Here is a 144,179-nt window from a genome sequence, read left to right on the forward strand (position 1 = left end):
CCAGGTTTTTCTGAAGTCCACCTCCTCATCATTTCTAATAGTACAATAGTATTCATTACATTCATATACCACAATTTGTTCAGCCATTCCCCAATTGATGGGCATCTCCTCAATTTCCAATTCTTGGCCATCACAAAGAGAGCTACTATAAATATTTGGTACATGTGGGTCTTTTTTCCCCATTTTTATGATCTCTTTGGGATACAGACATAGAAGTGGTATTGCTGGGTCAAAGGGTATGCACAATTTTATAGCCCTTTGGACATAGTTCCAAATTGCTCTCCAGAATGGTTAGATCAGTTCACAACTCCACCAATAATGAGTTAGTGTTCCAATTTTCCCACATCTTCTCCAACATAAAATAACCTTTTTTTTTAAATTAAGGCTTTCAAGGAATTAGTTTCCCACTTCCCTTGGCTACTTGCTGCAATGTGCAACAACTCTCACTATCAGAAATTCTTCCTCTTGTGACTATCAAATCAAATTAACAACATTTAATGAACACCTATTATGTGCATGGAAAGGTGTCATAGTCTACTACAGTGCAGAGATGGTGAAGGTTGTAGGGGGGTCAAGAAAGAAAGGAAAACAGATAACTCTAATACAAGGTAAAATGGAAAAGGTTTGTACAAGGGCCTTAAGATCTTAGAGGAGGGGGAGGTCACTTCCAGTTAAGAGGGAACTAGAGAAGTCTTCATGAAGATATCTGAGTATTAAATGTAAATATCCTACCAGTTTATTCTTTTCCTTGTGTTTTTTCCCCTAGGAAGACAGAGAGTAAAAATCAAGTAAGAGACTAAGGGATAGAGAAGTAACATGACTTGGAGCTTCTTTTTGCTGCTGAAGGCCAGGCAGAACAAACGCAGTCCTTCTTCCCATGGCACACATTCAGATATTGAAGGCAATTATTATGCCTTTTCTAAATGATCTCTTCTCCAACCTAACCATCCCCAGTTCTATTATCTTCTCTTTGTTATGGTATGGTGTCAGGTCCCCCTCATTACCATTTTCTTCCTCTGGCTGCTCTCCAGGGTCCTTCCCATTCTGGCCAGCTTCTTCTGGCTACTCTCTAGCTTGCCAATGTCTTTCATAAAAGGTAATGCTCAAAACTAAGTCCACTGTCACATGTGTCATCCTGGTTTGCACATTGCACATTGGCAGTGGCCCCTTCAGGATACCCAAAGGACACTGGCAAAGAGAATGGGTTATCAGGCAGGCCCATTGCTTGGGTTGTCACAGTTCTGGAAATAACTTTAGTTTCAGGGTCTAAATCATTAAGGAATCCTTTCGAATTTGCTGACAAAATGCTGTTTTGTTGTTGTCCAGTCATTTTTCAGGTGTGTCTGAGGCCGGACTTGAACTCATGAAGATGAGTCTAATTGGTTTCAAGCCCAATGCTCTATCTATTGCAAACCACCTAGCTGCCCAGAAATACTTACAGATCCATAATATCATTATTTGGGGTAGTCCCTTCACAGTGAATCATAAAGATTTCAATCTTTCCTTAATAGACAATTCTATGAGTTTCTGGGACCAAAGAAGTCATCATTTGTGCCATTGGCTGTTCTAGTGTTTTGGGTTTGGATTGTAACTGAATGAGACTCTTGTAGACCATCTAATAGTTAACAAAAGAGGAGGTTTATTTAGTCTTAGCAGAGGAAGCATATGCAGCATGGACACAGCATTAAGTTCAGTTCAGCTGCACTGACTCTCCATGTACCATGCTGGTGCAGAAGTCAGAAACCTGAGGGAGCCCTCTCCTCACGGGCTGGCTTTGACCGAAGGCCACTAGGAAGCTGTGGCAATGGACAAAGCATTACTCTCCTGAGCCAATTAAGTCTCAAGGATTGCTTCAATAGATTTTAAGACTGTATGGCAGATATTGATTTTGCCACAACTTGGTGACCAATTTTCTTACAATGAGCCTCTTGGCATTTTTCTAGGCTGGTGCTGAGATGATGGGTACAGAGGCTTGCCAATCCATCTTCATGGCCTTCCTAATTTGTTCAGACCTCCCAAAGGCCCTATTTCCGGGGTCACTTCCATGGTATGATGAGTTTGTGGAACAAGGCTCCAGTGGAGGGCCCACTAAACTAAAGGAGTAGAAAATACAAGGGGAAATTCCACTATCTCTTAAAAATAATGTTGAAGAGCATCTTTGCTCTGGGGCCAGGATAAAGGAGAAAGGGTGAGCAGGGGGTCTCGGTCTCACCTAGGTAATGATCATAGGAGCCCCATAAGGAGATGTTTAAATCAAGCAGTAAAAAGACTGCTCTTAAGAGGGGGAAAATATGTCAATCACACTTTGCCTTTGACACAAGGAAATTCCTTGAAACTGAGAATGGAGAGGGAAAGGGAGGGAGAATGTCTCGTCATGTGGGTGGCCAGGAAACTGGAGGCCAGAAAAGCCTAAGAGGAGCGAGAAAGAAAGAGACAGAGGGGGAAAAAAAACACAAGATTGAATTCTAATCAAAATGCTGTGAGGCGTTCACACCAGGCCTTGAGAGAATATTAACAAGGTTACCAGAGGGGGGGGCCTTTAGCCCCAGGAATTATTAGTGAATATGGAATTATATTTGCACAAACACAACCAGATGCAAGCAGCTAAATGTCCTGCAGATGTGGAAGGAGACAGAGTGTGTTCCAAATGGGCAGCAGCTTTATTTGTTTTACCCTTTCTCCCCTTGTGCCTGGCTGCACATTTCCAGTGGGCTACGTTGAAGAAACGGCTCCGATGCACCAGGCCCCCTTAATTTCCCAGGGGCAAATTATGTCGGCCTGGGAAGGTGTCCCTTCCCAGTGTCTTGCAGGGTGATTCTCTCAGCTAGTTTTCCCATGCAGGCTGACTTTCCAGTATAGTCTAAAACTCATAGGGAGGGAACATTTGTGTTCCAAGAAGACAATCTTTCTTTTTTAAGAGAATCTTTAAAAGGGCAAAAAGCTTGGAGCTCTGTGAGCCAAATTCTGATCTTCTGACTCAAATATAAAAAGACATATGTTGGTAGAGAAAAACAATTAATTACAAAAGAAAAAAAAAGATTCCTTTACCTCCCCTTTATGCTCTAAGCCTCACGTCTTCCCTTTGAGAAAATTCAATAAATATATAACGATAAATATTATCTTGTGCTTATTACTTGCAACGTTCTAGTCTAAGAGCTACGAAGAATACCAATATCTATCTATACATACATGTGTAGCATATATACATGCAAAAACATACATACATACACATATCTATACACAGAGAGAGACATATACACGCAAACACAGAGAAAGCAAGCAGGACTGCTGTTGTCTTTAAGAAGCTTACTTTGTACATCACAGAAGACTTGACCTTTATAGTTTCACAGATAGAATATCTCCAACCACTGCTGAATTGTTATGACATTATTGGTCTGGACTTATGATTTCATTGGTACTGAGAGTTCTTCTGTGAGGAAATTTCCTCTGTCATTGCAAATTTGGAACTGTCCTGAAGCTTCATGCATCGTCTGGGGGCACTAGTTAAGTGGCTTGCCCAGCATCTCATGGCCGGTTTGCATAAGAGGAAACTTGCCCGGGTCATATTGACTCACAGGCAGGTCTCTCCTGTTGAACCAAAATTAGAAATGAGATAAAACACACCAAGTGTAACTGACCTGTTCTTCCCCAGGGATGCCCTTCAGGCTGATTCTCAATGCTGTATTGATCTTGGTTTATTCTAGTTGTAAATAATCTCCATTTCCAGGCCCTCCTGCTACAGGCATAGTTTCATAGATTTCACAATCTGCATTTCTTCCTTACTGCTCTTAACTGTTCATTCTTGGTTCCCTTGAGCAGTTCTTAGATCAAAGATTGGGGGTTGGAAGGGATCTTAGAGGTCATGTATTCCCAGAATCAATCAAAGAATCATGGAATTTGAGATGAAAGTCAACTCAGAAGCCATCTGGTCCAACCCATAAACAAAAGGAATCCCCACTATCACACATCAGACAAGCGGTCACCCAGCCTCTGCTTGAGAACCCAAGAAGGAAGATCCCATCAACTGTTAAGATAGTCCATTCCTCTCCATACATTCTAATTGTTAGGAAGTTTTTCTTGACATCAAGCCTAAATTGGCCTCTTTGTGACTTCCACTCCTTCCTCTTACTTTTGCCCTCTGGGCTAAATAGACAAGTTTCACCACAGACAAGTTTTTTAACCTGAGTGGGTAACCCTGAAAGACGAATTTCTAATCTGGCATTGGGGGGAAGGAGTTTCCATATCAGAAAGATCCCCATGTTATCTGCCCATCTGCCCCATTTCACACACACACACACACACACACACACACGCACACACACGCACACACACGCACACAAACCCAACAACAACTGAGAGTATTATAATGCTAACATAGGACTTCCCACTCCATGCATAATATAATTCTTCCTAATTTGTGGGGAACTTATGAGTATTTAAGAGTGATAAATGGGTGGAGACTTTGTGTTCTTCCATACACCACAGTATCCCTGCTGCTCTTTTTAAAAGGAAGGATGAATTAGCCCATCTGGTGTAAAGGCAAAAACTCTAAAACCATCGTGGCCCCGGCTTGGTTCCTCCACAAGATACTAATCAATGGTCTTGGCTTCTCTAGGAGGTTGCAAGGGAAAGAAAAATTCCTCCATCAGTAAAAAAAAAAAAAAGGTTGATGTTATTTTTCACCCACTTACTTCACAGAAGCCTCATGAGAGAAAACAGATTAAAGTGATTAATAACTAAAATTCTTAGGAAAAGGAAAATTGCTTAATAAAAATAAGCAATTTTGTCCACTGACATTAGTCATAAATACTTTTTGAGTTTCCAAAATGTACATTGCATTGTGTGAAGTTTTAGGGGCAAATAGTAAAAACTGTGAAAAGTAGTTTACCTCAAGTACCTTAACAAGGAAGATGAGAAAAACAAACACAACCAATACAGTGGATAGGTACCAACAAATCAGTGCTGACACTTTTTTTTTAAGGATCCAAAAAAAACTGGGATAATTGGGAAGGACGCAGTATGATAAAATGGTAGCATTAGCTTTGGAGTTATAAGTACACTAATTATAGCAACATTCTCCTACAGCTTTAAAATGTGGGTGCCATGTTATTTGTTATTGAAATCTGAACTAAAATTATATTTGGGGATAGGGAGAAATGGGTGTCATGGGACTTGAAGTGTCATGGAAATCTTAAGGTGAGGGGTGAGAGAGTGGCTAGAGTGCTGGACAGGGTGGGTTAAAAATCCCACTACTGACACTAACTGGCTATGTGACCATGGACAAGTAATTTAATCTCTCTGACCCTCAATCTCGTCTATAAAATGAAGGTAATAGTGTAGTATTTATCTTGCAAGATTCTCGTGAGGCTCAAATGAGTTACTCTACGTAAACCATTCTTCACTGTCAAGTGTTATGGAAATTTAAGTTATTATTATATCATTCATGAGGGAAGATGTTTGCCCTCAGATTACCTAGTCTGGAGAAAAAGTTCTCCAAGGGGAGGTCTTGGAATTTCCTGAAATTAACCCCTTTATAACATTCTATCACAGTAGTAAAAATAAAATATTTTTACAAACACAAAATTGCAAAGAATTGCCGGTTTAATCATTGCTAGCATTTATAAGAGCTCTAATGTTTGCAAAACACTTTGCATACATTACTTCATTTGATCCTGACTGAGATTGAGATCTCACTGAGGGTCATTGAGATCTCACTGAGGGTCATCATGTGAATAGTACAGTGTTAGCCAGTTAGACCGAAGGATCCCATTCTTTTGGGGAGTGGTTCCCACCCTCTTCGGAGATGGCACATATCATGTTTGATTTCACAGTGAGTACTCCTTGCTTCTAAAAGTACCATATGGCATATTGTTTTTAGAAAGAGAATATTGGTTCATTTTTAAACTATTTTGCAATACCCCTGGAGATTAGTAAAGACTCCCTGGAATGTTAGGAATCACTACCAAAAATACCAACTAATGTCAAATGTTAAATGCTAAATGTTGAGAACGGAACAAGATGGTACCAAGATGAAATGTTCTCACTTATATGGTGCATGCTCCAAGATTTCAAATGATCTATCATTTCACTGGTGTTAGCACTGTCTCCATTGATATAGATTGTAACCTCTTTTTCTTTCATGAGATTTTTTTTCATGAGTTGTGGACAAAAAAATGAATTAATTACCTTTTGATCAACCTTCTGGTGATGAACTTCTCCATATGTAGCTAGGTTGGTCTTCAGATGAAAGACACAAGTCCATCTCTGAGCCTCTAATATTTATGGTCATGACTAACATTTACATAATGCTTGAGGGTGTGCAAACCTTCTCACATCAGTGATGTCAAACTCAAAATAGAAACAGGGATCATGAAATCATACATAAGAATCCCTGTGGTCACATAGTGATTTAGAAAACCACATATTATATTTTATTTAATTTTTATTTGTTAAATATTTCCCAATTACATTTTAATCTAGTCTGGCCCATAGTAGTAATATAATGGATTGCATGGACCATGTGTTTGCACCTCAGCTTTCATGATCCTAACAACAACCTGGTAAGGTAGATCCTGGTTTTTTTTTTGTTTTGTTTTGTTTTTTGTTTTATGCTTTTGGTGAGGCAGTTGGGGTTAAGTAACTTGCCCAGGGTCACATAGCTAATAAGTGTCAAGTATCTTAGGCTGGATTTGAACTCAGGTCCTTCTGACACTAAGGCCAGAGCTCTATCCACTGTGCCACCTAACTGCCCCATAGATCCTATTTTACAGATATGGAAACTGAGGCAGAAAAGGATTAAATTTTTTTTCAGGTCATCAAACCAGTTAATGAAGCAGCATCCTAAGACACAAGATTTTAATTCAGGTCTCCCTGAATCAAAATCAAGTGCCATCTATCTACTATCCTACTTAGCTACTTCTGCTCAAAGACTGTCCAATTTGGGGCCTCCTAAAGTTTATGGTCCACAAACATACCTTTCTGTTGAGGACTCCTCAATCTTTGACTAGAAGAGAAAGACTTTGGTAGATATACAGACTCATAGAATTTAGAACTGGAAAGAACTTTAGAACTTTAGAAATTTAGAAGTTATCTGGGACAATTCCTTCATTTTATAAACCAGGAGAACAAGAGCCATGGAGGCTAAATGGTGTGTCCAGTACCCTGGTAGTAATAGAGGAGGATTTCAAACCCAGGTCCTCTCACTCCAGGCCGTGTTCTTTCCACAGTTCCACCAGGAATATATTAGTGTGACTATAATTCCACAACCCCACCAACATTGAGTATTGCCATTCTTTTTTTTTTTTCATTTTTGCCAATTTGCAGGTGAGGTAAAATCTCAGGATTGTTTTCATGTGCATTGCTCTTATTTTTAGTATTTAGAATTTTTTTCATGTGATTGTGAATACTTTGCAATTCTTCTTTTGAGAACTGTTCATATCCTTTGATTATTTATTGGAGAATGGCTTAGTCATATACGTATGTGTTTATATACATATGTGTGTATATATCCATGTATGTATATATCTGTGTATACATACATTTATGTTACTGTTTATATATCTTGGATACCAAACCCTTATCAGAGAAATATAATACAAAATTTTATTTATTTTTTCCCATTCAACCATTTTCCTATCATCTTATGTGCAGTAATTTTTTCTGTGAAGAAGCTTTTGAGTTTTAAGCAATCAACATTATCTTTATCTTTTGTAATTGCCTTTATTTTTTGTTTGGTTGGGAATACATCTCCTAACCATACCTGTGAGAAGTATATGATCTGTTATTCTTCCAATTTTTTAAGAGTATAATCTTTAAAATTAAAGTTATCTATCTATCTACTTAGAATTTATTCTAGAATACAGTGTAAGGTGTTGATCAAAGCCTAATTTCTGCCAGACTGCTTTCCAGATTTACAGCTATATTATATTCATATTACTTTCCTAAGTAATTTATGTTTTCCAATTTATTAAACACTGAGTTACTGAGTTCTATTGTTTCTGACTCTCCCTTGTCTAGTCTGTTCAATTGATCTATACACTTTTAAAAAAACAATATCAGGTGGTTTTGATGACTGCTGCTTTATGATATAGCTTATGGTCTAGAAGCACTATTCCTCCTTCATCTCTACTTCTTTTCAGTAACTCCCTTGATATTCCAGATCTTTTCTTTTTCCAAATAAATTCTATTATTTTATCAAGTTCAGTAAACTATCCTGTTGGCAATTTGATTGGAATAGTATTAAAAGTATAAATTAATTTTGGTAGTGTTATCATTTTTATTATATTGGCATGGCCTTACTGCGAGTGCTGAATATTCCTCTAGATGTTTGTTATTGTTGTGCAGTTGTTCTATTGTGTCTGATTCTTCATGACTCCACGGACCACAGCATGCCAGGTCCTTCTGTCCTCCACTATTTATCAAAGTCTGTTCAAGTTCAGGTTCATTGTTTCCATGACACTATCTTTCCATCTCATCCTCTGTCATTCTCTTTCCCTTTTGCCTTCAATCTTTCCCAACATCAGGGGCTTTTCCAATAAGTCTTGTCTTCTCATTATGTGGCCAAATTATTTAAGCTTCAGTTTTAGCTTCAGCATTTGACCTTTCAATGAGTAGTCTGAATTGATTTATTTAAGTATTGACTGATTGATCTCCTTTCTGTCCAAGGGACTCTCAAAAGTCTTCTCTGACACTCTAGTTTGAAAGTGTCAATGCAGCAGCACTCAGTTTTCCTTGTATTTCAACTCTCACAGCCATACATTGCTACTGGAAAAACCAGAGCTTTGACTATTTGGACCTTTGCTGAAGCTTTTGTCTCTATTAGTCTCTTTGCCCATTCTTCAGGATTTTCTCAGTAAAACCATTATATCACCAGCAGATAGGGATAGTTTTATCTCTTCATTACCTATCTTTATGCCTTTAATTTCTTTCTCTTGCCACCTTACCATTGCTTAGGATTTCCAGAACTTTATTAAACAACAGTGGGGAGAGAGGGCATGCTTGCATTAATTCCGTATTTATTAGAAAAGATTCTCACATATCTCCATTGCATATGATGCTTGCTTTTGGTTTTAGATTGATAATTTTCAGGATTTTTTTTAAAAGGTCCCTTTGTACTTGTACTTTGCAGAGAAGCACAAAAAAGCGTTGTGTTTTGTTAAAGACTTTTTTCTGCATCTATTGATATGAGCATGTGGTTTGGGATACTTTCATTTTTAATATAATGAATTATGTTGATTTTTCTCTGCTGCTTGTATCTAGTTACATAATTCTTCTCCCTCTGTTTGCCCCAGTCAAATATATTCCCACTTCCACTCCTCCTCTTCAATTAGCCCTGTTCATTAAGTTTTTTTTTATTTCTCACTCTCCTCATTATCCATCCTCTTTGTCTCTTATAAAGTTTCATTTTCTAATTCATGATCCCTATAATTAAGTGTTTTCTCTGTATTTCTCATACAATCAATCTTCCAAGGTATACATGCTAGGTTCTCCCCTCAAGGTGGTTCCAGCAACTGCCTCATAGAGACATGCCACATGGATTCCCCTTTTCCATTGTGCCCCACTCCCAGAACGATGCCAATCATTTTGGGTGACAGAGGATATTGCCTGATGGTAGGGCCCCTCCCCCACCACATCCCTGAATATGTAGCCCACTACTAATCTATACTTTCTCCTCCCCTCCCCATTTGCCTCAAAATCTCGTTTTCTATGTTCAGAATTCTAGGCACAGGTTTTTCCTTGGTAATTTGTATTTGTGTTTAGCAAACCCAAGGTCATTCACAATGACCAATTCTTTAATTTCTAAATGCTCACCAACTATCCCTGTACTTACCAGAAATAGAATTTTGCCAGAGATTGGCACTGACTTTACTGGCCTGTAGTTTGAAGTATCTGCCTTCTTTGAAAATAAGGACAACAGTTGTCCTCTGCAAGTCCTGTAACCCCTCTGTTATTCTCCAAAACTTCTCAAAGTTCAGCAATCACATCTAAAATTTCTTTAGGTACCTTGGGATGTAGTTGATCCATGCTTAGTGACTTGGATACAATTCATAGAATTTCTCTACTGCTTCAGCCCCTATAACAAATGGCAGTGCATAAGCTACAGTCATTTTCATGGTCATCTTTTTGCAAATACTTATTATGAGTACTACAATATGAGATGACCAAATGTCTCATGAAATTATGCTTTTTGTTGCTCTTGGATTCACAACAAAACCAACTCTTCCAACTCTTTCATTTGGGTGTTCAATAACAAGAGAAACCCAGGAATAACTGAAACAGCATATTTGCATTGTGCTTACATCCCTAAATTTCCATAGAAATTATTTTACCCACCACAGGAATGCTACTGGCTCCCAAAAGGATTTGAATGAACAAAGTAGGGGAGGAGGATGGTAATAATATTTTGGATTTATATACGAGTTAGTCAAACACAAATTATAACAACCTTTAACTAATCAGATATTTTTTAAATGCACTGGCTTTTAGGACTAAGAAATAGACTACAGGAAAAGTAGGTTTGTATTAGGATTTCACACAAACAAATCAATGGAGTCAACAAATCTTCATGAAGTGACTATTGCATATAACTCTAGGAACTGGAAAAGATAGAAAGAGGCAGATTGAAAGAAGAACTGAATTCAAATCTCAGCTCTATCATCTACTATCTATGCAACCTTAGGCAATTTATTTAGCCTTTCTAGACCTCAGTTTCTTCAGATGTAAAATAAGGGAGTTGTACTAGACTAGATAACTTCCAGATCTAAATCTACGATCCTATGAATGTATTTATTATTGGGATCAGGACCTATTTAATCTTCTATACTTTCTCTTCATTTTTGATCTTTCATTCTCCACTGGTTCCCATTTTACTTCCTTACTTTCAGAGCTTCACTAGATCCTGTTTATCTCTCATACCCACCCTCAGGCACCATTCTATCACTCCTTTTGACTCTTCCAAATGTTCCACTGAATGGACTATCTATATTCCCTCTACTTCTCATCCACACCCCTCCACTCATTCCCCATGGAATTAAAGAGTTGGAAGAGACCTGGAGGGTCATGGATTCTAACTCAGACCTGAAGCATGACTCTAATCTAGCATCTTCATGAAAATCTCCAACAGTAGGGAACTCATTCCCACTTGGCCATCCCCCCACCCAAGCTGATTCCATTTCTAAGAAGCTCTAATTATGCATTTCCTTAAGATAAGCCCAAATCTGCTTTCCTAGGATTGTCACTACTGCTCCCAAGTGTGGTGTAGTGGATAGGGTACTGAATTTGTTGTCTGGATAACCTGGGTTCAAATCTTGCCTCCGACACCAGCTGTGGAGCCCTGTGTAATTCACTTAAACATTGTTTCTCACTTTCTTCATCTAAATAAATGGGGGGAGTGGGAAGGAGGGTGCTAACTTGATGGCTTCTAAAAAGCCTTCTAGCTTTAAACTGATGATTGTATGATCTTCTACATGCCAACTCTTCAAATACCTAAAGACAGTTATCCTATCTTCCTCTAAATCTCCTTATCTGCATGCTGAACATTCCTAGTTCCTTTAACAGACCTTCACATTGGCACGGTTTTAAGTCCCCTCCCCATCCTTGTTGCCCTCTTCTGTGCATGCTCCACCTTATCAATGTTCTTTCTAAAAAGGGCTCCCAATACAACAGTCTAGATATAATCTGGCCAGTAGAGGACTAACATCTCCCTTGTTCTGAACATTGTTGTTTAGTCATTTCAGTCGTGTCTGACTCTTTGTGACCCCATTTCTGGTTTTCTTGGCAGAAACACTGGAGGGGTTTACCATTTCCTTCTCTAGCTCATTTTATAGATGAAGAAACTGAGGCAAACAGGGTTAAGTGACTTGCCCAGGGTCACATAGCTCGTAAGCATCTGAGGCTAGATTTGAACTCACAAAGATGAGTATTCCTGACTCCAGGACCAGCACTCTATCCACTGCACTACCCAGTTGCCCTCAGAACATTATACTTATATTACTATTATGTTAGATTGCATTCGCTTTATTAGATGGTACAAAATACTACTGGCTTTGTAGCCAGAAAACTACTGAGTTTGTGGTCCACTGAAACCCCAAGTCCTTTATACATTACTTCCTAGCCATGTGCCCCACTATCCTGTGCTTGTAAACATTTTTTAACCCAAATTTAGGACTTTATTTCTACTAAATACAAGGTTATTAGCTCTTATTAGCTTCACCCACAGTTCTAGCCACTTTGATCTTGACTCCTTCATTCAACACTTATCCTTCTCAGCTTGTCATCATTTGTAAATTTGATGAGCATGCTTGTCTTGGAAGTCATCCAAACCATTGATAAAAATGTTGAACAGAACATGTCACTACAGACTTCCATCCTAGTTGAAATAAATTAATCAATCCTTTTTTTGAAACTAATCAGTCAAGAACTTTGAAACCCACATCATAGTATATCTCATACAGGCTACATCTTTCCATCTTGTCTACAAGGATATCCTGAGACACTCTGTCAAATCCTGCCTGAAATTCCAAAACACTATATCTCTGATTTAGTAACTAGTATTTCTCTGATCTAGTAACACTGTCAAAACAGAAATTAGGCTAGTCAGGTTATGACTTATATTTAATGAACCAATACTACTCACAAGTATTGGTTCTTATATTTTTAAATGTTCATAAATGATCCCTTTATTTATCAGTTATAAAATTTACCAGGAATTGACACAAATTTAGTTGGGCTTTAGTAAGCCAGTCAGTCAAACTTTATTAAGCATTTACTATGTGCCAGTAATTGTCTTAAGCACTGGGGATACAAAAATGGCAAAAACAGTCCCTGCCTCCAAAAAGCTCACATTCTAAGGGGAAACAACATGTGAAAAAAAGTGGGTACATACAAGATATATATGGAGTAGATGGAAGGCAATCTCAGAGGGTAGGGCACCAGCAGCCAAAGGGACAGGGAAAGGGCTCCTATAGATGGTGAGATTTGAGTTAAACAAGTAGGTCAGAATGGTTGGAATAGGGTTCATGGAGAGTAGCAATGTATAAGAAGGCAGGTTGTGAAAAGCTTCCTAGAGGTAATATTGTTGTGTTTGTCCTTTGTTCTTGAAGAGGACCATGACATCAGAGGGATGATGACATGACTTGTAATTGACTTTGATTTGAGTGAGGGAGGGCAAGTCACCAGCCTCACTTTCTCCTCCAGAATCATCTGAGTCCAGTGGCCAGGTATTCATTAGGACTGGAGATAGCTCAGGATGCAGTAGGAGACCCTGGCCCTTTTAAGCTAAGGGTTTTTCAGGTTCTCACTTTGAGTGAGGCAACACCCATTCAGTGAATAGATCTTTTTAAGAAGTGAGTCAAGGGATGATTCCTTTAATCAAAAAAAAAGAAAAAAGAAAAAATAAATCAAACTGGGAGGGGAAGACCCTCAAGGATGCCAGCCAAAAGAAAAACAGTTACTATTTACATTCATTCTGAACTAAGAGGGCCCAAAATATAACCATTAAGTGGCGCTTGGGTAGGGACCTACTGTTATCCAATTTATGAGTTTCAAATTATATTGGATTTAAGGCTTGGTCTTTGAGAAAGAAATCTAGCCAGTAAACATGGGAGGGGGAGAGGGAAGAGAAAGAGAAAAAGAGGTGGAGGGAGAGGGGGAGAGTTACTCAACTGAAACTGGCCAGCTGAGTCCCTCTTTAGGCAACTCAAACTACTCACGGTTGTGTTTGTCCTTTGTTCTCAAAGAGGACCATGACATTAGAGAGATGATGACATGACTTGTACTTCACTTTGATTTCAGTGAGGGAGGGCTGTGCAAGGTCACCAACCTCACTTTGTCCTCCACAGCCATCTGGGTCCAGTGGCCAGATATTCATCAGTATGACTGGAAATGGTCCAGGATGCAATGGGAGACCCTGGCCCTTTAAGCTAATGTCTTTTCAGGTTCTCACTTTGAGTGAGGTAAGGCCCATTTAGTGATTAGGTAATAAGAAATCATTGAAATTACTAGGGAAGCTTCTAAGGTTTTTTACATTACAAATAATGCTAGCTCTTGGTTTTAGATAAATATTTTGTTCACATTAGGAAAAAAAATCCTTTCATTCCTATCCATTTACGATTTTAAAAAATGAATGCTCTATTTTTCTGTATCTAATAATTCTATTATCATTTAAAGTGTAATTGTTTACTTAACATTTTTGTTGCTTAGTTGTTTCCGACTCTTCATGACCCCATTTGAAATTATCTTGGCAGAGACACTGGAGCGGTTTGTCATTTCCTTCTCCAGCTTATTTTGTAGATGAGGAAACTGAGGCAAACAGGGTTATGGGACTTGACCAGGATCATACAGCTAGTAAGTGCCTGAGACTAGATTTGAACTGAGGTCGTTTGGATTCTAGGACCAGCACTCCATCCATTGCGCCACCTAGCGGTCCCTTACCTAACATACCAATCTTAAATTCTTGATATAATTCCAACTTGATAGTATTGAATAAGTTTTTAGTATTGCCAATATTTTAACCATTATTATTGTAGCAATTTCAATTAATTACAGTAGTCTGTAGCTCATGTTCATCTCATAAGAAGGGTTTGGTAGAATACCTTCTTTATTTTTGAAAACATAGAATGAAAAAAAGAGTTTGAAAGAATTCCATTCTAAAGCCATCTGGAAAGTTTTGTTTTTTAAAAAAAAATTTTTTTTCTATGTGAATTCATTAATGGCTTGTTCAATTTTTCATTCTGACATAGTTATTTCAGGTTCTTTTCTTGCTTTGTTAGTTTTGGTTTTTTATATTTTTGTAAGTATTCATTTCATTTAGGTTTTCAGTTTTTATAACCATATAATTCAATATAGCAATTTCTGATTATTTTCTTTACTTTCTCTCCATTTATTATGACTTCTTTTATAATTTTTATTTTGTTAATTCTGTTTTCCTTTTTAAAAAATCAAATTAGCCCTCATCACACATTTATCAATGAAGGCTTTATGTTTGCCTTGTAACCACATATTTTTTTTAACTCATATTATTTCACTTTAGGTGATTATATCCTGTCTCCTCTCATTGAATGTAAGCTCCTTGAGGGCAGGCACTGTTTTCCTGTTTATTTTCTTTTTGTCAGGACTTGTGATTTCATTATTGTGGAGGTAAGGGAGCAATGAAATGATTTTTCACCAGCTGATGTAATGTAGTGATATATGATGAGGTTTTAAAAGATGCAGCTATGCCCTACTCTCCCTTTATGAGGTTCAAATCTCTTTCCATCCAGAAGAGAACACTATGACTGGCTAAGTAAACAAGCAACCCATCCCTCCAGGGGCTTTAAATAATTGAATGAATTACGGCAGTTCCAGTTCCAGAGTTAAAGACTCCAGAGAATGCTTTATAAGGGGAGGCAAAGCGACTAACTTTTTTTCCCCCTCATCAACTATGACATTTCAATGGAGCTGCTGAACCAGAAAGAGACAATGCATTAAGCTTGGAGCAAAGACAGATACAGATACAAGGAGTATAATCAGTCTCAGCATAGAATAATGTCAACTATGGATTCAGGAAAGCAGCAGACACTGGGAGCCCAGCTGAGTAGTCTGACCAACAGACACACTGGACCTAAGGAAAGCTTTGTGAGGACTCCATAAGAAGAGAAAGGACTTTATGTGGTGAATATGTGCCACATGTATATCCTACATGGCTGCCTTAGTATCATTATATTCTATGTTTGAGCCCACTCTTTCTATGACACCGTGTATTTGTGAGAGTTCATCTCAGGCTTTTGTGGGGAATGTTTTGCACCGATTATTCTTACTATACCATGTTGGTAAATATTCTTCCCAAAAAGCTAATAGCCTATTGGCTAATTCTTAATGAGAAGCACATTGGTGGGAGCTAATTAACTACAGTAATAAAAGTAGTTATTCAGTGGTTTACCCTTAGAACTTGAGGTAGCAGCCACTTTCTGGATTATTCTCCCACTTTGTACTTCCATTTGAGGGTTGGGTTCCTAGAGGCTAACCCTAGATTTCTTTTTGTGAGGTCTTCATAAAGCTCAATTTTGGTGCAGTGTTAGGCAGACTGCTCAGTCAGACTTCCAGGGTCTGCTCCTTTCCCAAGTCCACAGCTAACATTCTTCCTTGTCATTAGTTTGTCAAGATCCCCTCTCTGCTATTTCTATATCTAGGTCTAGCCTCAGGTATGTGTTTCTGCTTCAAGCTGGATGCACTGTCTCATACTGGTTTGGTAGCTCTGATGACATAATATGGCTAGAGAGAAAGCTCCTTTACTTCCCCACACCCTTGCCCTATAGGGTCTCCCCCACCAAATACAGACTCCTCAATTCTGGAACTGGGATGCTGAAATTCATCTGTTTAAAGTCTCAGAGGCATGTATAATACGCTTGCTTGTCAATGACGTTCTTATCTTCTTGACTCGTTCTTACCTTATAAAGGGATCACAGGGCTTGAGACATCTTGTTTGCACATTAAAGCTTCATGATGTGACAAAAAAAAATGGGAATAGTTAATGTTGAAGTGGTTGTGGGAAGATACGCAGAACTAGTCCATTTTGGAAAGCCATCTGGAACTTTGCAAATAAATGACTAACACATCCATACCTAGAGATTCCACTAATAGGCTTATATGCCAAGGAGGTTATTAATAAAAAGAAAGTCTCCATATAAAACAAAATATTTATAGCAGCACTTTTTTATGAATTAATTTTTAGTTTTCAACATTCACTTTTATAAGATTTTGAGTTCTAAATTGTTGCCCTTCCCTGCCCTTCTCCTCCAAGATGGCATGCAATCTGTTATAGTTTATATGTGTACAATCATATTAAACATATTTCCACATTAGTCATGTTGTGAACGAAGAATCAGAACAAAAGGGGAAAACCATGAGAAAGAAAAAAACAAAAACAAAAACAAAAAACAAAGTGAAAATAGTATCCTTCGATCTGCATTCAGACTTCATAGTTCTTTCTCTGGATGTGGATAGTGTTTGCCATCATGAGTCTTTTGGAATTGTCTAAGATCATTGCATTGCTGAGAAGAGCTAAGTCTATCAAAGTTGGTCATCGAACAGCGTTGCTGTTACTGTGTACAGTGTTCTCCTGGTTCTGCTCACTTCACTCAGCATCAGTTCATGCAAGTCTTCTCAGGTTTTTCTGAAGTTCGCCTGCTCATCACTTCTTATAACACAATAGTATTCCACTACATTCATATATCACAATTTGTTCAGCCATTCCCCAATCGATGGGCATCCCCTCAATTTCCAATTCTTTGCCACCACAGAAAGAGCTGCTATAAATATTTTTGTACATGTGGGTCCTTATCCCTTTTTTTATGATCTCTTTGGGATACAGACCTAGTAGTGGTATTATAGCAGCACTTTTAATGGTAACCAAGAATTGGAAACAAAGTAGATGTGCACTGATTAGGGGAATGACCAAATACAAGATACATGAATGTAATGGAATATTACTGTACTATAAGAAACAACAAACATGAGGAATGCAGAAAAGCTTGGAAAGATTTATGTGACGATGTAGAATGAAGTAAGCAGAGAAAAGAAAACAAAAAACTGACTACAAAAATGTACCTGCAAAGAACAATCATGAAATAGTGAATATTGCAAAATAACAGAGAACAAGCATAGAACAAAGAAGAGATATGAGAAATTCCATGCTACTCTTCTGCAGAGAACCATGGGTGTGGTTCATTGCATATATTCTCATGCTTTTTCTATGTGCTGGTTGATTTTGCTAATTTCTCCCCTCCTTTTTCTTTTAAAAATACTATTTGTTATATGGGATGGTTCTCTGGAAAAGGCAGGGGGAGAAGGGACACTGGGAGAAATTCTGGTGATGTAAAAAAACAAAAGACATCAATAAATTTATTTTAAAATAAACAAAAATAGTTAAAGTTCTTAAAAAAAAAACCTCACCATGCATGACTACATTTACTGACTTAAAAGAGTGGGGAGGAAATCTTCGATCCTCTTCCATATACTGACTACTCCCAGCATGGAGAGTGTCTTCACCAGTGTAATGATCTCATTAACTGCTAATCTTAGAGAATTATCTTGGGGCGGGGGTGGGGGAGGAGGGACTGAGAGGTTAGGTGATTGGCCCATGGTCACATAGCTAGTACACATACTAGTTATGTGTACGATTTTAGCCTAGGTCTTTCTAACTGCAAGGCTGGATCTCAAACCATCAGCACATTTATTATATTTATTACAAACCATTAGCACTCCATCAGTCTTAAATCCCTGCAAATCATCTAGCACAGTGACTTACACAAAGCAGATTCTCAATAAAATACGTATAGATTTTCAGAGTATGGATGGCCTAATCATAACTTAATGGCCTAATCATAACTTAAGACTGGAAAAATTTCCAATAATAAGCATAGAAACAAAACCTTCTTTTTTTTTGTTAACAGTGCACAAAAATACCCTTTCCTTGACTATTGATCAACTATCTTTGTTTCTGTTTAAGATTCCTTGGTTATATTGGGTGCAGTCTTGTTCCACGTCATGCCAAGCCACAAAGAGAGCAAAATCCTTCCCCCTGGCTTCTCTATCGAAATTGAGAGAATTTCTGATGGGAAGCTGGCATCGTAGAGGCATGATTGCCAACTCCAAAACTTTTTTTTCCTCCACAAATTTCAGAAAATATATAGTGATATAGCAGGGAGGCAGAGATAATTGATGTGAAAATAGGTAAGGAGAGCCACCCATGCCTGGAATTCTCTCCTTCGTGGCTTCTTGGGCTTCCTTAGAATCTCACTGAAATCCACCTCGTGCAGAAACCTTTCCTTGTGTCTCTTAATGCTCGGGCCTTCACTCTGTGATTATCTCCAGTTTATACTATCTGTATCTTTTTTGTATATGGTTGTTGGCATGCTGTCTCCCCCAGTAGTGTGAGGTCCTTGCAGGGAGGGATCATTTTTGTCTTTTTGCTGACTATACAGTAGGCACCTAATAAAAGCTTGTTGACTTGACTTGGTCCTTATCTCCTTATTCACTGGGAAGTGAAAGTTGACTATCATGTTGAGAACTGCTCAGCTCAAAGGAAGAGGAATTTAGTGTTTTTTCTTTCACACGTCTGTGAGGCTTGCTTCTTCAACTTTATACCATCCGAAGTTGGGACCGTCAGGCTGGAGGGCCAAGTCAGAGAAGATCTAACCCTACATCCAGCCATCTACCTAGCTGGATGGTATTATTCTTATTTTAGATGGAGAAACAGTGGTACAAGAAGGTTAAATGCTTTATTAGAGTCACATATTCCCTGCCATTTAATAAATAAAATATAACTGACTACAACTGCTAGTATATTTTAGGCAGGCTGATGAAATTTGATCAATTGAAATAGAATTTGACTCAGATACAGGGGTTCAGGTCACATCAGAGGTTTGTCCAGACTAAGAGATGGGCGAGGGGGGGTCCCTATTTTATACTACCTATCCCTCTTTACCTTTCCCTCCCAGTGCTACTGTTGCAGGAATAACTCAAGGATCAAACCTTCTGAAACACTGACATAGTTTAAGAAGCAACTGAATGACCCTGATAGGCATTCATTATGACTTAGAACTTGCTGAATGAACCCAGCAAAAGATGACAATAGCCAAGGAATTCCCTCATCCCCCAGTGAGGGGACAAATACGTCTATTCGTCTTATGATGGCTCCTACTCCATGTCTGAGAGGAATATACAATGGTAGACGAAAGGTCAGAGTTGAATGGTTTATGCTTGAAGTCAGTTTTGAACACAGATGCCATCCACTCCTTTTGAGTCTGAAAATTTCTGCTAAGTGGATAAATGTGTATGGGAACTCTCTCCATTACCTTGATCAGCATCTGAATGCCAACCTGACACTCTGAATTGAATTAGAGGAACAAAACTGGATACCTTGAGACCCAGGGCTGTCCATAGTACTGGAGCTAAGAGTGGATTTAAACTCTCTCCTTATCCCATCGAGATCTCGGTCAGTATAAACTCTCCATGACTGAGGACTAGAGGTGTGTGTGCTGAGGTCCAAGTTCCCCTTGATGTTGTCAGGCAAAGAAACCCAATCCTTTCTTCTGACACACATGGTTGCAATAGAAGCCTTTCCCCCTCTGCCAGTCTGGTTTTAATCTGCTTGTTCAAGGAAGCTAGGATTTACAGGGAATGTTAGGAGAGAGAAGAACTACCAATAAAATAAAATGGTATTGATTAAAAACCCATATTACATATACATGTATTATATTTACACACACACACATATCTAGTGTATTATATGGCCCTATATTCTTTAATGCATGTTTATATTGGCATGCTGACATACACCAATGTAGCTCTCTCTTTTTTTTAAAGTTCTTTGGATAGTTGTACATTATTTAAATTTTTGTTGTGCTTTGTTATTGACATTGTTGGGAAATGAGATGTTGCATATAAGCAAATGACCAAAATACCGGAATCATACACATTTTAAGCACCAAATTTTTTAAAAAATATTTTTGATAGAAAATTTTACAAAATTTGTTAGGCCCTTCCTTTTACCTAGAATAGGATGAATACAATTTATGCCTTTTTTTTTAAAATGACTTAGGAACTGAGGTCTATTTGAATGTTTGCTCCTACACTTAGCAGGCCTAAGTGCTGTGCTGAAAAACTACAGTTTAATCTGTTGAGTTTTTTTTTTTTTTGATGAGGCAATTGGGGTTAAGTGACTTGCCCAGGGTCACACAGCTTGTAAGTGTTATGTGTTTGAGGCTGGATTTGAACTCAAGTCCTCCTGACTCCAGGGCCAGTACTCTATCCACTGCACCACCTAGCTGCCCCTGTCTAATCTGCTTTTTAAATTAACCTTCTCTTTGATTTGCTGTTATTTCTAACTGCTTATTGTGTCCTACTGATAGAATCTATTTTAAAAAGTCAAATATTTATCCAAACTATACTTATAGCTGTGGGGATATAAAATATGGCCCCTGAATTCAAACTTTAAATTATATGTCACCAATCCAATATCCTTATTTTAAAGATGAAGAAAATGAGACCTTCAATTCAGGCACAAGGACTGCAATTTGCCACTCTGAAGACTTTAGTCTGAGTTGCAAATACCAGAAGTATGACTTCAGGATAACAGAGTCTAGTTGGTCATCTTTTACAAGACAGAAAGCTCAAAATTCTGAGACTCAGAAAGGTTAAATAACTTACAGAAGGACCAGAATCTGAATCTAGGTTTTCTGATTCCAATTTGCATAGTTTCTGAACTTAAGTATCATCAAAAGTTATTTGTTGTCGGAATGTGAGATGAATGAAAAGCCCAAGAGACAGAATTTCTGGGTAACTAATAATCAATTTATTAATTAGGCTAACAAATAATCAATAGATTGTCAGTGGTCTTTCTCAGTAACCAAAGACAAAACCATAGAGATCACTGAATACCTAAATGCTTTTGGAAAAGGAAGTGTCCCTGACATGAAAATCAACCCTGACTGGTGAACAATTAATGAGGGGGTGGGCATATTAACGAGGAGATAGGCTAAAAGTCTTCAGTTACTCCAGCTGAGAATGTGACTTGATTACGAGACTCAGCTGCCTCCAGCAATCTGGACAAAGGAATACATCTGTACCCAGATCACTCCGGTTAGTTTTCTCTTTCATAAGCTGGGTCACCCTAACCGCCAATGGGGGGATGAAAGGACATAGACTTTCTATGGGCAAGAATTCACCTAGATTAGATTCTGTTCACAAGGACTTCAAGTTGGGTGGCATCCTGCCCAACATGGCAGAGCATGTATTTGGGCAATTTAATCTATCAGCAATGTCCTTCAGAGGCTGAATGACCTGTAAGGGCTGGTCCCTGAATAAGGAAATAGAAAGGAAGAACCTCAATCCTAATTTAATAATTGGTTATCAATATAATAGAATAATTTCTCTCAAATGTATGCTTAACTTTTATTCCTGGAAAAACTATAAAAACTGCATTAGGGGAGTGAGTTGAGACCTTAGAAAGGGAAGCCATGATCACTAAAAGCCAGCATGGCTTCTCAAAGAACAGGTGATGCCACAGTAACCTCATCTCCTTTTTCGAGAAATGCTTAAGGTAGGTCAGTGTCTCAGTTTCATTTTCCTAAAGAAGGAAGCCTTGCTATGTTCAAACCCCATATTTTACACGAGGGGACTGAGGCTCAAAGAGGCAATGAAAGAACTTGCCCGAGATCCCCATTAGTGGGTGAAACAGCATGCTTTGTCAGTCCAGTCTTATTTTTTTCCATACCAGACTGCCTCAAAAGAACATGTGTGGGCCAAGAATTGTACCTAGTTCACCTGCCTAGAGGATAACCATGCTTCCCACCTTCCCACCAATGTGGCTAAATTAGCAGATGACATGAAGCTTAGAGGGAAGCTAAAATGCTGGACAAAGGAGTCAGATATAAAAAGACTTAGGCTAGAATGGGCCAAATTTAATAAGATAAAATTTAATAAGAATAATTGTACAGTTCTACCCTCGGGTTAAAAAAAAAATCAATGTCACCCCTTCCAAAGGGGAAGAATGATTAGATAATAGTTGTGTAAAAAAATATCTGGGAAGTTTAATATGAATCAACAGTATGGTTAAGTGGATAGAGTCCTGGACTTGGGAGTCAGGAATTGCTGAGTTTGAATCTTGCCTCTGACACTTAGCTGTGTGACCTTGAACGAGTCACTTAATGTCTCTCAGCCTCAGTTTCATCTGTAAAATGGGTATAATAAAAGAACCTGCCTCACAGGGTTGTGAGGAACAATCTACACAAGTACATACTCCCCCATCCTTTGTAACTGTTAAAATAGTATGTAAATATTAGTTATTATTATTATAGTAGCCACCATTCACTAATATGCTCTTAGGCCCCATTAAGAAAGATGGTATGTGGAACCCAAGTGGTGAGAGTTCCACAACTCTCTGCCCTAGTCAGAAAATATTAAAGAACTACACTTAGTTCTGGCCCAACTTATTAAGAAAAAATTAGATAATCTAGGTGCATCTAAAGGACAGCAACCAAGATAGTGACATCTGGAATACATGCAATATGAAGACTGATTGAAAGAGCTGTGGGTGTTTAACTGGGATAAAGGCAGTAGTCTGCAAACATCTGATGTACTATCATGTGAAAGATTTGTTTCGATTTGATATATCTAAGAGTTTTATGGATAGAATCTGTAACACTTGACAACTGATTGAATATGGCTGGGGTGGAGTGGAAAAAGTTAAAAATAATAATAATGATGGCTAAAATTTATATAGTATCTTCTATGTGCTAGGCACTTGGCTAAGAACTTTATAAATATCTCATTTGATCCTCACATACCCTGGAAGGGAGGTGCTATTATTATCCCCATTTTACAGATGAGAAAATTGAGGCAAACAGAGGTTAAGTAACATGCCCAGGATCACACGGCCAGTAAACGTCTGAGGCCAGATATGAATTTAACTCAGGTTTTCTTGACCTTCCATCCAAAGTTCCATCCACTGTGCAACTTAGCTGCCTGTTGACACTGTGCTAAGGGCACCAAATCCTTTAATACTGCAAAGTCTCCTAAATGAAATCCATAATCACTCAAAAAGTTTGGCCTAACTCCTCTTATAGGAAAAACCAAGCGGGCAGAGAAGGTCTGTGGTCCAAACCATGACACGCAGTTAAATAGCCATTGGGCTCTCTCTTCATCTCGGACAGTCCCTGAAAACACTAGGCTACGTTGCATTTGGGAGTTGTACAGTACTTTTAATGATCCTAAGATTACTCCTGAAATAAAGGCTCATCCTTTCAAAGCCACTTTCAGGGAAACTATATGACTATAAATTTTAGAATAGTACGTTTTCCAAAGAATTATTTACAATGGAAAGAACTATGGTAGGCACAAATAACATACTAAAAAATTGTACACAAGAAGCAATGCTCAAATATAACATTAATGTAAATAAAAGACACCTTACAATATATCCATTAGGATATACTATGCTTGAGACCATGGATTTTTCTTTTCTTTTCTTGGTATTCCCAACATACAGCACAGTAAATAATAAGGGCTTAGACAACGCTTGAAGACTGACTGATACCACATAAGAGATATATGAATAGAAAAGAAAGTAGGCCAGTTATGTAAGAAGAGCAAGGGGTAACATGATGGGAAGCCCATATCCTCCACCTGTACTTATTTATTGTCAAGAGATCTAGAGGATACACATAGAGGGTGAATTCTTAACCAAACAAGGGATAGAGTCAATTACAAAAGATAAAATAGAGCTAACTCTGATTATATGAAACTGAAACACTTCTGCACAAACAAAATTAATATATTTAGAATAAGAAGAAAAGTATTTAACTGGGAAAAATATCTTTGTATCAAACATCTTTGGTAAAGGTCTAATATCCAACACATAGACAATTAACAAAAATATAAAAGATCAAAAGCCATTCTTTAATAGGCAAGTGCTCAAATATATGAACAAACATTTCTCCAAAGAAATACAAATTATTAACAACCATACAAAAGAATGCTCCAGATCAAATGCAAATCAAAACTATCCTGAAGCTTCACTTTACACCCAGCAAATCAGCAAATATGACAAAAAATGAAAATGGTCAGTGTTGAATGGTTTGTGGAAAGACAGGCAGAGTGATGGATTATTGGTAGAGCTGTGAATTGTTACGGCCATTCTGGAAAGCAACCTTGAATTATGCAAAGAAAGTTATTAAAATGTCTGTTACTAGATGTTTGCATACCCCAAGGAGGTAAATGACAAAAAAATCTCCATTCCACTAAAATACTGATAGTAGCATTTTTGAGCTGGCAAAGAATTGTAAACCAAATAGATGACCATTGGCTGGAGAATGACTGAATAAGTTGTGGTAGATGAATGTAACAGAATATTATTGTGTTGTAAGAAACCATGGAACATGATGAATATAGAGAAGCATGGAAAGACTTACATAAAGTGTTACAAAGTAAGCAGAACCAGAAAAACAAGATACACAAAGACTACAATAATGTTAATGAAAATTACAATAATTGAAATTGGATGCTGTGAAATTATAACCAAGCTGTGCTCCATGAGAAGACACTTCCCTCTGCTGCTTTTAAAAATTAGATGTCCATAAAATATCAGACCTATTTGCTATGTTGCTTAGATTTGCAGAATTCTTTTTCCCTTCCTTTTCTCATTCTTTATTATAAAGGTTGGCTCTTTCAGGGGAAAAATATTGGTGGGAAACCTTGGTAATAGAAAAACAAGTCAGCAATAAAAATTTAATTAAAAGAAGTCCAGAAGGCCCCCAGCATGTTAAGTTGGCCCCTGTGAAAGACTTAAGGGAAGGCATAGATAAAGACTGCACAGAGTAAAGTATAGCTAGGTACAGTATGAACCAATGGAGTACTCACATCAATGAGATAATAGTGGCTAGCTAGCATTCAGATATATTAAGATACTACCCTCTTTCATAGATGAAGATGATGTTCCTTGAGAGCAAGGATTTTTTTGGGGGGTTGTTGTTGTTGCATCTTCAGCACTTAAAACAGTGCCTGGTTCACAGGAGAGAAGCTGGGGCTAAAAATACAGATTTAGCAGTCATTTAGAGATATGGTTGAATCTGATGAAGTAGAAACTACTAAGTATATAAGAAGGACATAAAGGAGAGGGATTACAAGGAAAGGGGCCTCAAACATCACTTTTAATTGCCTTCTAGCATCTCTGCCCTTACCATACTCATAATTATTTGTGTAGGATTTTTTCCAAAATAAGATTGCAAACCCTCGTGGTCAGTGTCCGAGTTCTATAATTTAAGACAGAGTTTTATGAGTTAAAAATGCTATTCTGTTAGAGGATGATTTACCCTAACAGGTACAAAGGTAAAAAAAATGCCTTTGAAAACAAGTACAGAAAGAACTAGAAAAATGCTATCAAACAAAAAAATGGGTAGTAAGAAAAGTATGTTGTATTTGGCAATTAGGTCATTTAGTGTCCTTTGTTATTTTGGTGACAAAGCAAGATTATAGCAGGTTGAAGAGGAAGCGGGTGGGTGTGGTTAAGAGGTAACACCCTTAGCCAAGTGAAAAAGTTAGGAATGCAACTAGAAGGAATAATACACTCAAAGAAGGGGCCAATGAGCAGTGTGATGGAAGATGGGAGAGGTACAGTTAATGAAGCAGTTTCACAAGAGGTTAAAGAGGAAAGGAATCAAGGACCAGGTGGAGGGCTTGGTCTTGGTTGGGAGAGGGCAGGTATGGACAGTTGTGGAGGTGATTTAGATGAGAAAAGGCATAGAAACTGGCACAGCTCTCTAATTTCACTGACATAGGCAATTCCTGCATGAAGGAACACCCTTTATCAATTTGGGTTAATCCTTTCTCTGCAACTTAAAAAGTTTTAGCAGCTGCCACGAACAAAGTGACTTGTCCTGGGCCACACAGCCCATGTGACAGAGGTGAGACCAGGTCTTCCCGGTTCCAAGGTCAGTTCTCTATTCACTTGATCATACTTCCTTCAATGTAAATTCAAGATATTTAAATCTAATGGATTTGTCTTCTCAGTACTATTGCCAGCCAGATCATTTGCTACAAAGGGACTAGAGTACTTGATAGAAAAAAATAGTTTCACCACCTTTTATGATAAGGAGGTATAAGCAGTCAGTAAGATATGAACAAGAGGTATGCTGAATAGCATGGGTTCTAAACCAGGGGTAAAGACCAAGAATAATTACTGAAATATTCTGACTTTTTCCAGTCATACTTGGTAGAATAAGAACCACAGGTAAGAAAGCAGGTATAATGGTGATTTATCAAGGGTTGGGGACTAACAGTGTAGGACAGGATAACAAAAGTCAAAATGGTTTGAGATTCTAGAACGGGGCCAAGGTTGATCATGACTGGAGTTGACAGGATAGAGGAAACAATAAAGGCAAATCACATGTGTAACTGCAAACTGGTAATACAAAGACTCTGTCAATATTTAATGTAAACGTCTAATTTATTTTTAATAAGTTCCAAACACTGTGTGCAACAAATCCCTCTGAACTTTACTACCTCCTCTAGGTCCTGTATGTTCTACTATTAATAGCTTTTTATATTCTACTAGATTATAATCTGTTAGAGGCCAGGATCTTTTTAGTTACGTATCATCTATCACAAGGCTTCAAGTAGCAAACATCAATGTTGAATGAACTATAATGAAAAAAATATTCCTATAAGTTAGCTCTCATTATTAGTACAATAAACTGAACAGGTGATTACCTGGGTCCCTACCGTCAATCTAACCCACAGTCGTCGTCCCGCCCCCCCCAAAATAAAACAAACCAACAACTTTGCAAGAAAACTTGATATTCCTATTCTGTCGGCTGCTTTTGGACTTCCACGATGGGTAAGGAAACACAGATATCTGTGTAATGAAAACAACTTTCCAACTCCTATCCTCAGACACCCTCGGTAACCCCCCCAAGGGTTCTCCTCCACCTTGGATAGAAAGCCAGCAGGACAAGAAGGTCCATTACATCCCGAGGCAGTCTCTAATTGCTTCTCTCCCCCTCGGCAGCTTCCACCTGCAGCCCCCAGGACCCAACGCGTCAATCCCCTTTTGCACAAGACAATCTTCCACAATTGCTGGGCTCGGATACCTCGACCTCCCCCCGGGCCCCTCCCCCCGTCTTCGCTTCTCCAGACTAACTCCTCTGTCTTTTCGACCGTATGGCTTTTTTTTTTTCCTCCCTTATCTGTCTCCATCGCTTCAAGCTGCTTTCCTGAAAAAAGGCAAGGTCCAGGAGAAGGTCTTTGGCGAGGGCTGGAGAACGAATATCTAGCGCAAACTCTGAAGCCTCCAGAGGCTCTGATGGAAGTCAAACACAGTAACTGACACCAATCCGAGGTGGGGGGAAGGGCTGTCTGAAACTCAACTTCCGGCGCTCGCCGGGTGACGTCACCAAGCGACGCCGACGCCTGCCCCTCTCAAGATGGCGCTGCACCTGGTGCGGAAGGCGCTAGGCTGCTGCAGGTTCATTCGGGAATTTCATGGCGGAACCGTTGCGGATTCCGTCCCCCAGGTAACCAAAAGAAGCCCCTCCTCCACCAGTCGCCGCTGCCACGGCCCCTCCCGCCCCTGGACGACTCTTCTCAGTTCCTTCTACCTCGCTTTTTCTGTGGGAAAGAGAGGCAATGGTGACAGCGCGGCTCTCCGCGGTGCTGTAACCTTCATTCTGGAAGAGTTGCCTTTGACCCGGTGCGTGGTGACGTTACGTGACGGGTGGACGTTTAGACCGCGCTTGCTTGAGACTACTGCGCCGAAGCCATTCACGTGATCATAGTTCTCACCTCTTCTCTTACTTCCGCTTGAGTAGTAGGCAGCTGTGAGCCTCTAGCGCCAAACCTTTGCCTTCTCTTCCTTTTGGCGCTTCCGGGCACGGTTTCTTCAGTTCTTGGAACCCGAGAACTAGCGCTGGGAGGGACCTTAGAGGTCATCTAGGCCAGACTCCACATTTTGTGCGTGAGGAAACTGAGGCCCAGAGAAATTAAGTGATTTTTCCCAGGATCACACGGTTAGCTAGTAAGTGACCCAGGATGGATTGGAATCCAGATCCAGCACTCGTTGTACTTTACCACTGCAGCCTTATTCCTGAATCAGGGTAGATCTTTACTATAGTTGTATCTTCCCCTCTCCCAAATGGGAGGCCCAGTTTCATCTCCCAGAAAACACATTTATTGGTTCATAAGGTTAGAACTGGAATGGATTTTGGATGTCGCTTGCTGTAAATTCTTTCTTTTACAGAAAAAAGAAACAGGCCAACAGGCTTGTCTACGATTATGCAGCACGTGGTAGAGCCTAGATTTGAACCTATGCCTTCAGATTCCAAATCCAGCAGATTTCCCACCGTACCAGGCTGCTTAAATCTAATAGGTATTTTGGCCTTAGGTGGCATCTCTCCTAGTGGGAAGGTTAAGAGAATGATGGGTTAATAAGATTTTTGTCTGATCAATCTACTCCCAAACTCATCCTTACTGGCACTTGACCCTAAACTCAACTTTTCCTCAGCTGTATCTTTCACCCCACTACAATGCTGCATCCAGGGGGCTCCATGATAGAAATTAAGTAGCCAGGTGTTGTCTTCTCCTTGGTTTGAGATGTTGGAATCATGAATGGGAAGTGTTCAAAGTCCAGAGCAGTGGTCATCATACTCTTTTCAATACCTAAGATTTATGATTTGAGCTTTATGAGAACTCTACACTGAGGCAAATTGAAGTTTCTCTAATAGCTAATTAGTAGCCAGTCACCAGTTGCTGTGGGCCAAACTTTACCGCTTGGTGGCTAACCTGGTGAAGAGTCTACACTTAGCCAGGTTGATTCTTGAACAATGGCTGTCCATGTTTAAAGGAACTGCTTAACAGAATCTTGCTATGGGAACTTGGCAAGTTATCTCCATGCTATAATGAAATATTGAAGTAGAACTTAGCTGGAGGGGCAGTAATGATGAATTAAGGCAAGTAAAGTCAATAAACATTATTAAGCACCAGGCCTTGTAGTGAGTGCTGGGAAGATAAATACAAACCGAAGAAAGACAGTCTCTGCCCTCAAAGGGTTTATGTTCTAAGGGAGGTGGGTTGGGGAAGAGAAATACAACATACAAAAAGAAACTAAAAGCTTTGTGGTGTGGGGCAGAGGTAAGGGTACCAGAAATAGGACTTGGTTGAATCAGGAGTGTAGCCTGGAGAGGAATGAAGATACGGCTGACCTGGGCAATCTTTTTAAAACAGAAGTTCTGGGAGGAAGCAGCCAATAAGTGGGAGAGGGCTCAGGAGTGGAGTGTGCTTCTATTGTGAGAAGTCTGGGGCTAGACTGAGTTTCCAGGCTGAAGAGGTTTCTTTTGTATGGTAGAGAAAGTCTGAGAAGTTAGGAGATCAGCCTGAAGAGGTAAAGAAAACTGTCTCTGCAGAATCCATGTTTTATGAGAACCTGAAAAAAAATTTTGAGTTTTGCATTTTTATCAGACTGAGAGAATGAGGTCAGATAGTCATGTCAGGATTAATTTAGCATCATTTCACATTAGTTGGGATGCTTTGATGCTGAGACCAGGAATACATGGGGAAGATATAGGGTGGAACTGAAATTCCTTGGAGGTTAGGGAGTGGCTGATGGCAGCAGTAGAAAGACAAGAGGGGCTGCCAGCATAGCATCTCAGCACTACAGTCCCTGTAGAGATTGAGTGGAGTAGAAAATTAGCTGAGGACAGGGATACAACTCTGAATTATCCTTAGAATGTTAGAATATTATTATAGCATTTTCACCTTGACTGATCAAAAGTTCATTAATGACACACCATATTGGTAAACTGTAGGACATTGATCTTATAACTCTGCTTTTATTCTAGATTCTTTCTTTTATCTCAGAAGTTTTAGCTGACAAAATAGAATATAGGCCTGTAATTTTTAATCTTTGGTAATATTATGAGAAGCAAGAAACGATTATATTTCCATATAAGGAAATTGAAAGGAAAGTAGCTCTGGATCAGGAGTTTCAAGAACCAGCTAAAATTGGGTGAAACTGGTTGTTTGATTAAAGAGGCTAGAAGGAGGACAAAGGTTAAGCTTTACTTAGAGGGTGCATGCTTGAAATTTACCTAGGGGAATATGGGGTGGGCGTTTTGGGAAGTCTGTGACCTGTGATAACTTCTACCTATGAAAGTCATCTAGGAGGAACCTGAGGCCCGGGATAGGGATATAAGGTTTGTTCTTGCTTGGGTAAGGTGTATGTGCTCTTCTTGAGTTCCACACTTGCTTGCTGGGGGAAGTGTATTAAGGGTTTCACTACTTCACTCATCCTGTGTCTGTCTAACTTAATGTGCCTATTTGGGCATCAGAGGTTATTTCCAACAGTTCCTTGCCACATAATAATACATAATAACAATAGTTAAAATTTACATAGATATTAAAGGTGCTATAGGTTTACAAAAGCACTTTACATATGTTATTTGATCCTCACAACAGCCTTGGAAGTTAGGTGCTATTATTATCCCAATTTACAGATGAGGAAGGTTAAGTGTCTTGCTCAGGGTCACACTGCTAGTAAATGTCTGAGTTCAGATTTGAACTCAGGTCTTTCTGATTCCAGGCCCAGCACTCTATCCACTACATTACCTAGCTGCCACATTTAATAGTAGGCACTTAAATCTTTTTTGAATAAATGAATGGAAATATCAGTGAAATAAGAAGCAAAGATCCTATAACACATGTTGGCAAAGTACATCTGACTGGTATGAAAAATTTTACTGAAAATAAACACTAAAGAAATGACATCATCATCTTCTACTGTGGCTTCTGTCACATTCATACCTAAACAGCAGAACTGTTCAGGTTTAGTGTCTGGTAATCTGGTTTGCTCTAAGGACTAGTGTAATTACACAGAGAGAATTCTCATAGTCCACATAAAAATTTGGTTAAAGTTGAGATGAGTTTTTAGGGAAATTCGAATTTCAGTAGTGCTTCCATATAATGAAATTTTTTTTCAGCGATAAGATAGTGAATCCAAACTTTTTATTTAAATTTGAGAGCTGTAAAAATTAAATGAGATGGTATATTTGAAAGCTGTTTTGAATGAATTGTCACATAAATGTTAGGCAGTATTATTGTCTCTGGGAACTTTCTAGATATCTGAGAGACATGTTTGTCAAATGGTGTTCTTGTTAAAATGATCTTAGAAAAGGACCAGTAAAAATTTATGGCCACTTTTCCTGTATGTGTCTTCCTCTTCTTTTGAGAAGTTTCCTTTGAAAAGCTCCATGAACAGATGCGGAGATATGTGAAGGGAAAATTGGGTCCTTAAAACTGATGCATTAGACATATTTATTATATCTCATAACATGTATAGAAAGTGAAAAATGTTTTGTTTGAGCTGAGAACAATGGAAAAAAATTCACATTTTAGCATTAGCTTTAGGAAGGCACAAAGAAAAGAGTTGTTTACCATGAAATTATGATTAATTAATCCTTCCCATAAGTGAGGGTATTCTTACAGACGAACAAAAATAAAGGGATCCTAGCTTTATTTGTACTTGTAAATAACTGTACATACTAAAACATGATTTTTAAAGATAATTTACAAGTGGCTTTACTAATGGGAGATCATATAGTTAGAAATACAATGTGGCAAAAGAAAAATAATTGTTACTGAGCTTGTATTGTTGAAGCTCAGTATTCCAGTACTTGAAGGCTACATGTGGAGTTGCATCACACAATTTTTGGTAAAAATACAATAGTTAGAAATAGATAAGAACAGGCATAGATTTACCAAGTTATGGAATATATGCTAGCTAGAAAAATGATTTCTTTTTTCAAGGTGTCGCCCAACAAAAAACAGTTGGGGAGAAAATGGTTAGAAAACCAAAGGAGTAAATGTGCTTCATGGGGATAGGGAATAGGGACTGGGCCTGTTTTCACTGGTCTAAGGGACCATATGCCAGGGTAAGAAACTCTTTACCAGTGAGGTTTAGCACACTTTCTGCAACTTCTATTCGTAAGGAATTGCTGAGATCACTGAGAGGTTAACTGTCAGCACTGGGTCTTGAACTTAGATCTTCAAAGCTGTCTTCCTATCCACTAAGCCATGTTGCCTCTTAGATTTTGGAAATATATCTAATAAATAGTCTACCAAGCTAAGTGCAGAGGGGCTTATATCTAGTAGCTTGATCACCAGGTAATGAGTTATTTGGATATGATGCTCCATGAAATAAAATGCCTCAGTCCTTCTTGCTTCTGCAGTGACAGTGGTCTAAACGGGGACCAAGGGTCATTGACAGAGATGCATAGTTGTTGAGATCTTGATTTAGTAACTGAAAGAACTGAACCACGTGCATGTTGACAATCTATAAATGAAATCAGAAAACAAAGCTAATTGCAAGACTGGCTAATAAGTAAACCTAAAAGAGGTAAATAAAGAAATTGGAGGAGTGTTCCTTGTGGACTGGATGCAAAGGCCTGATGATAAGAAATTTGGTGGCATCTAAATTCGTTGAATCCCTAGACAAAGAGGGGTGTCTTGTTGCTGGATATTAAATTATAGAGATATGTTTAGTAAAGTGCCTTGGGATAAGTTCTGGAGTACGTTTGTTTTGTTTTTGTTTTTCTACCATTACCATTTTCCAACCTACTGTGGCTGCCCCTCTACCTTCCAGAGACTATGCCTTGGAGAAGCATTGTAACTCCAGCCCTGACCGGACAGTCCTGTTTGGTGCTCACTATATCCAGGCAGCCTTAGACCTGATCATGTTCTTTTACCAACCTATGCAGTTATCACCAATCATATCCACATTCCTCCCCTCAAATCACGTCAAATCAACACTTCTCTTATTTCTTAAAAGTATCAGTTGACTGCCCTACTGTTCCATTCTCTGTCTCTGAGATTTCTCAGACCAAAACACCTTTTCTTTTTTCATATATATATAATTAATTTATTTTTAGTTTTCAGCATTCACTTCCATAAGATTTTGAGTTTTAAATTTTGTCCCTCCTTCCCCAAGATGGCATGCAGTCTGATATAGGCCGTACTTCTACATTCATATTAAACATATTTTCATATTAATCATGATGTAAAGAAGAATTGGAACTAATGGGAGGAACCACAAGAAAGAAGAAACAAAACAAAACAACAAAAGAAAAGGCGAGCAAATAGTCTGCTTCCATCTGCATTCAGACTCCAAAGTTCTTTCTCTGGATGTGGATAGCCTTTTCCATCATGAGTCTTTTGGAGTTGTCTTAGATCCTTGCATTGCTGAAGAGCCAAGTCTATCAAACTTGATCATCATATAATGTGGCTGTTCTCCTGGTTCTGCTCACTTCACTCAGCATCAGGCCCTACAAGTCTTTCTAGGTTTTTCTGAAGTCTGCCTGTTCATCATTTTTTATAGCACAATAGCATTCCATTACATTCATATACCACAACTTGTTCAGCCATTCCCCAATTGATGGGCATGCCCTCAATTTCCAGTTCTTTGCCACCAGAAAAAAGAGCTGCTATAAATATTTTTGTACATGTGAATCTTTTCCTGTTTTTATGATCTCTTTGGGATACAGACCTAGAGGTGGTATTGCTGGGTCAAAGGGTATGTACTGTTTTATAGCCCTTTGGACATAGTTCCAAATTGCTCTCCAGAATGGTTGGATCAGTCCACAACTCCACCAACAATTCATTAGTGTTCTAATTTTCCCACATCTCCAGCATTTATCATTTTCCTGTTTTGTCATGTTAGCCAATCTGATAGGTGTGATGTGGTACCTCAGAGTTGCAAAACACCTTTTCTTCACCTCCACTTATATATGTTTCCTCCTTCAAGCTTCTTGAGGGCTGGGACTGGCTTTCACTTTTGTATTTGTTGCCTCAGTGGTAAGTACAATATCTGACTTATCAGAATTGGAATTGATCTCAAAGGCCATGTAATCCAATCTCTACCCATATAATACTCAAAATTAGGTATAGTAAATGCTTTGTTGTTGTTCATTTCAGTTGTGTCTGACTCCTTGTGATCCCATTTGGGGTTTTCTTGGCAAAGAGACTAGACTGGTTTGCCATTTCCTCTCTAGCTCATTTTACAGATGAGGAAACTGAGGGAAACAGGGTTAAATGACTTGCCAAGGGTCACATAGCTAGTAAGTGTCTGAGGCTGGATTTGAACTTAGGAAGATGAGTCTTTCTCACTCCAGGCCCCAAAGTCTAGCTTGTGAGCCTGGCAAGATGGTAATACCCTTAATGGTAATAAAGGCAGTTAGGAAGAGGGGAGGGTTTTGAGGAAAGTTAATGAATTTCATTTTGGGCACATTGAGCTTAAGACGTCTACAGAACATCCAGTTAAAATAAGTGTTTGCTTAGCTCCAGAACTGAAAGCCATTCTTTCCTGAGGTGGTGTGTGCCGGATTTAAATGAGCTAGTGCTAGTTTATTTGCAGCTAAAACTGACATAACTGCAGCAACCTTCTGAAACCTAGATTTCTTTGGGGCTACCCATATCTTTTCTGTAATCTCTTTGATGGCTTGTCAGGACTTTGCAGGTCTGGGTCATCTGCATTCATAACTTCTTTGGGAACCAGGTCAGTGTACTTGCTGTAGACAACTTTGACCTTTGACCTTGACCTTTTTCCCTGTCAAGCAATTAAATCATATTTAATTTTCCCTTCTGTATCCATCTGAATGGCCAGTGCATTGGATATTTTCTTTTTTTCTTCCAATATCCATGATTAGTGGATGTGATCTAGATGAATATTCAGGAAACAAGATTGAGAAGGAGCTGTCTGGCAGGTAGGAGAACTAGGAGAAATGTCGCAAAAATCTAGGGAGGAGAGTATTGAGGTTAAGAGGGTGATGGAGGGTGTTAAACACTGCTCAGGTCAAGAAGGAGGAAAATTGAGAAAAGACTATTAGATTTAACAAGAGATCCCTGGTGACTTTGGAGAGAGCAATTTCAGTTGAATGAGGTTGGAAGGCAGAATACAGAGAATTAAGAAGAGAATAAGGGGAAAGGAAGTGGAGTTACTGATTGCAGACAGCATTGTCAAGGAGTTTAAGCCAAGATAGTGAGAAGAGTTATAGGATGGTAGGTAGCAGAGATGGATGGATCAAGTGAGGGGTTTTTGAATGGTGGAGAAATGAACATGTTTATGGGCAGCAGGGAAGCAGCCAGCAGAGGGAGAGACTGGAGATCAGCTAGTGAATAGAGATGATAGAGGAGACAGTCTTCTGAAGAAGAAGGGATAGAGTGGAATCATTTGTGCATCTAGAGGGCTTTGTCTTGGCAAAGGGAAAGGCCACTTGTTCATGTGAAACAAGGATAAAAGAGGAGATAGTAGCCGAAGGCATCTGCATGATATAAGATGGGGGAGAAGGGAAGAGGGAGGTCTTGGTGAATGGGCTCAATTTTTTCAGTGCAATATGAGACAAAGTTCTCAACTGAGAGGTGGGAGGAGGGAGGGCTTTGGGAGATCTGAGGAGCTGTAGTGGCTGGGGTAGAGTTAATTAGGGCGGTATACAAGAATTGCCCAAATAAGGTTATGTAATGTAAATTTCTAGTGGACCCACTAAGCACAATTTCATGATTTTTCTCCAGCTTTATTCAGCAGCACATAAGTAGGAGCTAAGGCAAGGAATAATGAGAGTACCCCAAGGCTAGAGTGTGGCAGGGCATATGGAGAAAAAAATACAAAACAAATGTCAGATATTTAAGTATAATTACATTATGTCATTTTTCAAATTAATCAGTAGGTTTAAATTGCATAATACTTTAAGACTTCATGTAGGCCACTTGCATTTCTTGTTGTGGTGGCACAGCGCAGTGAAAATTATAAATCTCCTTCTGCCCTCCTCCTACAATGTTGTTTGATTTGGATGAATTATGAGAAAAGAGCAAAGCCTCCTTGTAAGTTTATCTCCATGTCTCTATTTGGCTGTTGCTGCCTGACTTGCTTTGTGTAAAATAGAGGCTTTTAACACATGAGTCCCTAGATGCTTGTAGGAAGTTGTGTTTACACACAGCCCACAGCTAAGAGGTCAGCTTGAGCAGAGCCTCGAGGGCAGAAAAGAGGTGGTAAGCACTGATGCTGATGGATGACGAGAAAGACATCCATCTAAGTCCTAGTTAGGATTTATAGCTGGAGTCCTTTTTTAAAGAAGAAACACAGGTGAGATGTGGGAAGATAATAGAGGCAAAAGTCCCTGTTTAGGCTAATTCCTGCTCGAACAAAATGAAGAAGAAAAATAAGAGAAAAATTATCTTTCCAGGTAATTTTTACAGGAATATTTGATAAAGTAGTTGTATGATATGAAAATGTATTACTCATTGCAGTGATATTGTATTTCTATTGCCCCTAAAGTTTCACTGGTATGTGGACTTTTTTGTGTTTCTTTTTTTTAAACAAAAGTTTGATTCTTTCAATTGCTGACTTTGGCTGCTCATGATTCTAAGAGCAAATGTTTCAGTCTCTTACCTTTCCAATCCATCCATCACATGACTGCCAAAATAACTTTCCTATAGTGCGGTCTAGGTCTAACCATGTTACTACCCTACTCAGGAAACTTCAGTGCCTGATAAAAATCAACAATCCTTTATTAAGTGTCTACTATTTGCCAGACACTGGAGATTCAGACCCTATCCTTAAGGTGTTTGAGAAGAAAACAATCTGTACGTATATAGCTGTGTACAAAATGAGTATGAGATAACTTTGGGGGGAAGACACTAGCAACTATGGGGATCAGGAATGGCTTATGTAATAGGTGATGAGCTGAGCAGCAATGTGGAGACTCCAAGGAGCAGAATTGCAGAGTGAGTGCATTCCAGGCCTGGGGGACAGCTAGTGCAAAGGTACGGTCAGAATTTGGAGGGTTATGTTTGTAGAACAGAATGAACAGACTCCTCAGTTTGTCCTTTAAAACCCTTCAGAATGTGACATCAACCTCCCTCTCAGGTTCATTGCTCATTACTTCCCTTTACACACTCATGTCCAGGCCAAATTGAACATAGTGCTGTTCTGAGAACCCATCATCACCATCTCACTGCTCCATGCTTTCACCTAAGCTGTCTGTCCCCCATGCTTTCCACCTCACCTCTGCCTCTTAACCTCCTTCAAGGCTCAATTTATGTACCATCTCCTATAAGCCTTTCCTGATCTTCTGAATTGATTGTGCTTTCTACCTCCTCAAATTATCTTGTATATAATTATGTTTACATGGTATCATAGAGGACCTTAGAGATCCTCAAGTCCAACCTCTTTTTACAGATAAGGAAACTGAGACCCAGACAGATTTAGTGACTTGCCCAAGATCATACTTAGAGTAGAAACCAGAGGCAGTTTTCAAACTCAGGTCTGCTAACTCTGAATTCTGTATACTCTTTCCAATAAAGCACCCTGCCCTGATGTGTCCCCTAGTATAAGATCCCCGAGGGAGGGACTATTTGGCAGTTTAATATTGTGCCTAGTACAATACCTCACACATAACAATTGCTTGTTGGATTGGATTAGGTATAGGGGTTGCCCTCTAGGGTCCTCAAGTGCCGCCCTTTGACTGAATCCAAACTTCATGGTACAAATTCCCTTAATAAAAGGATTTGTTCTGTAAAACTTGGACTCAGGCAGAAGGCCGTACCCAAAGACCTAGAAAGCCTTGTGTGACCTGGAGGCTGCAGGTTCCCCACCCCTGGATTAGGACCTTGGTCAAGAGTATCAAAAGTTGGAGGAAGGTTAAGGTCAAGGAAGATTGAGCAAAAAATAAAATTTTGGATTTAGTAGTTAAGATATTGTTGGTAACTTTTGCAAAAAAAGTTTCAGGGATTGTTGGGGTCAGAAGCCAGATCTCAGATGCTCTAAGGAGAAAACAAAGGCAAGGAGTGTGAACTATTATTTCTAGTAGTTTGGTAGTGAAGGGGGAGAGAGATAGGGTCATAGCTTTAGGGAATGTAGTGATAAAGCAAAGATTTTGTTTCATTTTTAAGGGAGACCTGAGAATATTTATAGGCACTGGTTAAGTTGCCAGTAATTCCATTGGGCAAGTAGGTAGGAAGAGATGAAAGAGATGAAAGAAAGTAAGGAAAAGAAAAGTAAGGAAAGAAAGTAAGTTACAGGGTAACTTCCCAAAGGGAGGTGGATAGGATGGAGAAGATACAATGGATAAAGGGTATACATAGAAGAGAAAAGCCATTTCATCCTCTGAGAGTAAAACAAAGGATGAGAGGATGGGTGAAAATGTATAGGGTTTTTTAGTTGTGGAATAGATGACGTGAAGGAGTTTATAGCAGGTGGCCTCAGTAAAGTAGTAGGTGAGGTCGTTCCAAAGAAAACAGAATGAGAAATACCATATCAGAAATCTATACTGTGGTGGTCAAAATATAGTTTATAAACTGTTTCTGCACAGGTCATCTTATCTCCAGCTCTTCAGCTGATTCTGGACAGAAAGAGGGTTGTGCCTCACCTAACTGATATTTCTCTAGACCATTCAGAGGAGAATATGAAGAGAAAATGCCCCTCCCATGGGTTTCAGATGACTGATGTTTGACCTGGCCCAGCATACACAATGCCTGCAGAGTGCTCTTCTCTTGTTGAATCTGGGATGGGACTAGGTGATGCTCCCCTAGTAGGTGAAAAGCAAAGTAGTGAGTTAACTGGGAGGCAGAGAAGCATTGTCGTCTTCCACAGGAAGCTGCGCAGGAATCTTACACCAGTAAAGTAGTTCATAGATTACGGAGATTCTATGATGAAGAGTGAATGAGTCAGCATTAGTTTTAAATGCTGGCTAATTATTCACAAGGAAGATCTGTGTTGAAGTAGGGTCGATAGCAAGTCAGATGTCAAAGGAGGAGAGGAGACCAGCGTTGGTACTGAAACAGATTGAGAGATGCATTTTTTTCCACTGCTTTTTACCATGCTTCCGGAGTAGTGACACAAAGTCTCTTTTATATACAACCTACCTAAGACATCCGATTTTTAAAGGAGCAAATGATGAATTGTTGTAGTTGTAGTAGAAGCAGTTGTGACCCTGTGCAGGTACGGTGGTACACTGCTATAATCCCAGCTATGAGGAGGCAGAGGCTCGTCAAGGCTCCTATGCCAGAATAAGATCAGTCCTGTGAGCGGCCCCTAAACATCCAGCCTATGGAAGGGCGAGGGGGGCGAAGAGAGAGATAGAGAATGAATGACTGCGACTTCTATTTCTTTCTTCTGCCTCCTGGACATGTCCTCTCCTCCCCTTGTATCTGTGTATGGCTATCTGCTCTTTCCCTTTGTGGGGAACAGTAATATTCTGAGCTATGTTCTTCTTTTCTCCTGAATTATTGTGTCATATCCTCCCTGCTAGACTGTAAGCTTCCTAAGGGTGAGCCCTGGGTACCATACCTTCATTTTCCTTTGATCTTTTTCATAGCATCGTGCACAATGCTTATATATAGTAGCCACTTAATAAATGATTTTTTTAAGGAATGAATGAATGAATGAATGAATGAATGAATGAATGGAGCCTTTGCTTAGCACAGCATCACTTGAGCATACAGCTGTAGTGGCTATATGTCTCCAAGTCTGGGAAGTGCTAGGTATGGGGATGGGAAACATGTGGCCTTGAGGTCACATGTGGCCTTCTGGTTCCTTGGCTGAGGCCTTTTGACTGAGTCCAAGTTTTACAGAACAAATTTATTTGTTTGATTAAGGGAATTTTTATATCAGATATAGGCTTCTTAGAGTGCTTCACAGTTTAAGTGATAGGGAAGAAAATTCCCTTTAATCTTTCAGCCTGTTCTCTCCCCCAATAAAACAGCTCCCCCAGCCACAAGAATGCAAATATATTTTTGTCCAAATAGCAATTTCCTAACTATTTGGTCTCTATCTCCTTAGTTTACACCATTTTAACTCTCATCCCCATACATGTATGTATATAAACAGAGTGTCTCAGAAAGTACCTACATTTGAATGCTTTGTAATATTTTTTCCTGCCCATTTCCTCCTCTGAACTTAATTTTTTTTTTACCTTCTTTCTTACGTACAGAAATTATAGGAAGTACAAAGGCATGCATGTTTATGGACCCAACCTTTAAATTTCTATCTAAGATCTGTGCTGCAAGATTGCCTTGTAAGTGAAACTTAATGCTTTATGATAAAGTGCTTTTATTAATGTTCTTTTGGATGGAGTCCAAGACAGACCCTCCTTATGCCAAATTCCTCTCTGTAGCAAACAGTGTTACAGTAAAGTTCTAGTGTCTACTTACAGATTAGCACACAGTTTTGTAATTCATATCACCCATCACATTTTAGTCACCATCTTTGGGAAATCCTGCAGTATGATAGTGCTATGCAAGTATTTAAGATAGCAAACCAAAAATTGTACTCTGTCCTGTTGAAACAGTAGAGGAAATAGAGGAAGAGTGAAAAGAATTGCCTGAGAAGAAAATTGCCCAGGATATCAAGAGTAACACCCTTCTAAGCCTTGCGAAAAGTGTCATAAGAGTTTTTAATGATCAGAAGTGATCAGATATTTGGCTGTCCTTTTCAACCATAAGATGGATTTGAACCAGATTACCACATCCAGCGTTTAGTTTTGAAGGGAGAAAAAAAGCCAATTATTTGTCTCTTTGTTCAAAGGCTTTTCGTGTGTGCAGACCCCTGAAAAGCTGGTAGAGGAGCCAGGCTTTCACATCCATTAAGGTTAGCTCAGAAACTGTTGAATTTGATCTCTTCCATTTGCCATCTGGATACAGTAGAGAAAAATATATTCTGCATTGGGTTACTGGATACCATCCAGAAAATAATATGTCAAGGGCATCAAAGGATTGAAGCACTTGGTCCAGTCTGTCTAATGATCACAAGCAGTGTCTGCTCTCCAGTTTTGTAGTATGTTTTATTTTTGTAGTGACAATATATATCCCAGGATAATACATCACAAAGATTGCTGCCAGCTTGTCAAATCTAGGATTCCTCCATCATACACTTCAAAAAATGCATATGCTTTATTTGGCAGAAACCTTGCTCTTATAAAACTGAAGTAGCATCATTTCCCCTACCCTTTTTTCCTGAAAAAGATGGTTTACTGCATGAAGAGGTCTCATTCATAGGGATAGTCTCTCATTTTTCACTTTACCTCTTCTCCACTTCACCCCATTCAAGAGTTCCTTCCTTAAAATTTGACTTTGTTTAAAACTGCATTCATTGTCCTTTGTATGAAGAAGACATAATATCTGGCCAGCTAGTGACCATACTGGCAGCTTTCCAGGAATCTGACAACTACATCTCATTATTCACACCAACTGGAGCCAATTGTAGCTGCCCCTGTATTTTTCTTATTTTTTATTTTAAAATGTGGATAGGAAGCAACAGCATGCCATTTGGTCTCTGCTTAGATCAAGAAAGAGCTTTGTATAATGGAACCTGTATTCTCAATAGACCATGTGCCTACATTTTAAGATAACTGGAGGCCATCTTATATGTGGGCTGCAGTGCAGGATTCTCTGGTTTGGGGCCCTTTAGAAGCAAGTTATGGTTGAATTTATGCTTTCTGCAGTAGATAAATTTGCAGGCCAGTTGCCTCAGTGTGACCATCACTCATTAAGGAAGGTTGGTGCTAAACCTTGGTCCACAAAACTTAACTTCTTTCAAGGATTTTTGCTTTTGGTATGTAATTCTCGGCACTCTGCATCTAACATTCTAAGCCAATTCTAGAATCTTTTAGCACAGGCTGCAAGAATCCAGAGAGAATTTTCTCTAGGTACTGAATGAGTTTATTTAAGAGAGGAAATGTGCATAGCACAGGATTCTCTCCTTTCATCAGGGGTTCCCAATCAATAGAGTTTAATCCTCAAAACCAATAGATCTTGAAATATGGTAGATCTTTAAACTCTCTGGCATCCTTCCTTCTCCAAAGTTTTGGGGGTAAACTCTAGAGTGGGAAAGCCTAGATGCATGGCTGTTGTCCTCATGGTTAGAGGAGACCAAGTTCCATGTGTTCATATACTGGGGCATGTTCTTGGTGTCTGCCTGGCAGTCCAAGTGGTTCTGGTGGTTCCGGAGGGGTGAACAGGATCCTGAGTTCAAAGCCTTCTTGTACCAGAACTACCCACTGGCCTTCTTCTGTGCCAGTGTTGATCTCCAGTTGGAGTCCAAGTTCTGTGAGTCCATGCAGTGGGTGAACCTCCTCTAAGAGTACAGTGTCAGGTATGTGGTCCTGACCACCAAGCATCTTGAGGGTTACACAAAACCAGCTCAGTTCTGGATCTTGGAACTGGAATTCTGTGGATGAAGGGCCCTACTAGGACCTAGTGGGTAAATTGGGAATGTTCCTCCAAGAGAAGAATCTTCGTTATGGATCGTACCACTTTCTCCTGGCATGGTTTCATCTTTTCTACACGCTTGACAAGAAAAGCAACTACACAACGTAGAATTTTGTCAGTGCCCAGGTCGTGCCAGAGCTGCGTGACCTTATGAACACACCTGACCTGATGGAGAATGGGAATCCCTCGATACCTTCTCTGGCCTTGGGCCCTACTTACCTCTCATGTGGACTGCTGCACTGATTTCTCACAGGTCTCCTGGATTCCAGTCTCCCTTTGCTCACATCCATCCTACACATTTGCTGGATTATGCTTTGTCTAAGGCAGTTCCGATCAAGTCACTGCTCTCCTCAGACACCTTTGGTAACTCATCCTTGCACATGATTTAAGGCAGACACTTCATCCTGACTGTCAGCTTCCTCCACTACCTTTTCGACATCTTGTAAGTCAACAGATATTTCATCAGCCACGTATCGTGTGTAGAACACTGTGCTGGGCACTAGAGACGATGCAGAATGTTGACAAAATATGGATTTGCCCTTTGGGGGCCTATTTTGTTGTTACTTAGTTACTTTTCAGTCACGTCTGACTCTCTATGGCCCCTTTTTGGGGTTTTCTTGGCAAAGATAATGATGTGGTTTGCTGTGCCTTTCTCCAGCTCATTTTATAGATGAGGACACTCAGGCAAGCAGGGTTAAATGACTTGTCCAGAATTGCACAGCCTGGTATGTGTCTGAGGCTGAATTTGAACCCAGGTGTCCTGGACTCCAGGCCTAGCTCTCAAACTACTGCACCACCTAGCTGCAATTTGGAGCCTATAGTCACTTAATAAATAATGATTGGACACTTGCCATGTAAAAGAAGTTTGTGCAGAGCTGTATTAACAAAGTATAATTAATGCATTCGGTGATTTTGCTTATCCTTAAATTTTTTTTTTAAATCAGTGAACTAAACTTTGCAAGCTTGCAAATCAGTCACAGTCTCAGCAGATGGAATTAGACATTATTTTCTTATGCTAAAAACATGCATTCCTCCTTTACTAACAAATTAATATCAGGATTTTGGTTTTTCTTCTCAAATGACCACTAACAATGCAAGCACAAAAAAGCATTTTCCTCTCCCTCTTTGAGATGTCATGAACTGTCACAGTGGAAACTCTGACCTCTGGAACCCAAGCAACAGCAGGTGAGGGAAGGAGGAACTGATTTTAAAAATATTTTGCTTTAAAATATTATTTACTCTGTCAAACCTGCAAATACCATCTGTTATTGATTGTCAGGTTCCTAAACCTTTTTTCTTTTCAAAAACTTCTGTCTTAAAAAAAACCTTTCCATCTCCATTTTCCATAAAAGCCATCCCTTAACTGCATCAAGCACATCCTGCTCCTGCTGTGCTCACCGTTATGTTTGTCCCGTCTTGTTTATGAACTCCACTGTATTCATAATGTAGTATGGAGACACTTGGCATCTGTCTCGGCGGAAGGGGTGAAATGAAGCAGAGGTGTGTGTTATTGTAGGCACACGTGATCCCTCGGGGAACTGGACTATTTCAAGTTGAATCTCTTTGCATCCTAAAGTATCACATCATTAATTATAACATGACCTATCAGCATATTTACTTATTAATGCCACGTTTACATCACCATAATTTTCATTAAAATATCAGGAAGTTGCCAAAAGGGGTAAAATGACCTTAAGCTTTAAGGCAAAGTTGCTGCTTTTTCTTCCTGAATAAAATGGCAATTTTGTGAAGGTAATCTAACAATTATTTTAAATCATCTGATATCTTAATTTTGAGAATCTTCTTTCAACGTCTAGATTAGCGGCTTCTTAACCTGCTCTCTGTGAACTTATTTTTAAAATATTTTTTTTTTTTACTATTTCAGTATCTATTCAGTAACTATTTCAGTATCACTGGTTTCCTTTGTAATTCTCACTATTTGATTTTATGCATTTAAAAACATTCTTCTAAGAAGGGGGTCAATAGACTTCTAACTGGAAAAAAAAAAGATAAGAACCTCTGGTCCAGATTAAATTTTAGCTTAAATTAAAATTAGAGTATTTTAACAAAGCATTTCAAAAATGAAATATATCTACCTAAGTGCCAAGGCATTATCGGTTAAGAGATTTATATTATATTAGACATGGAGTTCAGATTTTTGCCTTCTTGAGGACAGGCACTGCATCTGCTGAAAATGATTAATTGTTCCCAGTATGCCAACATCTATAAGCTTGAATTAAAAAATGTTTCGGAGTGATGACAATGAATGGCAACACAGTGTTACTTTGATTTAAGTAATCCTTTGGGAGCAAAGCTTCTTTTAATAAAGTTGGTCTTTAAAATGGGTCTCGGAAGAAGTCCTAGTCTCCTTAGATGTGGCAAAAGTTTCATGACCTGAGAAGGAAGAGTCAGTCACCCAGCCTGAGCTACAGACTCTTTGGGCCTGCCCAGTGGAGTGCCACTTTCTAAGGGCTAGATCACATAGTCACCTGTGCACGGGTGACCTGTTAACTCACCAAGTGAGGAACCGTCCAGAGAGAGGCAGGAGCCTCTGGTAGGGCAGAGGAAGCACCTCTCCCTTTGCCACTGAAGAGGAGAGATTCCACTGAGGTGTGGCTGAGAGGGAATCCACCTCATCATGAGCGTGCCCATGCTTCCCATGCTATTTCTACATCTACTAATACGTTATCTGAGAACGAATGTAGTGTCCTTTTCATTAATGAATGTGTAGTGCTGCTATATTGTTGTAGAAATGATGCAGTAATGGCAAATAAAAATATTTCATTATTTCAGGGTAAACCTTTATGAATGAAAAATGAACACCATTACCTCCACAGCATGTTGTAAATGTGTGCTCAGATGGATCTGCAATGTCCGTGATATGAGTGTCTCTCCCAGCGACGCAGATCACGTACTAGACACGTCTGTGTCATACAACCCGTATCAGTGTTCTCCCATTAGATCCCCCAAAGGGTTCACCCACCCTGGGAACCTTCCTCCTGACATCAGGAGGAGTGAGGGTAACATGATCTCCCCATTTTTTTGTCAGGTGTTTATCTGGTGATAGCCTTTACTCTGGTTCCTCTTCTCCAGAGTTTATTCGTTGTATGTTTTAACCTGCAACCCACCATGTACTTCTTCATTGTCCTGTACTCATTTTTAATTTTTTGTAGGTGGTACTACATAACTTACAGATAGGAGAAAATGTGCATGTTAGTATTAAAAAGATAAGCTATTTTTTTTTTTTTGGAAAAAAGTTGAAGATCATTGAAGGCCTTTTTTAGTTTCCCCAAAGGAGTACATCATGATCTCTTCCTACTGTTTAATTTTGGATCCAATTTGTTGTGTCTATCCAAGGTAGGTAGGTTGCCTGTCTAACTGCGTGTCATATTCTACATAGGAGGTATTTGCCATTCACTTGGTTTTTCCTGTTATGTTTGAATTTCATGAAAATTCTTTTGAGTGGTGACAGATCTCATATAGTGAGAAACTTTGTAGTATTCGAAGGTTTGACATGAACAACAGGAAGTCATTTGAAAACAGTCTCATCATCTCAGCATCTTCAGGGACTTTAATTTTTCACATTAGAATCTGTGCTGGATCGGCTTCAGGATGGTAGTGAAGATCTTTGACGTGCGTCTGTCTTCCTGTTTATGCCTCAGCCTATAGTGATGATAAGGGGATCATTAAGCACCATTATCTTTGTTGTTATATTTTTCGAGGAATCTTGACAAATTTTCTTGGATACTTGGGAGATCTTTGCTTTTACTTGCACGTGACACTCCATATCTGACTCCACACCTTTTCACTGTTTGTCCCCTATGCCTGAAATTCTTTCCTTCCTCACCTATGCCTCCTGACTTCCCTGACTTCCTTTACAACATAGCTCAAATCCCAGCTTCTTCTGAAAGAGGCCTTTCCCAGTGTCCCCTCCCTACAATTCCACCCTCACTCCGTTTGTGCCTTCCCTCTGAGATCATCTCCCATTTACATTGTCTATATCTGACATGGGCACAGTTGTTTGAATGTTTGCTTCCCCCTTTATAATGTGTGTTCCTCAAGGGCAACAACTATTATTACTTTTCATTTTATATACGTTATCTCTTTCTCATGTTTATTCATTCTCCTAGTTTTATATTAATTGGGACCTTTGATATAACAAGTTAGTGGTCTTGTGATACACAGATGACTGATTCCAGAATTCGCTGTCATATCAGTGCTAAGATATTTCTTGTCTGTTAAAAATATCAATTTAATTTTTTCCATTGTTCGGTGATCACTATGTCAATATTCTTTTCTCAAATGAATTATCCATGATGTATAGGCATGATGCTAATGTGTAGACCTCATTCCTTATTACTGATCCACATTTTCCAAAGTGTTTCTTGCTGTATTGATCTATTCCTATGTTTCCATTGAAGTCAGTGAGTATCAAAGTATATGTTAATTCCTAGCAGATCAGTAGTCAAAGGATATGAGCAAACAGTACACAAATGAACAATTGCAAACTATTCACAACCATCTAAAAGAGTGCTCCAAATCACTAGTAATAACTGAAAGGCACATTTGCCTCACTCCCAGCAAACTGGCAAACGTGACAAAAGAGAGAACTAGTGACTAGTCAGTGGTGGAGAGGCTGTGAAAAGACAAAATGCACTAATATGTCATTGCTAGACCTGGAAATGAGTACAGCCGTTATGGAAAGCAACTTGAAATTATACAAATAAAGTGGCTAAAGTGTTCATACCTTTTAACCCAGAGATTCTGTTTCTAGGCATATACTTTAAAGAGGTTATTGACAAAAAGAAAGATCACATATGCATATTGGAGGCCACCATGCGGGGAAGGAAGGTGAAGGGGAGAAAGATAGGCATTTATTAAGCACTTACTATGTGCCAGGCACTGTGCTGAGTACTTTATAAATATTTTCTCATTTGATGCTCGTAACAACCCTATGAGGTAGGTGCTATCCATTTTACAGTTGAGGAAATTGAGACAGATGGAAGTTAAGTGACTTGCCCAGGGTCACACAGCTAGTAAGTGTCTGAGGCTAGATTTGAACTCACGTCTTCCTGTCTCCAGATCCAGTGCTGTATCACTGTGCCACCACTGTATTTACTAGATAGCTCAACTAGATGGTTAAATGGAGAGACCACTGGAAAGACCTAAATTCAAAACCAACTGTAGGCATTTACTGGCTGTGTGACCTTGGCAAGTCACTTAAACCCCCATCAGCCTCAGTTTCCTCATCTGTAAAATGAAGATAACAATGACAACAACCTCAGGACTGTATTGAGTATCAAATGAGATATTTGTAGCAGCTCTTTGGTGGATAAATAACAATTTCAACTAGAATTTTGTAAAGTTTTCTGAGTAGATGAAGTGGGGAATAAGGAATGTGTAAGACAAAGACCTGGTTACATCCATGCGTTTTCCTTTCTTTGTACCATCACAGGACTCTTCTATTCCAACTGCCGCATTCTTTTTCTCCTACCTTTCTCTAGTTATGGGTTAATATAATTCAAACCCTTCATTTTATGGGAACTGCTTTCGTTCAAAATATTAAAGAAAGAAATATCTGTGAGATCTTTCTGGAGCAGCAACTCTTTTCTGTGTCATTTCAGTCTCATTAATCAGTGTTTGAGTGCAGTGGGGGCTGTCCTGCCCCTAGCACAGCAGCACCTCCATCTCTACCCCTAGGCTGACGCAGTGGGGAAAAAGAGAGAGGGAAACCATCAATCTTCCCTGTCGCCCATGTCAGCAGTGATTCCTTCCCCCTTCCTGTTCTCTCTGGCTCACTCACCACCTGTGTTTAGAATTAGCCCTGAAGCTGCTGCCCAGATGAATGAGATCGACTGTCCTTGTCACCTGCCCTGGTCTGAGCCACCGTGACTAAGTGAAAACAAGAAATAAAAAGGGCAGTTCACACCCCTGCTTCTTCTTCCCCCTTTACTTCTAGCACAAGAGAGAGAATCAGGCACCTGGTGAGAATTCCGTGGCATTGTAGTAATGTCAGTGTAAATATACAGACGCCAGGAGGTAGTATGATTTAGTGCAGTGGGACTAAGGAATCCTCAGTTCTAATCGACTTCACTATTGACGTCATTGAGTCATTTGACTCAGATTCTCAGTGTCATTATTTTATCAGTAAGATGTAGGCAGTAACATTAGGGCCATACTCACAGGATGAGGGTACTAATTTTTAAAAACTAATTAGTTTAGAAAGCGTTTTGACTTATTAATTTAGTTTAATGCTTCTTTAATCTGTGTATTCACTTCAAAATCTGTGATTTCATCTATGTGTATGTTCCTTTTACAGATACAGCTCACAACTCCTCCATACCTTAGTAAAGAATTTTGCCAGTTGCTAACACCAAAAAGAATCATCTCCTGATGGCCGAGTTTTTGGTGAAAGATCTCCCAGAATTTAGCTAGGTTGATAAGGCATCTGAGAGGTGAAGTCAGCAAGCTTCTGTTAAATGCCTGCTGTGTGCCAGGCATTACGTTAAGCAAAGGAGGAACAAGGGAAAACGAAAACCAGGTTGAGGAGCTTATAGTTCAGTGGGGAGAAGACGTGTAGCCAACCATGTACAGACTATCTATGCATGTCTATTCAGTGTATTCAATGTATGTGTATGTATGTGTAAGTATGCATATGTACATGTGTGCATAAATTGGAGAGAGAAAACACAAGCATTGAGGGGGAACAGGAAAGGCTTCTTGCAGAAGAGAGGATTTTAGCTGAGACATGAAGGAAACCAGAGAAGTTGGGAGGCATAGACAAGGAGGGAGAAAGTTCCAAGTATAGGGGCCAGGCAGTGAAAATTCCCAGAGTCAGGAGGCCGCTGTTACTGAAGGATGTTGGTGAAGGAATAGAATTGCTGTAAATATAAAATTATAGGGTTAAGCCCACCTTTCAAAAACCAGGTAAGAGACTTTAATGCCTAGTTTTCTGTCTCTCTCCTGCCTGATACTAGCAGGATGCGCCGAGCCTTTTTCCACTAACACAGCGATATCCTGATTCTGGTCCTCCGCACCTCTCACTTGGGCTCTTGCAATGGCCCCCTAAATGGTCTTCCCGCTTCTGGTGTCTCCCCTCTCCAATTCTTTCTCCACGCAGTTGTCAGGTCAATACTTGTAGAACACTAATCTTCTGCCTTCCTCCTCTCCTTAAGAATCTTCAGTGACTCCCTGTTGCCTTTAGGATCAAATAGAAAATTCTTAGCTTGGCTCACTGCCTGTCTTCCCAGTCTTTTTTCATATTACTCTTCTCCCCAGAGCTCTCCATTCCAGTGCAAATGGCTTGCCAGTTATTCTCCATACAAGATATTTCATTCCCTCTCTCTGAATGGGCAGTTCCCCATACTTCTTACCTCTGCCTCACAGAATGCCTCGATTCTTTCAGAGCACAGCTTAGGTACCGCGTGATCCCTCCTGCTGTCAGTGTGTTCTCTTTCTTGCAGTGACTTTGTATGACTTGGTCCATATACATGTTGCATCCAGAGAAGAATGTGAGCTCTTTGAGAGTAGAAATTTTTGTTGTTTGCCTTAGCATCCTTAGTACCTTGCACAGTGCTTTTCACTTGGTAAGTGTTTAATTTTTTTTAAAAATGTTAATTGAATTAACTCGGAAATATGGTGCTAAACTACTTGAGATCAGAAAACTGTTATTATGTGCTTGGCACATAGTAGGCGCTTACTATTTATGGATTATTGGCTGTTTCTCTCTCTCTTTTTAAATTCCCAGCACCTCTGATAGTGCCTTACACGTAGATGGAATCTAGTAAATTGTTCAATAAATTGATTTTGAGACTCGTTATAATGACTCAGCTGTGCTTCTGCAGATTGAGATTGTCAGAGGCAGGAATGTTGGTGGCTAGACGGGAGAGGTGCCCGGTTCACAGCAATACTCCACACACTCAGATAGAAGCCCCCCCTGTATGAATGGCTTCCTGCTCTCATTTGCAGGGCCTCGAAGTTATTCTTCCTAGAATAAATTCCTTTTCTTACCCTGTAATGTTGGTATCTTTTGGGAAGTCCACCATCCATAAAAGAAGCCCAGAATATTGGAGGTGGGCGTGAAGTTATTTCATGGGCACATAAGGAAAGCACCATGACAATGAATTCATTTGGTCCCAGTAAGAAAAGGGGAGCTGGTGGATTTAAAGGAAAAGTAGCCTGAATATCCAGTGGTGGTGCTAGGGAGCCATGTAATTGACTTAGAGGCTTTGTATTTGTTTGATGATAGAGTATGTGAGAAGGCTACTATCTGAACTTAGGGTTGGGTTCTCCTGACATCTTCCTTAAAAATTAAAAAAAAAAAACTTGAATAGCTCAAACTTAATCAGATAACATAAAAACTATAATAGCACTAAAAGGAGGAAAATCCCCCCAGTTTCAAGTTATAACCATCAGAGCAGTATTGCTTCTTGTCACTCTCCTTGACAGGTAGCCTCCTTTGTCTTTTCACTGTGGTGATGTCACAGTTACTTAGCTGGCAGCTATCAAATCAGTTTTTCCCTGCTATATGTCCCATGGGGAATTTATGGAAATAGTTACTGCTTGCTGATCAGTGTCCAGGACCACAGAAGCTGGCATACCAGAGTGAAAAGACTCATGGCTAGTGGATTGCCTCCATTAAAATGTTGAAAAGCTTCTTGGAGGAAGTGGTATTTGATTTGGACTTCAGCCTTTGAATGGGCATTCAGCAGGTGGAGAAAGAGAGGGTACTCCAGGCATAGGGAAGAGTATGAACAAAGAAAGGTACCAGGGTAGGAAGTCACATTGTGTCCACGCAGGGTACCAAATAATTTGTTTTTGCTGGATCACTTGCCCAACATATATAGCAATATTGTGATACAAAGCTAAAAAGGTGGGAGGATGCCAGATTGGGAAGGGCTTTGAATATCAGAGTAAGTAGTTTGAATTTTATTTGGTAAATAAAAGGAAGCACCCCCTAAAGGCTTTTGAACAGAAGAGTGACATGACCATTCCATTAGCTATGTAAAGAATGAATTAGATGAAACATTAAAAGAAACACAAAAGAGCAGAAATATAGAAGGGGACACAGACAAGCAGAACAGTGTTGGTACTCCTGTGTGAAATTTAGCATTTTAAAAGTAAGTTGTAGAAGATAGAGATTCATGTTCTCATATTTTCGAAATATATTTAAACTTCTGGCCCTGGTTTCAGATCCAAGTTGCTTTCCAGAATGAGTGGATCAATTCATAACTCTGCCATTGGATCTCATACCATTGTATGCCTGTCTTTCCAACAATTGTAATTTTCCTTTTTTTTTATTGTTATCTTTTCCAATCTAGATGTACAATGGAACTCTGAGTTGTTTTAATCCTTATTTCTCTTATTAAATTATTTGGGGCACTGTGTCATGTGGTTGTGGGTAGTTAGCAGTTCTTTTGAGAACTGCCTGTTCATACTCTTGGACCTATTTGTCTTTTAGGAAATGACTCTTGTTCTTCCACATTTGCATCAATTCTTATATCTAGGATGTCAACTTTTATCAGAGAATTGGCTTGAGAGATTTCTTTTCCCCAGTTAAATGTTTCCCTTCTAGTTCTAAGTGTTTTGGCCTTGTGTAAATTATTTACAGTTTTATGTAGTAAAAATTATTCACTTTGGCTCTTATGATCATCTCTCTCCCTTGTTCGGTCAAGAGCTCCTCTCCTATCCACCAAAAATATTTAATCGTGACCTCATCAGTAATTGGTTATGGGTTCATACCACCTTGATTCATAGGCCTTGTACTGAAGTGCCTGTAAAGACTGAAGACATACAGGGTCTTGATATTTTGGGAAATGGATCCCAGGTGACCTTGTATTCCAATTATTCTACAAGAAACATTTGAGAAAAAATACATTCCTAGCCTTTGAAAGGGTGAAGACACGGTGAACTGAGTGACAAGGACTATCCACATTTGGGGTTTATCAGAGTTAATCTAAAGTTTTCTAAGGACATCATTGGTGTCAATGGGAAGGTGGATACTATGGCTCTGGTATCTCTAGTCTTTGGAACCACCTCCAGCCTATTCAATATATTAGTGCAATGCTCTTTATAGTGAGCTGGGCCTCAATACTTAGCCACCCTGGCCTTCTATGCAGCCTGCGAACAAGCTGGATAGAAAATATCTTGAGAGCTCTGGTTCCTTCAGCTCAGAAGAAGGCGCAGAGAAGTGACGTGAGTAACTCCAGTGTCTGGAGAGCTGAAGGACTGGTTCAGAGAGAAGCCAAGCAGGAGGATAGACATGTTGTCCTTACAAGAGCAGGGCTTGCGATGTTCGTGATCAGCAGCTCCCTGACTGATGATGACCCTTTGGAGAGCTGTCTCAGAAGTTACCCTAATCTGTCATGTGAGCTCTCAGACATAATTGGAGATAGCTGTTGTTTAGCAGTATCTATCTCGGAACCCTTTTCTAGGAGAAGAGAATGATGAGAAATAAAATGCTGATTTTTACCAAAAGGGGCTTTCGTTTGGGGAATTTAAAACTGACATTGTTCTTTTTTGCTCTTATGGTAGTAGAAATTCCATTTACCCAAAAGAAAAAAAGAAAAAATGTTGTGAGTGACGTTAGTACTACTCTTTCAGCCATATTACTTGTTAAATATGATTTAGTGAGCTACCCTGGGAACCTGACCCCAGTGAGTCAGTAAATAAAAATTTAAGTACTTACTGTGTGCTGGGTGCTATGCTAAGCTGAGGATACAGACACAAAATCAATTTCTGCTCTCAAGGGAGTATACAGTCTAATGGAGGAAATATTTTAATAACTTAGTATATATACAAAATATATACAGAAGAGATGAAAGGATCAGCACCTGAGGGGTGGGGTGGGGCAGGAAAGGCCTTTGCAAAGGTCTTTGCTTTGAACTTAGTCTTAAAGAAAGCCAGGAAAACCAGTAGGCAGAAGTGAGGGAGCACAGCAGAGCAGGCATGGCGATCAGCCATTGCAGAGACATGGAATGCCACAGGAGGTGGAATGGGTCGAACTACAAGTAGGCCATGGTAGCTGGACCATGACGTGCATGGAGGGGAGTCAACTGTGGAACGACTGGAGGGAGGGGCTCTAGTTATGAAGAGCTTTCAATGTCAGACGGAGAACTAGAGATTTGATCTTGGAAGAAATAGAGAGCTATTGCAAGTCTATTGAGCAGGAGGATAACATGGTCAGGACTGTGCTTTAGAAAAATTCCATATAACTTAGTTTTAGAAGATAATAATAATAATAATTGGTGTCTATATAACACTTTAAGTTTTACAAAACACTTTACATGTTAATGCTTTTGACCCTCACAACAACTATGTGAGATGGGTGCATCTTACAGATAGGAAACTGAGGCCAAGAGGCTAAGTAACTTGTGCTGGGTCACAGAGCTAGTGTCTGAAGTGGGATTTGAACTCAGGTTTTCCTGACCCAAGCCCAGTGCTATCCACTGTGCCACCCAGCTGCAACCTGTTTCTAAGTTTGGGAGGGGGGTGGCTCCAAATTCAATATTTGGCTCATTCTGCCTCCATTTGATTTATTTGGGCTTTCATTTGAGGTGAACAAGAAACAGATGGTATTAGGGATAAGGTAAAAAAGTTATGCCATTTTAACAGAATATATATGTGTGTTTATATATATATATAATATATACATACACATACATAGCAAAACATATGTACACACACACACACACACATATATATGTGAATTTTCATGCTGAAATTCCTTCTCTAATGATTTCCCCACTATCCTTAGGGGAAGGAGATGATTATTTTTAATGAAAATATTAACAGTGTCCAACATAGACTTCTAATCTGTGTTTTCCACCAACTTACTAAGAATTTTGTCTGGAACGGCCATATTTCCCCACAGATGTCCGGGAAGTAGGAGTTCTTGGAATTAGTGTTGTGCAGTGACTTTAATCTAGTGGAGGCTAAAAGTAGTTAGAATAGTCACTTGTTACCTACAAAAAGGTTGAGTGGAATTTACTTTTCACCTAAGATTATTTATCTTAGCTGTCCTTATTGCATTAAGACTATTATTAGATTTTGTTGTTGTTGTTCTGGGAAAAGGTAGTCTAAACAGAATTCAATTCAGCAAATAGTTATTAAGCTCCTACTGGGTACAAGGCTCTGTACTATACAACTACTCTAAAACATTTCTGTTCATTTCTGATATTTTAACATTTTCACATTTATTTGATATCTTTCCTGTATGTAAATATTCCTGTCCCTTTGAAAATAAACAGGAATGGTGGCTACATAAGATTTTTGTGGATATAAAATGTTCCTTACTAATTTAGTTTGGCTGGCAGTTTTAGTATAAGAATTTTTTAAATCCTCTATATCTCATATTTATGTTATTTTAGATATTATGTAAAATTTATTTTTAATTCCATTTCCAACAAAATCCGAGGAACTAATAACAAGGAACAAAACAGGTCTATAAAAACATTCCACTCTTTAATGAAAAGACACCATTGTGGGTGGAGAGAAGCTTCCTAGTCCAAGAAATTTGGTAGCAGTGTAAGTCTAAAGTAAATTCTTTTATAAAATAAAACTTTATGATTCAATTCAGTTCAACAACTTAACTCATCAAATATTTATTAAGTGCCTACTATGTTCAACATAGGGACAGTTAGGTGGCGCAATGGATAGAGTACCGGGCCTGGAGTCAGGAAGACTCATCTTCCTGAATGAAAATCTAGCCTCAGACGCTTACTAGCCACGTGACCCTGGGCAAGTCACTTAACCCTGTTAGGCTCAGTTTCCTCATCTGTAAAATGAGCTGGAGGAGGAAAGGGCAAACCACTCCCCTATCTCTGCCAAGAAAACCCCAAATGGAGTCACAGTCAGACCTGACTGGGAAAAGACTGAACAAAAATGTTCAATGTATTGCGTTTTCTGTTTTCCTCACATTTTCTCACATGCATACAGAGGTGGGAGTGTTGAGTTGTTGGGGTGCATGCGCTGTCTTTTTTTTCAGTTGACATAAAGCATGCCTTGCTCCTCCTAAATTCATATTGCTCCCTAGATCCAAACCTAGGTCAGGGCATAGTGGATAACCAGAAACAATCTCTGCAGTCTCAGTGCTAACTCAGTCTTCTCTTTCCTCAGGGCAAAAGCTTTGGGGAGTTTTCTGGAGGGGAGGAGCCAGAGGTTGATCCTGGGTAGAAATTGCTATGTCAAGGTCAAAACATTCAGAAATCAGAAAGGTACTTGACTCCTCAACTAAGGCTAAAGGTTGCTGTTACTCTCCTGGAAATTGTCATGTGTGACTTCATAGACAATGTATCGCAGTAGCTGCCTTTAATTTCCAGTGAGTGGTGTCAGATGTGCTGCCATATGAACCTTAGCCTGGACTATTTGGTCCTCTTGTCCCAGTTGTATTTGGGACATTACCACAAACCTTGACTCTCAGCTGCTTAAAAATTCTTGGCCCATCTGTCTCAGCAACTGCTAGACCATTCACCAGATTATACTAAACAGGTGTCCAAAACTCAGTTGTAGGCGAAATAGAACAGTTTCCATGTCAAATATGAGGGAGTTTAGAGTCATACTCAGAATTGTAGAATCAGAAGATGTATCCTATCCACTTTATTTTACAGATAAGGAGCTTAAGAGTGGTCAAATGACTTAGCCAGGGTTTGTCTTCACTTTCATGAACCATATATGTGTGTTGTAGTAGAAGAAGCATGCCATTGCAAATCACTGGGCACTGGGGTTATTCTCTAATAAGAGAGAATTACTTTTAAAGCCATTCAGAGGGATAAGAGATGATAAATGATAGAGATGAAATAGCACTTTTTATAGCAGTAAAAATCTTCAAATGAACTAGATGAAAATACCTAACATTTAAACTCTCCAGTACTGGAGACCAACATTGCTTGCTTGCATGTTTTGAATTCAAACACTATAAGATAGTGAATGTAGAAGCTGTGGTACCAACTAGCTTCCCAGAAAGAGAACCTAAAAAGGGTTACTCTTCATATCGTCTCATGTCTTATCAGAATTATTGCAACAAATTTAATAGCTTCAGAATTTCTATCAGTGATTAATAGGAAGAAAGGTTTGGAAAATAGATCTGACAGGTGGCCACATTCAACATTTTATGTATTTGGGGCTCTAGGGTTGAAATTTTTTTTTTCTGTTCCATCTGTATACTAACATGCATAAGTAGGAGTCAAAGCCATTACTAAATGTATCATAGAACTCACCTAACACATAGGGTCAGCTGATAAACAATAACCATTCATACGCATGCCCACATATTAGGCCAACTCTCACTCTCTTGCTAATGTGAGTAGGACCGAGCCAAATTTTCTTTAACCTTAAAAAGCTTAACTTACCTGCCATGACCACAGTAACACGAGAGACAAAAATGGTGCAGCAACTTTTCCCCAGTCTATGTCTTTGATCTTTATGTAGCATTTGACACTGTTGACAGCCCTTTCCTCCTGATTATTTTTACTCTTCCCTGTGTGTTACTGTGATACTGTTCTCCTTTGGGTCTCTTCCTTTGTCTTTGACAATTCTTCGAGACGTTTTGAGAGATTGCCATCCACATCCTGTCTATGCCCTAATAGTGGGTATTTCTTTGCTAGGCATTCTTCCCTTCTGTCTGCACACTCTCACTTGATGAGTACTCATCAGCCCCCGTGGGTTTAATTATATCTAATACAGACGACTAACATTTCTATCAAGCGCTAATCTCTTTTCTGAGATCCAGGCCTGCATCACCAACTTCGTGTTGGACGTTTTGAACATGATATCCCCTAAGCATCTCAAACTCAACATGTCTGAAATAGAACTCGTTACCTTTCCTTCCAATCCAACTACTCTCCAGAACTTACCTATAGGTGTCAGTCCTCTTTCCAGCTTCCAGATTTTCAGCCTCAGTGTTATCCCTCACCCCACATATCCAGCCAGTTGTCAAAGCTTGTCGTTCCTACCTCTGTAACATCTCTCTCATCATTCCTTTCCCTCTGCTCACATGTCTTTGCCCTAGGTCGTGCCCTCCTCTCCGCTTGCCTAGATTATTGCTGTAGTATCTTACTTGGTGTCCCTGCCTTAACTGTCTCCCTCTCCAGTCCATCTTCCACAAAGATGCTAAAGTGGTTTTCCCAAAGTATAGTCTGACCATGTTACACTCTACAAATTATACTCTAATAACTCTAGTGGGCTTCTTTAAGGGCACAGACTGGATTTGTTGTTGTTGTTGTTGTTTTGTCTTTTTATTCCCCAGAGCAGGCATTTAATAATTTAATTGAGCACTAGACTTAAAAAATCAGGCGATCTGACTTCTCACCTTAGACACTTAGTAGTGTAACCATAGGTGAGTCACTTAACCTCCAATGATACATGGATACATCAAAATTCTTTGATTTTCCTTTTTTAGTAGGCATACTGTTAATACAGGTGTGATGTATGTGAACAGTCAGCGTCAAACTGGAACTCTTGTTGCCTGCGTCCTGAAATCTTCATGGAGTCTAGCTTTGTCTTAGAAGATGTCTTTAAATGTATCTTGTCCACCTTTGCTTGAACATTCCAGAAAATTACATTGAGGAATTATTAATAACTTGTGAATTTTCCATTATATCATAATTTGGTATCAAAATTAAATTAATTTTGACAGGTCTGCACCTCAGGACAGGAACAGCAATAACTGTCTTCACCGAATGGTTGAGTATATCAGCTTTACATTTGATTAGACCATTTCATTCGTTCTTCTGGCATGTATCAAATTGCAATGCTGAGACAACCTTAGGTCCTGTGGTTTCCATTGCAAAAGTGACACACTCAACAACATTAGTTTATTGGAAGTGGAGTTGATCAGCAAATGCACACCTGACATAAAATTAAGAACAATTTTCTGAAGGCCTCCATCCTTAGTGCCAACCCTCGGACCAACCCTTGTGGACCGATGTCTGCGCATGGCTGATACTCCAAACATCAGAGTGAATGAATGAATGAATGCCTGTGGGCTGGGCCTGAGCCTGTTTGCCTTGTGGTTTGCCTCCCAGTCCACTGGGAAGCCCAAGCTCCTTTCATTTTCACTCTTTTCCAACTCTAGTGCTTTTGAACAGAGAACCCCCCCCCCATCCTCCCGACCCCCAAACTCCACATTCCAACCCCATGATCTCATGGTACCAAGCATATCTCCCCTGCCAAGCAGCCAGGCTGCCTGCTGACTCTCACAAGGGGAACAGACGGGAACATAAACTTGCTATGGAGGAGCAAGACAATTTCTGTATATTTTTAAGACCAAGAATCCAGTATTCATTTAGAGGTTTTATTTTTTTAATAGCTCCTTGAAAATTCAGCAAAGTAATTCATGCTGCCCTTATTTCTTGATAACATCATTCCCTTTGCACTGATGTGTAGAATCTCAGAAACCAGAAAATGGAAAAGATATATTAGATCATGTCTAGTCCATTCCCAATGGCCAGAATTCTTTCCCACAGTCTCCTCCAGTACTTTTCCTATTCCAGTTTTCTCAAGAATTGGAATTTCCACCTCTTCTCCTGGGAGATAATTCCTCAGGATTTCTAGGTCTCCATAGGGAAATTTCCCTGCCATTGTGTGGAAATGTTCCTATTCTTATTTTCAGTTCAGTACTCTTTGTTTTCACAACCCTAAACAGTGCCTCTCTTTCCTTGGTGAAGAATTTCTGGATGGTACATTCTCCCACACCATGATTTCTAATCTTGAACGAAGTTTAGGATTTTTCTGGGTTTTTTTTCCCCTAACTTATATACATGTACATACCTACATAAATGCTCAGAATCACAAATTTTGAGAGTTGGAAGGGTTTTCAGAAACTGTGCGGCCATACCCATACATGAAAGGAATTCCCACTCTGCCATATCAGACAAGGGGTCACCTAGCATCAGTTGGAACATATCTTTCCCCATAAATCAACCTCCTTAGTCCTTTCTTACTAAAGTGGATTCTTTTTTTTGTGTCATCTCCAGTCCTACAAGCATGAAAACCTAATCTTTTCCATTCTATAAATTTATTTTCTGTATCAGTTTGAATCAGAAATTGTTTAGAGTAAAGTGATTTAGTATCTAAAGGATAGGCAACAGCATTCCTAACTTGGAAGACTATTTTTGGCTTCACTTTTCATTTGTTATTTGTAAAATGGGAAAGATTATGTTAGTTACTCAGCATTTTAACACATATATTTATGGTTTTCCAACCCACAACTGCTACCCCCCACTCACCTACTCCTACCTAAAGATACCTGGTTAGAGAGAGGGCTCGAGAGCAAGGAGGCACTGTAAACCTGAAGATGGAGCTAAAGGAGCTCGTTTTTGTGGTGGCAGAGATTTGGAAATTGAGGAGATGCCCGTCATTTGGAGAATGACCAATCTAGTTGTGGCATATGATTGTAATGTAATAATACTCTTGTGCTCTAAGAAATGACGAGCAGGATGGTTTCAGAAAAAGGTGGGAAGACTTATACGAACTGACGTAACGTGAAGTGAGCAGAACCAGGACAACACTGTACACCAGAAGAGCAACATTGTATGATTATCAACTGTGAATGATTTAGGTATTCTGATCAAAACAGTGATCCAAGACAGTTCTGAAGGACTTATGATTTAAAATTCTATCCACCTCCAGAGAGAGAATAGGTGGATTCTGAGTGCATATTGAAGCATAATTTTTTCACTTTCTTTATTTTTCTTTTTTTGCAACAAGGCTAATAAGGAAATATGTTTTGCATGATTTCACATTTACAATTATATTACATTTCTTGCTTTCTCATTGGGTGAGGGAGGGGTGAGAGAGAGGCAGAGAATTTGGAACTCAAAATTTAAAAAAAATGAATGTTAAAAATAAATAATAAATTAAAAAAAAAGATGGAGCTAAAGGACACAATTTGGGGAGGGATAGTGAAAGAGACAAAAATCATTGAAGTTGTGCATGATCAAAAGGTTCTTCATGTACTGTGTAACGAGGCACATGACCCACTAGTGGAAATTATATCTTCACTGCTTCAATCTTTATATATTCACTGTTCTTTCGCCTTTCCCTCCATTCCATGAGGAAGTGATGGTTCTCCTACTTATCAAAGCTAACCCCTTTACCTGTATCAAGGATCCCACCTCCTCCCACTTCCTCAGAAACTTGGTTCCATCATCATCCCTTCTCTCTCAAATTTTAAATTTTTGCTTCTGGTTTCTTCACCTCTCCCTAAAAAATAAAATAAAAGCTCACATGTTCCCTATTAGAAAAAAATAATAAACCTTCCTTTCAAATTGCTGTCTCTCTGTTCACTGCCAGCTTTCTTAAAACAGTCGATCCAATCAGTCAATTAATCAGCACGCTTTTACGGAGCACTATGTTCTAGGCACCGGGGATCCAAAGACAGAAGCGAAACAGTCCCCTGCCTTTGCAGAGCTTACAGAATGGCAAAGAGGGAGATGACATGTACATATATAAATTGATTCAGAGGAGATACAAGGTAATATTGGAGGGAAGGCACTCGCAGCTGCAACCTCCGAAAAGGCTTCATTTAGAAGGTGGCATTTGAACTGAGCCTCAAAGAAAATGAGTACAGGTGAGGAGGGAGTGATTTCTAGGCATGGATGATGGCCAATGGAGAACAATGGAGCCGGAAGGTGAAGTTCTGTGTATAACAAAAGTTAGAAGGCCAGTTTGGCTAGGTCATAATGTACAGAAATGGGAGACGTTCTGATAAAGCTGGAAAGTTAGGTTGGAGTCAGTTGTGAAGACCCCCACATGCTAGAGTTTGTATTTGATTCTTGAAATGATAGAGATCTACTAGAGTTTACTGAGTGGTAGAGTGAGGTGATCAAACGTGGTTGTAGGAATATCATACTTTGTTGGCGATGCAGAGGATAGATTGGAATAGAAAGATGTTTGAGGTGGAGAGATCAGTCAGGAGATTGTTATAGTAGTCTAGATGAGAGGTAATGAGGGCCATCACCAGGCTGTTGGCTGTGTGAGAGGAATGTAACGGACAATCTGGTATGTTCTGGAGTGAGAAACAAAAGATTTAGCACCAGACTGAGAGTGTGTGATGAGTGGGGATGATGAGTTGAGGAGGACACCAAAGTGGTGAACCCGGGTGACTGGAAGGATGGTGGCACTGTTATAATATTCATTACTGTACCTGGCAGCATGACTTAACAGAAGGGCCTTGGAAATTTAAGATGATTGGCTCTTCTGGAAGGAAACAGTTATGATATGCTCTGGTATTTCTTGGTACTTCAAACAAGTGAATGAAGCCAGCCATCAAGAGATGACTCAGGAAGACACTGACTTCAAGTATTTGAAAGGTTGTCATGTAGAAGAAAGATGGGAATTCTTCTGTTTGGCTCCAGAGGATAGAACCAGCAGCAGTGGGTGAAGGTTAAAAGAAAATTTAGGCTTGATGTCAGGGAAAACTTCCTAACAATTAGAACTATGCAAAAGTGGAATGAGTTACCTTGAAAGTTGGTGGGTTTCTCCCCCTTCCCCCTCACAAAAGTCTTCAGAAGTTCCTTGGCCACTGGTTAGGTTCCTTTTGTATTTGGATTAGACTCGTTGGTTGCTAAGGTCCCTTCCAACTCTCAAATTCTATCATTCTTTGAACTGGAAAGCTACCAGCTTCGCCCTTCTTTGCGCCACCCTACCCCTGGGATTGGATTTCTAGCCTCTCTGACTAATACATATGTGTCATATGGCACCAGAATATACCGCTACCCTATCTTTTATGTTTTCTGTCTTTCTTCCTTGTTTCTTCTTGGAGATGGAATGGAAATTTAAGTAAATACTTAAAACCTAAATAGGTTTGCAAGATCTTTCTTTTTTAAGCCTTCTGATCGTATGCACTGGGATTATCAATAACAGAGATAAACTGAGCAGATGATTATATGAAAAATAGTTGAATGCCTATGTAATCTTCTAGCAGACAACTAAGAAATGACTAATTTCTCTGAGCCATAGTTTTCTCTCATATAAAATGAAGTTTTAGACTAGATGAACCCTTAGGTCCCTTCAAGTTCATTTGTCCTATAACTTTGATACTTATATTTCAAAATCTTTACTCATTTATCAAATATTTTTATTGAGTCCCTTTAATACATAAGGCACTAGCGAGGATTTAAAATATATATAAGATGATACGTCCCCTCAAAGAGCTAATAGGGGAAATAAGAAATGTTTACAAGGAACTGTATGTACCACAAGGTAGGATGAAATATGTTCCACACGAGAAGGATGACCAGAGTGGTCCAGATCACTATCCTGCACATTTGTTATACATAGCAGTAACAATACATTTTATTTTTGTAGCACCTTTCTTTCAGGAATGCACATTTTCTGATAAATGTTCTTTTTTATTGCATTATGAAATGCAGAATTATTCAGACAAATCAAAACCAACTGCTTTTTTATTGCCCATTTTTCTTTCATGTTACCATCATGGTTTCAACCACTAGGAGGTACAAACCAACAAAGAAACACAACCGTGACCAAAACATTATAAATTGTAAATGTGCTTCAGAACGCAAATCCTTTGGTCCATATGAAAAGACAAATATTATCTTTATTAAAAATAGAGGGAATCTGGAATACAGAAGAAAATAAGTAACTTGTCAAAGAATTGTCAGAAATAAAACTCAAGTTTCCTAACCCTAAATCTGTTGTTCTGCCTGCTGAGCCAGAAGATCATTTAAATAGTCTCAAACACATAGATAGTAGTAGCTTTGGTGATATGATGGAAGCCTTTTTCAGATGCCTTAGCACAGAGTGATCTCTCCCTTTCCTCTAAATTCTTATAACACTTGTCCATTTTGTTCATTTAGCATTTAGTATATGCTTCCTTCTGTTTTTTTTTAACCTTTTGTTTATATACCCTATCTCCTAAACTAGATCATAGATTCTTTCAACTTGTCTTTGTACCTCTTCTAGTCCTTTACATATAGTAAATTGGCACTCAGCAAATGACTGGTGGTGGCGGCGACACCTTTTATGTTGGTTAATGATAAAGGATTTCTGGATCTGGCATTGAAAGAAAGAAGTAATGTTTTCCTTTGTTGTAGAGTAATGGCATGCATCGGATATTCTCTGGCATCCAACCTACGGGGATCCCTCATCTAGGCAATTACCTGGGAGCCATTGAGAGCTGGGTGAGTCTACAGGAAGAATGCAGCTCTGTCATATTCAGCATTGTGGATCTTCATTCCATCACTGTCCCCCAAGATCCAGCTGTTCTTCACCAGAGCATCTTGGACATGACTGCTATCCTGCTTGCCTGTGGCATAAACCCAGAAAAAAGCATTCTTTTTCAACAGTCCCAGGTCAGTTTGACACATCAGAATTCTCTACAATCTCCTTTTCTTGTATCTGAGGAAAGATAAATTGTTCTTCTGCCTCCTGTTTGTTTTTCAGGTATTTAAAGGTAATCCTGTCAGTTATAAGTATAACAGCCACATGGTGCTGTGATCCTTTCCTTCTGTGATTTTGTTGTTGTTCGGTCATGTCTGACTCTTCATGACCCCATTTGGGGTTTTCTTGGAAAACCGTTACTTGTTACTAAAATGTAGTAATGCCATTAGACAAATGATCCTTATTGGTTAAATGTGTTGACAATGGAGTGAGATTTAGGGCCCTCTATTTTCCAATAATGCAGACATTTCCACATTGGGCATCCCGTTCATTGGGTATTATCCATTGTCTCTTCTCAGAGAACAGGGCTTCAGGAGATCTCAGAGAGACCATCTAGCAACTTGAGGGAGTCCAGAGCTCCCATGCCCAAGCTAAAGTAGACTTGAGGGCAAAGCCACTAGGGTTGCCTTAGGTTCTTTTTGTGAATGATTTGAGTGATTTCTCTTTGATCATCAGATAGGCCAAGGAGCCTAGAGGTATAGACCGTTGGAGGCTTCTAATAAAAAAAAGTACTCAAGTTTTTTTTAAGATAAATTTTTATTGATATCTTTTGTTTTTATATTACCTGGGTGGCAGCTAGGTGGTGTGGTAGATAAAATGCTGGACCTAGAGTCAGGAAGACTCATCTTCCCAAGTTCAAATCTGGCCTCACACAATAGCTGTGTGATCCCCTGGGCAAGACACTTAACCCTGTTTGCCTCAGTTCCTTATCTGTAAAATGAACTAGAGAAGGAAATGGCAAACTACTCCAGTATCTCTGCCAAGAAAACCCCAAATGGGGTCATAGAGAGTCAGACATGACTGAGAAACAACTTAACAAAAACATTTCCTACAGTATCCCTCTATCTTCCTTCTACCAGAAAGTCATCCATCTCTTATAACAAAGTATTGTTTTTTAAAGAAAAAGAGAAAGAAGAGCAAAGACCACAGGCAAAATCAATCCACACATCTGAGAAACATCTGAAAATATGCAATCCCTATACCTGTAGACCTCCCACCTCTGCAGAAGAATGACCAGGGGTGGGTGGTGAAGGGAGAGGTGAAAAGATTCAAGTTTTGACTGGGTAGAGATGTTCCTTGGCTAAATCTGTGTCCCATAGTTCAGTTACAATGTCATCACATGATGTTATAAAGAAATATGCTAGCAATGTAGATGCTGTTCTAGATTTGAAACTTCTGCAGGTCAGAGACAATGTCTTGTACATCTTTGTATCCCTCCTAATTTCTGACACAATATCTAGCGTGTAACATAGATGCTCAATAAATGTTTATTAAATAAATGAATGAATTTAAAGAGAAAAATGCATTTATTACCTTAATGTTGTTTCCTGCTTTAAGGAGAATTTCGCTTTTTAATAGAATCATAAAATCTTGAAGTCAAAAGGGACTTTAGAGGTTATCTAATCTAATTGGGATCCACCTTCCCAATTAGAGAATCCCCTCAACCACATCTCTGACAAATAGATATTTATTCAGCTTCTTCCTGAATTCTTCAGTTGGTGGGAGTGGGATATCTTCACTACTTTGTAAGGCAATTCATTCTACTTTTTGGACAGCTCCAGTTTTTAGAAAATGTTCCTTTATGGTGAGCCATATTCTGCCTCTCTGTAACTTCTATCTTGGACTAACTTCTGCTCTGTTCAGTCACCCAAAATGAATCACATTTCTCTTTCAAATAACAAGCCTTCAAATATTTAATGAGTTATCATGCTCTCCTTAAATCTTCACTTCTCCAGACTAAATATAAGCAGTTCCCTAACCTTTTTTCACCAAGTATGAATTCTATATACTTTATCATATGGATGAGACCCATCCATAGAATTTCCCTCTTAAAATGTTACTAGAAATAAACACAGTACTGTTGGGTCTGTTTGGACCTATCCATCCATGATTCAGTTGGGATTATTGCCTTCCTTTAACATATGCTGCTCAAGATATGGTTAGCTTTTTTTAGTAGTGTCATTATACTCTTGGCTCTTAAGATTTCTACCAATGAAAACTTTTTAATTTTTTCACACAAATTTCTGTCAGGCCAGGTCGTTCCCCCGTCCATTATATGTTTTATTTTTAAACCCAAATGCAAGAATTTGCATTCAATTTGACTACATTTCCTTTTATTTTTTTAGGCACGTCATTAAAAATTAATTTGTTATCTAATGTATTAGCTCTTCTTTCCAACTTTGTGTGATCTCCAAATCTGTTAAGCATGCCTTTATGTTTTATTTAAGTCATTAGTAATAGGCAGTCTTATCATTCTTAGCTCTAGAGTAATCTAGAGAGGGGAAGGTTTGGGTATTTTCTAAGTAAGTCTAATATAATATTCATAATATTCTTTTAGACTTATTAAGTGCTTACAGCTACAATAACTTTTACCCTCAAAAGCTCTAAATTGAAATTTACATTATCTAATTATAATTATAAAATATAAAATTTTATTCTATGTATAGTTGTTAAAACTCTAAACATAAAATTATAAAATAATTGTGAATGTTTTATGTGGAACATTCTGTAGAAATTAAAAGAAGGCATCCAGCAAAACCTCCTATGTTTACTACTTATCTGCCAGACTTTCAAGTTAAACATTTTACAAAGTTTTTGACTACACATAACATTTACAGTGAAATAAATTACAACTTGGAAGATGCTTGATATAATATAATCATATGTAATATAATCATACATAAACTTAATTTTGTGCTTTATTTGCATGAAGGTTTGTAATATTTGGCTTAACACCAGACAAACACAGTCTTAAATCTGGTTCTTCATTGAGTTTATTTCTGTATCTTGACTTCAAACGAGAATAAAGTGAGAATGCTTGCTTACACAGATAACATGGTGGAAAATGATAGAAAAATTTTATAAACTCCCTTGCTGAGAGGAGATGGAATCTCATTTATTTAATTTTTAGCCACCTAACCAATCAATGAAAGTGAACAGCTAATTGCAATATAAAATATTTCCTTTCAACTATGAATGACAGATGCTGTATTAGATGATAAATGTATTTAAAGTTCATTTGCAAATATTGCTTCATTTTTAAAATTTACACATAAATTCACCAAAGGAAAAAAAGTGCCTCCAAATTTGACTTTCTTTTCTTCTGCCACTGACATATCAGCCACAATATCACAGAAACTCTGCTAAACAACTGACCAGTGTTACCAACCAGTTTATTTGAAAGCCTGCCAGATAGAAGACTAGTAATGTAAGTGGAATATAAGCTTAAAATCTAAAAACAGCCTTACGTTGCAATGAGAGGTATTATAAAGTTTGTTTCTGCAGGATGTTTGTGGTGTCAGGATTGTAATGCACATGTCCAGCAATCATGGTCAAACGTGGATCATTTCAAGCAGTCTGATATTTGTACTGCAAGAGTACAAACATTCATAGCATCTTTCTCGTATGATTATACAGATGATGCTGTATGACTACAGGGTGACAGAGGAGAACGAGGGAGCTAGTCTGGTGCAGTATACAGAATGCAACTGAGGGGATGTACATGTGTCTGATCATCCATTGGAAATCCATTTGCACTTGAATGTCAAATGCTTGTGGCAGTTTGGAAACAATTTGGTGACAGAATAAGAAACTGTTCTTAGAAGTGGACAGAATTTGACATAATCAGTGCCCAAACACCAGGATCATTGTATGCATGACCATGAGAGTTTTAAATTCCTGCAGAGACAAACCTATAATGCTTCAAGTATGCACATACTTGTTGGCAGAGAGGAAAAATGTATCTATAACATAATTGGGCAATTATGTATTGCTTTAAGGTGCCACTGAAGAATTTTTTTTTTTTTAGGCAATTAGGGTTAAGTGACTTGCCCAGGGTAACACAGCTAGTAAGTGTTAAGTGTTTGGTGTGAGGCTGATTTGAACTCAGGTCCTCCTGACTTCAGGGCCGGTGCTGTATCCACTGTGCCACCTAGCTGCCCCCACTAAAGAACTGTTAGCATGAATACTTTAAACTATTATTGTGAACCCCTAAGGGGTTCATGAACCAGTGATCTAGTCCATCTCTCATGTTTTATGAGTAATGGAATGGAATTAAATGGTAGAGTCAGGACTTGAACCCATCTCTTCAGACTCTACAACACCTTTGGATTATAAATATTTTTTATAATCAATATAGCTTACACTAAGATCACCCAATTAATTACCACAGTATCTCTAGTAGTCTTGTCTCTACAACCGTCTAATTATTTTGCCCTTCTCTTATCTTGTTTTTCTTGTTATGTCAAGCAACATAGATCTGGTTGATTTTTATGAAATCTAATGGGGAAAATTCCAACCTTATTAAAACGGTAAATGACATCGACTAATCTTTCAAATATTGATTTCCTACCCTAGCCCGTAGTTCATTAATATTATAACTGTTTAAAGTTTTGATAGCCACTGTTAATTGAATATCTCTGAAATTATGCAAATCAATGAAAAATAATATTCAATTTATATATGACTTTTCAGAAACATAACTGGAGTGGAAAGTATGGTAGACCTGAAATGGTATTTTTTGTTTGGTTTGATTTTCCTTTAAAAATAAATTTATTCCTGTATATTATTAATTCTGTGCATCTTTACTTCTGGAGATAATTACAAATGTAGAAAATTTTTTCTGAGCTATAATACTGATTTTGCCAATAGTTTTTGTCTCCATTCCTTTGCATTCTTTCTGAACAGTCTGACTGGAACAATTTAGGCTCATTGAAGATTTTTCTCATTATTTTCTTTTTGTCTCTCTCCCTCTGGCTGCTGGTCGTGTTGCTTCCCTTAAAATATGTTTGCCATATGTGGAGAATTTTACTGACTACCTCTCTTCTGAAAGGTGTGTGTGTGTGTGTGTGTGTGTGTGTGTGTTTGGTAGGTGTTTCCTTACCATTGCTGGAGTCAATGGTCTTTTATTTCCAGCAAGCCTGTATATAGATCCAATCTCTGATTCCCACAGCTGTCTCTGAATTATGAGTCTCCACATTTTCAACTGCTGCCTTTCCCACACTGTAATCACTGCAGATGGAAGATAAAAGGTGGAGGACATAACCTGAGACACTAACTCACCCTCAGAGCCAAGAGAGATGCCCTGATCTGTCAGGCTTCAGTGAGTCCAAAAGCAGTTCAGGCAGATAGATATGCAAGGGAGGAGGAGGAAGAGGAGAATGGAATCTGTGACTGTGGATTCCTTCTGAATTGGCTAATGAGAATGGAGTCCTTGTTATTACCCCAGAAGCCAAAATTGGGAAGGAAAGTAAGGGAGAGGACAGAGCAGAGCCAGTCTGCCATTCTGAATCATCCACAGTTGACAGGCTAACGAAACTAAACGTGTGAGTCTGTAAACTAAATGTGTGAGTTGCTCATAATGGGCTAATGGAGAATTAGATGGTTGTCTTTACTTCTCTCATGGTGGAGTCTACATAGGATCCTAGCTTTGGAGCTGGTAGACCCCTTAGAGGCCATCTGGTCTGACCCCCAGGTGAAGAAACAGAAGATAAAAGGATTTGCTGAAGTTGCTGGGTACTCCACAGGTAGTAAGTGGCTAAGTTAGGGTTTGGACCTAGGCTCTTGGACTCAGAATCCAGTGTTATTTAACACGCAAACCATGTTAAAGAATAAAACCTGCTGTCACTATCCATTCATCAACAAGCATTGATTAAATAAATGCCTACTAAGTGCTAAGCACTGGGAAACCCATGACAAAAATGAAGCCATCCTTGCCCTCAGGTAGCTTAACGAGCTGCATCCTATCCAGGCAGCAAGTGTGTACACAACACATACACTCTATACTGATTATATACAAAATCAGTAGAAGGGGATCAAGAAGTGCTTCATTGTAGGAGGTGGTGCTTGAACTGAACTTTGAAGGAAGCTAGGGATTTAAGAGGTTGAGTTGAGGAGGGAGTGCATTTCAGGCATGGGGCAAAGCCTGGGCAAAAGCATGGAGATAGGACTATCATGGGTATGTCATGTGAGGAATAGCAAGAAAGCCAGTTTGGCTTGGCTGTAGAGTGTGGAAAGGGAAAAGCGTGGTCAGAACTCTATTTTAGAAATGTGTGCTTGGCAACCATATGAAAGATGTGTCATTGGAACTGCATCTCCAGCTTTTTAATTTGGGCATCAGGTTTCTAGAATGTGAGAAGGGGGCACTGGACTTGGAGTTAGGGGATGTGGCTCTGAGTCATGGCAATTTTTGTGACCATAGAAAAATCACTTAATCTCCCTGTGCCTCAGTTCCTTCTTTTTTAATTAATCAATTAATTAATTTTTAATTTAATTAATTTATTTTGAATTATCAACAATCACTTCCATAAGCTTTTGAGTTTTAAACTTTTTTCCCCCTCCCTCCCTATTTCCCTCCCCAAGATGGTGCACAATCTGATGTAGGCTATACATATACATTCCAATTAAACATATTTTCACCTTAGTGATGTTGTAAGAATTAGAACTAATAGGAGGAACCACCAGAAAGAAGAAACAAAACACAACAGAAGAGAAAAATAGCAAATAGTATGCTTCAATCTGCATTCAAACTCCATATTTCTTTCTTTGAATGTGGATAGCATTTTCCATCATGAGGCCTTTGGAGACCTCAGTTCCTTCTTCTATAAAATGGAAATAACATTTTTAAAAATCTTGTTCTCTTTTGTTTTCATATCAATGTCATTTCCCCAGTCAGGCTTCTCTTATAACAAAGAATAAAAAAGAAAGCTGGAAACTAGGCTGGGAGTGGGGAGAAGAGGCCAACCAACACATCTCCTCAGTCTGGCAGCATATAGACAGTGCCCACACTTGTGGGCCCCCAACTTTCCAAGAATGGAGGGGGGGCCTTCTCCTTTCATCCTTGGGACCAAGCCCAACTGTTAGGCAGTCAGCCTATTACGGAGCTTTCAATTTCTTTGTTTATTTTTGTTTTGTTTTGTATTGTTTCTGGTGTTCTTTCCATTTATGCTGTTGCAGACATACATTATTTTTGTGGCTCTGCTTACTTGGTATCAGTCTTTCTCTGGATTATGCATATTTATCATTTCTTACTGTGGGATAATATTCCACTACATTTATGTACCACAATATGTTAGGCAGGAAATGTTAATATTTTCATCAATCATTTCACAGGGTTGTAAAAGAGAAGAACATGGAGTACCAATGGAAATGTGTCATTCAGCCTTTTAAAATAGCAGACTATTTGTAACTATTATGGAACTGGGTGTTCCATAAGTGTGTCGATCCTGCCTGTTTTTAAACATCCATTTATGACCAAAGAGCAATAACTTTACCTCGAAGATCATCAGTAATCCAGCAAATTTTGCTTTCCATTTTTTTTGGTAGCACCTAAGGTAGATGGCTTAATTATTGGCTTTGTTGATTTCTAAGGTTCTGCTGCTCATGCATTGTATGAGTGGGACTTCTTTTAAACCAAAACACTTAATTACTAATGCTGTTCCAGGTGTAAGGCAAAAAAGTCTTATTAACCTGGTTCCTTGAATTGGCTTAGGGGACATTTTACTTTTTCATGTGTAGTGGATTTCAGAAATAATTTAAACAAAGCTTAGCATAGGGAAATGTACAGCCTCTTATCACCTTCCAACTTCAGGATGATGCTGTGGAAAGAGTGCTGGATTTGGAGTCAGAAGACCTGGGTTCAGTTCCTGACACTGATACTTACTAGCTTTGTGATTTTTGGCAAATTATTTGCCACCCCTGGGCCTCAGTTTCTTCATCTGACAATTGAGGGGGTTGGACTACATGACCTCCAAGGTCTACTCAACTCAAGTTCTATGATCCAGTAATAGGACTACATTATTTTTGTTTTACTTGAATTTCTAGGAACATCAGAAATACTCCTATGAGGCAATTAGATGGTGCAGTGAATAGAGTGCTGGGCCTGGAGTCAGGAAGACCCTAGTTTAAATCCAGCCTCTGACGCTTACTAACTGTGTGACCTTGGGCAAGTCACTTAACCTCCATTTGCCTCAGTTTACTCACCCATAAAATAGAGATAATAATAGCTCTCCCTCCCAGAGTTGTTGTGAGGATCAAATGAGGTGATACAGTGCCTGGCACGTGTAAATGTTGTTTATTATTATCCTTGTACTGTACAAATGTAAATGTGAAAATAGATTCCAAAGTCAAATGACAAAAATATAATTTCATTCATTATCAGATGCAGTCTGCCATTTTTAATTATCCATCACTAAATTCTGTTATGTTAATGCAGGCAAGTGAACTAACTGTACTGGATTTTTTAGATCCATAGAAGAAAAGACATGAGAAAAAAAAAACAAATCTTAAAGCAGAGAAGGTAACCTTTGGTTAGGAGTAAAGCAGATGAACCCTGTTGACTGTGCAAGAACTTTGGAGGTGTTGGACTGGGAGAAAAGTCTGAGGAAATCCAAGCATGTACAGAAGATGATAAACATTGGCAAAACCAATCAGAAGCGGGCCAGTTAAAGACAGTGGCTGTATTCAGTGTGAGAGTTTATCAGTTGATACAAGAGCCTTTTAATTAAAATCAGATCCCAGAACAAGGTTCCTGCTAAGGAGATTTGTCATGGGGATGATGAGTCTAGTGAAAATAACTCAGCATGAAATTGCTCGTTTTTGAGATGAAGTGATAAATGGGAATTTGTGAGACTGAATAGTTTTCTAAGTATCCTTAGCCAAGCTGCAGGAAATACTTCCTGGGAAGATAATATTTACATAGGAAATAGACAAGTCCTGGGAGACAAGAAAGTATCTTAGGGCTCCCATCCAGGTTTTAATGCCCTCGGGGATTGCTTGAATGGGTTGGATTGATCCCCGGCAGCTGTATCTTTTAGCATCATCTGATACAGCATCGAAGGCCCAGTTTTGGGCTTCTTTTGCTCTTCCCAGGTGTTTGGGGAAGGATCTCTTTTCCTCTTCAGCCCAATTGTCTCTTTTCAGCATCTTCTCACATTCTAAATTTTCTTAATTCTTATTCACAAAACTGTCCTTGGAACTAGAAGACCTGCATTACTTGAACTCTGGGAAACCTTTGGCTCCTCATCAGAGCCAGTGATTTTGTTGGATACGCTTCTCAGGTTGCCATATTTCCCCCCTCCCCGCTCTTGTTTTCACCTCGAGATCAGCCTGTTTGTGATTATGAGCCATTGGCATTGGCAGAGGCTGTGTCTAGTGCAAGAATCAACCACAAGCTACAGTCATAATTGATTTCAAAGATTACAATGCCAACAGTCATTATGTGCAGATTTTCTGTCATGATGTATGTGAGGCACTGATGGGGAAGGCATGACACAAATATCATTAGTTGTTTTTTTGTCCCCAATTCAAACTAACACTTCACCTTGGTACTTGGATGGATCTATGTTCTCATCAGTGTGAGTTCTCCCTCCAGGGGTCCAGATTGTAAGCCATCCAAAATTGCCTATAGTTCACAGATCTATATCCTCTCCTAAATCTACCCCAAGGTGTCCATTTACCTGCTGGAGACTCTCCAGTAAATCTCTTAATTTGTGTGGATACCAGTGGAACTTGTGGGTCATCCACTCGTCATTTCTTTCTCTCCACTATGTGAATGGTCCATCTTTTTTTTTTTTTTTTCCTGGTTGTACATTTCTTTGATAGCATCTTTTGTGCTGTGTTGCCTAACCCCACCTCTGGCCTGACCAGTTCCTTCTATCTAATGTGCTGTAACTATTTGATGTTCACTTTTCAAATTGTTAGTTTGCTCATGCCCAACCTGCTAAACTAAATACTGACACTGTATTAAAAAAAAAAAATTGGAGGATACTCCTACCCAAGTAATATCTCATCACTTAACTAAATGCATGTTTTGTTTTTATGAGAGTCTTTTCTAAACAACAGAAGATTTTGAAGATTCTGTGATTTTTAGGATGATGGAAACAGAAATCTTCAGTTATAAGCCAATCACTACATTTAATTTTCCATGTGGATATCCAGCAAGTCACTTTGTCAACTCCGTGCCTTCGTTTTCCCTTATCTTAAACAGTTTTGGTAGTTTTTCACAAAACCATTAGATTGGTTCTGTGTATTAAGCTCTGGTGTTATTTTCCTTGTGTTCTTGCAATGTATTTCAGCAAATATTCTATTCAGATAGCAAAATTTCACATTTACCATCAGAGAAATCAAAATATTTATAGTTTTGTATCAAATGGAAAGTGAGCAAAGGAACCAAAGCTTATAATGTCATTATTCTAAAACAGTTATGAAAAACAAGATGAGAAAAAAAGTTATCTTTGACCTTTTGCCCACTTTTCTTTATGATTATTATTTGAAGTAAGTTGATTTCCCCTGTTTTGGCAACACCAAGAGAATCCCCCCCAAAATATTAAATGAGTTTCATTCCATATGTGCAAATGTAAAGTTTCTCCAAGGAAAACACTTGACTTCATTGAGACACAGTGGTGGCTTTTTGCAATCCATCGATAAAGCATCATATCTAGGCAGGAAGGAGGAAATTTTCTTGGTTTCCCCCATATTTCCATATGTGTTTGTCCATATTTTCATTCCTTCAACCCAACTCATTAAGGAAAAAGCAACTTCTCCCTCACCACAGCCTCCCCCACCCCATACCAAATAGAGCTCTTATTTTATTAATTTCTAATGGGAGTATATTTTGCTATAGCCAAGGCCCCAGTTTTTGTCTGACAGATGTTTGTTTACAGCAGCAGTTAGCAATTTGCAGACATTGTTGTCAAAGCCACTGCCCTCAATGAAACCCAAATGCTGCTTTGGAAGGAGGATGATGGAGGCAGCTCAGTGACTTGCACAGCTTTATGAGGGAGTCCTTGTCAAACAAGTGAAAAACAACCTTCTTTCTCTGTGGCTAGTAGGGGGAAAAAAAGGAAACCCTCCTACTCCAGATGGTGGATCCTCCTTAGTGAAACAAGCCTGAGCTGAGGCAATGTCATTTCTCTCTCTTCACTTCACAAAACCCACAAGGAACACATTTGGTGTCACTTTTCAGACTTGGAAGCAATCTCTGCTTTTTTAAGGCAATCATATGGATAAGAAGAAGCTGCAGTTAATGAAGGACTTGGAATCCCAAGGACTGGGGATGGGATGCCCTGCCCTAAATAAAACTCTAGATCATCAGAAGGAATTTGTCCTGGACCCAAGAGTCACCCCCAACTTTGTTTCCAGCTTTTAACAAAATCTTTTGACGAGAACCCCCTCATAAATTCAGTGAATTTGGGGAAATAATTTGGAGGAGCTCCCAATCCGTTCCCTGGTTGACTGGGGCCCAGCTCACAAGGCTCAGAGACTTATAGCCTTAAGTTGGCCCTTTTACTAGTTTTGGAGAGTGGGGGAGGCCACAGTGAAAAGAAAAAGAAAACTATGGAAAAGAAATATTCCTTAAGAGTGGGAACACCGTCTCTGCTACTTCTCTGACTGATTCCTAAACCAAATGGCTCAAGTTTCTGTGATTTTCATTCCAGCACCTTTCTCTAGCATTTAGATGTAATAGTAAAAACACACACACGCACGTATGCACACACACACACACACACTCTCACACACACGTGCCCCTTTTTCTTCTCTGCAATCTCAATTATTGAGTATTCTAGGGGTTTAGAGATAACTATGCTTGATTACCCTTGTCTTATTATTTAATATATGTTAAAATATTCACAATATATTTATAATGTAATTTCTCCTTTCTTTAGGTGTCAGAGCACTCAGAATTAAGCTGGATCCTTGGATGTCTGGTCAGGATGCCACAGTTAGAAAATTTTCCCCAGTGGAAGGTAAATGTTTTCAAAGCAAGAAACCTAAAATGGACTTAAATGCCACCATTATGGAAGTTTTTCTTTTCTATATTCTTCTGTTTTATCCACTAAATTGGCCTGTCTCACCATATCACAAGAACATCAGCTTCTAGCTCATCTAAGTAGCCGTGCTAACTTTGGCAAGTTCTTTAGTGGCCTGTCACCTAATGTCTCTAGGCCACAGTTAAAATAACGTAGTTAGACTCTCGAGACCCCTCAAGCTTAACAATTCTATGAATCTATGGTTTTTCTTACTCTGAGTCTCACAATGGATGACCCAGTCTGCTTTTTGTTTGAGTTGCTAATGACCTTGAACCCTCCCTATTATGATTAACAGTCTGGATCCATTGCCCTTGGAATCTGTGTTCCATCCCCACCAGAACTAATTGGTGGCAAGGCAAGAATGTGTTCATTGTGGGGAGAAGGGAAATAACATTTTTATGCAACATTTAAACAAGATGCGTCCAGGCAACAGTTCAAATCCGCAGTAAAATGAGGGCTACACTTTCTCAAGGAAGCTCAACTAAATAAGTTAAGTTGGGATAATTCACAGCACTTTACTTCCATTTATTTTTGCAATATGATAGTCTAAAATTAGAGAGCCTACAACTATGTCAGCACTGATCCCATTTGCAGGCATCTTTCCACCTTGCAAGCTTTCAGGGCTCTCATGGTTTCCTCTGAAATCGATACTCCCAAACAGGAACTACACAGAGAAAAACAAATAGTATGTTGAGGTGCCAGTGCTTAATTGAGAGGCAGTGTTGCCAGTTCTTTCCATATCCCTGGGTAGAAACAAAATGGCAGCACTCTGAAGCCCTAAGGTTCAGTATGGTTCTCATCATCTCAAATCAGAGTGCCTTCCCCCTTGACAAGTCTGAGATGGCACTTACCACTTCTTCACTCTTCAGCTCTCCTTTTCAGTATTCCTCATCAGTCCTGACTGTCTCTCAGCACATTATCCCATAAGGCATTTCTCCTTCAATATGTCAGTGTATCTGGGATCCTGTCAAGATGGCTACTTTCTCTTATGGGAAAGATTGCACATTCTGTGTCTTATCCGTATCCTCTCCTACGTCCTCTGTGGGCTCTATAGATTTTGTATTTGCTTATGCAAGTGTGTGTTGTTTCCCTGCAATAGAACATAAACTCTTCAAAGGCAGAAAGGGCTTCATTTTTGGTTTTGTAACTTCGGTGCTTGGCACACCATAACTGGTTAATAAATTCTCATTAAATGGATTTCTTACATTTGATTTACACCTCAGGGTTTACAGAGAATTTTCATCCACATCTCCCTGGTTCCTTGTACTAGAAATATGTGAGATAGGCAGGAAAGTTTATTATACCCATTTTCACCATTGAAATAACTGCATTTCAGAAAAATTAAGTGAGCTTCCCAAGATCACACAGAGAGTACATAACGGAATTGGGGCTAGAACCCAAGCCTCCCTATTCTTACTCCTCTGTTCTTTCCTCTTTACTATGCTATTTCCCTGGGTTTAAAAATGCCCATAGTTCAATAGAATGATTAGGCAGATGTCTGAACATTTTTTACCCTTTTGTTCTTCCTCACAGACTAAGAATGCTAGCCTGAAGCAAGAGGGGACAGTGGGTCTCTTCACATACCCAGTACTTCAAGCTGCAGACATTCTGTTATACAAGTAAGTAAGGGGTGGGGAATCGGATCATACAGTCGTGTCTATTCTATCAGCAATCGATAAGAAGACTGAAGGGTTTGGTGTTTTTTTTTCCTATAAATATGTGAATAGGCACTGCAGTTCTGTGAGACAGGTTGCAAAAAGGGATTAGAGATACGAATTATTTTTGCGTATAGGTGTTAGTTCATATTCATTCTGAATTACTATAAATTAAATTAGAGAATGCTGAGTCCTGTACATGAAATAAATTGAGCTGTCTCAATCCAGTTTCCCAATGTTAACATTAAATAGATCACATTTTTATAATGCTTTAAGGTTTATAAAGCCCTTTATAAATAGTATCTCATTTGATCCTCACAACAATCCTGGGAGGTAGGCACTATTATTACTCCAATTTTACAGATGGGGAAACTAAGGCAGACAGTGATTAGGTAACTTTCCCAGGATCACACAGCTAGTAAGTGTCTAGGGTAAGATTTGAACTCAGATTTTCCTGACTCCAAGTCCAATGCTCTATCCCTTATGCCACCTTGCTGCCTCACTAATTATTTTTCAGTCACTATTATTAATAAAAATGTATCAACATTGACACTCTGTGTGGCCTTGAGCAAATGACTACATTTTTTGTGTCTCAGTTTCCTCAACTGAATACCCACCACAGTTCTTAACATTTATTCTCCTCACATGGTTGGGATTCCAAAAAAATGAATTAATACTTGTTTAAAGAGTACTGCGTCAACATTTATATAGAAATAAAAAGCAACCCTGTTAATAACCTTTATCTTGAGTCCATTGTAGTCTTAGCAATGTAGGATGAACTCTAATCATTCTATAAGTAGGAATACTAAAATAAATAATACTTCACATTTCATGTCTTTTAGGGTGGCCATTAATAAAAGTCAGTAGAAATGATTTTTCATTAGAGACAATAGGGGACAATTTTAGTTCTTTGAACATGAAATAGATAATAGCTTTGAGTTGATAGTATGAGAAGGCCCCGACTGACCATGCTGGTTCATATTACAGGGTAATCCAAACTGTATAAGTGAAGAGTTCCTCTGCTTCTCTTCTGGAAATGTCCAGGTGATTAGACATAATGATAGATGCATCTCCATGGGCATATAGGTCCTATTTCAATATTGATTGTAACCTAAGAATTACATTTTCACTGAAGTACACTCACTTAAGTGACTCACGCCCAATAATTCAGATTTTCTTGGTCTGCAAAGGGAGTCAAATAGGGGCCAAAGAATGGGTTCCTTAGTGAAGTTGCTTGTTTAGAGTATAAAATATTTTTAGGCATCTTTTATGATTATCTTTATATTCTGTGATTAAGGCTTTATTTGCAGAATCACTAAAATGAAGAAATTCCAGTACAAAAATATGAGAAACCATGAAAGTAGTGAATTCTCAAGGATTCAAGGATGGTAATGGGAGAGTCCATTGACCCAAAGGTGGTGAGAAAGAAGTATTTGTCGAACATCCATGACGTGCCTAGCACTATGCCAAGTCCTGTGGATGTACCAAAAAGCATATGATGTGGTTGCTACAACCATAGAATTTAAAAACCAGAAAGGATCTTAAAGGTCAAATTTACTCTGTTTGTCTTCCCACCTCCCTCTTTTACCCAGCTATTTAGGGGCAGAACTCAAACTGGATCCCAGGTTATTAGACTCTCATCCTGTAGCACTGTCCATAAAGAGTTTAGTTAGGCATACGTGAAACAAGTAGAAACCAGGATAGAACAATTTATGTTAAAGTGCTAAATACAATGTAATTAGGAACCAAGCTGTATAGGATAATCAGTCCACAAGTATTTTTTCAGTGCCTATGTCCCAAGTACTGCAAGGCCTTTATCACCTGGGGACACAAAGATGAGACTGAATATGTAGTCTCCTGGGGGCTTATAGTACGTTCAGATAAGTAAATACAAGCTAGGTATGCAAAATAAATACATAGTGATGTGGGGAGGTGGGAGTCAGGAAGAACACTGATAACTCAGGAAATTAGGAAGCGCCACTTGAAGGAGATGGAGATTGGGCTGAGCCTTGAAGGGAATAAGAGGTAGAGGTTAGGACAGAGGGGGAACCAGCCTGCACAAATGCTCAGACACTGAGAGCAATTAATTCATTCCCAGTAAGGAAGGGGGAAGGATCTCAGCAAGACTGGCAAGAATCAGCTACCTGGAATTTCATAGTCTGGCATAGTCTTTCTTGATCAGAGACTTAGACTGAGGTTCTGAATATGCCCCCTCCCCTTTCTTTAAAAAAAAAAAATTATAACAGATGTTACCACATCTGTTTATGATTTACTGTAGACATGGTTGAGTAAGCTCATACTGTCTTGTTATGCAGATATCCATCCTTGCCAGGCCCTAAAGTTACGCTTCTGTCCCCCAGGTATTAGTGTCACTTGCCAATAACGATTCCATCTTTCAGCCTCCAAAGACAGGAAGGAATCTCACAAGGGGGATTTTGTCGTGAGAAACATGTGGTATTTTTTCATAATTCCTTGTTATCAACAAGCATTCGTTATGTGTCAGGCACTGTGCTAAGCCCTGGGGACAAAAAGAAAGGCAAAAATCAATCCCTGCCCTCAAGGAGCTCACATTCTTATGAGGGAGACAACATGCGAAAAGCTATGTCCAAGCAACATGTATACAAGATAAAACGTTATCCCTGTTCTTTACCCAGTAGCAGGATTTAACAAGTGTTTCTTATCTCGTGTGAGTTTTCCTTTCTTCATTTTCAATAATCTGACCAGTTGTTAGAGTATTAGATAAGTCGGATTCCTTTTCTGTCTTATCATATCCCTCTTTCTAGAAAGAGAGATATTGGCGCCAATCCCTCACCTACCTCACCAGAGTCCTGAAAATATTTATATGTTGTATACCAAAAAAATCATCCTTGGGTACAGATCTGGCATGCACAAGAGACCCTCTGCTTCCCATCAGAAAAGGGTTCCATGCTGTTCTAGGTACCTAGCCTGAACCCATGCCTTTCCTGACCCATGGTGAATGACTTGAATTCACCTGTTCCTTCAATAGCTCCCTTGACCTAGTGAAGTTAGCTGTATTTGGGGAGAAAAATGGGATTTTGGAGTAAGAAGATCTTGGTTTAAATCCTCAGTCTGTAACTTAGTCCCTGAGAGGCCTTGGACAAGAAGCTTAATCTTTCTGGGCCTTGGCCTCCTCTTCTATAAAATGAAAAAGCTGGACTGATTGGTCTCTAAGTTCCTTTCCAGCTCTATAATCCTATACAATCTCTCCATAACACAGAGAAAACCTAAGGTACTTGTGGGCCTTCCCAGGACTATCGTAGTCTGGCCTGAAACCTGGACTCGATCTCTGTAGGTGACGGAGCCTGTGGAGTGAGCATAGGAGCGTTAGGCCTGTAAACCAGCGAATGCGCAGGCTGGTGTTGTGAGGCCCCAATCCAATCAGGATTCTGCCTTTCCTACCCTTCTTTTCTCCTTCCTTGTCCTTCCCCTAAAACCAAGCAAAAATCACCTTAAAAGCGATCAATGAACAAGAAAGGGGGTGTCTAAGGGGAAGATTTAGATCTGAAAGGAACCTCAGATGCCATCATGATGCTCCAGCTCTTCATTTTATAGGAGTGTGTGAGTGACTTGCCCAGGGTCACACTGCCAGTCTCTGAGGCAGGGTTCAAACTCAAGTCTTCCTGACAAATATGGATATAAATATAGACATATATATATTTATACATACACACATATATAGGGATACATTCCTATCTACATATTAAGCTTGAGTTTAAAACTGCATTAAGATTATGGGGATACCCTGTATGATAGAATGTAGCTGTTCAGAAAGTTATACTATGAGAATTTTTTTTTTACCCCTACCAGCCCTTTAGATGACCTCTAAGACCCTTTCAGATCTAAATTTTATGATTCCATAAATTAAAGAGTTTTCCAAGCAAAATTAGGGAAGATTTTTAAAAATTGTTTTACAGAACCCTCTGCAGAGCCTAGTACTGGAGGGAGGTCTTATAGATAGTGGAATTCCTAAGAGCTGGAATCGTTGTGTTAGGGACTGCTACCTTGGGGTGTGATAGCTTGAGCAGAACTTTGAATCTGAAGATACAGCTCTTACAGTAGCTATTTTTCTTTTGCCATTTAAATAAATACCTGGTTTTAAAGAGAAGATAAACTCCCTTACTAAAGTTAAGCTTCTTTCAATCTTTTAAAAAAAAGAACTTAAATTTTTTTAAAAAATCTCCTGTTCATGTGACCCACTCTTTTGTTTAGACCTTTTCCTTTTCAAAATAAAATCAAAACTGCCCTCCATTCTTCTTTGCTTCTTCCCCCTCTACAAAGGCATGCATGCATAAATGCATGCATGAGGAAATATTATGGTTATGGAAGGCATCTGTACCGGCTTTCATTGACCTGATTCATGTCTCATGTCTGCAGAACTGAGAACACTTGATTCTTACATATGTATTAAGATATAAGGCATAACTCAACGTCTTCAAAGGTCGTTGCCAGTATACAAATGTAATTGTATCCATAGTCCCAGAGGAGTTGTCTCCTCCTTCCAGAATAAAGGGTCCTATCCTTCTCCAACTGCTCCTGACCTCATGATTGAGGAATAAGTGTTTGAACTGGAAGGAGCCAACCCTCTCATTGTACAGAAGCATAATAAGTGAAGACCAGAATAGCTTCGAGTCTCAGATAAGTCTTTTTCCATTTTGATGACGTTGTTTTGGTGTTCACCATGTCCACCGTCTTTTGACATCCTTCTTGAAGTGCTCATCTTGCGCAGTCTGATGTTTGTGAGTCATCTGCAAGCCTTTGCACTTCATCATTTCTTCATCTCTCTTTTTTTTTCCCCAAGGTAAATCTCCCTATCTTCTCTCATGCTTGCCTTCACGCTGAAGTGAGGTCACTAAGTATTATCAAAGCATGCATTGAGATTTTATAGTAGAGACTGGCACACTATGATCTGAGGGCCAGATTTGGCCTGCTGCCTCTTTGTTTTTACATTTTAAAATAAAGTTGTATTTAAAAATGCAGAAATCGTTCTTAGCTCAGAGCCATACTGATTTAGAGGATTGTGGGTACAGAGCTGAAAGGACCTCAAAGGCATCTAGTCCACTCACTGCATTCCACAGATCAGGGAACTGAACTCCGGGGAGGGTAAGCCATTTTCCCAATGCCATGCAAGTAGTAAGCAACAATTGTGGAATTTGAGCCCGTGTCTTCTGACACAAGAACCATCGCTTTCAATCAGTTAATCAATAAATATTTATTAAATGTCTTCTATGTGCTCAGGCACCATGCGAGGTACTGAGGATACAAATACAAACAATAAAGTCTCTATTCTCAAAAAGCTTATATTCTACAGGAGAAGACAACAGGGACCTATCTGAGTATATGTAGAATAAATATGTACAGAATAATTAAATAAAAGATGATTAGGGAGAGAAGTCAATAACTACTGAAGAGATCAGGAAAAACTTGACATAGAAGGTGGTATTTAAGCTGTATCTTGGGAAAAAGAGGGTTGGTTTAATCATCCACACAGTGGGAAAACAAAATGAGTGAAAATGCTTATTGCCCACTTTGTTGCAGGTAGCTGGATGGGCAGACCATTGGGTAGTGCATCTGTATATGTATTTATCTTGGACAGGTACTGGAAATAGTGAGGTGAGCCCAAAATCACATAGGAGAAGATTGAGCTAAATCACATTTAGGAAATTATGCAGCAGTTTAAATGATCTCAGACCCACTTGCCCTCAAAGTCCATCTCTTTAATGTGAGTATTTTCTCAGTGAAGCTGTAAGACTGTGAACAAGATCTCAGCAAGATCTCAGCAGAATCAAAATTGTACATGATCTTAAGGACAATGACACAGATGCATGGTAGTTATCAGTAGCCTGACACGTAGAAAATATAGAATGTAGAAGTATAGAAAATAATTACCACCAATGACTTCTTGCTGAGAAGTGGAATAAAAAAACAGGCGATCCCTGCCCTAAAGAGATTTAGCTTCCGCTGGGGTGCTGCAGCATATTCAAAGATAGGTAAATACAGGATTTGGACAAATAAATATACATTGATTGGTTGGGGCAGGGGCAGTAAAGGCAGTCCAGGGGTTCTGAGAGGCAGAGATGAAGAGGAGGAGAACACCAGGCAAGGGAGGAGGGGGAGAGGGGTGCCTGGGCAAAAGCAGAGAGCCGGGCGGCAGAGTATTGTGTACAGGGAAGAGCAAGTGAGCCAATTTGGTTAGCTGGTAGAGTACCGAGCGAGAGTGATGGATAATGAACCTCGATGGGGAACCTGGATCCAGATTGGGAAGGGCTTTATAAACGAGCATGAAAAGGGTTTGTATTTATCCCAGAGGCTATAGGGAACCTCTGAAGATTCTTTAGCAGGGAAGTGATGTGCTCAGAACTGGGCTCTAGCAATAGCAATTTAGCTGCTGTGTGGAAGGTGGACTGGAGAAGAGACAGGTTGCATGCGGGTAGGGCAATTAGGAGGCTGGGCAATACTTCAGGCGAGAGGTGGGTCTGAGCCCGGATTAGGGTGTTTGAAGTATGAGGAGAGAGATGGAACAGCAATAGATGGTGAGGATAGGTGAGACCTGACAACCCATTTCATATGGGAGGTGAAAGAGGGCAGAATTGAGAAGGACTCCTAGGTTGTAAATATTAACAACTGCAGCAGGGGGTCTTAACTTCTTAGATCCCGCTATTAGTCTGGTATGTTGGACCTCTTCTCAGAATTATATTTATTTTATTTTATTTTTCCAGGAGATTAGGTCTCCTTATTTCACCCATGCTGAAAATGCAGGAGCCTTTCATGGGCCCAACCCCACTGCTGATCAGCATGGGAGCTTGGACCTGCTCCATCTCTGACCTGGGCCAGTTCAGCCCTCCTCAGCGAGCCCGGCACCCCTTTTCCCCACCTGGGGGATCGCTATGTTGGTGCCAGACTTAGTGTGGACACTTAGTGTGACAGCTGTGTGACCTGGGCAAGTCACATAACTTCTTAGTTTCCTCATCTATAAAATAGGAATAATAGTAATCGTGCCTATCTCCTTGGGTTGTTATGAGGATAAAACCACTTTGCAAACCTTAAAGTAGTGCAGCCAGGTGGGAAATAAGGAACGAGAGGAATAAGGACTGAACCTATGATTTCATTGGCATAGGAAACTCCCAGAGGAGGAAACTTCCTCTACCAATGCAGGCCAGCACCTTCTCTGAAACTTAAAGTCTTAGAGAGTTGCCTTGCCCAGAGTCACACATCCAGATAAGGAAATGTTTATGTTATGGTAAAATTTTAAAAACCTAATTAAGATGAGTGAAAGAAATAGAGAAGAAGAAAAGACAGATGTCATGGTTGGCACCCCTAGGATGCAATAATATGCATGACTGATGAGTAAAACCAAAACATCTGAGGTGAAGGGAAGAGCTGAGGGAGAAAGGTTGAAAACACAAATGTGAGATTAAATACGGACTGAAATAATGTTAGGTGTAAAAGCAGTGGGTGAAAAGTGAGGGCCAACATCTATTGTAGGAGGTAAAAAGAATAGCAGAAGCAGGGGAGGAAAGGTCAGGGGCAAAAAAGACTAAAATAAGATGAAATGGCTGTGATGTGTAGTAGGACCAGGTGAAAAAGATTGGTTGTTATTTTTTTTCCTTTAAAAAACAAAAGCCAGAAAAATTGTAAGAAAAGAGGCAAGAAACAGATACCAGGCAAAGATACCCAAAGAGTTGTTATAAAAGTTAAATGTGTTTTCTGTTTAGTTTGGTTGCTTTGTGAATCTGGAACCATTTTGACATGTGGAAATATTCATTGTGATGTGTTTAAAGTGTATTGATTATGGTCATTGTTTTTTCTGTATTAGTTTCAGGCCATTGTGATTTCCTATGAGCTACTGCAATTGCTTTTTAACCTTCCCTGCAGACTAATTTGGAATTGGGAGAGTTCATATTGACCTCTGGTTGTCAATTTTACCATAATTACCAAAAAGAGAAGTCAAGTTTGGTCAAAGAATAGAAATGATTCCAAAATGGGGAGTGTGCCAGAAGAGCACTTCAGATCATAAACGGGGCACTAGATATGAGGAAATAAAATAATAAGGAATCTTTTTCTTACTTAACACTCATTGAGCAATATCCCTAATTCTGCTCAGAACTGTCTAGGACACAACAATAAACAGAGCCCTGACAATTGTATCTATTATATCTTGTGTATGTACTTTTTAAACTAGCTATGAACTTCAAATTGACTGCTAATATTCCAAAAATGACATCCTTGTCCAGGGATTAATGAATGGATGTACTACTGGAGGAAATGAATCAATCTTGACGTCCTTGTTGTAAACAGAACCAGGAGGAAGAAAGAAGAGGAGAAAAAGAAAGAGGCAGAGGAGAAGGAAGTAGAGATGAAACAGTAACTATGGTATATAATTACAACAGCTCAATCTTGAATTATTTAAACCAGGAATTGTTAATGAAAAACGGGCAATGGAAAACAGAAATGACAATATTGCAAGGTATAATATTATGCAGAAGATTAACCAGTGTAAATCAGCTGACACAATAAGATCAAAAGAGCCACCGAAGTATCTTAGTCAGCAAACACTTGACTTATTTGCCAAGTGAAGAGATATAGTAGCCAAAGGTTAGTCAATTAACAAGCATTTATTAAGCATTTATACCTTTTTGGAGGAGAGATTTTTAAGGATAAATTTTTTTCCAGTACTTAACAATACTGCAATATGGGATGACCAAAAGTCCAACAAAATAATGTTTCCTCTTGACTTTGGATGTATGAGAAAACCAATTCTAGCAATTCCTTTTCTTTTTTTTCCCCACCAAGTGGGGAAGCCTATGAGTTATCCTTCTACTTAGCCGAAACTTCTTTCTTAAGGCTTGGTTTACAGCAAGAATGTCAAGATTTATACAATTCAGTTCCTACAGCAGTGTGTCCACTCGTTGGACATATATGTGCTAAGCCTTGGGGGTGCAAAGGAAAAAAAAACAGCAGCAGAGGATAATTGAACAAAGTTATCTCTGTTGGTGTATCATCCAAGGACCCTTGAGTGATTCGGATGTATAGATGAAAGACACCTTGTTGGAAGAGAAACTTTAAGGATCTCAAGGACTTTACATTCTAATGGGGGAGACAACTTCTAAATAACTATGTGCAAACAAAATATATGGAATTAATGAGCCAGAGGCAATGCTGGTTTAGAATATAAGCTTATTTGTAAGATCTTAGGAAAAAGGATGATGAATGATATGATTGGAATATCTCATAAATCAGAGATAAGCAGTGGAAGGTAAGAACAGTTTAAAGAAAACTTGAAAGGATCAATCTATCACGCAATCAAGTATCCTGTACTGTCAGGGGTACAAACATAGTGGCTGAAACAATCCCTACTGACAAGAAATTTACATTCTAATGATGGAGACAACAATATTAGCAGCATGTATAGAAGAAGTATAAAGAGAATAAATACAAATTAGTTAAATTCGAGGTAATTTGAAAGGGAGGACACTAGCAATTGATGGAAAGTATCTTGAAGAAAAAGGCTGATTCTATGAAGAAGGGAGGAGGGAGTGCATTCCAGGCATAGGGGACATCTAGTGCAAAAGCACTGGTGATCAAACTAAGCCAATTCACTCTGCAGGCACTGAACAACAAAAATGGAAGGACAGCAAACAGAAGGAAATGGAAAATATCTGCAAAGATTTTGACAACAAACTTTCCTTTTTTTTTTTTTTTTTTTGGCCATCAGGGACAATGAATGCACTCAGATTCTAGTATCACAGCCCCAGATGGGATTATGGGTGACATAGAAATGGTATTAAAAAGAACAAAGATGTGGAAAGCAGCCAGCATAGAGGAGCTTTGTTCTAGAAGTGACATGGTTGTGAGGACCTCAAGGGATTTTCTCACAAGGTATCTGAAGAAGATACCAAAGGAATAAGGGGGGAAAAAAAAACCTTAGGCTTTATAAATAGTGGGAAAGGGCAACTGAGAGAATATAATAGCTACCAAACTGTAAGCCTGCTTTCTAATTTATACAAAATTTTCATGAGACTCATTTACACATGAATCATTTCCATCCTCAGTGGGGTTATTAGTCAGGAGCAGACTTTCACAAGCTGTACTCTACTATGGCACTCATTTTTTACCTTTTACAGTTCACTAAAAGATGTGGAGAATGTAAGGTCACACAGTGCTTATTGTTGGTTAATTATGGGAGATTGGGGAATGATCCTTAAAGTTTCTCTTCCAACAAGGTGTCTTTAATCTATACATCAGAATCACTCAAGGTTCCTTGGATGATATAGCGACAGAGATAACTGTTCAATTATCCTCTGCTGCTAAATGTCAGGCAAGACGTAAAACAGGGAGACATATTCACTAAAGGTGTTTGCTCCTGTCTGGAGGAAATCCAGCACAGATTTCAAGAGTGAGTCCCCATACAATCCTCCAGATGCTCCTGTTTGTGAATGACATTGTGACAGTTACATTTAGCCCAAGAATGTTGGAAAGCTTCCTGGAGCAGATTCATACAGATTCAAAAGAATTTGGACTATGCTCATAGGAAAGACCAAATGGACGAAGAATGGCTGTTGCCCAAATTATAAGTTACAGTTGGATGGACAACTTAACGAGCTTGTCCGTCTTTGTGTGAGCCTATGAGACAAACAGTACAAATGGACAACATATTGGGCCCAAAATTAAACAGAAGGCAGGGAATTGATTTCATTGCTTTCAGGAAATTGCAGAGTTCCTTTAATGACTCCAGACACAAAAACCCATTTCGTGATACCAATATTCTACCAGTAATTACTGTGTGGCTGGTGAGATATGGAATACAACGTTCTCTGAAGAAATGAAAATCTGTGTCTCACAGGGTAGTGGAGAAGTATGTGGTGGTTATATAGAACTATTAAGAAACTTTGAAGAAGAATAGAAGTTTAAGATGTCACAAGGGAAATGTATGATAGGAAAAGAAAATGAGCTGGTCTTATATAACAAGGGTTAGGGATAACAAATGGGTGGCCGTACTGTCGAGAGAAAGTAAAGAAAGCCTCTATCACTTTGAGTGAGCAACCTTGAGTTAACTCAGGGAGAACACAGGAGAAAGTTGTACAAGATAGGCAGGCATGGATGGGTTGTAACCTGCATCTTTGGAAAGAACTTCCAAATGAAGGTGGTTACTCATCAGAACAACAGTCAGATCCTTCATGATGTCTCTTCATAGACCCTTTGGGCTTTCTCTCAGCCTAACAAGAACTGATTAGAAGGTATTTGTCTGGAGTCTTATAAAGCTAATCAAAATGTCTTCAAACTGCAAAGGAAGGGGAAAGAGAAACCAGTCGATATCTATCCACCAAGCAAGATACCATAAAGAGGGTGACTACAGTGTAGGAAGAAGAATGGCAATTGAGACACAAAGAAGATAAAATCCAGGAGGAGAACTAGTAAGTAAACACATGGCCTCAAATCTCTATACACAAACACACAAAGTATAAGTGACAAGCAAGGTGGACTAGAGGTCCTAACATAAGGAGACTCCATAGCTATCACTGAGGCTGTGTGGGAGATTAGCCCCATGTCTAGAATATAGCTCAGGAAGGATAAGGTGTATTCTAAAGAAACAGGATATTCAGCAAAAACAAGAAGGGAAACAGATAACTGGGGAAAATCTTCCAACCCTAAAATTCTGTGATTGCATGCACCATGTAGTCTCCACTGTGCTTAATTCTTGTGCTCTAGTGAGACTACTACCTTCATGTCTCCATAATATGCTATATTCGCTTTCAAATTATCTACTTTCTGGATTTCAACAGTAATTTTTTAGCCTTGTATTGTTAGCTTTTCCCCTTCTACTAGCATGCATTAGGGTTTCCTCCTCTACCATGACTAGGTGCATTTATAGTACCAACATACCAATGTTATGAAGAAATGAATGTGAGCTATTCATGTTAAAGGGAAGGGAATTATGAAAAAAAATAACTTTTAGAAAAACTATTGAGACAGGATTCAGAGAAACCCATCTTGGGCCTTTGTCTTCTCTTGTTTATCAGGAAATAGAGACCCTGTTTGGGGAAAAATTCTTTGGGCAGTATCCATCATCAAGAGTTTGGTTTTGAACCAAGAGATGGATCCAAATCCAGGGGGGAGAAAAAGTCTTTCTTAATCAGAAGGCTGAACTAGGAAGATTAACCATAAAAGCCTGAGTCACATTAATTAGTACCAAACTGAAGTAGGTAGTGATTTTGAGCTGTTAATAATCTGTCTATCACTTGAATCTTGAGATGTCTACTCTGTGATAAAATGGTTTTGTACCATCTGTATGCCTTGTGCTACAGAGGAAAAAGGGGAAGAGTTACAGTATGATAAAGGCAGTAATACTAGGCACAAAAGGGGTGAGTACTGCTCTGATTGAGTGTATTTCTCTAATAGCATTCTAAAACCAAATGGAAATTATTTGGAAGAGTGTGATACTTTTTGTAACCTCTGTGTTTTCTCTCAGCACAGATAACTAAAAGTTGAGTGTATTTATAGATAGAACCATAGGATCATAGCTCTAAATGAACTGGAAGTAACCTTGGAGGCTATTGAGTGTAACCCCCATATTTTCTACATAAGGAAACTGAAGCCCACAAAAGTTAGGTGACTTGTTCAGGTTCACACAGCTAATAAGTGTCTGAAATGTGATTTAAACCTATCTTCCTGACTTCAAGTCCAGTGCCCTTTTCACTACACCATGCTATGTGACTGTTATATAATGACGTGCTTCCCCCACCCTTTTAAACCAAACATTCTAAAATATATGCATTCAAAATGAGTCCTGTCCCCAACAAAGCAGATACCTTAGGATGCTATGAACTCCTTCCATGAATGCAGAAATTCTCAGAATAGGTTTCAAAACACTTTCAAAGGGCTTCAGAGCCCCTTCATTTACCACACATTGTTTGGTAATCCCACCTGGTTTTTTGACCCAATCATCTATTTGTCTAGTTTGGCTCTGAGTGACTTTTGATTTTCCAAAATTTAGATCCACTCTCAAGGGACAGAAATTTGCCACCGTTTGGAAATTTAATTTAAAAAAAAAAAATGTGCTTTGGGCCCATGTAAGACCACAGTGGCTTTTTTATGAAGTTACACAAAGAAGTATAAAATGTACTATAAGCAAGAAAACAAGTGGAAAACTATATGTGGTTATAGAACATGATAGTAAAAAGTAAGAGTTTTTAAAAGGCATTTTGGTTTGTAATACACCCTTCAGTTTTAGGGCATCTTACGAAACAATTAAAACTTGGCATTAATCTCCAGGTAATCTTTTTCACTTAGTACTAGCAAAATCCATTCTTTGCCCTTCTCCTCATGTTTTGAAAGATGGAATATCAATGTTGTGTTGGTACACACACATTAGCTCTACTGTCTGTGCTTTGAATTGTGACAGATTGACACTCCTTGTGACCAGTGGCATAAACTGATGAGATGACATGCTGAGGTTGGGTATGAAGTCTCTAGATTATCTCTCTCGACCACAAACTGATCTTTACTCTTCTGCTTGGCTGTTAAACTTACCACCTTCTCCTCTTTAGCTCCTACTCTTACTAAGTATACCCAAACAGACTCATGTTATCTGTTATCGTAAGCTGTGGGGAGTTCACCAAGAAAATGAGGAGCGCTCTGGCAGAAAGAGCTTCAGCTGTCTTTCAAATGACACTGGTTAACGATTCTTTTTTTTTTTTAAGTTAACTATTCCAAAAGCTGTCCTCTGTACAGTCATCCTCCCCGAGCACTGGTGGCCTCTAATTTTCTCTGAGCCTTTCAATGAGGTCAGGGACTCAGATATTCAGATTGGGGGTGGTATGGGTAAGGGAGGTATGGATTTAAATTGCAACTAAGCCAACTTAATAGAGAGCATAGGCTATTTCAGGTACCTTTCCTCTCCCCAGGAACAGGCTGTTGTTTGGTGTTTGTAGCTGCACTTTACTGATCTAGGGGAAAAAAAAAACTTTACTGATCTAGGGGAAGAAAAAAAAAGAAAAAACTCACAGAACTTGGTTGGACAACAATCTCTTTGGCATCTGTGTAACATGCAGAGGTACACTTGGGTCTTCTCTCCTCCTCTGTCGTTGACAAACATTTGTGGAATACTAATAGTGAAATAAGCCTAGGAAAAGCAGCAGCCTAGGTATCATTTCAACATGACCAAAGAGCTTCTCTGAGACTTTCTATCTGTCTTTTATTAAAAGGTCCACACACGTCCCTGTTGGGGAAGATCAAGTCACACATATGGAGCTGGTCCGAGATCTAGCACAACGTTTTAACAAGAAGTATGGGGAGTTCTTTCCGGTACCCAGATCTCTGTTAAGTAAGTAGTAAGTCTGTGATTATTAGATTGTGGTTGATTTTGAAGATGCCAATCTGTACTTGCAGTCTTGTTGATTAAATTTGGGGACTACGAAGAAGGTAAAAGACTAGGTGACTAGGTCTCAACTTAGAATATGCTTGAGTCAAATGTTGAGAAGGAAAGAAAGAAAGAAAAAACAAAGAAAGGAAGAAAGGGAGGGAGGGAGGAAGGAAAGAAGGAAGGAAGAAAAAGAAAGAAAGAAAGAAAGAAAAAAAGATTGATTTCTGGAAATACCCTCCCTCTGGGATCTAACTGAGCTCTCCCTTTAACAAAGAAAGGCAGTTAAGTGAAAAAGCTTGATAACAGTGACTGAGTCAGACAACGTACATTGCCTTCTGCCTTACAAGTCTCCTCTTTCTCTCTGCCATTAAAGGGAGATTACATTATTTGTTCTCCAGGACCATATTGCTTTTTCAGTTACTCAGAGTTTGGCTTCAGTTGACATTATTGTAGGCATTTTATCCGTTATTTTTTGGGGGAGGGGAATTTCACTTATTTCGCTCTGCATCAGTTTGTACAAATGTCCTCATGTTTCTCAGAATTCTTCATATTTGTCATTTCTCACTGCACAATATTCCGTTGTGTTCATATACCACAGTTTGATAAGTCATTCCTTAATTTATGGCTATCCATGTTCATTCTTTGTGAATCTGAGGGGTTTGGGTAATTTTTTTTCTCCTTTGCTTAACATAATGTCAAGCATATCTTAGGTATTTAGTAAATACTTGTTTTGAATGAATAAATGTTTTGGTCTCCTGTGGGCAGTTCATGATTTGGGGAAAATCAGGTTTTCCCCATTCTTATCCTTCTGTGTCTCTTTTTTTCTTTTACATGGAAATTTCCAATTGGCTTTTTTTTTATTTGTTTTTACATAGAAATGTTCAGTAGTACACTTTGTCTTATAATTTTCTTTAAAACTGTCATAAAAAGTGTTAGCTAGATTGTACTAAATGAAGCTAATTTGGTATTTATATTATTATCCAGATATTATTTTTAGGATCTTAGCAGGAAATTGGTAAGGAATTTTCTAATAAGGAAAATGCATGGCCATTTGTATTTATATTAAAATATGAACACAGTACACTAATAACTGTTTCTGGTGCTTTTATCAAGTAATGAGTGGTAGGGTTAAAGGTAGCATAATAATATCCTAATCAGCTCATGATAGTTATAAATAAATAATCTAAAACTATAAGACCTAGGAAGAATTTCCTAGTGACAAATGGAAAATTTATGTCTTTGATATTTAAATAAAATTTATAATTTATGTATCCTGATAGTATTTATGTATGTCTCATTCTTTGTTATAGGAATAATAGGACAAATCAAAGCATTAGGAAAAATAAATTGTAAGGGTTTGAAATTCCTACATAGATTTAGAGTGCTCTCTAAATGCCACATAGTCATGAAAACCCAAGGAAGCAAATAAATTAAAAGAATGCTTATGAAATTATAATACTGCTGGTATAGCTAGCTCTTGATGATCCTCTTTGCCTTCCTAAAAAGCATCACAGAAATGGAATGAGTCCTTTGTTACTTACATCCGAATCCTGAACTGAACTTCACCCACTTGACCTAGTCTTTGATTTCTCTTGAGAAAAGATAGGGGTGGACCTCCCTTATAAACTATTATGGTAATAGAAGTAAACTTCTGATGGGGTAAAGATCACTGCACTGTAGCCTACTCATCTTTACTGTAGCTGTCAAGCAAAATTTAACTACATAGAGTTTGTATATCATGTTCTTAATGTACACCATAAGCCAAAGCTGATGTAAATTGTAGGTCATCTTAACAATTGGTACAAAAATACTTTGGTAAATCCATACACATTCAAGGAAAAACTTCATTTGGTGATGTGTTGTGTTTTCATGAGTTAGAAGAGAACTCGGAGTCAGTCAGTCAACAAGCATTTATTAAGAACCTGCTATGTACCAGGCATTGTGCTAAGCACTGAGGATACAAAGAAAGGCAAAAGACAATTTCCTACGCACAAGGAACTCAGTCTAATGGAGGAGACAGCATTCACACAACATGTATAAACAAGCTATATACAAGATAAAGTGGAGATAATGAACAGAAGGAAGACGCTAGCATTAAGGGGAATCAGGAAAGGCTTCCTACAGAAGGTGGCATTTTAGACAAGGCTGGGAAGCCAGGAGGTAGAGATGAGGAGGGAGAGAATGCCAGGCATGAGGGACAGCTGCAGAAAATGCAAGGGTTCAGGAGATAGATTATCTTGTGCAAGGAACAGTAAGGTTTGTGTGGGGGAGAAGGATATTGTTACTATGTTACAGAATACATGGAGTTGAATAAGGTGTAAGAAGACAGGAAAGTAGGAGGGGGCCAGGTTATGAAGGGCTTTGAGTGCCCAACAAAGGACTCAGAGGTTATTTAGCCCAATCCTTCCCCACAGTATGAAGCCCCTCTATAACTTCCCTGAATGGTGATTATCCCGTCTCCACTGGAATACTCCAAGTAAACTTGCTGTCAAGGCAGCCCCTGCTATTTTTGAACATTCCAAAGGAAATAGAGTGACATGATATGGTGGGAAAAAACTACCATATTAGTAGTAAGGTTTTGTTGTTTGTGTTGTTCACTCATTTTCAGTCATGTCCAACTCTTCATGACCCAGTTTGGGGTGTTCTTGGTGAAGATACTGGAGTGATTTGTCGTTTCCTTCTCTAGCTCATTTTACAGTGAGAAAACTGAGGCAAACAGGGGTAAAGTGACTGGCCTGGGGTCACACAGCTAATAAGTTTCTGAGGCCAGATTTAAACTCAGAAAGATGAATCTTCCTGACTCCAGGCTCAGCACTCTATCCACTGTGCCACCTAGCTGCCAGATTACTTACAAATCCCATTTTTGCCACTAATTAGCTGTGTCAACTGGGATAAATAATTTAACTTCTCTAGGTCTATTACCCTATTAATAAAATGATGGGGTTAGACTAGATATGTAAGAAAGAAAAACAAGTAAAAAATTCTTCCAACTCAAAAGTACTATAATAACTGCAGTTGTTGGGAAGTTTTTCTTATATTTGAGTCTCCCCCAAATAATTATGTATTATATTATAATTTTTTTGCTGGCTAATATTTGTGTCATTATAGGATTAGTAAATATTATCCAGACAATAATGAACTCCTTTAGAGCATACTACATAGGAAGCGCCATTTTGTGAGACAAAACCAAATGTATTTCTCCCAAGCAACAAATAAATCATTTCCGAATTAAAAAAAAAATTGCTTGAGTATGTACTATAAACATATACATTGTCAACAAGTAGGAGAAGAAGAGTCCACAGAAACTAGAATAAAACCTATTTTTATTTTTAGGCTTCTTTACTCATGAACATACCAAAACAGCAACCCAGATAGTTCAGTAGCTCTGTAGTATGTGAAATAAGGAAATTCGTGAAGCATATAAGATTTAGAAGATTCAGAGAAGCTAAATTAAGATCTTCCATGAACTGCTTCAGTTTTCACTACTATGGTCATCAATAATCCTCCAAAGATGTCATTAATAGGCACACAAGTTTCCATTCCATTTAACAAACATTCATTAAGCACTTGTACTGCACGAGGTACTGGAGATCACAACATTGGGGCTTTCTCCCCACCTTCTATCTGATGCATTCTTCCTAGAGAAGAACCACAGCTGCTGATTTGGTGTCCAAAACTTATTTAGAGAGCTAGGCACTAACCGTTTTTGTTCTTGTTCTTAGCCTCTACGAGGAAGGTAAAATCACTCCGTGATCCTTCAGCCAAAATGTCAAAATCGGACCCTGACAAACTAGCCACCGTTAGGATAACAGACAGCCCAGAGGAGATCGTGATGAAATTCCGTAAAGCTGTTACAGACTTTACTTCAGCGGTGACCTACGACCCATCCACCCGAATGGGCGTCTCCAACATGGTGGACATTCACGCTGCCGTGACGGGACGCACAGTAGAAGAAGTCATCCGCCAGAGTGCTGGTCTTGACACTGCTCGCTACAAAAATGTGGTGGCTGAGGCCGTTATTCAGAAATTTGCACCAATTAAGAGTGAGGTTGAGAGACTGAAGATGGAAAAAGGCCACTTGAGAAAGGTCTTAGAAGTCGGGGCAGAAAAAGCCAAAGAACTAGCAAAGCCAGTGTGCCAAGAAGTAAAGAAGTTGGTAGGTTTTTGATAGGACCACGATCAAATAATCATGAACATCTCTAATGAAGGCAGCTGACCTCATACACATTGTATTGTTTGTGACCTTTTTGTTGGACCACCCCGACCTGCTGACTTCAGATGAGGAAGCAGTGTTTTGTGACCTTAAATAAATGTCACTTTTCCAAATCCCATAAACAAAAATTTTGCCATCAGAACAAAAGAAAAAGAAAAGTAAAGCAATAAGCATGGCTCAATACTCAAAAATGTCATGCTTTATCTTATTTTTTTTAGGCTTTTTGGGGTCAGGGTTCAAGTAATCCTGCAGGTTGGGGGGGAATTTTCCCCTACGAATCTCCATCTGGTTCATTTTGTGAAAGTAATTTTGAATAGATCAGAAGCATATTCTTGGCCTGACCACTTCCATGAGGGTAAAGAGCAAGAGTTTGGAAGGTAGAAGAATCACTTGGAAGGCAGAGAAAGTGAGGGAATAAGCATTTATATAGCACCTACTATGTGCAGGCCACATATTCAGATTAAAAGTTCCTGCTCTTTGCATTATCTATGATTATTTGTAGTGCTTAGCACAATTCTTTGCACATAATAAGAGCTTAATAAATGCATTGTTCATTCATTCATTCATTCATTAGATTTATGTAATAGCTTTCCTCTCAAGGATGCCCAGTTAAGCATTAAGTAAGACACTGGAGGTCAACTTGTATGTGGAATATTGTTCTTCAAGAATCTTATGGGGCAGCTATGTGGTGCAGTGGATAGAGCACCGGCCCTGAAGTCAGGAGGACCTGAGTTCAAATCCGGCCTCAGACCAAACACTTGACACATTTAGTAGCTGTGTGACCCTGGGCAAGTCACTTAACCCCAATTGCCTAAAGAAAAAAAAAAAGAATCTTATAGCCAAGTTTTACCAATATTTTTAACCAAGAAGCTAAAATTAAAGAGGATCTATATGATAATTACTCCATAAAGTGAGAGTGTGTTGTTTTTATACTTCCGGTGTATTTTATGGGGACTGGAACTGATGAACCCAGCCAGCCATCTGTGTAGTTTCAGTCAGGCAATTCAGATTTCTATGTGGTGTCAGCTGGTGGCAAGTCTACCTCACCCTCAACCCAAAACATACTGCAGGCTCTCAGTAAATACCTAATGAAAGATAGAAAATAATCCAGAGATTCTTTACAATGCAAAGAGTGATTTTTTTGCTTGACAATTTCTACCAATGCATATACTCCTAGTTCACATCTGTGAGAAAGGGAAGCATAAGAAACAGACTTTCCTCTCTTCAGCTCTTAGGGCTTCCTCAAAGATGTTCAGGGATAGGCATCACCAGTCAGTCAGTCTTTGCAGCTTTTTGGAATGGTTTCCTAGTAAATATGTAGTGCCCCCTCCCCTCTCTCTCTCTCTCTCTCTCTCTCTCTCTCTCTCTCTCTCTTTCTCTCTCTTTCCATATTCATTGTTTGAAGGGTTATAGTTTATACCATGTCTTCTAGGTCTGCTGTCTTAGCTCATTAACAAACATTTGGCTTCTACAATTCAATCTCCACACTCAGATGGGCAGAGTATTTGGATGTTGGTCAAAAAAAGAAAAAAGTTAAGTTTAACAAATGTAAGTTAATATCTTGCTTGCATTCCTCTGACCCTGAACTAAGTTCACATTATTCTCTTTTGGAAATTTACTCTTCAGAACAGAGGAGAGAGACAAAACATGATATATTTTATGTCTCCCATCTGATGTTTTGTGACCATATTCAGAATTGGCAGGGATAATTTTGTAAATTTACTGCATCCATTCACGACATAGAATCCAGGTTCTCATTTTAGGTTTTAAAATAAAGGGAACTGATCAACAAGTGACCACCTTTAATACCCACCACTAAGTTAACCCATTACTGCGTCCTGTTGGAGAACCTATTGAGAACACCTGAAGATAGTAGTAAAGGGACTCCCTAAAGAGGCCTCAGAAATCGAGAACTGCCCCTAGAAGGGGTGACTTGAACGATGACCAACTGACATTTGACTAGTCCAGTTATAACAATGAGAAATGGACTCTAGAAAAAGGCATGTGTGGAGTGGAAACGAGAGGCCAGCATGGGTGGGCAGGAGATCTCTTCTGCTCCATAGAGAGGCGTACCAGAAGATGCCTCTTGCACCTGAACTGAAAGTAAGTACTCACTTGGATACAAGACCACAGGCGGGTTTTATGGCAGCTCTGAGGGAACAAACCTTTCCTCTCCTAGACGCATGGTAGAAAAATAGCCAACAGTGGAATTTTGGAAGTTGATGGTTCCCCAGTGAATGATCTTATTTTTTCCGTTGATTTTACTGCCTGCCTTTTTCCGATGCTTTTGTAATACTTGCTGCTTCTTATTCATGAGATCCTTAAGGCTCCCACATGCTCAGTGCCGGTTACAGTTTCCTGCTGACCATGGCCCTTTGATAATCACACAGCCACCATGTGTTTGACCCCAAGAGCATCCTAGAAACCATGCTCTTTACTCTTCAGATTCGTGTTGATACCAAAGCCTGCTGCCGCTGCCTCTGCCATCTGTGGTGTATGTGTTCTTTCATCTCCGTAAGTTATTGTAAAAACTCTACTTCTCTCCTCTCTTCTCTATTACTCTTTTCCTAGTGGAGCCTTCCTGTCTTTAGCTTAGTCCCTCTCCTCATGGAATGTACTGGTCAGAATCCTCCTTGCCTCCTGTTACTGTCTTCTGAACCCCAGAGGTGACTTCCTATCCCTGCCTTTAACAAGAAGTTAAAGAAGGTGGTGCAGTGAATAGAGCACCAGCCCTGGAGTCAGGAGGACCTGAGTTCAAATCTGGCCTCAGACGCTTGACCCTTACTAGCTATGTGACCCTGGATAAGTCACTTAACCCCATTGCCTAGCCAAAAAAAAAAAGTGCTTTATGTTTTTTGCTGCCTATTTATATGCCCAGACCTCATTCATCCTTGAAAAACTTTCATATGGCCCTACTATCCTTTTAAGCTACTATCTTATATCTCTCCTCTCTTTCACAGCCAAAGTTCTAGAAAAATCTGTCCACACTCATCTTCTGCTTTCTCTTCTCTTATTCATTTGTCAGCTCCTTCTAACCTGGTTTCTAACCTCATAATTCAATTAAAATTTCTCTCTCTAAAGTTATACTATTAATCTCTTAGTTTCCAACTCCAGTGGCTATTTTTCTGCCTCATCCTTCCTGACCCCCCTGCAGCATTTGACACTGTAGACCCTCTTCTCTTCCTAGATTCTTATTCTTCTTGGCTTTCCTCTCTCCTGCCTATCTGTTCCTTCTTACTCTCTGTCATCCACAGCCTTCCCCTAAGGGTAGGTCTATCCAAGGCTCCATCCTGAGCCCTCTTATCTTTTCCTCCTACATCTTCTCTCTTAGTGATTTGATCAGCTCCCATGGGTTCAGTTACTCCCAGAGCAGTCACCTGTAGCCTGTGTATCTTTTGACTTCCACTCTCACACCCTCGCCTCCTTATTGGATATTTCCAAGTGAATGCTCAGTGGGCATCTCAGACTCAGCATGTCTAAATCAGAACTCCCTATCTTTCCCTCCACAGCCCATCCCTCTTCCTAACTTCTGCATTCCTGTCAAGGACACCACCATTCTTCAGTTGCCCATGGTTACAAGCTTTCTCTGCTCTTCCTTCTTTCTCACTCCTCATAACAAATCAATTAGCAGGGCTTTTCCATTCGACTTCCAAATCTTTTGTGTCCATCCCCTTTTCTCCACTGGCAGCACAACAACCTTAGTTCAGTCCATCGTCACATCTCTCTTGAACTAACGCGGCAGCCGCCTAACTCGTCTCCCTTTCCTTAAGTCTCTATTTTCTCCAGTCCCTCCTCCACACAGCTTCCAAAGTGGTGATATTCCTAAAGCACTGGTTTGACCATATCACTCCCTCACTTAAAAAGCCTCTGTGACTGCCTATTGCCTCTCGGTTAAAAATATAAATTCTTTTAAACATGTAAATCCTTTAACAATTTCCCACCAGCCTATCTTTTCAGGCTTATTATACATTACTCCCCAGATTGCACTCTGTGCCAAAATGCCAAACTGGTGTACTTACTGTTCCTCTTACAAAACAGTCTATCTCCTATTTTCTCAAAAATGCATTCTTTCTACACCTTTGCCTCTTAGAATCCCTAGTTTCCTCCAAAGCTCAGCTCATGAACCATGAGTCCTATATGAGTCACCCTCTAGTTGCTAGTTCTCATCCTTTTCTGGAAATTTCTTTGTGTTTTCACTGTATAGATTTTGTATTTTTATATATGTAAATGTTAATTCCCCTGGTAGAATATAACTCCCTGAGGGAAAGAATTGTTCCCCAGAACCTAGCATGTTGCCTGCCATATATAGTAGTCACTTAATGAATGCTCATTGATTTTCCATGTTTTGTACAACACCTGGCATGTTATAGGTATATAACATGGAAGAACTAGTATGGTGGTGGAAAGGCCACTGGCCTAGAATTAGAATACATGTTTATTTGTTTGTTTGTTTGTTTTTCACATGTACATAAGGTTGTGTGATCTTGGGACCTTGGGCATGATTTAAGACACTGAGCCATAGTTCATCTATAAACAAGGATAATATCAGCCTCAAGGGTTGTTGTAAAGGTCAAAAGATCTAGTAGATGTGAACATTTCCTGAAAACTGAAGAGCATTGTGTGGGTAATTGCTGTTATAATAAATAAGGATAGACAGTGGAAAAATGTTCTATAATTATGTGTCTTATTTGGTTTCCACATTGCTGCTTCCACAAATTAATGGCTTTTTCTATGTTACATTTGTTGCTGTTGTCATACTTTAACCTTCAAACCAAAGTTTTTATTAGATTTGCTATCATGTAGACAAACATTTGTTTAAAAAGAAAAAAGTCTGAAACCTGCCGTGGCTTGAAATTTAAACTGACATCTGACCATTTTAAAGAGGATATTAATTATATCCAATATCACTTGATTTTCCCAGAGCTATAAAAAATTATTAGAATAATCTGCTTAGGATTCATCACTGTTGAAAACCCAATTTGCATTCTGTATGACTTCCCTGTACCCACAGAAATCATGTTAGCCTTGTCCTGGACATGTCAAAATTCTAGTTTCCTCAAACCACATTTGAATCATTTAGGGGGGAAAAAGTCATTTTCTTTCCTTTTCCTTTCCTTGCTCCTACCCCTTTCTCTTTCTCTTCTCCTTCCCATCTTTTTTTCCTTTTAAGGCTACTTCAACAACCTGATTTCTTGAAGTGTCATCAGTCTGGACTTCCATACCAAAAAATATTGTTTGAAGTCAATAGTATTTGGGACTAAAGTCAAATCAAGTCACTGTCCTTTTTCTGTGACTTTGGCACTTGGCTCACAATGTCCTGGCTTCCATCCCTATCTACCATAAAGTCATAGATTAGAGTTTCAGGAGACCTTAAAATCCAGTTAGTCCATATCCCTCATTTTACAGAGGAGAGAAGGAGAGCACTTAAGTGATTAAGTGACTTGCTTAAGGTCTCACTACTAATAAGTATCAGAAGCAACACCTGTTCCATTGTAGGATGGATCTCCCCCCACCCCAATCTTCATCCTCCCTGACCTCTACAATATTTATATATTTTTCTCTTTTCTCCCTTGACTTTTTTTTTTTTTTTTTTGGTGATGCAGCTGGGAGTAAGTGACTTGCCCAGAGTCACACAGCTAGTGAGTGTTACGTGTCTGAGGCCGGATTTGAACTCAGGTCCTCCTGACTCCAGGGCCAGTGCTCTATTCACTGCGCCACCTAGCTGCCCCTTCTCCCTTGACTTCTGAGAATACAATTGTATTCTTGTGGTTTTCCTTCTACCTCTCTGACTTCTCCTGTTTGTTTGGCAGGAGCTGCTTCTTCCTCCTTCCCCTTGAGTATTGCCACCCCAAAGTTCTGTCCTTGGCCCCCACTCCCTTTTTCTTTCGGTGATCTCATCCACTCTTGAGTGTTGAACCAAATGCAAATGACTCACAAATCTATATCTCTCCCCCTCCAAAACTCTTGCTTTTCACCATCATTTAATCAGAGCCAAATCCTGTTGGTTGCTTTTATTTCCACAATATCTTTCACATTTATCCTCTTCAATGCAGCCATCCTTGTTTAGGCCCTTTTATCTTCCCAACTAGTTTGTTGTAGTTGTCTCCTAACTAGTCTTTCCACTTCCATTCTATCATATCTCAAGTAATAATCCTAATGTATTATTATCGTGTGGCTCCTCAATAACCTTTGGTGATTCCACATTACCTATTGAATACAATATAAATCCTTGATGCTGATATGCAAGGCCCTCCACATCCTAGCTTCAACCTGCCTTTCCATCTCTGTCTCCTACTACTCCTTTACCTAGCTAATCTTCCAGGCACAACTGAACTCCATGTCTCTGCTTTTCATCCCACCTTCTCCTATCACTCGTATTTCATGTTCCCCTTACCTCTAATGGGCTGTTCTCTGTATCTTTTGAAGTCCCTCTCTTTAAGGCCCAATTCTAGTTCCACCTCTTCTGTTATGCCTTTCCTTCTTCTTCTGTCCCCTGTAGGTGAAAGTGATATCACTTTCTCCTGAAATTTCCCATAGCACTATCCCTGGTTTTTTCTTTTTATTTTGTTTTGTTTTTGGTTTTGGTTTTTTTTGTTGTTGTTTGTTTTCCTTTGGGGCTTATCTCATTCTCCCTTGTTCCATCTTTCCCACTGGACTGTAAACTCCATAAAAGCAAGGTCTATGTCTTTCTTTGTATCATAGAATCACACATATAGAAGTGAAGGGACCTCAAAGGCCATCTAGTTCAAACCCTTCATTTCACAGATGAGGAGACTGAGGTACAGGGAGATTATAACTTATCCAAGGTCTCACCGATCCAGACTCCAGATCTAGGAACCTTTCCACTTTACCAAACTATATCAGCACCTAGCCCTGTATTTCATATTCTTTAATCAAGTGAACTTTTTTATTGAGCTTTTATCGAAAGTGAATTGAATTATGTGGCAAGCTATAAAAAGACACATTTCTGAGTTTCCAAAGGAGGCACAGCTTTCCAGGACAGAGTCATGTTACAAGAATTACATCATTATGTTCACTTATGTTGCCTGACCAGGATCTGTGACACTGCCTTACAAGTTAACTCTTTGCTGAGTGCCAGTTACCTGACAAAAGGGAATTGGGGCTGCTTTCATAAACGCCTTCCACCCCCCCACTAACCTCCTAAATCTTCATGAAACTTTTCATTCAGTTAAGAAATATGATCTCCTAATATGAATTCTCTCAACATTGAAGCTTAGTTTGGTTGAATTTAGCGGCATTTTGTTTGATGTAAGTATTGCCTTCCCAACTAGATGGAAGGTCCCTAGAAAGACTGACCGAAGGGGCTAGAGCTGTTTACTCCAGAGAAAAGAAAACTTAAGGGTAATATTTAAGGGCCCCGTCACCTTGCTTCAGCCTTTCTTTCTAGGCTTATTCTACATTATCCCCTTCACAAATTCTCTGTTCCAGAAAACCAGATTACTTGCTGCTGCCTGAACTTGATATTCTACATATATCCCACAAGCTGCCATTGTGCCTGGAATGCACTTCCTCCTCAATCCTACCTCTCTCAATCTTTATCTTCCTTAAAGCTCAGCTTATGTGCCATCTGCTTCATAAAGTGTAGCAGGGTTTCTACCATTATTAGTGCTGTCTCCCTCCTTGAATGATGATGATGAGGATGATGATGATGGTGATGATGAGCTATCGTTTATATAGCACTTCAAGGTTTGCAAAGAACTTTATGAATGTTATCTCATTTTGTATTTACTTATACACCTGGTTGTATTCTCCAGCAGCCCACCTTGATGGCAGGGACTGATTTGTTTTGGTCTTTGTGTCCCCTATCATCTAGCACAGACACTCCAATACTAAAATGTTCGAAAGGATCCATTATTCCATCATCAGTGGGGAACTCCAGATGTTGAACTCTCTCTATCAGCTATGACTTAATAGGTAAGACCTACAGGGTTGTTTGTAGTACACATTTGCTGACTGATTAGCTCACAGTCAGAGATGAGATTCAAACCCAGGTCTTACAAACTCCAAACCCTCTAGGATTTGCTACCACATAGACAAACACTTGTTAAAAAATCAAAAGTCCATCCTGGACTGAGACAAACTGACATATGACCATTTTAAACCCAGCGCTCTAGCCACAACATCACATTTCCTTGCAAACAAATCACTAATGAATGTTTTCTAAATCGTTTACAAGTTGTTAAGGTTTGCCCTATGGAACAAGGATTAGACTTGTGATGCTTAGCCTCAAAGAAGAAAAGTAGGATCAATGGGTGGAAGTTATAAGAGAAATTTCTAACGTACAGAGCTGTCCAAAAATAGAATGAGACAGTTTTCCATTGTTGAGGTGTTCAAGTAGAAACAATATGGCTGATTTCAAGAAGGTGGCAGAGAAAATTAATATGTTATGCAAAATTGGACATTTATATAGCACTACAAAGTTTACTCACAACTCTGAGAGGTAGATAAAACACTTATTAACACACCACTTGAAACAGATGAGGAAACAGGTTCAAAGAGGTCACGAAGCTAGTAACCATTAGTCATAATTTGAACTCAGATCTTGTGACTCAGTCCAGCAATTTTTCCACCTCTTACCATGCTGACTCTCCTAAATGACGTCTTTGATCCCTTCAAACTCTGAGGTTCCCTGATTTAGTAAATAACTCTCTATCATATACTTCTAGATTTTTTGAGTCAGACAGGACATTAGCAGACATCTAGTTCAATCTATATTTGAATAAAGAATCTGCACCAAACTTACCTTGTAAATGGTCCTCCAGTCTCTAATTGAAAACTTCCATTGAGAGGGAATTACCTCCCAAGTTACCTCCCAAGGCAGCCCATTTCCTATTGGGTTTCTGTAATTGTTTTTCCTGACTTTGAGCTTAAATCTGCCTCCTTGAAATTTCTGCTTTTCATTCCTGATTCTTTCATCTTATTCAAAGAACATTGCCAGGAAGTGAATTTGTTGTGAAGTATTCCATGCTACACATAGGACTTAAAAATGATGGAGCCAAGGAAAAGAGTTTGGACTATAAGAGAAAATCTTATTGGCTGTAGAAGAGCTGTAAGAAGAGCCCAGCTGTAATAGTATCTGTAATAGTATCTGTAAGAGTTACTCCTGAATGAGAATGAGGACGAGAAGAATATTGAACTCTGCAATACTTCTTATCCAAATTATATTCAAGATCCATTAGATTATATCCTTTAACTACTAGCCTTATTTCCCAGTCAGTGAATCTCTGATTTGGAAATAACTTCAGAGGGCATCTAGTCCAACCTATATTTGAACATTCTAAGAATCTCCCATACAGCATACCCAAGAAGGGATCCGCTTCTATTTCAAGATCTTTAATCCATCCAGTCAACCTTAATTGATCATGATTGCCAAGCTCTTCACTATTTTGGTTACCCACTCCTTGATGCCCTCTTGCTTTTCGGCTTCCTAAAATGTGACTCTCAGAATGAAATGCAATACTTCAGTTGTTTGACTGGGGCAGAATAACAGAACTTAACAAAGTACTGAGAGCATAGCAGAGACATTATATATATACTAATTAATTTAAATTATATTAAATTAGTTTTCTAGAGACATGAGTGGCTAGAACAAAAGGCATAACTAGGAATTTTTGCCACAAACTACACCCAGGGCAAGCTGCATGAAGCATTCCCTCATTTGAAAGGGGGAGAAGAATACCACCCTGTGGGGATGTGGTAGAGAAACAGAGAGCCCAGGATACCAATAACCCAAGGTTGCTGCTGAGAACACATGGGGTGTGGGAGATGGGGTTGGGAGGGATAAGAGTGGAGCAAAGGACAACTTCAGTCCACTATCTATCAACCTTAATTATTCTTGCTAAGTATTTATCTCTGTTGTTTCTATGCTGCTGAAAGACTGTGAGTCCTGTCAACACCCTCTAAATTCAGTCTTAGGGCAAAGCCTTGGTCACCCTGCCCTAGTCATGGATTCAATTAAACCAATAGTTTCATGTTGCTGAAAGACGCCCAAATATCCCCATATGACCAAACCCTGCTTTTCTTCTTGGAGTGGAGATCAGCGTAGTGCTAAGTTCTCCCTAGAGCACATTTGCTTTCTGGAGCTGAGCAGAATAAGTCCTTAGCTCTTTTACACATGACGGCCCTCCAAATTCTTTAAAATGTTCTTTAAAATTCAGTTAAATTCTTTAAAAGCTCTCCCTTCATCCTGTAATCCAGACTTCCAAGGAGAGTAGTCTACATGCCTTTCTCTACTTCCTCAGTATCTATTCTTTTTTCAACTCCTCAACAGTTGGTTTGCCTTCCTAAAACTCTGCTAAACTCCCGTGCTGAAGACATACTTCAGGAGTGCACCACACTGGATTGCTGAGCTCCATGACAACTCCCGTACCTCCCCAGACCTATGGTGGTTTTTGGAGGGTGTGCAGATAACCCTGAAGGCTGTCCACTGAGATGGGTTGTCTGGGTATTCTCTCACCTGTGACTCACTTATGTTCCTTAGGTCTCCCCACATGTACAAACTCAGTCATCATTTAAGCAAGTAAAAATCCCAAAAAATCTTCTTCCTGGTCCCTCTATGGATTAGTTTCCAGTCTAAGTCATTTAGATAGGGGAAACTTGGGTAGTTCCTTTATGTCTCTGCAGTTTCTTGACCTCTCACCTTCTCTCTACTTCAAGCATACACTCACGTGCCCATAGCTTGTCTTTATTGAAAATGACTCCACTGCCAAGATGATGCATTCTGAAGTTCCTTTCTAACCACAGCCTCTTATCCCTACACCTATCTTGCCTTCACTCTTATGAAACATCTTTGCCCTTATCATAAGCTCTATTCTCTCAAGCCCTCTCTCTTTTCATGAGCCCATCAACCCCATTCAGGTGTCACTTGCTTCCTTGCACAGCTAGCATTCCCTGGGCAGTTATTTTAACAGTCCTTTAACTATCACTCTAGAATCCCTCACTTCTTTTGGCCTTCCATCATCCCTTGCCTTAACCTTGGGTAACCTTCTTCATCTGATTTTTTTTTTTTTTTTTGGTTCCTGCTCCAGACTGCCAAATGTTGTTGGAAAAATCATGAAACCATGATAAATGGATCCATTACATGCTCATGCTACTTAAATTAAGTTTATTGTTGTTCCTTTTTACATGTCTTACCAACTAATTCTCTGTCACGTGACAGAGCTCCAATTTTTTTCCATTCACTTCAAGCCCTCCAACTCTATGGTTACTCCTCTCTTTCAGAAGATAACCTTGCCACTTGGTTCACTGAGGAAAGCCTGATGTCAGCTTCCTCAATGGCCTTAATACCTCAAAACTTCTCTGTCTTTACCTAACCTATCTTCCTTCCTCACTGTCTCAGGGGTGACTCTTTTCCACATAAAAGATAAACCTTTCACTTAAACTCCCAATCCCACTGTGTCGTACTTCCTCTGAGAAATCATTCCATGAGTCATTCCCGCTTTCTCTTGCATGTTCAGTCTCTCTTTTCCTATTTCCTCCTTTCTCTTGGCCGGTGATCATACAGTGGAAAGAACACTGTCTCTGGAGACAGAGGATCTGTTCAAATCCCACTTTTGATGCTTCTTACCTTTGTCACCTTAGGCAAATCATTTCACCTATCCAAGTCTCAATTTCCTCGTCTGTAAAATGATGAGATTGGACTCACTGGCCTCTGAGATTTCTACTATGTCTGGATCTTTAATGCTTATTTTAAAAAAGCCTTCCCTTTATCCTGCAACTCAGACTTCCAAGGAAAATAGTCTACACTGCCTTTGTCTCCTTCTTCAATACCTACCCATTTCTCAACTCCTTACCAGTTGTTTTGCCTCCCTAAAACTCTACTAAAATTAGTCAATCAAAAGTGACCAATGATCTAATCACTAAATCCAATAGCTTTTTCTTAATCCTCATCTTTCTCAACCCTTGCAGTATCTCATACTCATGAACCATCTCCATCCCTCCATTGTGGTGCATTCTCATCCTGTGATTTTTAAGACACTGCACTTAGGTCATTCTTCTCCTACTTACTAAGTGTTCCCTTGGAAGTCTTTAGTATAAACTTCCCCCAAAGAGTAGAGAATGACAGAAAGAATGGTCAAGGACAGAGTCAATCCTGTGTCTGAATCTAAATACATCCATCTTCACTGGAGAAAACATAAGTCATGGTGTTGGCAGCCTTCCCCCGAGCAGAGGCATCCTGATGTACAACACAACCAAAACAGAAAACTGCTTGTGCAGTTCTTGCACTTCCATGATGTATAACATCACCATGTTGAACTCCCCCAAATGTTCATTTGTTCTGATTACAGAATAATGGGGCTAGTATTGAGTCAGTCAACCAACATTTATTAGGCACTTATTATGTGCCAGGCAGGGGACAGCTAGGTGACATAGTAGGCCAGGCCTGCAGTCAAGAAGACTCTTCTTCCTGAGCTGAAATCTGGCCTCAGACACTTACTAGCTGTGTGACCCTGGGCAAGTCATTTAACCATCTTTGCCTCACTTTCCTCATCTATAAAATGAGCTGGAGAAGGAAATGACTCTGGTATTTTGCAAGATCCTTGGGGCAGGGACCCAATCCTATTTATCTTCTATTCCCCTTAGGTCCTGATACAGAAGCTACTAAGTAGTTGAAGGATAAAGGAACCAATGAAAACTTCAAGAATGGCTCTGATTCTTCTAAATGTAGGCCTGCCTGTCCTGCAAATCTCTCTTCTCATAAAAGTAACTCAGGACCTCTGGGATTCACCCAGGCAGAAGCATCCCCTCTTGACTGACTGGGACCTAGCTCTTTTCTCCTTGGCCTTCCCTGGTCCAAACATACATTTTTGGACATGCAGGTGCAACATTCCTTTGTCTAGACAAGGAGGTACCTACCTAGAGCACAGGACCATCCCCTGAGATAATGATTTGGGGTAGCCTCAACTAAATCCAGTTTTGAATAGTGCTTTTAAAATTGAATTGGCCCGCCATTGTTTTAGACCATCATTTTACCTATAAAGTGCTCCACCACAATTTTACAACCTAATTAACACTTGTGAAGGAAATTCATTTCAAAAAGTTAAGATGTTTCCAGAGAGAGTTACCTCAGCTGACTGGCCTGCATTGTTCTAATACAGGATAAATTGTGGCAACAGAAGAATAAAACATATGCTCAACATTTGAAAAGATCAGTCAGGTGTGGGAAAGACCATAAAGACTTGATTCCACAAACAGTCTCACAAAGCTGTGTAGCCAAGGGTTATTTGTTACATTTGGCCTGTGCGATAGCTTTGAATCTTGACCAAAGCTGGCATTCTACAGAGATGCAGAGACTGGAGTCCAGGTGGTTTCCTAGGAGTCCAAACTGAAGACCATTTAAGAGATTGCCAGCCTGGACACAGAGCAGTCATCTCACTATACTACATGATGACAAAATTCTTTGAATTCCACATGAGCAATATCAAATATGTGAGCAGTGTCAACACGTGAGCAATGTGTTTACACATATATGTATACATGTATGTATAAATACACAGATACATATATGCCGGCATACAAATATGTATTAGTATAAGAGAAGGGATAAGCCTGGGTAATTGTCCCACCCCCACTTAATGTCAATAATAAGATTTCATGCCCTAACACCATAACCTAGTAAGAACATGTCTCGCTAAATCAAGCAAAGACTTTAAGTGAAAAAAATCCTTAAAACCATTGGATGAACTGGAGTGACATTGATAAGAAGTCTGTTCCAATTAGAGCAGGGACTTGGTCACACCCTTCAGAGCTTGTATAAAACCAGGAACCAAGTCAAAACAGGAGAGATTTGAGTATCTGACAGCAGAGAAGAAAAAGAGCCACCCCTGAGAAGGAATAGCTTGATGGGGAGGAGAGAACCTTAGCCTTGGCACCTGTCCCCACCCAAAAAGAGAAGTACATAGTGAACTTCAGGAGACCAAAAGATTTGGATTTTCATTGGTCTCCTAGTAGTGTCTCCCAGAGAACAGTTGATGATGACAGTTTCTGCATCAGGAGCCAAGGACAGACTGGATTGATGACTAAAGACTCTTACAAAGAAACCAAGGAAGAGGGGAACTATATCATATTTAAGGAGAGCACCTTGAGGACACCAGCAAATGGGCTTCTAAGGAATGGATCTTTGCCGTGTGTGCTCTCTAACTTTGAACTTTCTCTTGGATTCTATGAGGGAGAGTATATCACAGACTTTGAGAGTGTATCGCAGACTTTTGTCTGTACCAACTGTCTTTACCATACCATCTTGGTAAATACACTTTTCTAAAAAGCTAATTAAGTCCTGCTGACAAGTTGGTAATTGATAATAATGACAGGAAGCACATTGGTGGAGGATTATGAACTATAACATTAGAAAGACACCATGTGACCCCTCAGAGATAGAGGATAGAGACCTAGAAGACCTGAGAGGATATAGTAGCCATGCTTTGGAAACCCAACTCATCATTGGGAATTGAAATTGCCATAGTTGCTTCAGAACATTGCTCCACTTATAAGTATATTTTTCAAGTTCCGAATAAATACTTTGGGGATTCTTCTCACTGCTTTCAGTATCATAAACTTGAACAAAAGTTAACTCAAACTACAGCTTCCATTTCTGGCTTCTGTCCTTGATGCTTTTCTTTCACTCACCCTCTGTATAACAGTTGCTATGAATGAGTGAATTGTAGCTTCCTTGGCCAACCTGTAACACATCCCTAGCAGTAGCCAAAATGGCACACAAACAGATTAACTGCCAGCATCTCCCCAGAGAGTCATTAGGTGTAGGGGATTAGATCTGAATATTCTCTAATGATCTGGTGTTCAATCCTGCAGCAGCATTAACACAAAACAAGAAGAAGGCACAATGTGTTTCCCATGATCACAATAACACAATGGCGGAGAAAGGGGCCACTACCATAACAGAGCACTCCTAGTTCAAGAACCTTTCATTGGACAAATGCAAATGAGAAAAACACCCTATGGGTCAGTATGCTCAACACACCCTTTCCTTGCTCTACTGTATCAGCACACTGTGAGATCCAGAAAAAAGGAGAGAAGGGGGAAGAAGGGTAAACTTGAAAGGAGATGTGAGTAAAATATCTATCAGAATCCTAGGGATAATTGCTAAAATAGTCCAACCTTTTCTCAAGCTCTGAGCATCTCTCTTTGCTATATATCTATCTTATTTGTATGTTCTATTTTATGTGTGTCTGACTACAGTCTACTAACAAGTTCCTTTGACCGTATCAGACAGGAGAGATTTCTCCTATACCCAAAATACCCAGGTAGAAAGTATTGGCAGCGCATGATTTGGGTAATCTAAAATCAGGGTTGGAGACATCAGTAAAAGATTATCCAGTAAGCCGTCATGCCTGGGGACCCAGGCTGCTCCTGAGTACAGCGTGTGGTACATATCTGTGAACATTCTGCTATGGTCTTTGAGTTAATTTTTCTGTACAGGCAGACCTAACATTGTAATAGTTCAACTTTTAATGATACCTATTTATTAATGAACTTGAGTGTCCAAGTTATCAGCTTACAGTCCTCACAGAATAATAATGCTAATATTTACAACTAAGATTTATATAGCACTTTTAAAATTTGCAAAGTGCTTTACATATATTATTACAGTTGATCCTCAGAAGGCATGGATGAGCTTAAACAAATGAATGTAAAAGCATTTATTAATGTTAATGACTAACATTTATATAACACTTACTATGTGCCAAGTACTTTACAACTGTTATTTCATTTGATCCTCACAACCACTTTCAGGAGGTCAGTGCTATTATTATCTCCATTTTACAGATGAGGAAACTGAGGCAAACAGAAGTCAAGTGACTTGCCTGAGGTCACATTGCTGATAAGTAGCTGAGACTGGATTTGAACTCAGCTCCTTCTGACTCCAGGCCCAGCACTCTATCGATGGAGCTGCCTAGCTCCACTTAATAGGTGCCAAACCCTGTACTAAATGCTGAGAATGCAAATAGGAAAATGAGACAGTCCCTCTCTGCTGTCAAGGAGCTCACGTTCTAATGGGGTAGGGGCATTGTGGGGAGGGCAACTCGCATAGAATGAATCAGCTACAGAGAGGATTGCCAGGACCAGGAAGCCGTAGGGTTCACTGTCACTGGTTCACTGGTAAGATTGAGTATCTTCTATAGATACTCATAAAGATTATAGCCAGTGATGCCTTGCTCCAACAAATATATCAACATTATATAAATGAAAGGGTCCTGCACTTGGTGTCTGAACTAGGTTCAGGCTTTTTGTAAAGTTGACAGCATTGTATGAGATGTAGCCTAATAAAGTGGATGGAAAGTCAGCCTTGGAATCAGAAGGCCTGAGTTCAGGTCCAGCCTTTGTGACTGACAACGTGCCACTTGACTTCTCAGTGCCCCTAAGCAACTCTGTATAAATTACATAATGATGTGTTATAAATGTATTATGTTAATATAGTAACTTAATAAACAATTATTTAATATAAGTTCACTATAAATTATTGAAGAGTTGTAATCTGCATCTATGGAGAGAACATTCTAGAAGTTCTCATGTGAATAAAATTATAGAACTAACACCCTCCCATGCCCAAATCACCATAGATTCTTTTATTATTATTATTATTATTATATTATATCATCATCTTATCTTATACATTATATTACTATATATTCTTCTCATGTGTCTGCTAAACTTCAGACAATTACCAAATAAGGGTTTCTAATGTGTTTTGAGCAATGGTTAACTCATTTGAATAATTATATGGATTTACAGACTCTTGGGGTGGGATGAGGGTAAAAACATATAGCCTTAAGACCTGTTTTTGTTTTCTGAAATATTAATAAATAATATTTTGACAATATTTTAGTCTGTTTTCCTTGGTCTAATCTGAAAGAAAACCTCATTAGTCTTTTTTAAAAAAAATTATCAGTGTCAAAGAGACAATATCCCATTCCAAAGTTCTTGATTGCATTCTTATTAAAGACCTAATTGATTCCTAGTCTCAGTCAAGATCAAGAAGGAATCCTTCCTGGAAAAGATTAGTGATGACCAGATAAAAGAAGAATTTCTTGAGTTTACCTTTGATGCAACTAAAAAGAGAATCCTTAAAAAGAGTGGTTGAAAAGAGACTGTCCCTTTGTTAACAACCAAAGGAAGTATCTTTTAATTTTATCATGGACTAAATCTTGGCACGTGGCCTTTTTGTCATACCTTGGACCTAACAGTTTTGCAAAAAGACATTACCTCCAAGAATACACCTCCCAACATGAACATTTCTTTATTTCTAGTTGATAAGTTAAAAATCCCCCAATTAAATTTGGTATCCCTGTTTTGTCTGTCTGCAGAATTTTGTCTGTCTTCTGAACACTATAAAATGTAAGAGAGGTAAAGCACCATTGGTTGTGGGAGAAAGCATTCCAACCAACAGGAAGAAACCTCACCCTTTGATTCTCTTCCTCTCTAAGCAGAAGTGTTTGGAAGTCATTAATAAATTGTCTTTGACACACTTGTGGCAAAAGAGCAACATACTGAGCTTTTCTCGAGGCTTTGAAAGACAACGCCCATTTGTGAGTATGAGTTCTTGTTAATTTGTTAGAAATCAGTATCTTTATTTAAAACTCATACCACATATCCTGCACAATCATTTGACCTCGGCAGCACCATGTACAATACTTAAAATGTGGTTTTATAGATTCAAGATCAAACTCAGTCCAGTGTGCCTCGGTGACTAGACATCAGAACCTGGAGGCTTTCTGGAACTGTGAAGTAACTATAGTTGAGGCATCAAAGGAGAGAAAACCCAGAAGCTAGGGTTGGTCTACATATTTTAAAGATAAGTATGCATTGTGCTAATGCAGTTGAGAGGGCAATTCTAAAAAACTGAAAGACTTTCTGTTTGGAAAACAACAAAATAATTCACATTTTGACCTACGATGCCTGTCTTTCTCTGGGTAAATATATAATGAGAAAAGGAAAAAGGTAAAACAAATATCCTTGAGTCATGAAGGAGGAAAAGAAAAAGGGAAGGAAGGAAGGAAAGAAGGAAGGGAGGAGGAGAGGAAGGACAGGGAAGAAAAAAGAAGAAGAAAGAGAAGGAGGGAGGAAGACAGAAAGGAAAGAAGGAAAAAAGGGAGGGAAGGAAAGCAAGAAGGAAGGAGGGAGGGAAGGAGAAAAGAAGTAAGAAAAAGAAGGAAGGGAGTGAGGAAGAAAAAAGGGAAGGGAGAAAGGGAGGAATTAGAACATTAACTATATGATATACTTATCAAATTATATCTCACAGTTTTGTGTACTTGGTGCTGTTTTATCAATTGATATACTCTTTAGAAAATTTATTCTGGTTCTGCTTCAATTCAGTTCAATTTAAGCATTTACTGGGTATCTACAATGTGCTGGGCTCTGGGAAAACAGACAAAACAGTCCATCAAGAAATATTTATTAATCACTTACAATGTGTTGGCATTGTGCTAAGCGCTGGGAATTTAGATGCAAGCAGAAAGAAAAATAGTACCTGCCCTCAAGGAATTGACATTCTTTTTTTTTCCCCTATGTATGATATTTTTAAAAATTAATTTCATTTTAGTTTTCAACAATCACTTCCATAAGCTTTTTTTTTTCAGCCAAAGACAGGGTTTATTAGAACATCCATCATATTGGGCAGACTCTTAAGGAGTCTGAACATTAGTGAGTTATTGGCTAGATTTTAAGAATCTGAGCATCAGTAAGCTTTTGAGTTTTAAATTGTCTCCCTCTTCCTCCCTGCCTCCCTCCCCAAGATAGCGTGCAATCTTATATAGGCTCTACATACACATTCCTATTAAACATGTTTTCATATTAGTCATGTTGTAAAGAAGAATTAGAACCAATAGGAGGAACCACAAGAAAGAGGAAACAAAACAAAACAAGAAAAAAAAAGCGAATAGTATGCTTCAATCTGCATTCAAACTCCATAGTACTTTCTCTGGATGTGGATAGCATTTTTCATCATGAGACTTTTGGAGATGTCTTAGATCCCTGCATTGCTGAGAAGAGCTAAATCTATTAAAGTAGTCATCACACAATGTGGCTGTTGCTGTGTGCAATGTTCTCCTGGTTCTGCTCACTTTACTCAGCATCAGTTCATATAAGTCTTTCCAGGTTTTTCTGAATTCCACCAAGGAACTGACATTTTAATGGGGATAAAGAGCACACACACACACACACACACACACACACACAATCTGAAAAGCAGGGGTTGGAAGAGAGACATGGTTGACCTGTCTCCTTAAACAGAAACTCTGGGAGGAGCCATCCAATCAGAGGGAAAGAACAAAGGCTGGGGAGAGTACTTCCAATATGTGAATTCCAGGGTTGGTGTGGAATCCAGGATGAAGTGCTTTTGGGGACATTGTAGAGAAAGTCAGGAGCGCAGCCTGGAGAAGAAAAAAAGACAGCCTTAAGGACAATGCAACATGTATAGAGAAAAGTAAATACAAAGTATTTTGGCAGGAAGAGATCATTAACACCTTGGAGAATTTCACCAAAGATTTATTTAAGTAGGAGGAAGCATCTGAAATGAGCCTTGAAGGAAACAGGACTCAAAGAGGAAGAGGAGAAAGTGAATTCCAGATATGGGAGACTACCTGTGTAAAGGAAGTGAGACAGGAGATGGCATATCAAGTTTCAGTAATAGTCAATAGGTCCAGTTTGTGTGAAAGAGAGTAATATGAAATGTCTAGAAAAATAAGTGAGATCCAGATTGTGGATGACTTTAAAAGCCAGACTGAGTTTTTATTTTGTTTTAAAGGCAATACAAAGTCACTGGAACCAGAAAGCAGGGGAAAGACATGATGATCAAACCTGAATTATTGGAATTCTTTAGAATGTTAATTTGGTTAATCAGTAAGACTCGGTAACTGATTAGATAATGAGTGATGAAGAAAAAGGCAAAGTCAAGATTAATTCTGAGATTATGAATCTGAGAGACTGTGAAAATGGTGGTGCTCTCCAAAGAAATTAGGAAGTTTGGAAGAGGAATGGATTTAGGGTGGAAAAACGAGTTCCATTTTGGACATATTGAATTTGAGATATCTGTGGGACATATTTGTTTTGCAACTAGTTGGCAATGTGGGACTGGATTCTCTGGAGAGAATACTCATGTTTATTAAAATATACAAAATATGGAAATTAGTTGCATAGAGGCAATAATTGAGTCCATGGCAGGAGATCAAATTACCAACAAAATACATAGAGAAGAGAAGAGGATTCAATATGAAACCCTGAGAGACACCTATGCTTAATGGAAAGGATATAATGATCTATTAATGAAGACTGAGGAGTAATTAGTCTGGTAGAAGGAGATAGCCAAAGGAGGAGAGTAGGCAGGAAGAAGGGGTAGATTTTTTTAAATTAGTCAGAAGGTTTCTTTAATTGTATTTATTTGGAAGGTGAGCAGACAGAAGGCATTTTGGGCAAGATCCAAATCAGGGTGATGAAAGGAGTGTAGTTTTTGGAGTGGGTGTAGCACATAAAAATTTCCCTAACTCTGTGGATTATACTCTTTAGGGATGCAGTTCTTGGGCCATTTACCAGGATATTTGATAAGTCCATTTCAAGGGATCAACTAACAATTACAGTACAAAGAGGTAGACCCTCTACTCTTTACCAGAATGGAATCTAGATCAGAGCACATTTTCATATGACTCTCCAACCTCACACCCAAGGGTAATCAGTTAATAAGAGATAATCACAGGATCTAGAGTGAAAAGCAAAATTGAAGATCATCTAATCCATCCCCTTCACTTTGCAGATGAGGGAACTGAGGCCCTAAGAGGTGATCAATCCAAAATTTTTTTTTGATAGCCTTCTGTGCATCTAGCACTGCTCTACCAATCAGTCAAAGAGAACTTATTGGTTGCTCAATTTAATGTACTAGACTCTCTGCTGGGTGCTGAAGATACAAAGACAAAAAAAGAAAGAAAGAAAAAAAGAAATAATCCCTGCCCTCAAGTAACTTACATTTTTTTTAAATTGGGAGAAATAATAAATACGCATGTATGCAGATACAAAATATATATAAGGTCGTTGGAAAGGGGAAGCATTAGCAATTGAGGGGATCAGAAAAGACTTTATGTAGGAGGAACCTGAACTCTGTTTTGAAGGAATGCTAGGGATTCTAGGAAGGTAAAAAATTCACCCCAGGTCACTTTGGGTGCAATTAAAAAAAAGTATGATATGGTACCTGACCTTAATGACCGTTCTGTTTAGTTGGGAAAACAAGACTTGCATATATGAAACTATTTGATAAGAAAAATATCTTTGGTGCACACGCAGATACACATTCACCTTTTCCAATGTATCTTCTCAATTCTCCATATATAAGCTTTTGGGGGAGAGATGCAGAGAAAAATATAACAAAATGTAGTGTACACCTTACACCTATCAGATTAACTAATATGACAAAAAAGAAAGTGATAAATGTTGGAGGGGATGTAGGAAAATTGGGATACCAATGCATTGTTGGTGGAGTTGTGGACGATCCAACCCTTCTGGAGAGCAATTTGGAACTATGTCCAAAAGGCTATAAAACAGTGCATACCCTTTGACCCAGCAATACCACTACTACATCTGTATCCCAAAGAGACTTTTAAAAAGGAGGGAAAGACCTATTTTTACAAAAATATTTATAGCTGGTCTTTTTGTTGTGGCAAAGAATTGGACATTGAAGGGATGTCCCTCAATCGAGGAATGACTAAACAGTGGTATATGATTGTAATGTAATACTATTGTGCTATAAGAAATGAGAAGCAGTTTGCTTTTAGGAAAAACTAGAAAGGTTTACATGAATTGATGCAAAGTGGAGTGGGCAGAACCAGGAGAACATTGTACCCAGTAATGGCAATACTATATGATAGTCAATTGTGAATGACTTACCTAATTCTCAGCAATACAATGATCCAAGGATCCAATTTCAAAGGACTCATGATGAAAATATTCTCCACCTCCAGAGAAAGAACTGATGGAGTTTGAATGCAGATTGAAGTATACTGCTTTTCATTTTATTTTTTCCGTGGTGTTTTTTTTTGTCTGTGTTTTCTTTCAGAACATGACTAATATGGAAATATGTTTTGCATGATTGCACATGTATATAACTTGTATCAAATTGCTTATCATCTCAGGGAGGAGGAGTGGAGGAGGGAGGGAGAGAAATTGGAACTCAAAATTTAAAAAAAAATTGAATGTTAGAAATTGTTTTTACATGGGATTGGGAAAATTGAAATATTATTTTAAAAAACGACGTGGTATAAAATGCTAAAGAGAATCAAGTAAAAGGTAGACTAAATAGACTGGAGCCTTCCTTCATTTTCCCGGAACCATGGATGGAGAATGTGGGCTTGCATTGTGGGTTCCTGTTTTGTGGGAAGCCCTTAGCTGGTTTGAAAAGCTACTCTGATAACATGAAGGATATGACATTCTGATGCTTTACTCCAACCCCTTCATCTTTCTCCTCCCCCTACAGCATGAAGCTAGGGGCCATAGAGGATCTAATATCAAAAGGGAGAGGGTAATACCACTACGTGGAGAGAAAAAAAAAATAATTACCAAATTTCCTGAATAGTAAACAGCTTTAAAAAAAAAAAAGTTGAACTCTTTGATAACTTGGCCCTTGGTGTGCTGGTGAATGCCTTTTGGATTATATCATCAGGCAAGCTCCAGCGGCCAGAGCTATTGTTGCAGAACCGAAAACGAGAAGAAAGGAGTGGGTGGGGGCAGGGCGGCCTTGGTGGGTAGGGGAGAAAATGAGGAATTTACAAAGCACAACTATGACAAATGTTCATAGAAGGGACTGGAAGAACACACTGCATAAATAATCCAGCGTCTCTGGGCAGAAGAGTGTTTCACCGGGACCATGTCCGCCCCCCCACCCCCCGCCCATTTCTCGTAGATTAAAATAACTGTTTGGATTCAATAACTTTTCGACCACAGATGACATAAGTTCAAAAGAGATAAAGCGGCCAGAAGTTGTCCAGAAGGCAATGCTGTTTTAGAGAATCATCACGGGGGGGCAGCCTTGTGACTGTTAACTTTTCTCTACCCCATTACAATTCTAATGAGGGATCGTTTTTTTTTTTTTTTTTTTTTTTTGAAAAAGAAACTTGCTGAATCCACCTTCTTCCTTGAGAGAGTAGGGCTTGAAGGGTAAGAAAAAGGCAGTAGAAATTTCGGCAACATTTTTTTTCTAAGAAGAAAAAAAGCTTTAAGTCTAAAATGATAGGAATGTATGATCTAGTTGATTCACAGAAATTAACATTGAGGTCGGGATACATAAGAAGATCTAAGGGGGCGACCCAGTCGTGGAAGTTAAGAAAAGAAAATAAAGGAAGATTTATGTACGCCCTGGAGAGGCAATGGCCACAAATGGCGGTTGCATCCCAGAGCTCCCAGAAGCCTCTAGTGAAGACTGAAAGTTAAGGACCCTGACTAGGACAGCAGTGATTGGGAGACTCTGGATCACAAGGCCAAGAAGAGAACCACTCCGGAGTCAATGAGAAGACAAGCTCCCTCAAACCTTGCGCGCAAAGAAAGCTATTTAAGGATTCCTGTGTGCTGGATCTGTCTTTATTGCCAGGATAGGACTTTTTAATTTACTTCGTTGCGACAGCAGAAACAGATTGAAAACGCAGGTCTCCCATAGACATTACTAGGATCTGGGCCTGTGAGCCCTTAGTATGACATACTCGAGGCCAGCCCAGTCATAAAGAGACTCAAGGAGGTATTTGTATTTTATTGAAAGATCTGGGCAGAGGAGGAATACTTAGCGCCCACTCAGCCTGCATTAATTCCAGTAAAAGCTCGCGTTCATAAGGCGTTTTCAGATTTACAAAACGCCCTTACCGAATTTGTCAGGAATGATCAATTGATCACCTTGGAGCCGGCCTGGAGACATTCCCAACGACCCTCTCTTCTATTGCTCAGATATGTGGCTGGGAGGTCTGGGCAACTAGGAGGGGAGTCACGTTCTAGTGGCAGAAAGGAGTTGTAGATCAAGCCTCCGAGGCAAGCAACCCCGCTCTGCTCCCATTGCTCTAAGACAGGGCCCAAATCACTCTGTCTGAAGCATTCGTGCTGTTCACTGTTGCGAGGGGTTTAATGTCTTAGCATTTAAGAACCCATAAGACCTTAATGTGCCAAAGGATAAAATCCGTGGGACGAAATTGACGGGGCCTGAGCCCCGGGAGCAGGGGATGGGGTGAGGTGGGGGTAGAATGGGACGGAAGTCCAGTATGAGCTTCAGTCTGGCTCTAGATTTATGTCTTTGTGCGTGTGTGTGTACGTGCTCAGTGAGCGTCAGATGTCTCTGTCTTCGAGGTAATACTGTGAAATTTGTAAGAGTGGTTGGTGATTGTTGTTGTTGTGTCTTTGTTCTGGTGGGTGGGGAATCGAGGGTGAAGGGGAAATCTGGCAAGGATTCGGTTTACTACTTTTACCTTCTCCCGCCCCGCCCCGTCCCCCCACCCCACCAACTCACCATGAGCAAACACATAAACTACCCTGTGAGAGGACAAAAATGACCCCGGGAGAAAGCAAAGAAGTGCCCTGAGATCAGGTTCAAGTGCAAACAGCCGCCACAGAGCCCCTGGCTCCCTCACGGAACCAAAATACCTTCCCTACCCAAGGTCAAGGCGAACCCTTCTTCTAGGTGCTCAGGGGTGGGTACAGTGTGACATAGGATCTATTTGACTTGTACTCCCAGAAAGGGCCTGGCGGGTCGGATCCTGCTCAGGTCGGGATTCGCCTGATCACTCCTCAGCTCGTGCTCTACTCGCCCAGAATTTTCAGGTCTCTTCTGGAAAGCAAAGAGACGCAATAGCGTGGGAAGGAAAAGTCACACCTTCCCCAACCCCTGCCCCCAGAACTTTTCTAAGAGTTTGGGGGGTGTAGGGAGAAGAGTGAATAGAACGGTCAACGTATAGTTTTCAGACCAAAGAATTTTGTTTTTTGGTGTGTGTTTTTTAATTGCCTTTTATTATTCCACAGAATCTGGCTTTCTCCCCCTCCACACCAGCCCCGCGCGCGCGCATACACACACGCACGCACGCACGCATGCACGCGTGCGCGTTCTGCGTGAGCATCTCCACCAGGTAGGCTTAGAGGGGTACCTAAAATAGGAATGGAGATGTAAGAGAAAGTCACTTTTAAGAGAATACAAGGTTTCCATAAGCTCTACATCCCCTTTAAAGGAACCGTTTCTTCTGAAAAGATGCCTACTGAGCCAGAGACCTTTACATCTGGTAAAAACTGGCGAGAATCCAGCCCTGGGGAATGAATGCAGGGCGCTGTATCTCTCGCTGACTCTCTTGGCATCTCCGGCAGGTAGGCTGTGGGACAAAAGCCTACGTCAGTCGAGGCCTTGGCCCCTCTGCCTCTGGGCCTCCGGATATTCTCCTGCCCTCACTCTTATCGGAAAGGCTATATCAGCTTTTCATGCTTGAGCAGCTCATGGCCCTGACTCAGGGAGACCCTCCCATGGGAGCTGCAGGTTTGGAAGAAAAGGCGAAAGGAGAAAGGCTCACCTCGGGTTCTAAACCAGGGTGCATTATACGCAGCAGACACCAAGGGAGCACCCAGAAGTCTATTCCCAAAGAAGGTCCTTAGGTACTTCCCTTAGCGGCTGTAGTTTAACGTCCCAGACAACCTGGGTCCGACTTAGCTTTAGGGTAGGATCTACGGATGTCATTCTGAAGTTAGAAGTCTAATTTCTGCCCGGAGCCTATGGAAATTAGCTCCTTAATTTAAGAACCATCCTGCGGTCACCTGAATGAGACCTGCATAAAACGATTAACAAAGCGGTTTCCATCCCGGGGCCTTGTGAGATAGGTTAGTGATAGGGTTAATAAGTCTATTTTACAGATTAATAAACAGACTCAGAGAGGTGTGGAAGTCGGGATGCTAACTAACCCAACGCTGGACGTCTGACAATTTCAGTTCTGATTTTATTATACCAGCTGTAATTCATTTCCTTTTTGTTATTTTAAAAAATCATCTACACAAAACCCGGAGCACAGTGAGCTGCATTCCCCTGCTCCCTTTTCTTCTTTGTTTAGGCTGGACATCGATTTCATCAGTGTGGGGAGCTCCCGATGTGGAAACACAGTCAATGGATGTAGATACACAACTCATTTGTAACTCAGCCTTAGAAAGATGGATGGGATCATCACTGAGAGGTTAAGAAATTCGCTTTCCCTACAAGTAGTAAGGCCTCAGAGACTGGAATCGTACCCAGGTTCTCTAGCCACAAAACGCTGCCTCTTACTCTGTTCATAGCCCAGTTTAGTATGTATATATTGAATTGAATCAAACTAAGGTAGATTTTGTCCATGTTTTTGGCAGGGTTGGAGGGGGTGGATGGAGACTTGGACTAAAGGCTAGTTAATTACCCAGACCCAGTCATAAGGCCTCATTCACGTTGCTGACTGCTATTCTATTTATTTATTTCCCTAGTCTGGGGAGATTTTAGCCCGCAATTTAGGGAGGCGGTGGACTCAGTGAATCTAGAGGCTCTAATCTTTAGAATTAGAATGGATTACAGTTCACATGGGGATGATCAGCCCAACGCACCTACAGAGTGCCTTAGTGTCTGAGCCAGAACCCTTGAGCCGGAGAAGACCATGAGCCCAGCACGGGAGTACTGATTCTACTCCTTCTCTTGACTGCTCCCCAGAGCCTGGCTGTCCAAAGATAATACCTGCCTCAGGATCCAGATTTTTAGCTAGAGAGGAAAGCTGTCAGGCTTTCTCCCGTTCTATTGAATCTCCAGAGAATTCATATCTGGCTAATGAGGAGATAGGCTGGCCCCTGATATACATGGAGAGTTAGGCATACATACCAATGCAGCTCAACCTAAAGCTAAGGGGAGAAATGACATAACAATTTAGAAAAACTTAAAATCTTTTTCTTCACATTTCTCGACTTCTTAAACTGAAACTGAGGGATCCGTGGGATTTTTTGTTTGTTGATTTGTTTTGACCTTGAATGACCTGAATAGTACCCTCCCCACGCCCCATTATCCATTATGTGTCTAACGACCTGGAGGATAGCACTCGCAATTTGAAAAGCTTTTTTTCTGAACTTTTGCAAGGAAAGGCTCCATGGCCTCAGCACTCTTCCTTTGATTGTCTTTTCATGTACAGAGAGCCCGAAGAACCCAGTCAGCGGCTTTGCTGGGTAGGCTGGACGTTTGCATTGTGAAATCTGCAATGGTCACAAGAGAAATGAACACCGCCTTTCCCTCTTCTAGCTCAAGCACCCCTTCCTCTTTCTTCCTCCACTTCCCCTCCCTTTCTCGGAGTTTGCCGAACGAATATTCCTTTCTGGGCCATAAAACTCTCATAGCAATTTGTGGCCAGCAAAGGGTTCGTCCCTTAGGCTGAGCGTTTATTTCAGTTGATATGTCTCCCTCCCTCTCTTCTATTGGATTAGGACGTTGAGATCGGCTTTCAGATCAAAAATCGACAATTTGGCTATTCGATTGGGGGTGGGGGTGGGGGTCGGGGTGAAGTTGAGGGGTGGGGGAGGCGTTGCTAATCCTTAGTTAATGTTTATTGTGAACAACATTTCCGGAAGGCCCGGGCCTTAATCAGGGTCTGGTCCCTGGGCCCAAACTCGAGGACACAGAAACACGAAACCCAACCTGCACCTATGCCCCAAGGTCCACGGGATATCTGTAAAGTCGCAGCACACCAAAGTTAGATTGAGACTGAGCACTAGTTAGAAGGAGCCCTAAAGACCCCTTTAGTTCAACCCCTTGAATTGTTCATATTAGGAAACATAAACTGATGTTTCTGAAAGAGCGCTTTTATCTGTCCTACAACGGACTTTGGATTACTACTCATACAACTGCTATGCAAGACGCACCAAAGTATGGAACAGAGAAATTAATACGGTCTCATTTGTAGCCCTAGTGTGTGTGTCTCCTGGAATGAGCACTTGGGGCGCATGCGCTATTGCGAACGTTAATTCCTGGTCAGCTGACCTCCTCCCTTCCAAATCTTCCCGCTCTGGGCCTCAGTTTCAATCTCTGTAAAATGAAGGCATTGAACTAGGTGGTCTCTAAGTCTCTTCCAGCTCTAATAGTCCATGTTGGTTCTTTCTAACAGTATTCAGTATTAAATCGATATTGGAAGTATAGGGGGAAGATTTCTTAGGGTTCAATCAGCCCTTGGGAAGCGAGATGGCACTTTCCTGTAGAGTGAGCTTAGATCACATGCGTATTTGTGTCTATGTTTCTTTCCCTCTACTCTTTCTGTATAGCCTATGCACCGAGAATAAAAAGCAGAGACTAGATAGAGAGCAGCGTTTCGTTTCATCTCTACATTGTGGTCCTTGGAAAAGTGAAATTGGACTGCGGAAGAAAACTTAGTAATGCAAAGGGGTATCGATCTGTTATCTCTGAGCTCTTCCCGAACTTGGAAAGGGGAACCAATCAGACCCGGTGGGTTGTTCTGTGCAGGATCCTCGCTTCGAGAACTGAACACAACCTGCAAAGCAACACAGAGAACCTATTAGAAACGTTGGTTGGCTAGAATCCAATTAGATTGAACTGAACTGAATTGAATTATTCAGAAAAGAGCGGGTTGAATTATCAGAAAGGGGAAAAAAAATACGTTTTCACAGAAAGAAGACCAAATAGCCATGGACTGAACTTGTCTGTCCTGCTGGCTCTGTCAGTTTGCTTTCCCCGGTTTTCTCCCTGTGTTGGTTTTAGCCCCATAAGGGAGAAAGAGAACTGCCTGAGACTGTTGTCTGTGATCGACTGTTGTGGGCTTCTCGAGAAACTCCTGATCAGATTCAAGTTTGACTAAGGAATTTCACAGAATAGGGAAAATAATATTCATTTCTCTGTTTCGTACTTTGGTGTATCTTGCATATTTTGAAATGTGAACAGTTCCTTTTAGAGTTCTCTGCCTTTGTCCCCTTTGGAATTTTTTTTTTTTTTTGGTCCAGAGAAATAATTCTGTGACAGCATTTAGCACATGTCTTAGTAGGTGGATTTCTAAAAGGCAGGTTTGAGTCTACTGGGTTAGAGCCAAAGATAGACCTGGCACCAAAGTCAGTCAATTGTGGACAGCCAATAGTAAAGCCATGAATTGTGGTCATGTTTACACTTCTATTGTAAACTAAAAACATCTGTGTATCTAATCTTCAGTCTCTTCCCTTGACTACAGGCAGAAAAAAAAGGTGTTATAAACTGTACAGGATTTTCCCAAGTGTTTGTCAAATACAAACTCTCACACCTCCTAGTTGAACTGGCTAGTAAGTTATAGACTCACAATTCTCTGAAAGCCCAAGTCTTCCCCAGGCTGGTCAGTAGAACTGCACATCAAGCTACAGTCTGACAGCCACTTAGTAGGAGTGACCTTAAGCAAGCCCTTTCCCTTTCGGCTACCTGGGCCTTATCTGCCTCATCTGTAAAATCTTGGGGTTGGGCTAGATCAGGGGTGGGGAACCTGTGACCTCTAGGCCACATCCTGGAGGCTGCAGGTTCCTCACCCCTGGGCTAGAAATTTCTGAGGTCCATTTAGCTCTAAGTCCTATATTTGCTAAGCTAGTTCCTTTTGACTGACCCTACCCTCTACTGGGTCTTCACATGATGCAAGTCTTCACACAGGGACTATTTCTTCATAAATAGTATGCATGTGTGAAGAATATACAAATGCAAATGTAATATTACTGGCAGGGCAGGGACACCTCTGAAACATGGGGTTGGGATAGAAGCTCAAGTAACCTGTTCTGCTGCCCCCCAGCAAGGCAAATTTCCCACTAGCCACTGTCCTACCTACAGGCCAATCCCCCTAAGCTTCTCTGTCCTAGGGAGTCCTTAAACAGTATTGAAGGATACCCTTTCACATATGCACACACATAGCACACTTCCCCTATAAGGGCCAAAGTCTTTTCACTAGAGAGGTCTAGCATACTCTGAAGAGAAGACCTAGCCTCTAGTTCAGAATCCACAACTCCATGTCCTTTTCTGACTTTCTTGCCTCTGCTTGGCTAGGTATTTTCTAATTAATTGCAGGGGCTCTGTTGGAATGGTCTGAAGAATCTTCAAGTCTGGTACCACAAAAGAGATCAGGAACCTTCTTTCAGGGATCTCTCTTTTTCCTCATTCTCTTCATTCTGGACCTGGAGTCCTTGGGTTGGGGAAGCAGAAGGTGTTTCTTTCCCGTAAATGTTTCCAAGAATCTGCCGCCCAGGCTGCTGTAGAGAAAAACTGAAGGGGCAAAAATCAAGCTGAGAATTAGCCGGTCGGAGGGAGGAAGAGAGCTTTGAAGGTGTCACAGAAATGCATCCCGTCGGGCTAAATAAAAAATTAACCCTGGTGTTAAAGGTAGTCGCAAGGACTTCTTCTCTCTCTTCCCCTTTCCCTCCTCTTCCCCTTTCCAGACTCCCTGCAGGTAACCACATCTCCTCAGCTAATGAGCCTGCAACCTTAGAAAGAACAGCCCCTGTGCCAGAGGCCAAGGGCCCCCTGCAGTGAGTGGGAAGTCGTGACCTTGCACTTTGCCTAATTCTGATGACCGATTAGTCGAAGTAGCTTGGAGTTTGTGGAAAGGCAACCAGCCTTGGAGTTTCCACAGCTGTAAAATGAAAGATACTAACATTTATTTCACCAGGGCTGTTGGGAAAGATGCCCTGGGTAAACCTTAAAGTGTTATATATACATGAGTAATCATGGGTGAATCAAAGATTTGTACACCAGAGAGGTACTTTTGTGAATGACTCCCTCGGAAGTCGTTATCTAGTTGAGAGAATGGAAAATCCTAACTTAGTATCGGAGCATGCTTTAAGACTAAACGGTCCTCTTTCCTACTAGGGGATGACAGGATACAAAAGAGATAAAACCCTGAGAGCAACCTGCCAGGTCCTCCGCGCCTTGCTACCTCCCTCCCTGAGGTTCTCTGGGGAAAGATTTACCAGGCGGCCCTAACAAAACAAAACGGAAAGAAAGCTCAGAACAGCGCTGTGATATTTACTCAGCTACTCTCCCTCCCTTTTCCCTTCCCCACAGCGTGATATACAGCCCAGAAACCGAAAATGCTGAGCAGGAGACCCTGAAATCCGTGGAATAAGTGGGGTCGTTAATCACCTCGCAGAAACAGGCCAGGCTTGGCATGGGGAAGAAGGAGGTAAGGGTTGGGGAGGGGGTGGGGAGAGAAGGACAGGAAGAATGTGCACGTGCGCGTGCAGGTGTGAACCTGGATTGTGTGCACTGTATGTGGAAGCGTGCAGAGGTTGGAAGGGGTTGTACGGTTATTTGGTCTGTTCCTTGACCCGAATCTTTTCAGAAAAATACGTTCTCAAAGCTGGGAGGGATTTGGGAAGGAGAACTGGCCCTTCAGTCCCCTTATTAAAAGCTGAAACTGTTTTCCCTGGGCACAGAAGAGGAAAAAAAGGCAGAGTATATACCGATAGCTCACGAATCCTCCCAGAGCCCCAGAATCCTGCCAGAAGTTCTAGAGCCCTCCTCAGTCTTAGGTAGGGAGACTCGAAGGCAGATGTGCACGCTGGGCAGGTGAGACTCGGGGAAAGCGGCTCAGTATGGGCTCTGCTAGTGTCCTGTGGCACTGGGGTAGGGCTGGCGGTGAAGGAGATCAGTTCAATCGCAACCGCAAAAAGAGAGGCAGCTCAGGAACGGTAGCACACTAGGTGCAGGGGAAGCACAGGCAACGCATAGAGGAGAACTCGAGTTTTTATTAGGGACAAGGGTTTCTCTTAATGGAAAGCAGGATCGCTCTCTCTAAATATCCTTCGACACACCCACTGTCCCCTCTTACCCTCCCCAGTATTTTATTTCGTGCCGAATTCCCTATAGGAAGCGATGAGTAGACTTGGCTCGATCGGCTTAGTTGGGCCTATATGTTGATCAGATTCTTGCTCCTTCGCTCAGCCTGAACTGGGTGTAGCTCCCAGTGCCACCGAGGGCTCTGCTCTCTTTCCGCCACAGACAAACCAATAACTGACCCCGACAGTTTGAGAGCACACCTCCCCCTGCCCTGCTTTGCCCTGCCCAGTCCTGTCCTCCCCGGCCCAGCCTCTGGCTGCCCGGCTGGAGGCAGTAGGCCCAAGGAGGCGTAGATCAGAGAGCTGAAGCCTGAACCACACCCCAAATCCTGGTGATTTCAGTCAGCCCCAGGAACTGTTTGGGGAAACATTTGTTTAGAAGTTTTTCAAACAATGGCAAGTTCATACTTTCCCTGGACAATCTCTACGGGAGCTGAAGCTGGGCGAAGCACACAGCTGTTTCCCCAAATCTGTTTCCCCCTCGATCTGTTCTCTCAGCAGTAGAGAGAGAAGGGGAGCGTCTAAATTGCACTTTCCACTTTAACCAGAGAACGCGGAAACTTCTCCCGCCACCTCTCCTGCTGCCTGGGTGAGGTGAGACATTGCTAGTATAAGGCCGGGGACAGATCGCTAACTTCTCTGTTGTTGGATAGCAATGGCCGACAGAAATGTGACAAGGATAAAGATGGTGGTGGTGGTGGTGGTGATGATGATGATGATGATGGTGATGATGAGGATACGGAGGGAGGGGGAGAGAGAAGGGAAAAGAAAAGGAGAGGGGAAGGAGGAGAGGGGGCAATTAAGAGGATCTTATTCCCACCTCAAGCTCCGCTGGAAGGAGCTGGGCAGATCTATCCCGGTCCATTGTTTCCTATTCTCCCTTGACAAGGAAGTCCTCTAACAGTTCATCAAATTACAGAATCAGTAGGGACAAATTAAAATCAACAAAGTCATGGAAAGGACACTGGATTTGGGAACAGAGGACCCGGATTTAACTATTTATCTGTTTTTGACCTTGGCCAAATCAATTCTACCGCTCTGAGCCTCAGTTTTTTCATCTGTAAAATGAAGGGGTTGATTAAACTGTATGACCTCTAAAGCCCCTTCCAGTTCTAGGTCTTCTATCCTATCTACAAGCAGGGGAATGGTAGTACTTGTCATTTCAGCGGAGCCCCTCCTTCGCTTCGTAGGGTTCAGCTCTCAGGGGCGGGCATTCAGCGTGCTTCAGTATAGAATGTGCTTGTGTGGGTTTAGCCAGGTTACTACCGCTTTAGAGACAGGCTTTCTGAGAAACCAAAGGAAAGAGTGGCCGTTTCTGTACATCTGTTATTCATCTATGCATCTCCTCTTTCATGCCATCTTTGCCTATTCTTCCCAGCCGGGATGAGACAGCAAAGGACCGATACACAAACCACTTTAAAAATAATCCTTATCGATGAGGCTTCTTTCGGGGATGATAACCTTAAAAACAGCCAAACCTTACCTCATCGCCTCTCCTAGTTGTCGCGGCTGAGGACCCATAGCCTTTGGAAGTTTCCTTTCCCCGAGTAGTGGCTCTATCCCTCGGCCTTCACTCCAGGGTTTATGCCCATAAGGAGCTTCAGCCTTTGTAAGCACGGTCCTGTGGAAAAAACTTTGGCTCCTGGTTCAGAAGACGGGGGGTCAAATCCCATCTCTCTTCCTTCCTTGTTATGTAGCTTGGAGCAAATCGTTTCATTTTTCTGAGCCTCAGTAGCTTCATTTATACGAAAAGGGGGCTAGACTAGATAGTCCCTAAGGCTTCTTCCAAATTCTATTATCTCCACTCCAGTAAATAACTTAATAATTTAGATAATTTAATAAATTAGATCTTAGACCAGATTCTGCCAAAACTGCTCAGTCACATAGGAATAATTTAAACACACACACACACACACACACACACACACACACACACGCTTCCTCCTCCCCCCAAAGAAATCCAAATGCTGAAGCTTCCGAATTATCCGGATTCTTGTACCTTCACTTCACTTTGAGTTGAGTAGATCTGACCTTATCTGGTGAGCAATGGGAGACTGGAAAAAGTCCTATCTACCGTGATAAAGGTGAGTTTTGAGGATGCAAGGAACAACTGCTACTTATTATTACTGCTTTTATCTCTGTTAATACAGATTTGGCGGGGGGGGACTAGTTTGTGTCTCCTAAGAGACCGATCTTTTTCTCGCTCCCTTTTATGCCCACCTCTGCTCACTTTGCCTCTTCCCTCAGTTCACTCATTCCAGAGGATAGAAGTCACCTGTCCTTCTAAGACTCCAAGGGGTTACGGGGCTGCGGGAGAATAGATGGTGCAAGTTTATAACAGGTTTCTTCCCTGGAGGAAAACCCCCAGGCCTATTGTTTTCCTCTTAGACGCCGACCCGAGAGATTCAGAGGAGGGGAAGTTAAAATATACAAGACAAAAATTCATTGTTAAGGAACACTTTGAAGTTGGACAACTGTGGCTGCTTCAATTTTCCCCCTCCTCTCCTCCTCCTCCTCCTCTTTCTCCCCCTCCCCTGGGTCCTCCAGATGCACCAGAAATCCTTACTTTGATCTTGCAAAGCAACAATTGATATTTTTTAATTTAAAAAAATGATTGGATAGGGAGGAAATAATAGTAACCATGCAGGCTGGGGCACTCCGGAATCGGTTCTCCTGGGCGGGGGCGGGGTGGGGGGCGCCGAACCAGTGAGGGATTTTCTCTTCAGCTTAATTGAGAGACCTGAGGCGAGGGTTTTCCACCCCAAAGAAATGTTTCTAGGCTGGATAGGAACATCTGCTCGGGGGCTCGTTTTACATAAATTCTTGTTCGCAAAGATTTTTTTTTCCTCTCTACTTTTCGTCCCCTTGACAGGACACTTTGGTCTGACTCAAACAAGGAAGTAAGGGTGTGTGTGTGTGTGTGTGTGTGTGTGTGTTGGCGGCGGGGTTGAAGTGCGAGACAGTAAGAAGGTTCCTCAATGCTTGGCATTTAATGTATACATTGTCTCCTGTCGCTCCCCATCCCTTCCACCCTCTGCTCCATGCCCGGGCTTGAGAAGAGATTTTGAGAATCAGAAGAAAGAGGGCCAGAGGGAGACGTAGACACCACTATTCCCCACTTATCTCTACTTCAATAAATGATGTCCTTCTGTCTCTCACTCTACAAAAGAGGGAGAGGGAACTAAGTTGTATATTCTGACCAAAGAGCGATGTCAGCACGTTTCCTCTTTTCCTGGATCTCGCCCTCTGTTTTGGAGCTCAGGGAGTTACTGAAATAAGACAGATGTGCAACCTTTCCCGGCGCTTTTGGGATCAGTCTAATAACGCCAAATTGGATTGGGATTAGGGAGAATATTAAAACCACGTAGAGAGTGACACTTATACCCCTCGCTTTCCACCGCCAACCACTCCCATTCCCACTCCTGGAGCCTTTCTCTTAATCTCCTCCAGGATACTAACCTTTTGCCTCTGCCTTTACAGATCCTGGTAAAATCTTCTAGGTGATCGAATCTAGTCAGAGTTGTCCCTTACCTGTTCTCCTCCTGACCAACTCATCACCTTTCTTATCTTCTTACCGTTCATAAAGTCATAATGCGTATTCCGCTCATGTAACTCTGCCTTTTACTCTCTAGAGTCAACTGAGGCACCCTGACTAGGTGATAGTGGGGGTGGTGAGAGAGGGAAAGAGAGAACATTAATGGGCACACCTTTCTCTACTATGAATAGAAGGATAAGCTCTCAAGAAATCTTGGAGGTGTTAATAAAGACTGCAGCAGTAGCATCAATATAGGGAATATCATGCCAGGGAAAGCTCAGGAGAAAAATTGCTTTGGGCCCTTAAAGCTCTATTATTAATATGTTGCTATTTTCCAAAGTAATATAATTAATACATCTTCATGCTATGATTGCTTTATTAAATTTCTTAGAGCAATTTGGTTTTAACATATATACATGAAGACCAGCTACAGAGTATTTTAAAATTATTTTTATTGAGATGACAATCTGGCTCTTATTTCAGGTTTTTATTATTGATACAGAGTAGTTCCCTTAAGTATTCAATTTTCTGTGGTATGCTCCGTTTCTATAACTTTGACTTTTTACTCAATAAACTCTTTGCCAGCAGGATCCGCAAATCCCCTGCATTGACCTATTAGGAGTGGCAAAAAAAGAATGTAGAGCTGGGGCTAAAGTCATTTGCTGCCTCTTGGAAAGGACTGGGGAGTAAACTGACTTTTCAGAAACTCTCTCTCTCTCTCTCTCTCTCTCTCTCTCTCTCTCTCTCTCTCTCTCCTTTCTTATTCTTACTTTCCTTTTTCCCCCTCTTCCTTTTCAATTACTGTTTCATGGTCCTCCTGAATTTGTGGTCTCCAAGAGCAGTGGAGCCCACTAGCCCCTAAGGAACCTTGAGAGCCTCACAAGAATTTTCAGTTTCCAGAAAACTAAGTCAAGCACTGAGTCTGCTTTTTTGTTCAGAAATAACAGAGACAGACTCAGCCATTGTGAGGCCAGGGAAAGATTTCACTCAGGAAAAAAGAAGCCAAAGAGAGCCAAAGACCAAGAAACTCTTTACTTGAGGAATAGATCAGAAAACATGTTCTCCGGGGCCCAAGGTATATACCCTTAAATAACAGACAGGCACACTTACAACTTTTTTCATCCCCCTTTACTGCTTGATCACATACATCACACACACACACACACAACACACACCCACACCCACACCCACACACACCTCTTCCATTCATTGCATTCAACTTCAGGGGAAGTGGGATTAAAAGAAAAGCAAAGAAAAAGCACAGACTGGCAAAAAAGATGGAAATGGAAGACTGATTGTAAGAGGAAGCTGTGGCATTGAGACGCTCTGAGGAAGAAGGTAAAGAAAGTTGAAATCCACATTGTAAGGTAGAGATCAGGAACTGGAGGTAAAAAATGGCTAGAACTTGATACTGAAAGGTCTTTGAGAAGACATACATAAGGGTTTGGGTGCCTATAGAACATATTAAAGAAATTCTGCACAGCAAGAGAATGTCTTGAAAAACATTTTAATGTAATGTTTGCACTGAGTAAACCTGCAAGTAATGCTGGATTTGCCATCAGAGCAAAAGAAAAAAAATAGCAGAAAAGCAAACTGTGCCAACATTCCACTGTGAAACCCAGTCAGGAAAAGAGGGAGGAAAGTGTGTATGGGGGTAGATCTTGGTTTTCTCTCTCAACTTGTTTCTATATTTTTCTATCCCTTTTCCTCCTTGCCTGGGTACCAACCCATAAGTGAAAAATATCTGGGTTCTAGCTCTGGCTTCAACACTAACTCATTATGTGTTCTTGGGGAATCATTTATCCATTCTTTGTCCGAGTTTCCTTATCTGTAAAATGAAGTAGTTGAACTAGACAAAATGATTTCTCTAATTCTTGCAAAAATTTCAAACCAATAAAGCTCATCTTTAGGCCTTTGAATGTTGTACCCCTTTTCCTCAGGCAGCCAATAACATGGTAAACTTTTATTCCCCATCCCTACCTGCTCCCCATAAACACTTCCTTGGGATCCTTTATTCATACAGAGGTGTAAGTGGTTGATAATGTATGATTTATATGATTACCTCTTGGGGTATGTGTTAATTTTTAAACGGGTCAGAACTCTAAAGTAAAGGAATAATACCATGTACTGCCAATTAATTGTGGGGGAAACAAAAGAAATATTTGTATTAATTCATTCAATATGTATTTATGGAGTGTATATAAGGCACTGTACTGGGAGCTGAGGAAGATACAGACAACAATTTTTCATGTAGCCCAGAGAGAGCTTTCAGTGTAGTAGAAGAGAGAAGGAAAACACACCAAAGCTATAATAAAAGGCAGAGTGTGATAAATTTTTAAGAAAGTTAGGAACAAAGTGTTACAGGATTTCAGCAGAATGAGAGATCATTTAAAGCTCCCTGGGAAAGGTTGCATTTGAACTAGATCTTAAAAGATGGATAAAAAGAGATGGAGCTGGAAATGTCATTTTAAGGTGAAGGACTGATATAAACAAAGGCATAAAAGGGTGAAAAGCAGGACATTTGAAAGCTTCAAATAGCTGAAGTTTAGTGGTAGACGGTAATGTTTAATGATAGATGGTAAGTAGTGAAATATCAGGATGAAAAGGTTGTCTAGTCTCAGACTGCAGAGGACATTAAATACCAGGCTCAGATTTTGAATGTTTTTGAGAAAAGGGTAACATCATCAGAGCTATACATTACAAAAGTCAAATCTGTCTCCAATGGACTGGAGAAGGAGCAGAAGGGAGAGAAATAAAATAAGATGCATTTTTAAAGGCCAGATCAAAAAACTAATGAAAAAAGCTAATGAGATCTAAACTTAGGTTGGTGACAGTAGGAACGGAGAGAGAATAGGTGCACAATTTTATGGAGGACTGCTGGATAGGACTTTTATGACATGAAGGTTAAGAAACAAGGCAGATCAAAACCTCAGGATGTTGGAATTGGAAGGTGATCTAGTCCAAATCAATAACTGCACAAAAAGCCAAAGATGAATTTGATATTTCCAACTTTATTGACTCAAAGAGGAAAACCAGAAAGTAGAGTTGATTTGGGAAAGGAGATGTTGAAGATAAGTTTGCCTTGGCCATTTTTGATTTAGGCTTAGGCTTTAGAGGAATTTTTAGATATAAACATATGTGGAAATAATAATAGCTAAGAATAATGCCATTTTGACATTTACAAAATATTTTATATACATTATCTTGTTGAAGCCTGACAACAGCTCCCTAAAGTAGATACGAACTAAAGATGCTATTTTTGAGAAGGTGAATGGCCTAGTAGGTATGAGCCTAGTAGGGAAGACTGGAGTTCAGATTTTATCTCCAATATTTGTCAGTGTCATGACTGTAGACAAGTCACTTAGCATTCTGAATCTAGTTTATTCATCTGTAAAATTCAGATAATAATGCTTTTAGTATCCTTCTCATAGGGTTGTTGTGAAGCTCAAATGAGAATCTCTGTAAATTGTCCTGCAAACCCTATTGGACTATTGTGCCATTATTATCGCCATTTAACAGGTGAGAAGACTGAGCTTAAGTCACTTGCCTTTAGCCACAGAGCTATAGTCTGAAGCAACACAGTTTGAATCTGAGTCTTGCAGACTCCCTAGTCCAGCACTCTTTCCTCCAGACCACAATCATAGATAGGCTCATAGATCTGCAACTGGATGTGACCTTAGAGGACATTTAGTCCAACTTCTAGATTGTACAGATGAGGAAATGAAGTCTAAAGAGTTTAATGACTTGCTCGTGATCTTAAAGGTAGTAATGATTTTCCAAGTGTACTAAAGTCTTCAAGAAAATAAGAAGCTGAATTCATAGTCATTTGAATAATCTCCATATGGCATCTTCTGTTGGGAAGCTTATAGTTGGATTGGATAGACAAAACAAAGATTTATGAAACTACAATATAAGAAGAATAAATTGCTATGGTACTGATAATCTGCCACAGAGGATGGCTTCTGGCACAGTGGTGTTGGAGTTTAAGTAGGGAGACTTTCATTCAAATCCTGCCTCTGATATTTACCTCTAGTGTGAGCAGAGGCAAGTAATTTAGTTTTTCCAAACCTCAGGTTGGAATTGATGTGGTCATCAAATAGGAGCTATTATTATTGCGTGGTGGAGAGAGAATTGACCTAAAGTTGTGTTTTTTAACACAAGATCAATTTATTATTTACATTACAGATAGGCTGTTGGAAAGGATTACGTTTACATTGCAAATGGAGGGCAACTCAAATACTACTCTAGTAATCTAGCTATTAGATGCTAAGGGTCTGTACTAGAATGGTGGTAGGAGAACTGAGAGAAAAGTCTCAATACTGAAGAAATTTGAAAGAAGAAACTACAGGCATTGGTAACAAATTTAATATATCAGTAAAAGAGAGAGGGAGGCCAAGATTTATAGCCCGGTACACAGAAGAAACAGTGGTGCCATTGACAGGAATAGGCTAATTGGGAAGGGGAGAGTGTTAAGGAGTTGGGAAAAAAGCAATGAATTCAGTTTTGTATGTGTTGACTTTTAAAGACATCAGAATAGAGTTGTCTTGTGGTCAGGTTTAAATGTGGGGTTAGAATGAAGATGAAAAGGTTTAGGGCTAGAGAAGCAGATTTGGTTATCTTCCACATGGAAGTCGTAGTTGAAGCCATGATAGTAGGTGAATTAGCCAAGGAAATGAACATAGACAGAGAAGACACAGCTCTGGGAATTTCTCACAGTTTGACAATGAAAGAAATTAGAGACACTGGAAGGTAACTAGAAAATAGCAGTTTCAGTATCATTAGCTGTAGTTTCTTTAGCATTTAAAATTTTTTAAAGCACTTTACATGTGTTAGTTTATTTGTTCTCAGCGACTCTATGGGGGGGGTGTCCTACAGGTAATATTATCCCCATTTTACAGATGAAGAAGCTGAGGTTAAATGAAGCTTGCTCATGGTCACACAGTGTAAGAGCCAGGATAATGGGGACAATATTGTAGTTTTTGTCTAGAGGTTATTGGGAAAGTTCTTCGTCAACTAAAAATGAGATTTATTATAAGGTGTGGGATTCAAATGAAGGATTTTTTAAATTGTTTGTTTTTAAGATAGCATATTCCAAAGCTGAAGACAAATACCATATGGAATGGAAGAGATCGAAGATGCTAGGTTGTAAAGGGATTCATTTGACAGTAGGTATTTGAAAGAAGGTCTTCTTACTCTGGGGCCAGCATCTTTCCACTGTACCAGGATGCTTTTATCTGGAAGGGCTGAGAGGATGAGATGATAGATTTCGGAATAGTGATAAGTTGAGGTGAAGATAAGGGCACATAAGGAAGCTTATTCTAAATGAAGCTCTATCAGTAGGATTTCCTATGTTAGTCAGAGGAAAAGAGAAGTCTGAAGACTTTCTTGCTTTCTTTAAAAAACCCACCAAGTAAGCAATAGCCTACTCCACCCTGCCTAAGGTCTGTCTGCCTCCAAGACCAGCCCAAAATCTGGTGGAAGCACTGTACACTAGGGGATGACAACCTCCCAACTGAAAATTACTATTCTGTTATTCTTGGTGGTATTCTGCAATAAAGATGACATTACATCTTGAGCTGAAATTCAGATACTCTGCCTCCACTCCCATTCCAGCCAGGACCAACTTTCCTACCTTCCCTGTCAAGTCAAAAAGACTCATCTCTTCACACTGAACCAAAAAAAAAAAATCACCCCCTTTTCTCCTAAGGGCCTGTCTTCTGAATTTCACCGAGATGGAACGTTTTGAGGTAATCTCTGCTATTCTCATTTCTTATCTAGGGTAAGAACAAGGTTGGGGATTAGCCATTGCACTCTTCTCTAGGATGATATAGGGAGTTCAGAGAGCCATGGCACTTGTTTCTTTTTAGGGTGAAGATTCCAGCTATCACACGTATATCTTCTTCCCGTGCCCTACTTTAATTATCATAATATTTCAGGCCAATGTCTTTGTTAGGGCCTGAAGTATTGGAGCATTTCGTCAATGGTCACTTGTCACATATAGACACAGCTAGAAAGAAAATGGCTTCTGTCTGAATTTGCCAATGGACAATTTATTTATTTATTTATTGGTGAGATATTTGCAGTGGATTGGTGCAAACGTATGTGAGAAAGACAGAGATTAGCAAGTAGGCAGGCAGACAAATATACATATAGATACCCAGGAAAGAAACTGTTAAGATCAGATGCCAACCTTTGCAGAAGGGCTATTACTATCTGTTCCCGCTTTGTCGGAGCTAAGTTAGGTCTCTTTACCTTTTTTTCAATGATCTGGGTTGACAAGTGGCTGTCCTGGTTCGCTTATTCTCTTGCATGAGAGATTATAAAGACTCTTTTGGCCAAATCGAGAACAATGCATATTGGAACCGGTGAAGTAGCTGGTCTGAGATAAATCGTTTAGAAAATAATTTAACTTCAGTGGTTCAAAATACCTATGATTTCGGGGCGGGGGGGGCGCCTGCCGGACAGGCACAGATTGCAAGCCCTTAGCAGAAGGTCTTGGGGTGTTACTTTGGCCGAAAATGTCTTGACCTGGTGGCCAAATGTCGGTGGTGCTGAGCTTGTCCGTACTTAACTAATCTGGTTCTTGCAGGACAGATTCCTAGTTCTCCGCCATCCAAGCCACCCTTCCGAGCTTGGTAGGCTCTAATACAACTCCACTCGTCCCCACCACCCCACTCAAGTCTACAGAAAATCAAGGTCACTTCTAAGCAGCGATGAGCCATTGAAGAACTTTCTAGGAGGATGAAACAAACTAGAATGAGGGCTGGACGGGAATCGACTTTTATTTGAAGGAAATTCATTTCTCCTTCATTTATTTATCTTTCTGAAAGACCCTGGAAAATTTCTGAGTCGAATCTATAACAATAACTAACATTTATATGACGCTGCAAGTCTTGCAAAACATGTGTATGTGTACACATATATGTACATATAAAATTTTATACGCACAACAATCCTAACTATTATTAGCTTCATTTTCCAGCTGAATAAATGGTGACTCGGGTTAATTAACTTATTCAAGGTCATACAGTTAGTGCCTGTGGCGATTCAAACTCAGGACTTCTTGTCTCCAGGACCCGCAGTCTATCCACTATGTACCTAGCAGTCTCTAGTTCTGTCTGTTTCTGTTGTCCAGTTGTGTCTGTTTCTTCTTGACCCCGTGGACCGTACTGTCTATGGGGTTTTCTTGGAGAAGATACTGGAATAGTTTGCCATTTCATTCTCCAGTGGATTAAGTCGAACAGAAGTTAAGTGACCTGCTTAGGGTCACACAGCTAGTAAGTGTCTTAGACTCGATTTGAACTCAGGTCTTCCTGACTCCAGGCCCAACACTCGATACACTGAGTCACCTCATAGCTTCTGTCTGTCATCAGGGACAATTCATTTCATATTTGCTTTTCATGCCTCGATTAATATTTAGTCCAAAACCTATATATCCTCCAGCAGCTTTTTGGGGCCTCTGATACTGGAAATAAATAATGAAAACAAACACCAGTTTCTATTCATGTTCTAAGAAGTGGATTGACTTCTCTCTACTTGAAGCCTAACTGGCTGGACATGAGAACTCGTGGGACTCATCTGACCCGACAAAACTTCCCATTTTCCTCTGTCCACCAGCTCGAGAAGACGTTAGTGGATAGTCCTGCTTCTCTCTAGAACAGGGATTCTTAACTTGAGATCCATGGATCCTTGCAGTTAGATTTTAGAGGGGACCTGAATTTGGATGAGGAAAAAATTGTTTATAATCGGTTTCCTGTGAATTTTGTATCATGCGTTTATATGTGTGTGTATACATACATACATGCATAAGTATATGTGTATGTATGTATGTGTGTATATGTAAATATATACATATATATACACATATATATATATATACATGTATATAATTTTCCTGAGAAGGGATCCAGGAAACTGATTAAGGGGGTACATGGCACACAGAAAAGTGAAGAAACCTGGTTCTCGATGTGCATTTTCACCCATGACTTTCAGATTTGCTCTGCCCTCATAGGTTTTTTTAGCCTAGCACGGAGGAGTGGGGTATGGGAGCAGCAGAAAAAAAGAGGGGTGATAGCGGAAAACAGTGGCTTCCCCTAACTATAGAGTAACTGGAAAACGTCCTTTAGCTTTTTAGATCCTATGTCCCAATTTGGAAGTATTGAGACTCAGTATGCAGCACAGATGTGCACACACATCTACGCTGCCACGATTACCCCTAATGATACAAGGCCCCAGGTTCCTTGATAAGGCAGCTTATTGGGGGTCCAGGGACTCTCTCTGTCCACCGGACTTTGACCTGGTCTTCTCTGGAAGGCAAGATCATTAGGATGCAAAATGTGCTCAAAAGCAAAAGAAAACCGATTTCTTCCTCCTTAAATGAATACAATTCAAATAATTGTCCCTTTCACTTAGAGGTGTCTGGTTGGGGATTTGGGTTTGTTGCGAAAACTCAGGTGTGCACAGCATGCTATCGAGGGGGCACAGGCGTACGTACCCGGTACGTTTCACTTCCGTGATGCTGTTTCATTAACGACAAGTGAAATGCAACAACACCTGGCAAGAACCACCATACGAAGGTTGCAAAACTTCAGGTTTATGATGAGTAGGTAGGTGCAGCTCTTTGCCTCTGTTAGAATTTGTCATTCATCCTCCATTCAGCACTCCCCCCTCCACTTTCTCTTTCAGAATTCTCTCTCTCTCTCTCTCTCTCTCTCTCTCTCTCTCTCTCTCTCTCTCTCTCTCTCTCTCTCGCCATTCAGACATCAGCTCTTTGCTTTTTTTCTTCCTGAAGTAACGATTTTATGTAATACTTCCTCTCCACGGAAAAACAAATACAGGCGATTAACTTTAGCAAAACACCTGCAAACAGGGAGAGAAAGACTTGCTTTTCCTTGGCAGTGGACTGGGGTGTGTATGTAGAAAGTAAAGAAAATCCGAAGCCTCTTTAACGCCCTGGATCCTCTCCCATTCCTCCCAGGAACTCTCTGTTGCGACCCCAGTTCCCCCTATTTCTTTACTTCCCTTTCCTCACAGTACCCATGGGGTGGGAGGGGAAGAAGAAAGGATTTTGCGGTTGTCTTGCTGGGCGCCTCCCTGCCTTTCTATCCCGGATTCTCAGTTCCCTTGGGTTTTGGGGAACGCTCCAGGGTTGCGCTGGCCCTGATGGCTGCTTCCTTTTCCACATTCATGGCCCGCGTTGACCAACTCCCGCTATGGACAGGGTGCCTCTTCAGCCCGCCATCCTGTCTTCCCTTTTAGCTAACTCCAGACATGGACTTTCCTGGGGGCGCTAGGCCGCAGGTAGGATTACTCAAATCTCTGGTCTTCTTCTCAGGCACTTCGATTCTCCACAGGTAGCTCTTCTTGCAAAGGAATTCAGCCAGAAGAATCTGGTCTCCATCACCTCCTCAAGGCAAGAGGGGAGTGCAAGAAAGTTGGGGGCAGGGTGAGTGTGTGGCAGGATGTGTATGAATGTGTTTCCTTCAGTCTTGAGTGTGTGTACGTGTGAGAGCGAGAGAGAATATAATTTTACACACTCTCATAATATGTATGTGCTTATACAACACATGTGTAGATGTGTATATGCGTGTGGGCCCTTGTGCACTCACATTTGTAGGAGTACGTGGAGGTGAGTGCGTTTCTCTGTGTTTCTTGGAGCAGGAGCGTTTTCCCAAATGGCATTACGAATCAGGCGGCAGTTAAAAACTTTACGAAAACTCATAGTGAGTTTAAGCAGGTTTGGGGAAAATGCAGATGTTCTGCAGACTGGGCTGGTCTGTAGCCCTTAACAGCGGAAAGCACTGGGTGTCCACCACTTTGTACTCTGTCCCGGGCGCTCCTGCATAGCAGTGTGTGTGTTGTGTGTTGGGATGGAGGAAGGAGCGAGTGCTTTGCGCTTTGCCTCTGACTTGGGGCCGCCCTCCCTTCGCTGTTGCCCCTCTACCTCCGCAGCTGCCTCCTCGAGCCTCGCGTAGGAGTGCAGGCGAGCTCTAAACATCTTTTAGTACTGGTTCCATTTTCTCGTTTCCTGCGAAGAGGTTCAGTCAGAGAGCCGAGCCTTCCGCCGGTTCAGCTCTAGGACTCAGGGCCAGAGGCTGGGGGTTGGGGCAAGTTCACTGTCTCCGCCAAGGTTTGGGGTGGGGTTAGTGAAGGGAGGTGGATTGGGGGGGGTGGGGTGGAGGAGATGATGCTTTGAAGTTTGAGGCCAAGAGAAGGTTTTGTGGTTGCGGGATTCAGGGAACGAAATTTCCTTTCTTTACCTGGGCCCAACTGAGCCCTGGCGTTGTTCTTACAAAGGTCCTCTTTGTTAAGGGGCAAAACCTGAAGATTGAGAACCAACCACGAACCAGAGTTCGGTCAGTGCCCAAGGACTGATTCCCTTCCCAACCCCCACCCCGGCACCCTCCACCCGGCCCGCGCACTGCGTGGCCATAGCCAGGGAAGGCTAGGAAACCGGGTGGCTCGTTTTTATAGTCCAAGTGCATAATCGGGTTCCCCCTTACATCCCCCTTTCCCTCCCCACTCCCCACCTTGCCAGAAAGAAAGCAGATAAATTTATGAAGGGAGAGCTAAGAGAATAATTACAGGGTGAAGGTAGTTAAATTTTATTTCGAGTCCCAAAGGCGAAACCTGACATTTTATTGCAAACATCTGGAAGAACTGCAAGACTGGCACGCTGCTAGTTTAAAATAAAAACAAAAGATTTTATTTCGCGCAACAACAAAAAATAATAATTAAAGAAACCTCGCCCAGAGCGGTCCGCAGTTAAAATAAAGCGGGAGTGGGTCGTGAACAGGCAACAACGCGTGACTAGTTCTCAGCACACCGCAAACCCTTGAGCGCAAGTTACTGAGAAGCATCTGCGAAAGTGTGGGCTGCAGGGCGAAATTTGGGACAAGCAAGGTTGGAAGGCGTCCTGAGAAATTGGCTGCTTTGTTCACGTACCTCAACCCCTACCTAGACCTGAGAGGCCTTCATTCTCTTTTGCGGTGGTGCGTTATCCAGTTCTCTCTCTATTGCTTCTGGATTTGACTTAGGGCTGCTCTATCGCCATAGTAGGAAAGGCTCCCAAGGAGAGAAGTTTGTCTCCTTTCCTCAAGTGATTTCATCCGTAATGTTTTATCTCTGCCAGTCAACAGAAAATGCAATAAATTGCAGCCCCTCCCCCATATGTGATTATCATGTGTTTGAGGGGGTAACCTACCGCTCCACACCCACCACTATTTTAAACTTTGTTTTCAATTATTAGCTCAAAAACCCAAAGTCAAACCCGGACGGGGTCAGGTCACCTTGATGTTGTTATATTCCAATTATTGCTCGGGGGTGGGGTGGTGAGTGAGTATATATAAGGGCTGGGATATTTCCGAGAGTGTTTGTGATTGTACTTTCTGTCCTGGGTAGGAGAAAAGTCACTTCCTTTTCTTTAGTCAATAACTTGTCTGGATAAGCTCTAATCACGTTGACCTCCCTGTCTCTTCCTGCCGCTTCCCAGCCCTTTCCTCTTCTCATTGCTCCTTCTCATTCTCTTCTTCTTTCCCGAACTGGTAGCTGGTTTGACATCTCCTTACTCCAAGATCGAAAACAAATCTGCCCCCAAACTACTGACTCCTACACTTAGGCCAGGCTCTCACTCCCATATTTGTCCTAGTCAATTACCTTCTGAGCTGAAATGTACAGTTTCAGTCTCAGCCCCAGGGGCAGTGTTAATGTCCTAACAGTGACTGGAGTGTATCAGAAGGCATCGATTAATCAGTTCTGGGATTATCCCAGTTTTGAATTGTGTTCCTTGCCTCTTCCCTCAGCATGGCCCACAAATCTCAGTTGATTAAAAGTAACGGAGGAGGGAGATAGAGACAGAGAGAGAGGAGAAACAGAGGTCGAGCAGATAGAAAGAAAGGCAGAAAAGTCCCTTCCAGTCTGCAAAGAAAAAAAAAAGAGGCCAAAATAGGCTACACCCACAGGCACACACATTTCACTCAAATCTACACACAAATAAAAGCACCCTTTCTATTCTCATCACTGCCTAGCCCCAGTAACACACCACTCACAAAGGCATCACACAGTCATATATGCTTCATCATATTTTAGGCAGAAAATACCTACCTATCTACCTCTCAGCTCCTACTTCTCATTTATGTCTAGCAAAACTATCCCAGGTGAGAGTTTCCCGTAGTTTTTCGAATGACTGGGCATCTATGTCAGCCTAGATATATTATAGTATAATCATAAAAAGGAATGGAAAGAGTCCCTCTCTTCTTGGGCCCAGGGCCCAGAGAGTAGGGAGTGTGTGTGTGTGTGTGTGTGTGTGTGTGTGTGTGTGTGTGTGCAGACACGCATTTCCACGTGGCACAGCTCACTCAAGTATCGGAACATGTGCACAGATGATCTGCATTGTATGTATTGGATATACACACACATGCCTGTGTTGTGTTGGCCTCTGGACCAGTGTTCCAGGTAAGTGTACTTATTTATTCTTCTTGCTTATCTATTACGTTGTCTGCCTGCAACCCTGAGTGTACTGCCTTCATGTGCCTCTAATGAAATGTGGAGCAGACGCTGGTCAGAAAGCTGAACAAGATTGCACTTGAGAAAGAAT

The 144,179-nt window shown here is 40.0% G+C and overlaps 2 protein-coding genes across 2 annotated transcripts in view; both read left to right on the forward strand.

Moving 5' to 3' along the window:
* Positions 1-27,945: 27,945 nt before the first annotated feature.
* Positions 27,946-96,977, forward strand: WARS2 (tryptophanyl tRNA synthetase 2, mitochondrial). The gene is made up of 6 exons (XM_027866781.1): positions 27,946-28,046; positions 63,834-64,091; positions 75,843-75,923; positions 77,520-77,605; positions 91,864-91,982; positions 95,744-96,977. Exons 1-6 carry the CDS (start codon positions 27,957-27,959, stop codon positions 96,187-96,189), a joined length of 1,080 nt encoding a protein of 359 aa, XP_027722582.1. The 5' UTR covers positions 27,946-27,956; the 3' UTR covers positions 96,190-96,977.
* Positions 96,978-140,802: 43,825 nt separating this feature from the next.
* Positions 140,803-144,179, forward strand: part of TBX15 (T-box 15) — a 152,957-nt gene continuing 149,580 nt past the window's right edge. Inside the window, exon 1 of the mRNA XM_027866767.1 lies at positions 140,803-140,884. The gene's annotated coding sequence lies outside the window, so the exon portion shown is untranslated. The remainder of the gene's footprint in view (positions 140,885-144,179) is intronic.

The sequence above is a fragment of the Vombatus ursinus genome, unplaced genomic scaffold (assembly GCF_900497805.2).
Source record: "Vombatus ursinus unplaced genomic scaffold, bare-nosed wombat genome assembly UNPS02014782.1, whole genome shotgun sequence".
Taxonomy (NCBI): domain Eukaryota; kingdom Metazoa; phylum Chordata; class Mammalia; order Diprotodontia; family Vombatidae; genus Vombatus; species Vombatus ursinus.

Coding starts and splice junctions, on each gene's coding strand:
- WARS2 (XM_027866781.1), top strand. CDS start 27,957: ATGGCGCTGCACCTGGTGCGGAAGGCGCTAGGCTGCTGCAGGTTCATT. Junction 28,047..63,833: donor TTGCGGATTCCGTCCCCCAG/GTAACCAAAAGA, acceptor CCTTTGTTGTAG/AGTAATGGCATGCATCGGAT. Junction 64,092..75,842: donor TTCTTTTTCAACAGTCCCAG/GTCAGTTTGACA, acceptor TCCTTTCTTTAG/GTGTCAGAGCACTCAGAATT.